Source organism: Kryptolebias marmoratus, linkage group LG19 (genome assembly GCF_001649575.2).
Source record: "Kryptolebias marmoratus isolate JLee-2015 linkage group LG19, ASM164957v2, whole genome shotgun sequence".
Classification (NCBI taxonomy): domain Eukaryota; kingdom Metazoa; phylum Chordata; class Actinopteri; order Cyprinodontiformes; family Rivulidae; genus Kryptolebias; species Kryptolebias marmoratus.
The window spans coordinates 11902558-12046650 of NC_051448.1; the positions used below are offsets into that span (position 1 = coordinate 11902558).

Here is a 144093-nt window from a genome sequence, read left to right on the forward strand (position 1 = left end):
CCACCTAGTGGAGGGCGCGGGAAGCGCGTGAGAAATGCGCGGGAAGTGAGCCAGAGCGTAGAGGGCGGTCGCCAGGGTTCCCGCGGTCGCAATAGGCCGAAGCGGCGCTGAGCTGCGAGGGCCGTCCAACGCTGCTTGCAGCTTTAATTGTTTTTGTTTTTGATTTTGCTTATTTTTTCACAAGGGACTTACTTCTGTTGATTCATTCAAATGAACCAATACTTGTTTGTTTGTTTTTTATCATAGTCATATAGTAATGAACCGTCATGTTTAGCCTGCTAACAGAGGCCTGTAGTGTCTGAGATGTGGCTTTTGTGGGTTTTCTTGCAATTTACCTTCAGTCTGATCTCAGGTTGAAGGTTTTCACAGTTTCATTTTTAGTGGGGCTTTAGCTGTTCAAGATGTTTTTCAGCCGTATAAAGTCTTTCTCTCTGTAGAGTGATGAATGAACCCCACATTATTTTATAGTTTTATAGCTCCTATAATTTTCTTTGACTAACAAGCAGCATAAATTACTTCCTAAGATTGTTGCTGATGTCATTTTTTAAATCATCAAATTAAAAATCTAGCAGTTCTTTAAGGACTGCATTTTGTGCACCACCTTTCATGACAGAGTATTATACTAAGATCATCTAATGTTGAGAAATGATGGAGTTATAACCATTTTGGTCGAATCTTGAATCTCTCAGCTTCTACTGTATCAAATTTTAGCTTAATTCCTTTGGAAATAGTGATGGTATACATAGTTTTGTTGCATAGGGCTTTCTGATTTTTGGTATATTAAATAAATAAACAGTATAGCTGGTTGACTGAGAATCTATACCCGTGTTTTTAATTCTTGTCTTGAGGCATAAACCTTAAGAGAAAAATAAGCTTATTTGTTTTTTTGTAACTATTTCTGTAATTTGCTTTAAATTAAAAAAAAAAAAAAAGGTTCCCGGAAGTAGACGAGCAGCAAACATTTAACAAGTATTTACAGAATTGTTTTACTGACAGCTGGTGTTCCTTAGTTTGGACACCAGGGGGCGCCAACACTCATGCTTTCATGCGCAACTCACCAACAATCCATTTCTTTTTCTTGAGTTCTCCCTCTCATTCCACTAAAATACTTTTGCTCTAGTCTCACACCTAAAGAGGAATTAATGAGTATTTGTCTTTTAGGGTTTTTTCGTTGTGTGATGCAGAGGACAGCATCCAGATGTAAGTGCAGTTGCTAAGTCAGCCACATTTGCAAATTGTAAGCCGGTGCATGGTCAGTCTATCAACCTGAAACGATGTTGTGGGTTTTCACATTTTGTAACACAGCTAACCAGGTCTTTCCCTTTCTCAACCTCTGCCCTGAGTAGGTATTCACCCATCTTTTTCAGAAAGTGACACAATAAACAGCATGTTTGCGAGTTACTCGTCAGTACTTATGACCCTTTAATCTGCGCTTATCGCTGCCATCTTCCTGTGGAATGGTATTAGGAATTAAGTCTTTGCAAGGAAGATATCATTCATGGTTAACTCTATAACCTGTAAGTGCAGGGATGAATAAATCTTACCGAGCTGGAAGTGTTTGTTTCCTGTGGGGGAGCTTTATACAACACACAACGTGGGGATATTACTCTCTGGATATTACTCTTCATAGGTTTTTGTTTGGACCACCTGTGCTGTAGTTCTCCGATGGAACAACCTCACTTCACTGCACACACACACACACACACACACACACACACACACACACACACACACACACACACACACACAGAGAGGCTGCAGGTGCATGGTGAGTGTTATTGAGTGTGTCCTGGCTACTAACTGCTGTTTCTCTTTACACTCCTTTCTTCTAGTTTTCCATCAGCCCTTGTTTTCTTCCCAGGGCTTGGCGGATGCTTGTGCGCAGCTCTGTTGGGGTCCCCAGACATTGCATCCTGCCTGCAGAAGGGTCATAAGTGGCCCCACAGGATGACCTGAACAACAGTGGGAAAGAAAAGAAGCGTGGGTCACCGGTGGTAATGCAGTTCAGACCAAAAGCGTACACGCTGCCAACCGCTACCTTTCAGTTCCCATTATTACTGTGGCTGTGCTCTCCTGTATGTGTGCCCACGTGGACGTTTTATGTGTTGTACATGTGCGCTACTGCGCTGCCAAAGTGTGTAAAAGTAAATATTTCAAGGAGGATGGGCAGTAAGTGAGTTCATTTCAAAGGTTATCAAACTTTTGATTCATAAACACTCGCATTCACACACACACACGCACGCACACATAAACACTTTCCTTAATTTTGATTGGGCCCCGGTCATCACAAGAGGCCCCTTTTTGACTTCCCGTCTGTGTGGGAACCATTTCTGCCCTCTGTCACACATGAAGTGGAAGAAGGTCTCGTTTTTTTTCTATTTGCCATAAAAAGACAAAGTGATTCTCAATGACCAAGAAACAATTGACCCCATCCCCTCAAACCTGAGCTACAGCTGTCCCTAGAGACAGAATATATACATCTAGGACAAACTATTTTCCTGTCGGCAGAAGTGTTGCAACTGTTTAGTAATATGTAGATATATATGTAATATAATCTGAAGAATTCTGATTTGGATTTCTTCACTCATTTGTCTTTTTTTCACTGTGTTTACAGTAAATGGATTCAACATGATAATATAAAACTACCAGAACCACATTTATCCCCAGTTAAAGAGAACCTGTCACACGCAGCTGGAGACACATACTGTTGGGCTGGAAGCGAGTCTTTGCAGCTGCTCCAGAGGCAAATTGCTCTGAGGTAAACATGGCCGGAGGGGGAAAGCCCCTTATTATTGTGCTCCGGATGAAGTTCCTCACTCTTCCAGTGTTTACTGTGGAAATTAGCGCCAGCGGCCGGCAAGCAGGTGCTTCCTCAGAAACTCCTTGCTTTTCCGCAAGATTTGAAGATTAAATTAATCTCAGCAAGCTAAACATTCAGCATTTCTATTTTTTTGTAAGATTTTGACAGAATCAAATCATTTATGCATAAAATGATGACATTCCGTTTGGAAATCTACAGCTTATCACATTTCCTCCTCTGTTAAAAAAAAGTTGCACTACGCTTGTAGCTGACAGATTTTTGGCTCTGTGGTTTTATGTTAACACTGAGAGCCTAATGTTCAAACCAGCCAACACAATTATAGCTTTCATCATTTTATTTTTAACTACATCTTTCTTACTAGTTTAATTTGCAAAGTCCTTAAGAAAGAACAATGAATTGTTTCCTCCTCTCTTCAGATACGTGTCGGGCAGGTCACCTAAGTAAGTCATTCTTGTCCTTTTGCCCTGAAACAGATGGGACTCCAGGACCTTTACGACCCTGAACACACCGAAGCAGAAAGTTGGACAATAATGGTTTGGATTTGGCCACTAGGGGTCAGAATGCAAAAGCTGAACTAAAGATTTTGCATGTTTGGCTTGTAAAGTTGTTTTAGCCAACTTTAAATTATTTTCTGTTATTTTAGGAATATTTTGTCTACTTTTATTACCCATTTATTAATTTACCTATAAGTAATGACTTAAAATCGTGTGTTTTTAAAGCAAAATAAAAGTGCATTAATTGATCTCTTCTCCTAGCTTTACCCCCCCCTACCCAGCAATAAACAAAAAACATTTTATTCTAAATCCCCTTTGTTGTCTTTTAGATTTATTGTTTCAACATGTGCTACAGGCCCCACTGGTGATTTCCAAGCTCCTTCTAGTAATACTGTGAGCAGTTTATCTGCAACTTTACTGTTTCAGATAAACTCTTAAATGGGTCGTTTATGGTAACATAAATTTTTTCACATCTGTAACTGGCTTTTAGTTGCTCGTCTTCATGTTCCTGCTGCTTGTGGGAAGAGATTTAATTGGGACAAAATGTTTTTATTTGTCTTTTACATCAGTCATGGCAGTAGAACTAAGAGAGCTACATATCTTGTTGGTAGTAGGGATGTAAAAAGAATCATACTTGCTCGTATTTTCACAGCTGGTGGCAAGCAGTAAGAGTAGCAAGTGGTGCCTGCCTTTGAGTCAGCAACAATATTTTTCAGCTAAGGATTGGTTCATTTGGTCATTTTTTTTTAAATGTGTCTGTAATTGTTACATTTTTATAGCTTAACAGCATGATTCTCAAGACAGGAATGGGCTGCAGAAGCCATTCACTGATGATCGTTGTGGTTTATTCAAAGGCAAATGGACTTCTATTTAATTTCTGAAGACATTTTGATTCCCATCCAAGGAGCTTTCTCAATTCAAACTGAAAAGTGCAGAACTGCAAATTTTTTTGTAAGCTCAATTTACATGTAAATCTCTCTTCCTCCCCCCTGAGGAAGGCTACATGGTCTACATGTGAGGTGCTTTATTCTGCATGCATGAGGGTATAAATTAAAATGAAACCTGTCTGAGGATCCAAAGCTCCATTATATGTACTGGACAATGAAAACCTGAGACCTCCTCCTCTGTTTAATGTTGGTCTTTCAAGTAATTCCCAAAAATATTGGTAAAATAGCAAACAAACGCCCTCAAATCCGCTACTCTTGAGATGAATTAGTCCAATAAGGAGCAGATTGTTGCATGCAGGCAGCCCACGCAGCAGAGAGAGATGCTGGGTTTTACTTGTGTTAACCAGTCAGTTACTGTGACACCAATTATCTATGTCACATGACCACAGGAGACAGTGAAGGGAACTCTGAGAAGGGCATATACATCAACTCTGTCTGGTAGTTCACCGTAGGAAGACAAAGAAAGAATTCTCCCTGGATAAGCTGACGTCCTCCGAGTCGCCACACTCCACCTTCCTTAAGATGTCTAATAATAACGTTTGGGATACGTCTTCAAACAATGCACATTTTTCCAGAATTCTTCACAGACTTGGTTTTATATTTCTAATTTTATATTTCCTATTCCAAGACTTAACTGGGATACATCTCTGTTGATATGAACGGAGCCCTTAATCCCCAATGTGTGACTTCAGATCTCAGACATCCTAAATTTTATTAGAACAAAAGAATAAATGGCAAAAATGACTTTAAGGTATGTTTTATTTTCAGACACAATATTTGCAAGACATTCAGTAAAAGCATTAAACATTGGATTACAGAGAATAGTGTCTTTTCTTTCTGAAAAACACGACTGAACAGCCTAAAATACAGAACAAAAAGGTTTATATTACATTTAATCAAGCATGGATCTGTAGTACTTTTGAAATATGTTTGCTATAATGTGGTTCTTTGATGGGTATAATGAATATTTTCTAGATTACCCAAAGAAAAAATAACTAGAAAAATAAAATACTTTTATAATATTTTCATAGAACTTAAAGTTTGGATTTAATAAAATATGGTCAGACTCATTTCTAAAACAAACATAAACAAGCAGCAACAATGGTGTAAATGTACTGCAGATATTTGAAGATAAACTACAGCATGTGTACTTGTATGCCACATGTCAGTTGTTATTATAACAGTCATTGCATCAGTTCTACATAAATAGGTCATGATTTGTATAATTTTCTGTTTATGGCTCAGAATTACAAATGGTTCCATTCATTAAGTAGCCTTTCAGACTAAAACTGTCATGAAAATTGTTCAGATCCTCTACATAGAATATATACATTCAAGTATTTCAGATGTTTTTGTCATACAAGTATATGAGCAGCTGTGCAGACGTACCATTTAAGCATGACAAATTATGGAACAAAGTGCATTTATTACCTATGGTTCTTGTTTATATGAAACTAACAATCAGTATTCACTGAAAATCAAGCGTAGTATACATATATTTTATCAGTCCATGGACTCTCTTCATTTTGAAGTTCTTAAAAGGAAAAGTACCGTAATCGATTCAGAATAATCCAAATAACTTGCAGAATTTCTGTCAAAAACTTGCATTCAACTTATTGCCCTTTTTTTAGTCGTATGTCTCAATCTTTATAAATCCACTCCCTTCTTTGTCAGATTTAGAGTCAACTATTTTTCAAACTCTTTGACTCAAGGCTTATAACTTCTTCTTGGCTGTTTATTTCCGTCTCAGAATCTTCCACGTCGGCATAAGCACCGTCCTCTGATTCATCTCTCGGTTTTTTCAAAGTGTCGAGTGGCATTAACATGGTCGCTTTAGCTGCTTTGTTGAATGCATCTGAAATGTCTGCTTTGTTGATAACAAACAGCTGCCGTCCATCGTCAGTTTCTTCCTCTTCAGGCTGATCTGAGTCTTCCTCTGCTTCATCTCCTCCATCGGCTGACGCCCCCTGGTTTCCACTCCAGTCTTCATTGAGTGCCTCTGTTTCCTCGTCCTCTTTTTCAGACTCTTCCGCATTTTCCTTCGCATTTTCAGACTCAAATTCCCTCACATCATCCACATTTTGATCTGCTCTGGGTTGCTGTCCCTTCTCTTGTGCAGTTTCATCTTCTGCTTTATCTGTAGAGTCTTCCCTTCTGGCTTTCACTTCAGCGCCATCTCCTTTAAATCCATCCTCTGGCCCGGATTCTTCTTCATCATCACTTTTTGTCATTTGATTGCCTTCTTTTTCTGGTTCTTTTGACTCTTCTGTTTCATGATCTTCAGTCTCATTCTCTCTTGTATCACATTTTGATTCAGATTCTTCTCTGGGTGTTTCACCCTCTACTGATCCCCCATCGTTAGAAGTGCCACTTTCTTCACTTTTTTCTTCTTGAAAGTCTTCTGCGTTGTTCTCAGATGATTCTTTCTCATCAAGCTCTTCGGTCACTACGACACGTTCTGCTTCACTTAGCATTTCATTTTCCTCTGTAGCTTCTTGTGCAGTCTCATTTTCAGGCTGGACTTCTGAATCCTCTTCTCCTGAGTCATCGTCATTTTGAACTGATGATGCATCCTCCTGTCCTGTGCTTTCGCATGTGTCTGGTTTTGGATTGTTTTCAGATTTATCCTCATCCGTTTCTGAGTTATCACTTTCCTCATCTGATTCATTTTCACTCTCGACCTTGGAGCTTTCTTCTCTTGACGATTCAGGATCACTCTCTGTATTGTCACAGACATCTTGTTTTTCTTCATCTGTTGTTTCTTTCTGATCATTTACATTTGATTCATCATAAACTTTTCTAATTTGCTCCTTCTTTCCTGTAGATGAACTTTCATCATTCGGGAAGGCATTCAAGCCTTCTCCAGAATCCTTGTCTTTGCTAGAAATAGCTTCACCTTCAGTGGTCCCATCTTCCTCTTCGACCTCAGTGGTTTCAACACTGGAGCCTTCTTTCATCTCACTTGTAACCTCTATGTCTTCTGCAGTCTCATCTTCTGCGTCAGGGGCCTCATGAGTTATGTCTTTACCAGATTCACATTCAGTTGTCCCTGCATCAGTCCCATCCTCTTCGTTGTCATTTTCACTTATATCAGCAAGATCAGGTTTTTTTGCTATCATGGGTCTCTCTTCAAAGTTAACCAGTTCTTCTTCTGCAGCCTGCTTATCTTCAGTGTCTTTTTCAGCTTGCTCAAGAGACAGTTCACTATTGCTATCTTCTGCGCTTTCATCCTCATTTGTAGTGGCATTTTTATCGTCTGCAGAATCATCTTCACTGACAGCACTGGTTTCTTCATCGACTGTGGCTGCATCTGCAGCCTCTTCTTTCTCTGTCTCATCTGAAGTTTCATCTTCAGTAGTTTCATCCTTTGATTTGCCTTCCTGTGAGACAGCAGCTACATTATCTACACCCTCATCATCACTGGTTGTTGCTTCTTCGCTTGATTCTTCTGATGATTCTTCAGCCACGTCTGAATCAATGTTTTCAGTGTCAGGAACCTTCTCTACACTTGTGACTGCTCCTTCTAACTCTGCCACATCTGTCTCAGGTTCTGCTACAGAGGTTTCTGGTGCGTCACTCTCATCTTCACCTGTAGGTGCTTCTGAAGAACATTTGAGAACTTCTGCAGCACAAGTTTTACTGGCAACATTAGTCTCCCCTCCTTCATCAAAGTTTGCAACTTCTACAGTTTCCTCATCATCGGACTCGTGAACCGTGCTGGATGCCACAGACGTTTCATCTCTGGCAGTTTCATTCTTTGACTCATCTCCTGAGACAGCAGTCCCATTCTCTACGTCGTTTTCTTTGGTTGTTGCCATTTCATCTGGTTTTTCTGATGAGTCATCAGCAGTGTCAGAGTCATCATTTTCATCTGAGGACTCATCTCCACTGGTAGGAGGAGTTGCATCTTCCTCACTGACTACACTTTCTTCTGCAGCCTTTCCTTTTTCAGATGCGAGTGCCCTCTTGGTTGCCATAAAGCTTCCTTTGGCATTTCTTTCCTCTGCTGTGGTGATTTCAGTTTGGTCTTTACTTGTCAGTGCAGTCTTTTCCACAACAAACTCGTCTTCAGCTAAGTCTTCGGCTAAGTCACTCGAGATGTCATCATCAGTATTTGCTTCTTCATTCTCTTCTTGATTGGATTTGCATTGAGTTGTTGCCATATCAACCTCTGCTACATCATCTTCATCTTCAACTGTAGTACCTTCAGCTTCCTCTGATTCATCTTCATTTGAGACTGGAGTTTGTCTGTCTGCAGCAATGTCTGCTTTGCTTTCCGCTTCTTTTACCATTTCATTAATAATAGCTGTGTCATTTTTTTCAGAACACATCGCTGACTGTGTCATCTCTTTCCTCCAACGAGCTATCAGCAATGTTGGCAGCAGTCTCTTCTTTACTGTCAACCAGTTCTTTGTTTTCTCAATGTCAGCTTCCTGTTTGGTTAAGAAAGACTCTTCTCTTGAATTGTGCATTGCTTCTACTTTTGACTCGTTTTTGCATGGGTCCTCGACACTCTTTAACTCATCAGTCTCATCATGATTTACTTTGTTTACATGGTTTGGCAATTCCTTGCACGACGTTTTCCCAGTTTTATCTATTTCGCCTATTTTTACATTCTCCTTCTTGTCAGATTTGTGTTCAACTGGTGCAATAACTGTGGTTTTTTCTTCATTTTCATCCTCAGACTCTTTTTCTGACATATCTTCAAATTGATTTGCCATTTCTTGATCTACTTTGGATCCAATTTTAAATTCTCCACCTGGTCTGACTGCATCACATGGTTCTTCTTCTAAAGCTGCCTCATCATCTGATGTCCTTTCTCCAGTTGTGGTTATGGATGCACTTTCACTTTCTGTCCTTTCATCCTCTGTTTTGCTTGTTTCCTCATAGCTGACAACAGGAAAGACTTCTGCTGTCTGCTCAGTAGGTGCCTGCTCATCTTGCTGTGTCACATCTTGACATTGTGCATGGGCAGAAGCACCTGTTTTCATCAGCAGGACTGTTTGTAAGTTACTTTTCATGACAACAGGTGCTGTACTCCTAACTATTGCTGCAAGAGGTAGACTTGAAGTCATGTCTTTCCTTATGCATGTTTCACATGGACAGCATTCATCACTGTTTTCATTGCGCTGGTCACTGTAAGATGTCTCTGTTGCAGAATCATCACTTTTTTCTGTTTGTGAATCCATTGATTGTTGGTGCCTGATCTTCCGCCTCTGTCCTCGCTCCTCTGATTTTATTGCTGAAACTCGGGACATTGCTTCTTTGGGAGGTCTCGGTAAGCCCGCTTGGCTTTGAATTCTCCTCACCTCTCTGTCAATGCTTGTTTGGATCCTTTTCTGAACCTCGGTTTTAAGTTCATTTATCATCAGATCAAGTTGATCGCTATCTTCCAAGTTCCATCGAACTTTGAACTCTTGCATTGCATTGATATAATGAGTCATGAACTGTTTTTCAATTTTAGTTAGTAAGGTTAATGCCCAAACTGGATTAAGATCTTGAGACTGCATTTTGGCTAGTTGTGCTTTTTGGCTGAGGATGGGACTTTCAGATTTGGTGTCTTCTTGACTTTCTGTTTCAGCTTCTTCTGGAAGTTTTTGACCATTACTGCTGGAATCTCCTGAAGTTTTGTTTGAGGATGATGGTGTTTCAGGTGGTTCTCTCGGACTATCATTGCTTCTAATGGTTTCATTGGTTCCTGGATCTTCGTCCTCTTGTTTTACTTCTTCTCTCTCCAATTGCCATTGAGCCTTTGTTTCCTCTTGTGCTTTTAAACCATTCAAATCACTACTGTTTTTTACTCCATCACTACTCTTCCCAGAATCTGTGGAGCCACTGTTGACATCCACACCAGAGGACGATGTGTGATTGTACTCCTCATCAACAGAGTGGTGTTCCTTTGTGTTCTGCACATGTTCATTTCTTTGAGGATCAGAAAGCCAAAGAGACTGAAGAATTCTCATAAGCTCTTGGTATCTTTTATCCTTTTCATTTGCACTTTTAGGGTTGTGGTCTATTAACTGCAGCTTCACAAGACAATCCAAAAGGCCTTTAGCTGAGGTACTTAGCTTACGTCCATAGACTGGGGAGATTTCTGGTAAACTGTTGCATCTGTCAAGCTTAGGATTTAAAAGTACTTTCATAACTTGTATGGAGGAGTTGATTATTTTTGAGCCATCTTCTTTCTGAGTGCTGGAATTACCTTCATGTGCTGCTTCTGTACTTGCTTGGCACTCATTACTTTGGACAACATTCACCACATTTTCTTCATCTTTTACTTTTGAATTTTCAGCTTCAGACTCCATAGTCTTATCACTATCCCCTGCTCTATTGCCTTCTTCTGCTTCGGCATGACTTTTTAGTTCATCACAGTCTTCATTAAATTCCTCTAAGTTATATATGTCTCCTTCTTCTGGTAGTCTTTTCAGCCATTCATTTACCACCTCTGTAGGGGATGAATTGGGCAGGGTGGATGTGACCAGCTCGAAGTCATCAGTATCTTTGATGACACCATCATCATTGTCTTCAGCTTCCATATGATCATTTGCTATCCTCTTTAACACATTAGACTGTTCAGGAGTGAAAGTCTCACAAATCTCTTTAATAATGTCTGAACTGGACAGAGTTTGCGATATGTCACTTTCACTTGACTCTGCGTGACAAATAACTTGCTGTTTAGTAGCTTTTGTTTGCTGTGCACTTTGGGAAGCTGTGGACTTTTCAACAGTAATTTCCGCACTTGTTTCTTCAGTGCCCTGTCCTATTGACTTGTTTGTCTTACAACTTTCATTATCAGTTGCATCTTCTTTGTCTTTCTTATGCAAACTGGGTGCACTTTCGTCACTCACAGCTTGCCTTGCACCTTTGGATGAAATGTTGGCTGTGGATATATCAGTCCTTATGGATTTTTTAGATTTAACAGACAGGTGTGAGCGCACACTTAAAGAACTTTGTGACTTTTCATCACTTTTCTTTCCCTGAATCCCAGATGTCTTTGACTTCTTTGAACGTACTGAAGCCTTGGATTTGGTTGATGGGGCCGTAGGTGACCTGTCTTCACTCTCCTCTACTGTCACAGAAGGTAAATCAGATCTGCTAAATGCATCAGATAGATTTGATCTTGCTGACACAGGACTAACTATTCTTTCCTCCGTATAAGTAGTACGTTCTTCAACTGTAACATCAGATACATTTGATTTTTCTGATTTGGCTGAAATATTTGATTTTACTGACATGACACTTGGTGTTCTTTCAGATTTCTCTTCAGTATATCCATCACAAGAATGGCTTGATAATTCTTCAGTTTTTAATTCATGAGCTTTTGATTTTTTTGACTTTGTTGATTTAGTTGACTTGGCACATTGTGCATCGGGCTCTTTGTTTTTGATCATCTCACTAGGGGTGCATCTAGTTGTGTTTGACTCTATGGTGCTTGCAGAAGCATTTGACCTAACTGACAAGACACTTTGAGTCCTCTGTGCTTGATCTTCTTGTTTGACAGTCTGTTCAGAAGCTTCAGAATTTTCTGATCTTTCAGAACAACCTGAGGCTTTTGATTTTGTTGACATCGATGTCACATTGGTCTTTGCTGACTTTGCAGACACTGGGCTCAGTGTTCTTATCTTGGTGTCTTCTTCTGTGTTTTCATTGCTGATATTGGCACCTAGTTCAGGAGAAACCTCCAAAGCTTTAGGTGTTTTTGATTTTCCTGTGCCATCTGAATGCCTTGATTTTGATGATTTGTCAGCTGAAGCCTGAGAAGCATTTGCAGATTTTCGTGTAGAGTGAGACTTGGAGGATCTTTCGGACGCATAAGACAAACTCGTTTTGGCTGATGTGCAGCTTGCAGCTCTGTCTTCTGCTGTTTCTTCACTGCAGTCCTCTTTGGGACTTTCAGAGCTTTGAGCAGCTGCAGCATTAGGGCATTTGGAGTGCTTTGATCTAGCTGAAATGTTTGACTTGATTGTCTCAGTGCTCTCAGGTCTTTCTTCGCGATCAAATTCTAAAACACTTTTTTCTGTTGTAGCAGCTGAAACTTTGGACCTATTAGATTTTGTAGAAATTCTTGATTTTACAGACACAACACTCTCTGATCGGTCCTGGGTGCCTCTGTCATCATGTCCTCCCTCTGGAGTGTTATTACCAGAAAGAACTTCAGTTGAAGCATTTGACATTGGTCTGGTGATGTCCTCTTCATCTACAACATTGATTGAACATTTTGACCTATTTGATCTTAAAGAAATATCTGTCTTGGCTGAATGTATTGACATTGAGCTCATTGATCGTTGGCTTTCAGTGTCTTCCTCTTCTTCTTCTTCTTCTTGAGGTTTGTCTTCATTAACCTTTTCATCACTGGGCTCACAAGGAACACCTGAAGTCTTTGATTTCTGGGATAATGTAGAAACAGCTGATCTTGCTGATCTAGTAGACATATTGCTTGGACTTCTGTCTTCATGTCCCTCATCACCAGAGATGTCCACCTTTTCTTTTACCTTAGTAGATGTTGTAGAATAAGTAGTCTTTGTTGTTTTGGCTGATAGCGCACTGTAGGTTCTTTCTTGATCGTCGTCCTTGTCAGGTATTTGGGATGTTGTTCCAGACTCAACTGAAACATCTGTTTTGACTGATCTTGCTGAAGCTTGTGACTTTGCTGATTTAGCTGATTTAGCACTCTGTGGTCGGTCTGCAGACTTTGATGATCTCTCAGAAACATGGGTCTGGACTGATTTGGCTGACATGCTGCTAGGTGTTCTGTTCTCACTTTGCTCTGTGTTATTTCTGTCATCAGTAATCTCAGAGCTGTCTTTAGCGGGGCTTTGCAACCTGTCTGATTGGGGTGACGTTAAACTTATTTCCTTGTCTTTTTTCTCCCCTTCAACAATTCTCACATCAGTTCTGTCAAAACTGTCCTCCATTGGAACTTCGGAAGTTTGTGATCTTTCAGATGCTGTAGAAACATTCGACTTAGGTGATGTCTCTGATTCAGCTGACAGACTGCTTGGAGGTCTCTCTTTGTGATTCTCGTCGTTCAGTCCTGCTGACTGAGTAGATTTCACAGAAATCACGGAGGTAATAGATTTCACTGACACAACACTGTGTGCCCTCTCTTCATCCTCACTGTCTACCTCATCAGGAGGAGCTGAAGGTTTTCCAGACTGAACATCAGAAACATTTGTTTTCACTGAAATTCCTGAAGTGTTTGACTTGGTTGACTTTATTGAGACAACACTTGATGTTCCCTCTGCAGACATTACAGAAATTTCTGAGACACTTGATTGAGCTGACTTGGTTGACATGCTGCTTGATACTCTTTCTGTTTTTGTCTTTTGGTCACATTCTTCATTGGGAATGCCTTCTGAAACTTTTTTTCTTTTAGACACCGTAGAAGCATTTGACACAGTTGATTTTTCTGATCTGGCTGACAAATTACTTGGAGCTCGCTCTACATTGTCTTTTTTTGCTGGATCATCCAGTTTTTTTGATTTTGCAGATTTAACCGAATTTGTCGACTCAACAGTTTTGGCTGAGAGGGCACTCTGTGCTCTTTCGTATGTTTCCTCTGCATTGTTTCCTTGAACCGGACTTTTGCCTGAACAAACTTCAGAAATCAATGATATACCTGATTTTTCTGTAGCACACGACTTTGCTGATTTAGTTGATAAAGCACTTTGCGTTCTCTCTGCAGACTTTATGGACTTTATGTTTTCTGAAACAGATGACTGGTCTGACTTTGTTGACATGCTGCTTGGAGGTCTTTCTTCATGTTGTTCATCATTTTCTTCATCAGTAGCCTTTGAGTCTTCGTCTAGTGGAACATCAGTTTCCCAATTTGATTTATTTGTCCTTATTGAAATATTTGAATCAACTGATTGGGGTGACATTGGTCTTGCATTATTCTCACCACTCTCTCCTTCAATAGTTCTTTCCTCAGAGTTGTTGATTTCATCCTTCAAACAAACTGCAACAACCTTCGATCTCTTAGATGTTCGTGAAACATTTGACTTTGTTGATTTTTCTGATCTGGCAGACATATTACTCTGACTTCTTTCTCTCTGTTCTTTGTGATTAGATCTGTTTTCATCTGCTGGATCATCACATTTTTTTGATTTGGTAGATTTTATAGAAGTAGTAGACTGTACAGTTTTGGCTGACAACCCACTCTCAGCTCTCACTTGAGTTTTATCTGCACCATCTCCTTCGTCGGGTATTTCAGCACCTGTGGGAGTCTGAACATCAGCATTTGATTTGACAGATTGCACTGAAGCACTTGAATTCACAGATGTAACTGATGAAGCACTCTGTGGTCTGTCTGCAGAAACCTGTGACTGGACTGTTCTGGCAGAAATGCTGCTTGTTGATCTTTCCTCGGCTTGCTCTGTGTCATTCTTTTTATCGAGTGTCTTTGAGTCTTTTTTGTGTTGAACATCAGTGGAGCATTTTGACCTGGTAGATCTTGCAGAATTAGTGGATTCAATAGTTTTGGCTGACATTGCACTCTGAGCTCTCTCTTGAGTTTCTTCGTATTTTTGTTCATCAGGATTCACACTCAAACAAAGTTTTGAAGTATTTGATTTGGTAGATCTAGTGGATTTACATGATTTTGCTGATTTAGCAGACAGAGCACTTGATGTTCTCTCTGGATGTGATTCAACTGGTGAGCTGCTTGTTGCTCTGCTTTCAGCTGTCACGTCCTCATTTTCTCCACAAAGGATCTCAGTGTCTTCAGCAGCTACATTAAAAGCAGACAAGTTTGATCTGTTTGATCTCAGTGAGATATCGGAGTTATCTGACTGTACAGACACTGAGCTCACTGATCTCCTCCCAGTCTCTCCTTCAGTAACAGTTTCGTCTGATTCATCATTATAGACTTCAGTGGGAACACATTCCACACATGCTGCAGAAGTATTTGACTTGGAGGATTTAGCAGATGCTGTTGACATATTGCTCTGGGCTCTTTTTCTCTTCTGTTTAGTGAGATCTGCAGCTGAACCATCACTTGGCTTTGATGGACTGGATTTTGCTGAAGTGTTTGAAAATGTTGATTTGGCTGATTTCACTGACATTACGCTAGGTCCCCTCTCCTTGTCGTTTGCGTCTTCTCCATCTGATTTGTCACCACATTTCGACTGACTTGATCTTACTGAACTGTTTGACTTTACAGATTTAACTGACATGCAGTTTGATCTCCCAGTAGTTTCCTGCTGATCATCTTCTTCATCACATATAACAGAAGTGTCTGTTGTTTCTTCAACCCCATCAGTGTAACTTACATCTTTTTCTTCCCCTTGTCCTTCATTATTTCCATCCTCAGTATTATCACCACTTCCATTACTAAGAACCTCTGTTGTTTTAGATTTGCTGGATTTTGAAGACATATTTGACTTGACAGACCTGACTGATTTGACTGAGTGTGTACTTTGTGGTCTCTGTTCACTCTCTCCTTCATTATTTACATTATCTGAGATGCCAGGGCTTTCTGTAACTGTAACCTCAGAAAGTCTTGACTTTCTAGAGCCATTACGTTTCTCTGATTTTGCGCTTTGTGCTCTCAGTTTAGCTTCACACTCATTTTCTTCAGCTGAGTGCTGACTGCTTTCCTCTTCAGATGCCTCATATGCTATGTGTTTTAATTCAGCAGACACGTTTGAAAAAGCAGACATCACGCTTGGCGTCCTCTGCTCTAAATCCTCCTCAGCTTGTTTTTCACCTGCAGCGCATGATCTTCTTGATGCTTTTGATTTGACAGAGGCCTTGGATTTTGCTGACACAGCACTCAGTGCTCTTTCCGTTTCTACATCCTCCTCTGACTTACGCTGTTCAGATGCCGCACTGGACTTCACTGACTTCACAGACATGCTGCTAGATGGTCTCTGTTGTGTTTCTTTATCATTGCCTGTTTGTATTTGTTCAAATGCATCATCTAAAACATCAGAAATGCATTTTGTTGAGGCATTTGAATGAACTGACATGGCACTTTTGGATCCCCTCGTCTCTTCTTTGCTCTCAGATTTGACAGACATGGCACTGGATTGATCTCTTTTTATTTCACCTTCTTCTTCAGCTTGGGTCTTGTTTTTCCCTTTTGATTCATCCTGAGGATCTGCAGACACGCCACAGTGACAGGCATGGGAGGGTTTTGAAGCTTTTGATTTTTTTGAGCGTCCTGAAGGATTTGATGTTTTATCTGTGGAGCTTGTAGGTGGATGTGGAGTAGGTGACCCTATATTCAACATTTTAGCTCCAGTGGTCTTTTTTGTTTCAGGTTTGCTGTTCTGAGAAGATGTCCTTGAAGCCGTATCCTTACCATCATCATTTGGATTTTCCTCATCTAATATTTGAGAACAAACAGACTGTTCTTCTTCTGATTCTTGAGCGGTTTTGACATATAGCTCCTTATCTGTGCAATCATTCAAACCAGCAGTTTCACTGTTGTCTAGTTTGGACTTTGGAGAGCAAGTCTCACTCTGGACAGTGCAAAACTCCACTGTCTCAGCTGCTTCAGCGCTCTGCGTTACACAAGTTTGTCTCTCCACCACTTCCTGTGTGAGTTCTTCACTTGATCTAGACACAGTCTGCCTTTCAACAACGGTTTTTCTAGAAACCACTGTGACTGAGGATGCACTTGAGCTTGAAGTTAGAATGCAGCGGCGTGCAGCATGTGTCCTTGGTGTATTTTTACAGTTGTCGTGATCCTGGCAGTGACTGCAGCAGTGAGCACAATGATGCTCCTCTGTGTGTCCTTGATAGCGCTGAGTGAAACAAGCTTCATCAGCAGAAATGTTCTCAGATTCTGAACAGCTTACATCACAAACTTGTGCAAAACAGGGATTATTGTGTCCTTGGATGGGCTCACAGGTCCCGCCTGTGGTCTTTCTTACTTTTGTAGACCACTGCAGTGTTTGGTCATTTTGTAGTCTGAAGCGCACTTTCATCTCCATGGTCAAACTACCATCTTTATTAACACGAACCAGTTTCTCGATGTCATCTTCTCGCACACTGTCGCCAGTGGGTGGGCCAAAACCAACAACATCTGGAGAGTCTGTTCCATCTGGTCCGGACTTCTCAGATGCCTCTGACCGTTTGGTGGCTTGGCTATCAGATTCCAGGTTTGGAGGGACGACGCTCGTCATCGTCGAGACTCCTTGGTTGATAATCCAGCCATAAAAAAGAGACAAATATGAAAAAAATAAATGGTTATCATTTGGAACTATCATAATTGTACAGTATAGTCAGTCATTGTAGACACTTCAAAACAACATATAAACACACAGAATACATTTTTTTTATCAGTGACTTAAAATCTTTTAAAAAGCTTTCCTAATTTTGGAGGTGAGACTATGGCTTTTGGTGTCATAACTTTTCAAATATTAAATCAAAAAACAGTGTCAGGCAAAATAAACTTTTTCCCCTACTTTCATTTCCATCTGTGTGTCCGGTGGCGCGTGACTTCGCACTCAGCTTTGGGAGCTTGTCGTTAAATGTTCTCTGAAAGTTCTCCATGACTGAAGGGTGAGTGGGTTCCCGCCCAACACAGATGAGAACACCTGGGCACTGCAGAAGACTCTGAACACTGTCAATCTGTAAGAAGGAGAAAGTTGTCATTAATCTGTAAATTCACTAATTCAGTTTTAGCTTATACTCACACGACATTCTTCAAATAAGAAACCATTTGTTGCCAACAAAGTATCTAATGTGAAGGACAAGGAGATGAAGTATAAAAAGTAATTTGTGAGTCCAGCTTTGTTGCTCTGATTTATCATATTTCATTGACATTTTATTCAGAGACAATTAGTTATAACCTAATGGTAATAATTGTTCTCCCTTTATCTCTACTATTTACAAAATTGGAACTTTCTCACATATAATGGGGTTACAAAAAATCTACTTGCACTTGCTTTTATTAACTATTTTGTATCAGTAATCCCCTTAATTTTTTCTGCATCTGCAAGAACAATATGGGCTCATAAATCAGTGACTGTTCACTTATGAATAAATACATACTATCATTGTTGTAGAATATGATTTAAAGTAACACTTTTCTACTTGTTGACTTTATTTCCTACGTTGCTTTTTAATATTGATTACTGCTGCCTTTTTTTTCATTGACAACTAATTTTGTGAAAACAGGCAGACTAAAAAATTGCGTGTTTTCTTTTACTCTGCTTATGTATAGTCAGTTTTGATGACAGTGCAGTTTTACATTTTAAATCCAGTGTCGGAAACGGTAGATGAATGGCTTCATCTGGGGTCACACAAAGCCCAGATGAAGATAATTAATTGCCACAGTGGAAGACACATTTCTGAAACACCTCTGGTATCAGAGCAGGGGAGTTTTAACATTGACCTGTTTCTCTTCCCTCAAAAATAGCTCTGATTTGACCAAGATTAATGGCTTTTCTGAGAGAAATCCACAGTCTGAGTGTGTGTGTGTGTGTGAAGGAATATCCCTATTTCATTCTCTCATACACACTCTAAAAATATTTACCCCAGTTGGATCATCAGAAGCTACTTAGTGCAAACTAAATGGGAATATTTTCTGAATGCACTTCTTCTATAAGTGACAATTGTACTTATTGTTACAGCTGACACCTCATCTGTCCTTATGCATCTTGTTTAACAGTGTTATATTCAGTGGATATTTAGAAGGAGAATATTTGTTTTTTAACAAATAGTTTAACAACAAAAGAAAAAGCTGAACATAATTAATGTCATCCTTATATTATTTGTGTTTTAAATTCAGTTTGGCTTTCTAACTGTCACCAGAGGCCTCTTTTTAACTCTAGTCTTCTACCTTGTGTATGAAAACCCCCAATGAGTGACAACACTTTTAAACTAAACCTTTTAGCGCTTTTTCAAAGCCAGTTCTTTTCAGTTCATAGAAGTACAAATCTAAAGTAAAGTTTGGACATGTGAAGTTCAGTCGGCTCACCTTGCGGCCATCCTGAGTGTACAGTTTCCTGATGTGGTAATGCATGAGCTCAGAAACTTCCTCTAAAAAAAGAGCGAAGCTGTGCAAACTCCTGCGGCGCAGTACGATGGTTTTCCTACACGAAGGGTCGCTGTTTTTCACCAGCATGACCCTCTTGTGAAATCTTTGATGATGAAGGTGGCATTCATTGAATGAACGCGTCTCTTCGGGTCTGCTCAGCTCCCTGAGAGCATACTGGTGAGGATGGTGGTGATATGATGGGTGACAGAAAGGCAACAAGTTGGTCTCTGCGGCCTCCATGGCCTGGGTGTGTTGATACTCGGAGCACAGACAGCATCTCTCCAACAGGTCATGATGGGCCACCACGCCATGGTGGGGGATCCTGGGTAAGTGGGTGGCATGATGCTGGTGGGAGTCTTCTCCTCCTACAGTACTAAAGCACTGGAACTTGTGTTTGTAGCAGGACATTGTGGCCAGTTGTGGTGATTTAAGATGTCAGGTGAGCAGGAAGAGGGTGATGGGTCAGCTGGGATAAACGGTGACAGAAGGTTGTCATGTTGTCACAGAAAGGTTGAGCATAACTTCACGACTCCTGTTCATCCAGCACTATAAGAGATACATGTAAATGAGTAAAAATTCTCCTATTGTAAAACAATTTCAATAATTTATAATTACAATTAAACAATTAAAAGTGTTTGTGTATGGATGTAAACAAAAGAAAAAGAAAAATTAAGGCATTAAAAAGGGTGTTTGTTTTTTTGCATAAATTTTATTTTTGTTTAAGCTCTTCTACATGAGTAAACATGATTCTTCTCCTATCCTCTAAAGTCATCATTAGTACCAAAATAACCTCTGAGATGCGGCTTTAAGGCTTGTCTGTGAATGAGAATCCTCCCAAAGAGATAATTTTAGGTCTGTTGTTGTAATCAGGATGATACTCTTACATATGTAATGGCTCTCTTACTTTAGGAAGTGAAAAGTAGCTGGTTTCAGGCTTTTATTTTTAATTGCATTTAGCTCCGAGGTGATTATATTTAGCTCCATTTAGTTTCAGGACAGTTCAAGATTTGTAAACCTCACATCCTGGATGACAGGAAATCCTCACAGACATAACCCTAAATATAGTTCAGGTTGGGGTTTTTTAAAGTGAGGTTCTGCAGGAAGGTATGAGCAATTAATATCTTACCTGTTGTAGATAAATATGAGCATTAGTTTGAAAAATTTTGAATGATTCTGACCGTACTGATGACCTAACGGCAAGTCCAAACAGAGCCAAGACCAACATGAATTGTTGCCATCTTAAAAAAAAACTCTTAGAAACTGATTAGTCTGCAAAACTAACAATAGTTTACACATTTATAAAAGAGCATTTGCTTGAACCACAATGAATTGTTTTGTGAGTGCAGACTTTGGAGTTGTTCAATTTTCTGTGCGGTCAGAACTAAAGTCTGTTCCTTTAAAACCCTATCTACAACAGGTATGATATTATTTGTTCATACCCTTTCTGCAGAACCCCACTTCAAAAGATCTGAACTATTCATTTAAGGACAGAGACTTTTTAAAGATTAGGCCAAAAACTTTTTTTTTAAAATTAGATTTCAATGTGGATTTATTTCTTGGTAATTTCTGGTATGACTGAAGCAACACAGACAAATATATATATATATATATATATATATATATATATATATATATATATATATATATATATATATATATATATATATATATATATATATATATATATATATATATATATATATATATATATACTACTAATCTACTCCAAGTTTAGCACATGTTGAAGTCACCTGGAGTTACACTGATCTGGGACATTTTGAAGTGGTATACATAGTACACGGTTGTTATTTACAGCTTGTATTGACTGGTGTGGAGATCAAACAGTAAATGAAGGCAGGGATGATGGGGATATTGCCACAAATAAATCCTCCAAGTGCCTTTAAGTAACAAGCTTAAGTCTACACATGCAGTAAAAGTGGACATTACCTCGGCGATTGTCTCCGCCCCTGACGAAAATACATTGTTTGCCCATTTTCCCTGCAAAAACAAATGTAAGGATTACTTACAAATAGCCTAAATGTCTACAATAAGCACAATGCACTCCTACTGTGACAAATCATGGAGGTAAAGACAATTCATTCTGATGGGATGGGATACAAGCCCACTATGAAATGACGAGCAGGAAATTCTGAAAATTAGGCCAGGCTTGATTGGCGTTCCTAAAGAACAGCTTTTGGCTGTCATCTTCCATATTAGCAATGCCTTATGATGGTAAAACAGCCAAGCGCTCCTTGTAGCTAAAACGTATTGGCAGATAAAGGAAATTCATATCTGCAAATGTTCTTACATGTCATTTTCAGCCTCTGAGTTGCAGCTATGCCCATTTACGGCCAACAAATGTGTTGAATTGTCTTAAATACAACAAGAGCAAATCAGCTTTTATGGTCAGATTTAGGATTATAAAAGTAAATACATTAATTCTTGTGGGAGTCTTGAATACTTTTTGTTATATATGTTTCAGCGCTGTCATCTCTACCCACAGCAGTAAGTTGGCTTAATAATACCAACGATGTTTACTGAATGCTGACTTTATCCTAACAACTAAAGCCTGAAATGTGATGAAAACAAAATTATAACTTTTAACGGTTAATAGTAAGGACAACAGAAAACAGAATATAATATTAGAGATGCATTTTGAAGGATGAAGACTTTAAAATTCCAAGTGTGTAAGCATGAACTGGGTGGTTTGTTCAGATAATAAAAATCAGTGAATAATACAATCCTGTTTCGCTAACTGTCTGGTCAAGTTTGTGCAAACAGTATTTTTTTAATGGCAGAGACCATTATTTATGATATTAGGAGCTGCTAAACAAATTAAGTGCATGTTTCTTCTCACTGAATTACAAATGCAAATTCTTTATTCAGCACAACTAAGAAAAAAAACACAAGTCTTTGGGTCTCTTGAATACTGCAATATATCCCTGAGGTATTGTATTGAACAAATTATCTATAAAATAAAGTTCTAACAAGCAAAAATAAAACCTGCATCTTGCACACAAAATGACACTAATTTCCAAGAATGCAGCAATTGAGCCAAAACACACAGCGTAAATACATAAATTAAGAAGTATACTCACAATATCCATAATGTGGAAAACAATCACATGAGGAAAACAAAAATAAAACATTTAGTTCCAAAGATGTAAAGACATGTAAGTTCCTAAAGAAACAGCAGAATTGTTGTTTCTTTAAAAGGGAAAGAAACAGTTTTAAAGCAGCTCAAAGGGAACCCCGTCCAAAAGCGTCCCTGCAGAAGCAGGCCTGCTTGCTAATCATCTGTGTGGGGCGCTAATGATAGACTGAAAAGCCCCACTAATCACTCTGAGACTGAACTGAAATCTGCTGAGGCTTTGGACACATGACTTGGACCTTACCATTGCATAAAGGCAGTTCAGGCGAAGGCTCAGGAGCACCTTATGACTAAGCATAATTAATCAGTTGCTTTAATTTTATCTCCTCAGCTGTCATTATTTTCTGCTGTGACTTGTCTCTGCTGTCTACTCTGTTTGTGTTACAGCTGGTCGAGGCATTACAACATATTCAACAAATTCATTACTAACCATATTTACCTACCTGTTTTTTTCAAGAAGCAGTTTTGTTGGCTAAAAAGCTGGTGTCTTTGTGGTTCTGGTTCTGAGTTAGGAACTGGCTCAGAACAATCACTTGTTCGATCCAAACCAGTCTCACAAAGCATAAAGGAAAGAAAAACAACAGACTGTGCATTTCTTGATTCTAGACTAGACTGTTGCAAATCCATCATTTTAGGATGTCTAAATAATGCTATTAAAACTCCTGAGCTGATCCAAATTGCTGCAACAAGAGTTCTGACAGTATCTGAGAGATTATACAATATTTCTCTCATCTTCTGGATTTACAGTTTGTTTTTTTCCCCCTAGAGCCAACTCTTATTTTCACTTGCAACAATTCATTTGGAATAATTTGGTTGCTTATTTTCATAAAAGTTTAAGATTTCGATTCTCACCCCTTTGGATTTGGGGTGTCCAAGCTCAGTCTTATCTTTAGGACTTCCTTTCACCTTTTTTATGCCAACAAATCACTTAATGTGAAGGCGTAGTTCTGGTTCTTGAAGTCCCTAAAAGTAAGGGAAGCCTGTTCTGTGAACCAAAAGGCTTTTCCTTCACTGCTTTGTGTATTTTTAGCTCTCTGGCTCATAACCTGCATGCTTCTGATATGCTGTTAATGGCTGGCCAACTTCTATTGTGTTTTATGCTTATGCTTTTTCAAAATGAGTCTTTGGGCTTTTTCTCTATGATATCGTAGCCTCTGGTCTTCCCTGTAAAGTGTTCTCACATTACTGTTGTTGCTTATAAACACAAAACAAAACGGTGTGCTGGGCTGGACCGTAAACCTTTCCTGTCCAAGTGTTACGAGGAGGTCTGACGAAGCTTTGCAAGGACAAAGGAACTGCTGCAGAGCCTGTGGAGGGGGTTACCCTTATCCTTATCAGAGGCTCACAGAGAGCATGCCGACCCCTCCCTATGATGTCGGGAGTAACAAGAAATGATTCGTCACATGAGCACAGACTCCCACGAAGCCTACACACACTGAGTGGGCTGAGGCTTTCCTGCACCATCTGTCTTCTTTTCTAAGCAGCTTGATGGGTCATGGTGGAGTGGCGTTGACTCTAGGTGCGCCGACCTGACTTAATCCTGAGTCATGGTGGTAGACTAGGAGAGAGACCCCCACAGCTGAGTCATCAAGGTTAGGTTAGCGTGAGTCAGAAGAACTGCTGGACATCTGTTTGTGGAGCTTACCTGCTCTCACTCCTTGGGGTCAGATGAAAGAGATATTGATGAGTGTCTGTCAACTCTTAATGCAATAATCATTAAAACATGCAATCAAGGCAGGAAATAAGTGTAAATGAAACAAATGCTAAATAAATGCAAGATTTCAAATAGAAAATAATTCATCCATATAAGGAGTTTCATTGTTTCATGATTAGGCTAGTTTAAAAAGAAAAGGCTGCCAGCCTGTCAGAGCTTAAAATATGCCAAATTAATTTATTAGCTTACATCAATTTAATCATGTCTGAGAATTCATTTCAGTGAGTTGGCAGTTTTCTGGCTTCCACCGTGTCTTGTGTGTTTGGATCACACTCACAGCGGGACGCTACAAAGCTTATCATACTTTAAGCGCTCACGTGGGAAGTGATACTCGGGCTTAGCGCTCCCTCCTCCTGGTCACAGTTAAACTATCAGGGTTCATTAGCGAGCTGCCTGCTGTGTGGCAGGACTCCTGCTAACCAGTTCTGACAATGCACGCTTATAAAGACGATGCTAATAAATAGCTAATTAAAGGGTTTAATTTGAAGAGTGAAAAGGTGCAGTTTGAATGAAAGATATGGTGATTGCTTTCAAGTAAAATGTGAGCAAAAAGGCTAATTTTGTTATACTCCTAAGTTACATTTGAATGCTACACTTTTTTCCAAAAAAATTAATTTCTATGAACAAGTTTTTAATTCTAATGTATTTTCCCGAAACTACCATGGATTTTAATTTTATAAAATGGTCTTAAAACATGTCTAGTCTTTCTAGACTGCTGACTATCTTTTCAACAGGTGAACACGATAACCCCCCCAGGTTAGAGTACATATCTGTGCACTAACCCTCCAGACTCTCTTTATTCATGAACAACTAACAAACAAACAACTCGGACCTTTGTTTGTGACTGGAGGTCTACAACTCTAAAAACACATTAAAACTGCACAGGTTGTGCTTTAAAATGATGTTGTATTACTTATATAGTACAGTGCTTCTATTTTACCTTTTCTGAATGTAAAGTAAAATGTTTTAAATAACCGCAAGACAATTTTAGGTCTTTGAAGGGGCTTATTGAGTGCAATAACCTCCACTAAGCCCATGGGAGTGTGTCCAGACAGTCTTTAGCTCTCACCTTTTAACCTTTACCTGACAAACTGCAGTTAAAGCCTATTTGTAGACTTTCTAATTTACTTTAAAGCCTTAAATAGATTTGGGTGTATTCAACTATTTACTTTGATTTCCTCGATGCATTTTCTATTACATAAAATGGTTTGTCTATTTAAAGGTTTCTACTGCTGAGTAACTTTGTCCATCTGTGTTGAACAAAAATAAGACTATCATTTACAACTACTTCAGAAACCTGCAAAATAAACTAAATGATCTGTACTTTTATTTTTTATTTCCACAATGTGTCACAATTACATGCTGTTTACAGTTACTGTGTGTCATTTCTAAATTTATATGCTGATTATAATAAAAACTCATATAAGCCTAAAATCTACTTCTTTAACTAAACAGAACCCATAAAACCCATATCGTATGTTTTCGCGCGTGTACACATACTTATAAAAAATCAACTAGCAACATGTTTGATAAGAGGAAGATAAAAAAATCGCCACAAAATATGACTGTCAGAAGTGGGATTCGAACCCACGCCTCCAGGGGAGACTGCGACCTGAACGCAGCGCCTTAGACCGCTCGGCCATCCTGACAACTGTGTAAAAGCCTGCGACATTTAAGTATTTTAGAGATACATTCATGTATATCTGGTTTTCTTTTATGCTAATGTGCAACAATTGTGTTTCGTAATTATTTCTTTAGCAAAACTGATTGACTAACTTGTGCTAATCCAGATACGGAAGCTCGCGTAAAAAAACAGTATTACGGGAAAAAACTGACAACTCTGAAACAAGCCTAAGTAACGGAATTTTCCTCTCCCAATTTACCGAACAGATAAACAAATACGCCTGATGTTTTGTGTTAAAATGTGATTTAAAAGTAACTTAGAGCCGCGGCACATTGTGCTAACATGTCCACTAGCTGCAGTTCCTCTCATGTCCGCTAGGTGGTGCTGTTTTGAAACCCACATTTACAACAGATTACAATATTTTTTATCTTATTTTACGCAAAACAAAGTTGACAGTTTTTAAGTATATTTGGGCTACTCTTGTTAGGTCGCTGACCTTATGGACTTATGTCTGTGAATGGAACTATTCAGAATTAAAAGTAAATATATTTTAATCTGTAAACACAATATAATTACATTTGCCATGGCGGCCATTTGATACTATACAAAATGAGAAGACATTAAAAAGGTTCTTGTAACATAATATTTGACTTATAGTTGGTATGTTTCTATTTTTCTGTCTTCTGCCATTTTTATTTTACTTTTCACTAGCATAACAACTGCATTAATATGATTTGGACTGCCCATAGCTAAATCTGTTAAAGTAAGCCGTTTTATGAGGAAATACATGTCCGTGGTTCCCAAAACATTAAATAAAAGTCACAGAAACTCGTGACCCTGACTATCACTAGTTAAAAGTTACATACTTTGCTAAAAAGCTATTTAACCAAAATCCTCATCAAACATTTCCACTTTTTTATTTATTTTTTTTACGACTACTGCTTTTATGTCTTGGTAACAGTTAAGGCTAATTGTCTTATTGGTCATCATTTTTAGAGTTTAACTGATTTCTCTATCTTCTTGGAGTTCCAAGACCCATTGCATTATGTTATAGAATTTGTATGTTTTCTTAGATTTGATCTCATGATCATGAATTTAGAATTTGCTTTTCAATCTTTTGAATAATTAACTTTTTTAAGGAGCCGATCATTTCCCTTCTGAGTAGGTTAGTTTTAAATTGATTTATGTTTTCTCTTTGAAAATGCAAATAAGATGTTTTGCAGAAACAAAACTGACCAAACCGCGAAATAAAATACAAAAGTTGTGATTCTGGAAAACATGTTGTTATTTTGCCTGTAGGTGCTGTGAGAAGTGTCAAAATGTCCAATAGCATGATTATATATTATCATACTGAACTATACTATTGTGGGATGGTTTATTTTGCCAACCTGATTGTGGATTGCAGGCTTTGAATGTCACCTTAGGGGTCATTCTGCATACGTGACTGTTTCTGCTTGACTTGCTTATCTGAGCTTTCAGCTATCACTGCTCTTTAAGTAGTCTACCATCTGCAATAAACACAGCCCTGTGTAGCTCATATCCTGTTTTGAACCTGTCAACATGGTGCTTTAGTTTGAAGTGTCTGAACCCTTGGGAAAACCATGTGAGTCATTTCCATGCATCTCGTTTTTGATGTGGAGTCTTTAAGGAAACGGGGGGCCGAGCATCCAGCAGGAAGGGATTCCTCCGAGCTGTGACACCCACAACATCCCAACTATTAAACCCATAACGTAAGATTGGAGGAATGGGAGGGAGCATGGAAGCCATGCCAGGGTAAGCTGATGCCAAGGTCAGCGAGGAGCAATTTTACCAAGAACCTCTGAGTGTAAACAGCTCACATCAAGGTACAGGAAATACCGTGTGTCATAGCTGACGTACTTCTATCTCTGATTAGCTTGCAGTAAGTGAAGTTATTTGTTCCTTTTAAAGTCATCTTACACAACTTTATTTTAGGCTACGTGGAAGGTAGTTTTAAATAGTCTTTCCAGACCAGCTTTTTATTTCATGAATATTCAGGCTGCAAAACACAATTATTGGATTTCTTTGCCACCCATAATCTCAATATATCATATATCTTTTGGACTAATTGGTAAGACACAGTAAAGAGTACAATTTATTGTATCAATATTCTGCACAACCAGCACACAGATATACTATACCATACCACTTTTATTTCTAAAGCACTTAAAAACAACATAACAGCTGACCAAAGTGCTGTACAAAACAATGTAAAAGAGAAAAGAAAGAAAACAACAACAAAAAAGGAGCTGCAGAAAATTATTTAAATAGTACAAGTTAATAAGGGAAAGATTAAGACACAGATGATAACTCACTCTATTAAAAGCCAAGGTTAAAAAAAAGTGTGTTTTTAAACGAGTTTTAAAAACAGTCAGAAATGGAGCCTGCCTGACTTGCAGCAGCAACTCATTCCATGCTTTAGGAGCCAGAACTGCAGAGGCTCCATCTCCTCTGGATTTATAAAATGTCTTTAGGACTGTCACAAACATCTGGTCAGCCGATCTAGGAGCACGTGGTGGCATGTAGGGGTGAAGCAGCTCAGACAAATAAAAAGACAGTGTGTTTGGTCTGCATTATTGTTGAGATACATATAAATTTAGAATAAGTGGAGGTGAAATAAAACAAAGCAGAAGCTTTTATTTTGCTTTTGCTTTATATCAGCTTAGAGAAAAACACCTTGCATTTACTTCACTGCATCAATCAGACAGGTTAAGAAGATGATTAAATCACTCGTTTATCTTTCTACATGCTAAACATACAAATAAAAGTCGTGTAAAATTCGATGTCTTGGTATAAATTTGACTACCATGCAAGTACAGATAAGATTATCATTGTGTCCATCAATTTATTTAAGCACCTGACAGAAATTATTTGGTATTGTGAATAATGAATAAGGTGCATATGATGGCATTTCTGCAAAAGAAATCATAAATTTGTGGAAAAACTGTCAAAACATCAGGCAGAAATAAAAAATAATGGCTACAAATCTATAATAAACTGGTCAAAAATCATCTAAATTTATCAAAATGCAGCTGTAAAATCCTGTAATAACGAAAGAGTCATAATAATATATTAGTACAATGGGATAAAAATCAAATTAAATTATTTTTACATGTATTACTTTGAATAAACCTTCCTGATTGCTTTGACATATTAAGGGCAAATTTCAAAGCAGAACCTATAATAACACGTTTAGCATTTCATTGTAGTGTACTTTCACTTAAGAAAACACTCTTTATCACTCCTTCTTGTGAAAAAGTTAGTCAGCCCTGCTAAGTAATGCCTTCAAGACACATCAGCAACATCATCTGTGCACAGAATAACTGCGCCCAGAGTTCATCTGTGACTGTGCTAATTTTATTGCATGAATTATATTTTGCTGAAGCATCAGAAGCTTAATGGTCCTCAGCGTGTCTCGTGAGCTGTCATCAGGCAGTCTGGCGGTTTGCTTTGTCTGTCCTCCACAGTAGTTGTTAAAAGGGCCTCACACCGCCAAACTTATAACATCACTCATCTAAATCATTACGCCGTCTGCTTTTCAGGATGCACGCTGAGTAAACTCTGTTAGTGCGGGACAACGAGGCCAGAGCCATCGTGGCTGTATAGGATAAAATGGAAAAGATGGGGAGCGATTTAAGATCAAAAACATGGCCGTTTTAAAAATAGCTCTTGCCAAATTTCTTTAATGTTTGGACAAGGAACTATATTGTTGTCTGTGACTGAGTGTCTAAATAATAAAAGCATCTCAAGAAATACAAAGTAAGGAATATGTCCTGATATCCTTTACAGAGTTAGATTTAAATATTCTATTCTCAGTTAAAGATATTTGTCATAAAGTAAAAGCATAATATCTGTAAAAGTTAATGAATTTTTGCTATTTTTGTGATGGCTAAGGTCTCTTAACTGTGGCATCCATTTTGAACTGGACTGACTCCGAAAGTTATCCAGTTTTAGATGTTCATCCAATGATTATTTCTTAGAGTTTCTTCAAACTCAACCAGTGGTTCATGAGATATTTTGCTAACAGTACAGAACAATGAACACGCAGACGTGGGCAAATACATAAAAAGCTCCGCCTTTGCTTGTGGCGGCGGGCGATAACCAGCCTCAGAATGCCTCTTCCAGTTCTTCCCACACTGTGAGATCCCACGCGGAACACATAAGGATGTTCTATCTCTTAAATGGAACAACCACATTGCAATTAGGAAGCACAATAGGAACATCCTCTTCTACATTGAGGTGAAGAGTTACACCTCCCAGGGGAGAATCTGCATCTGTCAAAAACAAGCCGGATAGCGCTGCAGTATGCATACAGCCCATGGACCAGTGCAATTTCCGAGGTTACAGAGACACCGATGCAGGCCAGGGTGTGAAAATAGGGCATGTTCTGCAGTTTTGCATCGCTCCTTTAAAATAAAAGACTTGTTATATCACAGGTTGTCACAACTCTGGACATTCTTAGAAACATTTTAATACGGAATTTGAAAGCTCTCATTAAAATGTGGAGTTTGCTGATATTCTTCAAAAAGAAAAGCACATTTCTCAATCCTTTTTTTTTTTTTTTTGCACATTCTGCCGTGTTGAGCCAAAGCTTCACTGCCTGTGTGCTGATTTGGTAATCAGGCTGCACTTTTGAGTAAAATGGAAATTTAGCCTTCTCCTTCTCCGGGTTGGCAGCCATGCGCTGGCCTCCCTCTGGGCCTGTATCTGCTTAGAACAGGTGCCCGATCCCGCTCAGCTGCAGCATTCACAGCGCAGGTACGGGTGGGAGGCCCTTGGCTGCTCGTCCGGTCCCCCAAGTTTTCCAGGGGTCCCCATCTGCGTCCCTGCACATCCACTGCCACATGGCACTCGTCCCTCGACGAGTCTGGTCCATTCTTCGTCCGGCGACGTACACGCCTGCCTGCCACCCCACACTCTGCCTGTTTTGGAGCCACAATGAGATGAAGAATAGCTGCACCCATAATCCCTTGCTGTGAAATGTTTGTGTGTGTGTTTTCCCTCTTCTCTTCCTTTGGGTAGATTTAGGTCCAAGTACAAATTGTAAACAGGTTATTATGCTGCTGTAACACACTCCAACTGGAAATACACTCCAACAGCATTTACTGTTCACAGATGTAAATGAGTGCTTTAATTGATGTAAAGTTTCCTGCATTTAGTGTGATTGGACACATCAAATTATCTTGTTGCAGTTATTCTTTCAAATGCACATTGAAGTTTGAACAAAATTTTTTTTCTTTATTCTAAAATCTTCAATACTATGACTCACAAACTAACAAACACTCAAAAAAAAACAACTTGTTGAAAAAGAATTTAAAAATTGTGAAAAAGAGGCCCCATAATTTATGGTTTTCTTTTTATAAATTAGATTAATATATCTTGATTGCCTCAACATAATCCTTTAATATCATTTTCTTTATTATTACTGCTGAGTCTGATTCATTTTATTTGAGTAGATCAAACTAATTTTCCATGAAAATTATTTTTTTAGTATGTATTCCTACAGATTTGTGTAAATTAGTTCAAACAATACAGTTAAGTTGGGAACCAATGACAGTAAAGACGTCAAGTCAGTCTTAAAAGATCATGGTGACCAAACACTTCTGCTAAAACAGAATTGATTATGAGAGAAATCATGAAAATTGTGAATTTTTTAAAAATTTACATTCAGCAAGTTACTTTTTTGTGTGTGAGATTTACATGACACCAACAAAAATATACTTATCAATGTATTAATAATGCAAACATATTTATATTAACTCAATTGAGCATGCACTCCTAACCCCATTGTATTTATGTTATGGAAAAGCATTTTAATTTAAGGTAACCAACAATCTTTTTTTAGTGTATTATATAACTCAAACACACCAAAGCGTATCATGCACTGTATTTTCAAAGGGCATTATGGTCTCCATCACTGATATATGCCTTGGTCACGTAGTTCAAATCAGCCACTTCCTCTTGACCTGAAAGAAATACATTAAAAACGTCATAAACTTCAAATCATCTGCTTCTAAAAGTGATGTGGCTGGACGCTCCCTCCTTCTCAACACAATAGATTCTGGATCAAGCAGACAGTTAGCCTCCTGTGTTCCTCCTGAGAACCTGATCAGTGATCAGAATGTGCCTCAGTCCCATCAAACGGATAATCCTTTACACAGCTGTGATGGCTCTGGGTCCTGTCCACACACACACACACACAAGAGCCTTACACTGTTACCCTAACCATTGCGTTAGACCAGCAGTCTTGTTTGTTTGCCCAGGGAAGTGACATGACGGCAGGGGAGGAAATAGGAAACATAACAGACTACCTGACAGACTCATTCCACGGCTTGACCTGAGCCTGGAACGGAGCCAGGCAGCAATCAGAGAGAAATAACAAGAGGAGCCTCTTTTGTTTGTTCAGCCTATATCCTTATAATCACAAATATTGTAAATCTTGAGATCTGCAAGTGTGTGAAAAATTCAATTTGTCAAATTAATACTATTGTGAGCTTCATTGTTATGGGAAAACTGGGGCTGCATGGAGATGATTCACAATCACAGCAGTGTGTTTAACGTGTTAAATTTCTGCAGTTCACAGGAGTGTCACGCCGCTGCTTCTTGTCACATTATTCTCTCTCCTTTGGTTCTTGATGATATATTGCCACTGAACCAGCAGCAGTGGCTGTCTCTAGTTTTCAGTTTGACTAAAGGTTAAGATGGTAATGAGTCGACTTCTGGGAAGGAAAAAATTAAGGCTGACAAGTTGAGTGTTTTGCCCTCACTTCCCGAAACTCGGTGTTCTCAAGATCCACAAACACCAGCAAAACATTCACATACAGCCATGCAGGGCATTTTGTTTCCTCTTTTCTCCCCTTTTATTTATCTGTAGCTTAACGTTGGTTTAATGGTTTATTCACTACTCATTAGAGGTATTGAAGAGTATCTTCAATAAATGGGCTGAACCCAGATTTTGATGTTTTTGCTATATTGTAATGCAGCTCCACATCTGTGTGAATGAAAATGAGACATTTTACTGAATGACAAAAATTCAAGATGCTGTATAGATGTAGATGAATGTATTGATAATAAATATATATATATATATATATATATATATATATATATATATATATATATATATATATATATACTTGTTAAAGTAAAAACAGTAAGGTACACTGATTTATTAATGAAAACTGAATTTATTATCTACCTGGATGCACCTCATTGGTGATCTACTTTCATAAATGACACTTAATTTTAATAAGAATATTTGCCATGCTAGACACAATTAAAGATTAAAAAAACAACTATTCATTCTTTATAAAGCTCTTTGTTAAATTAGTGACATTTTCTGGCAACTTTAATCTAGTTTTTATTCTGTAAAACAAACAAAAACACTATTAAAAATGGATATATTGATATTTCTTTAATATGCTAAAGTACAGTTTTCATTTTTACATATTTTTATTACATAGGTGCAGTTTTGTGTGGTTAGACTTTCTTTTTCATACAATAAAATATTTTAACAAGCACCAATTGAGCATACCAATAAGCATAAAATTATGTAATGTGTTCCTTTAAAGCATTAGGAAATTATTTGAAATGACTTTCCCTCAACTAAAAAGCTTTTTTGATGCTTTTGTTTATTCTTAATTTCAAAATCCTTCCTGTTTCTTTAGGGACTTTTTTCAAACCCAATTCAATGAAATATAATTATATGAACAATTTATTGTGAAGAATCTTGGCTCCTGCTGTATGATGATGCTTTGTTGATGCCTGAGACTTTGTCCTTCTCTGTGGCACGGCGTCCTACCCTGAGGTGCTGGGTGTGATTCTTGAGATATACAGGTAGATTTCACCAGGGGAGTCTGCAGGGAAATGATCTAACCTCAAAGAAATGAGACCACTGACCAGCTGCAAATACTGCTAACATGATGAATGTTGTCATTCTTCTCAGTTTAATCATATCCACGGCAAGGTGTCAAAAGCACACAATCAAAGGGGAATATGGATACCAAGAGAGGGCATATTATGTATTTGCAACCAGTATGTTTGTGCTGAAGATACAAGAGGCCAGGTTGACGAAGCCACTCCTGTAAAATGGTGGAAGACAAGTCGGTAAGATGGTAATCAGCCCGGCAGTGCTTCCTCCCGCCTTCTGAACAGCGGGTTCCCTTCCCTCAACTCTGGCTCTTTTAATGCAAGGGCCCAGCCAGGCCCAAACATCCTGACGGAGAGAGGCTTTTTCCCTTATCAGTCAGGAAACACTGCTCCTGCGCCACATCCTCTTTACAAGAAGCACGACTCAACCATTCCCAAAAAAATGCAGGAAGACCAACCAGACTCCAGGATTTGTCAAAAGCCCCCTGAATTCCTTTTTATAAAAAAAAAAAAAAAAAAAATCAAAATTAAAAAAGGGACAAATTCGGAAGAACAGAGAGGGTGAGGAGTGGAGGAGTGCAAAGTAAAGAAGAGGAAGAACAAGGAGGGTGTAAAACAGTCAACAAGGCCTTGGAATTTATATTTTTTTATTTTATTTTTTGCACAGATTACAAAAAGGTCTGCATCAGCAAGATATACCATGGGGTGAGGAGGTGGGTGTGGAAGGAGCCGGGGGGAAGGGGTGACTTTGAATGGCAACCAGAACAAGACTCCAGAAAAACAAAGAACGGTTGCAATGGAGGAGGGGGAGGAGGAGGAGGGGGGGTGCGATGAACGCGCCCGTTTTACACTAATCCTCCGAACCGAAATGAAATGAAAGAAAAAGAAAGGAGACAAAAGTAGAAACATGATGCAAGGAGGGAAAAAGCAAGCAGGGCCAAACATCTCAGCAGAACCCAGAATCGAAGGTGTGGCACTTCATTCAAAGATGGTTGGATCTCTTAAATAAGTTAAATTAATAAAGTTGCACATCCACCCCCAAAGTATGTGTATAGAAGTTGTGAAAATATAAGAGAACTATGCTTTTTTTTAATATTTCTTTTTATTATTTTAGGCATTTATGTATTGTAATCAAGTGCGTCTCAATGGCTTTTAAATGTTTCATTTATGAACTTGAAATGACAAATCTTCATTCTGTTGTCACCAGAATGGCAATAATACAATTAAAAAAATGGACCTATTTATTAATTATTGTTTTTGTAAGCCTAAATCAGCATACAGTTATAGCTACTGTTATTATTTTTTTATTGTAGAGGTTGGTTATATATTAGGAATTACTTGAAGAAGTATAAACGCCTTTCTTTCTTCATTATACACCACTCAGTTTAATTGCATAAGAAAATCCAACTAAAACCTTGTTCAATAACAACTACTGAGGTAAGACTCCCAAACTGGTGAGAGCAAAAAAACGTATAATTACAAACATTCAAACGGAAAGCATCAATAATAGCATTACAATTTATGCAAAACATCAAGGGACTTAAATTAGCTTCTAAAGAGCATCTGTACATGCCTCACTAGCAACACTAGCTGGTGGCATTTACAATGGATGAGCTAGCCTTTTACTTTTGTTTTCATGACAACTGGAGGTGGCATATTAGAGTGTTTTGTCTCTGCTTCCCTGAGGTGTCCATCTCCTCCATCATCGTGTTCCTCAAATCGTTCCTTTCTTGTCTCCAGACAATCATATTGCTCAGTGATCAGTTCGTGATTGGGTGAAACAGCTCGCGGACGCTAGTGAGAGTTCAGAAAACCTGGCCCTAAGCAAGTTGAATTGAAGCCAACGACACTTCTGCCTTGATTTTGGAAGATGTTTTCCTTCTCATCCAAGGAGCTCCTCAGTTGGATTGGCTTCTCTTCAGATGAGAATCGAAACACCTTCGAAAAGCAAAAACGAGGCCCAGTGGCCCTCTTTTCAACATCTACACCAGCATCTTGTCCTTGTCAGCACCCAACTGCAGTAACATTTCTAATATTTGACCCCATTTCTAAATCTGTTTAGTGTCTCTCATCAATCAAACTGTGACACGCGTCTTGCTTACGAGATGCTATAGTTGTTGTAGTAGGCAGCTGTTGCGTCCGCGAGCACAGAGATGAGGCTGGTTTCTGTGGTGCTGCTGGGACACGCGGCGGCAGAAGTGGTGGCGGTTGATGCCACCTGGATGTGTCCCGTTACAGTCATGCTGCCACCCTGTTCGAGGTGGAACCCGCTCCCTGTGGAGTTCAGGTACTGGTCAAACTCATTGCGGTCCACCTCGCCCAGAAGCTCAGCCTGGCTCAGGTGGTCCAGTGTCTCCAGGTGCCCCTGAGTCTCTGGCGGAGGGGACAGTTGGCCCAGGTGGCCATGGTGGAGACCGTGGTGAATCTGTGGGAACGAAGAGGAACCGTAGTAAGACAGGGGAGGGCCAGGGATTAGTCCGCCACCGCCGGTTTGGGGCATGTGGGCGATGTGACCTAAGTGTGTGCCCCCGCAGTGGATTTGGTTCTGAGTGTAGTCAGTGTGGTAAGGCGGTGGACTGCCCATGTGCGTCTGACTCTGGTGGTGCTCGTCTGGACACGAGGCCGTGGAAGAGCAGGAGACGGAAGAGCTACCAGACGTGGAGTAGTAGGTGGGGGGGATGTGCTCATGGTCCATGGCATCTAAGGGGGACATCTCAGGAGGCGTGGGCAGGCCGTAAGGGTAGGTGTCAAAATTGCTACTGGAGCCAGCCGGGTCTCTGAAGGTTCTCACGCTGGGCAGAGTGGGGCTGGAGCCGGAAAACCCGCCGCCGACTCCTTTAGAGCCGCCTTCGTCTTTGTCATGGGGGTGAGTCAGGGCTCGCTCGGGCAGGGCACCGTGGTCCGGGGCCAGCCCACTCAGGAGGAAGCCAGGGTCCACTCTCTTACAGATGCGTTTCAGCTGCTTCTTCCGGCGAGGACGATACTTATAGTTAGGATAGTCCTGCATGTGCTGCACCCGGAGCCGCTCGGCCTCCTCCACGTACGGCCTCTTCTGGGGGGGAGTCAGGGCCTTCCATGACTTCCCTGCAGGCACAAAAATCAGAACTTTAACTGCACTCCTAATAAAAGTTAAATAGAAGCAAAGATTTGAATTCATTCTTGAACTTTTTCTCTTTTTTATACATTGTTTTAAAACAATAATAAAAAAAACCTGAATATTTTTTGTGACCTTTAAGTGAATACCAACTCTTCTACGTGCCAATATATCTTATGATGAATTCATATAAATTCACAGACATATTGACAGAATAACAATAACTAAGAGTTATTAACACTTTGAAACAGTTCATTTCAAAATTACAAAAGTATATAATTTTTAGACATTCTAAAACTTTTATTTTTCAACAACCAAGAAAGAAATTCTGTACCAATATTCTGCAACTTTGATGTAATTTTACTTTAATTTAAGAAATCTGAGCTTTTATTTTTTTTAAAGTGATTGCTGTGATTTTTTTTTAAAGATGAGCACAAATGACATGAAATAAAGGAAGTTTTATATGTTTAAGCTGTTGCTGTTTTGGATGCCGACTTGAGACAGATTTGGAGTTTACTGCGCATTGTTCGAAATAGGCTATATCCTAAAAAAAAAAAAAAAACTTTGCATTTTATATGTGTGTTTTTTAAAAAAATGTCTGGTTCGGTGGCATAATTTTTCATCAACTTGTATCAAGTCGAAATGGATTTTTTTAGGGCCACTTTTACTTCTGTGAAGACGTGATTTTGTCTTCCGTCTTCTTATTGTTTAATATTTATTTTTTATAAAGTGCCAAGAAAACATTTTTGTTGTCTTTTAATTCATTCATTAAGGTTTTCTCTGCTCCTCTCCGCTTCACTAAAAAAAACAAAAAACTTTTGAGGCCTCAATTAGTAAAACAAAAGAACACGTTCTTGAGAAAGTAGCCTAATAATAATAATAATAATAATAATAATAATAATAATAATAATAATAATAATAATAATAATAATAACTTTCAGAAACTTTTGGTCCTTACCCAACATCTTGCTGAGTTCTGCGTTGTGCAGGTCCGGGTTCTGGACCGCCAGCCGTTTGCGCTCGTCCTTGGCCCAGACCATGAACGCGTTCATGGGCCGTCGGATCCGCGGCTCCGGCGCCTTGTCCACGGGAGTCCTGTGCGGGCCGTGTCCGTCGGGCACGTCCCCGTCTCCCGGAGGACACTCGAAGGACTCGGGCCACGACGAGTACGCGCTGATGAGAGCAGCCATCCCCGGCGCGCTCCCTCCTNATAACTTTCAGAAACTTTTGGTCCTTACCCAACATCTTGCTGAGTTCTGCGTTGTGCAGGTCCGGGTTCTGGACCGCCAGCCGTTTGCGCTCGTCCCCAAACTTAAGAAGCGCGTCTGAGAGTCTCTCCTGGACAAGTTGCGCTCTTTCTCTTTCTCTCTCTTTCTCTCTGAAAATCTTGGACTAAAATGATGAGAAACTAAAACACACGGACTTGGCTTTAAAAATAAATGGGGAAAGAAAGAAATCCAGCGGTGCTTTGCTGTCTGAGTACAGCTGGATGTCAGCACAGATTTTTTTTTTTTTTTTTTTTGGAGAAGCCACAGATGCGCGCACATGCAGCGGCTCCTCCTCGCGCGTTATGATTGTGTCTTTCCTGCTGGATGGGGGGGGAGCGCTTTATATCTGAGGAGCAGGTTCTAGGAGACACCCTGGAGGACTCTGGACTCCTCCTTGATTGCAAGTTAAACCCCGTGAAAAGCGAAGGAGAGAGAGAGAGAGAGCGAGAAAGTGCAACATTTCAACACAAGCAAGTCCTTAAACTGGCCTCACAATAAAAACAACACTTTCCTCTGACTCTGTTCTGCTTTTTAGGACAACCTCATTACATGGTTTTAGGTTGCTGTAAAAATATAAATGACTTAAACACACACACACACACACACATGGGAGTGTTTGTTTTCGAGAAGGAAATCATTTTTTAGCATTTGATTGGGTTTTTTTTTTTTACACTGGTGACATATTTTGCAACTTCAGGGTTGTGTTTTTCTTATGGGAAAACAAGGAAATCATTGCAAACTCAACAAACCTGTTCAGCAGTTTGTACAACACCCAGAAAACGCCACTGGTTAAGTGACATTTTGACTGTTCATTGAACTTCAAGTGCCAGTTTGCGTGCCAAGAGAAAGAACTTGTCTTTTTTTTTTCCCAACTAAAATTTGCAGATTTTTCAGTTCCGTGTCCCACCTTTCAGCTGCATTCGAAGCAAAGGGGTTAAAACATGTTCATTCGGTATCAGTTTGGGCAGAGATTCGTTTCTGGAGCTTCTGTCGGGACCGAAGAAGGTAAAAACCACTGAACACACCCCACACCCACACCCAGAGACTGCAGACTAATCAGTTTCCTTCTGTGGCCAAAAGCGGGTGCATATCAAATCCAGGAGTTCCTGTTGACAGGATCCTCTCTGGTTGCAGTCATGGAGCTCACACACACCCCACACACACCCACACACTGCTCGAACACAGCCGATCACAGGTCAGGCTGGAACTCTTCATTAATATCTTTGTGGAGGACACAAATCTGACAACTAATAAAAGGAATGTTAAGTGTCAGTTTGAATGGAGCTTAATCCACATCTTGTAATGGGTTGTCCCTCTGTCAGCATGAATCCTCAACCACCCCCCCCTTCCACCTCCCAAACAGGAACAGGATATGGCACCTGAAGCCACAGATTGTGCATGGTGCAGGCACATCAGTGATATATAGGACTGAACTTCCTCACGCTGTCCTGCCGTGAGCCACAGCGATGTGGTGAACAGGGAAAGTCAGAAACAGAAAGCCGAGCCAGAGAGGAGAAGTGATGGAAAGATCAGCGACGGTGATGCGAGAGACCAAACTTTCACATCCTGAAATGTGGAAATGGAAAAGCTCAGAGCGCGTAGGGTGGCAAAAAAAGGGGTTATTTTTTGTTTTAGTTGTAAGAAATAATTTGTGGGGTTAGTGTGTAAAGGGTAAAATAAAGCACATTTTCAACAACTTCCAGAACCGGAAACAAGGAATACTGAGTGGACAGGGTGGCACTGAGGGAGAGGGTGCTGTTTTTGTCCAGAAAATGTTTCTGCTAAGAGTGATGTCATCAAGGAAACTACAAGTGGACTTTATCCAAACATATACAAACCCATGTTGGAAGACTTAAAGAAATAACAAGAATCAGTATCAGTTTTGCTATTTTTAGCCTTTCACTACTTTTAGCTATTGTTTTGCTGATTTAAGGTTTCGGCTGGTGGTCCTCGTTTAGCTTTAACAACCTTAATTTCAGCTTCTTTTGCAAATGTTGACTGTCATTCAGCACTCGGCCTTTATACAGGCTTTCTGCAGGAAATGCAATTTGTGTTTAAAACATGCAGCCATTTTTAAATAAGTCGTCCAGTTAAACAAGCAAAAAGCAGCTTAAACAACTTAATTCTTAGCAGCTTCAATTAACCAAAGTTTATTTCTGTTTTTCCCTTCAGAAACCAACATGGTTCCTCAGCAGTGATTAGATTAAAATCACTCTTTCACCTGCTTCATTTATCATCTATAAACAGATATGAATTGTGAGTTCCTTATCAGATTAATGAGAAATGCTTCTTTTAGTTTCAAACACAGCATAATTCCCTTTTTTTAAAGTAACAGCTGAAATCCTAGCTTGAACAAGCAGCTGTTAACGGGTTAAGGTCATTTAAGGTTTAGAATTTAGTCTTCTAATATGCCTCCATGAGAAAATAAGAACAAGAATAACTGGACTTACCTTGCAAGAGGGGGAAATGAGACGATCTGGGTGTTTCAAGCTTTATTTGAGGCTGTAATACCTGCAAGTGCCTTTTGTTCTTTTAGAATTATAACTGCTTTAAAACTGCAGAGAAATCACCATCCCAAAAAAAGAAACAATGAAAAAAGCTCTCAGCTATTTCACCACCCTAACTCTTAGGCTGCCTAAGGAATGTAAAGTATTTTGTTAATTTTAATAGGAGCAGACAAATGTCATTAAATACCACAAAACGTGTGGTATTAATGTAGGTTTTATGGTAGACTGTGATTAACGTCTTGTTCACTCAAAACTGGTTTGGAACACTTTAAAGAGATCAAGAGATAAGTTTCAGCCAAGAAAAAGAAACATCTTTGTCTTGAGTTGCCTCACGTGACGTATGCCATGAATAATTATGTTCCAACGCCAGACGGTTGAGGCAGATGGCTGCTCGTTCTGCTCGTCCCGAATCTGGTTCTGCTGGTGGTTTCTTGTTAGAAGGGAGTCGATCCCTTCCGCCGTCTCCATCGTGCAGCTCAGGATGGGCGATTGTGACAAAGCGAAAATTCCATACCATGTCAATTTTACTTATAAAGCACTTTAAATACCCACAGGAACAAAGTGCTATACACAATCATAAGATACAAAACAAACAATGTAGTAACAACAAAATAAAATAAAACAGTAAGACAAAGTTAACATCTCAGATTGTGTCCAAAGAGATGGGTCTTAAGAAGGGATTTAAAATCAGAAAGTGAAGATGTCTGATGCCCAAGGGAAGGTTGTGAACAGAAAAAAGAACGGTCCCCTCTGAGCTTACGCTTCATCTTTGGCACCCTCAGTCACAACTGGTCAGCTGACCTGAGGGAACGGGAAGGTGTGTGGGGATGTAGCAACTCGGAAAAGTAGAGCAGGGCAAGGCCTTTAAGAGCGTTAAAAGCAACACAATCTGCTGACTTCCTTGGATAACTTTAACTAATTAGCATGTCATAACTTACTCAGCGTGAATGTGTTGTTTTAGGATTGTAATGAATTGACTGTAATTGTATTTGAGTCCAGATGTGCTTTAGAGCCATGATTTAAACATGTGCCCCCCTTTGTATAGTCCTTAAAGATGACTTGTGAATTAAATCTCAGAGTATGAAAAAACGTTTTAGAGCGAAGAGGCTGCCGCTGAGCATCTCTGAAACCCAGCACATACCTGGTTCACTGAGCTGTATCCTGTACTGCTACCAGACATAATTATGGTACTTACCTGGTAAGTACCATACTTACTACTACCAGGCACATACTTGGCGGGTTGTCTGTAAGTACAGGGTGACAAGTCACTTCACAATACAGCCTGATTCAGGCAGATATCCTGTGCCGATCTTTATTACAAGCAGAATCACAACAATCTAATGAGAAACCGTGAGCGAGGGATCAGAAGGCCTTTAAAAGCTGAGGGACAGGAACAGGTACTAGTTTGTTTTTAGTTGGTGACTAAATTCAGTTACAGGAATTGCTTTTCCAAAAGGTAAACAAATATTTATCTTGACGGTTTATACATTGTAAAGTAAAACAAGTTGTTACAACTACTCTGTGTGGGAGTTCAATGCATCAGCTATTTGTTTACTCATTCAGAAAAACAAACAAACTTCCTCGGTCAGATGAGGTGATTAACTGTATAGCAGTTTGTAAAAATGTCGTCACTGCAGCAACTTTATAAAAGGGACATCAATAATAGTTGATGAGCTCATTTTGCATCATTTGATGAACTACTTCCTCAGGCAATTTATAGAAAGAGCAAAATAGAATTCACCTGTTTGTTGTGGAGTACTCACATGGCCTGAATTAACCTGGAAACATTAAGTTTTTATCTCTGATTGGACAAATGGTGCTAATAACGACATGCGTTTTAACGAGCTGATTATGCAATACAGAGAGCAGAAGGAGGCGGTCGTGCTTGTACAGGTGGATGCTTCAAAGATTAGTCAAACCTTTCTTTCCACCACACTGTCTGGGATCATTTCAAAACATTGAAACTCAAAATAGCAAAAGAAAAAAAAAAAAAAAAAAAAAAAAAAAAGGTGTGCTGCGATGTTTTCATGTGCAAGACTGGACACCTGCAGTCGGTCTTTTCCCGCTTTGAGTCACGGCACAGAGGTGTTGAACAAGACGGGCCTGTTGGAGGGTTTGTGAAACAGAAGATGCAGAGACTGCTTGAGTCACTTCTCGTGGTGGAAAATGGTGACGGTCATGAATGCCGTCTGTAACTGATGCAGCGGAACAACTTGCATCAGGTTCCCACTACGAGAAGGAATTACTTTTCCTTCTCAGCAAAGTCAAAACTGTTCCTTAAATTAGTCAAAGTTTCACTCCAAAACAAAACAAAAGCAGTCAAACTGGCATGACTACAGATTTATTTAAAAAAAGTAAGCCAGGAATATCAGTTTTCCCATTTTGAAAACACAAGTGTCAAGATTTAGCTCATATTAAGATTTACAGCATTAAACTGAATCCGTCACATGGCATTAGACCACCTTTTATTTTCTAAAACTGATTAAAAAATGACATTAAATTAAGCAATTTGGACTGAAATTTTGTTTAAATAGTAATCCATGCACAAATAAAGTGGTAACATACAAAATGACGATATTTGAAAATTACATTTTCCCCTGTATTGTTCAGCAGCAGGAAACTGGACCTTATTTTAATTCATCGAAACCAGATATTTTAAAATGCAGCATGGGTTCAATTCATTTTCAATGTTATGAAAAATGAGTTAAACAGAATGCTATGTCAGTTTGTTAATCTGTCTTTTGATTACAACCTAAAGTTGGGAAGGCAGTCGTCTATAAGGAGATTAAATATGGGCTTCATTTCAATTTAGCCTTTTCTATGAACAGCTTTAAGGTTTAATCTTTAAGTTCACGTTCAAGACATCTGAATTGCTCTAAGAAGTGTTTAAAAAAGTGAGACAAATTAATCCTAACCCTGAGCTTCACACTACTTTCGATGTTCCTTCTTTCTTTTCTTCTTTTTAGATTTTTTGACTACCGGCTCCTCGTTCCATTCTTCTCCTACGTCGTCCTCTTTGTGGTTCTCAGCCTGCATGAGCTCACACTCGACTGTTTCATCCTGTGCGGGACCGTGTCCATTTAAAAGCTCTCCATCTTTAGGACGCTTTTTAAGTTTTTTCTTCTTAGAGGAACGCAGTTCTTGACAGTTCTCCTCCGGAACATTTGTGGAGCTACAGTCATGTTCTGTAATTTTTCTCTTCTTTTTCTTCCTCGAGCTCTCCTTCTCCTGGCTTTTGTCATCTACCACTTCTACCACTTCCACAAGCTTTTTGTCCTTCTTCTTTTTCTTTTTGGGCTCTTCTGCATCATCGTTGCTGACGTCGACCGGACTGAGTTCTTCAGCTGGACCGCCCGTCTCTGTGACCTCCGCCGCTGAAGGTGCTGTGCTTTGGGCTCCACGGGCCTTCTTCAGCTGAGCCATTCGCTGCGCAAAATACTCCTGCATGCTCAGAGAACTGGTCACGGTCTTGCTGACGAACTCCGTGTCCGGCTCGGGAGGAGGAGTCCTGCTCTCCTCCGACTCGTCTGAAGAATTATTTTTGCTGCTCTCCTAAACCAGAAAGACACAACGCAGAGTTTAGACTTCACAATGCATTTGGAGGATCTGCACAAAGACGGCTCACAACTGTAAACCGAGGAGCTTAAATGGTTGTCAATCACCCAAAGATTACCCCAACAGTCTTTATTGCAGAAAAAGCCTAAAATAGTGTGTTGGTATAACAATAGGTGTCTTAAAGGAAGCACTGTCAACAGAACTGTCACGTTTCTGACAATTATCATCCATTTCTTACAACGCTGTAGTTTTATACATCAGACAGGTTTATTTGCAGAGTCAGCTCCAAACTGTCATCCTTTTGTAATGGTTCTTCACTATTAAAGTAAGCTGTGGTTGAATCTTGATTTTCATGCACAAAACAAAACAAAATCCGGCATTTCTGTCAGAATCCTTCCATGCTTCCACTGACAGAAACTAAAATAAAAGTCTGTGACTTTCTTGTGAAGCCCATTTCTTCTCTTGCAGAGTAAACGGTTCAGTGGAGAGGTGTGTGAACGGAGTGGGGATTTAGTTAGATGGGGCAAAACACATATTTTTTCTTATAATTAGGTCAAGTCATTCTGTGTTTGTCTGTGTCTCTTTCCTGTCTGCTCAAGCCCCAGCCTGGACGGTTTGTCTCATTTGTCTCTGTGTGTCCCTGCGAAGGACAGGTGACCTGTACAGGGCGTACCCCACCTTAGTGCCTAATGACTGCTGGAGAAAGGCACCATCTCCCCGTGACCCCGAAGGAACAAGTGGGTAAAGAATATGTGCAAGATAAAAAGTGCAACATCAATTTCAAACTGACTCATAATAGATGTTGCTCTTAAACAAAAATAAATAAATAAAAATCAGTAGGATGTATCTACATTAATAGTAAAGGCTTTAAAGTAGAGCAGAAAATGGTCTGCTATGGTCTTTGGTTTTAAAATCCAGGACAAAATAAAGTGATCATAAAACCGTCGCTCCAACCTTTAGGCTACACATTAAACCAGGCCAACTTTACAACTGTTAGGAACAACAGGGTCCAGATTTTACCTCCACAGCATGTACAATTTGTCACCTCGCCCCTGTGACCCATTTGTCTTCATTTTCCTAATGGCCTACTCAATGCATAATGATTTGTCCAGAAGAATACAGAAGCTCCTCTGGAGAATCACACTAAACAATGCTGCCGCTCCGTGAATTATCTCAGACGGTAAAGTGGATGGAATTTTTCAAACACTACAGATTAGAGATAAATTGAAAACACTGAGCCTTGTGGGGTTGTCTCATTGTTCGGCCTTTAAGCTTTTACATTCAGATTACACGACTTTCAGCCTTGACGTTGATTCAGATGGACAAGCTGATGGTTGTGTTGAGCAAAAAGAAAAATCATGTCAAGAAATAAGCTTTGTGGAAGGCTTCTGCAGAGCTACAGTACTGTTAACATGGTTACTTATCCATTTTAAAAACACATTTCAGGATTTGTCAACTAAAAGTTTTCAAAAGCAAAGCTACAAGTAAGAATATTGATCTTTAGAACCTTTATAGAGAACAAAGTGGTGAAAAATCCACAATTCAAGGGTTTTTACAAAGTATGTCAAACCTTCCCACATTAAGACTCAATTTTCAAACTCCTTTTAATGTCCAAATACAAGCATTTAATGTAAACATTTGATTGTTTTAAACTGTAATGACTAACACGTTTAAGATATGCTAAATGTGTATCCGTCTGCCAGTTATTTGTTAAAAGATTGTATCTCTTTGGCTTGTAGTCAGTCTAGATTTAATATCATCCTGATAAGGAAAATCTATTTGTAAAATGTGTTATACCCAAATTTTCATGTTGAATGTTTATTTGTTCTTGTTTATTTAGGATATCCATGTAATTAACAATAATAATCTGAATTGTAAAGCTTTCTGTATCATTGAGCTTTACTCCTCCACCTTCATGCTCCGATTCACCCTCTCACTCAGTGGTTGGCCCATATTTCTTCAAAAAGGCATTTAGTAAGTTATATATATATATAAAAATTTAAAATCACCTAGAGTGGGCAATTCTTTAGAAATTAAACTTTTTATTTCTAGCAAACAGAAGAAAAACAAACCTAGGAGATATTAAACAATTTTTTTACTTTGTTAATACTTTTTAAAACTGCATAGAAACATAATTGTTAAGAGGCTAGAATTTATCAACAAAATAAAGAGAGAGTTCCTACTCTAACATGAAAGAATAATAACACATAAGTTGTTTGACTCTGTATTTTTGTGTTTTCATGGTGTAAAGCACTTTGAATCGCCTTGTTGCTGAAAAGTGCTATATAAATAAATTACAATCAAGCTTTAATAACATCTCACAAAATGAAATGCCCATCTCTCACAATTTTTTCGAAACTGCATAGTGTGTGCTGGACTTTATATGGAAGTGAAATGCACGATTGAGGCTAAACAAAGTTTTCCACCACCCAACACAACCAGGCTAGACAACCAGAACTTCTAATAAGAGGAATACAAGACCCTTCAGGTGAGGTGCCATTAAACAAAACTTTCCAGCTTCCCACTAAAAATCTATACTCCCTGTTACTGCACAATGGCATCCTCTCTGCTTGGGAGAGTGAAGATGAGGCTTAGAGCTGACAGCGCCAAACAACATGTAACTGGGATTTGGGAAGCTGGCTGGGGGCCACTTTAGAACTGCCTGTGAAATTACTCTCAGGAGAGGGAGAGGCTGAATGAGCAAGGGAAGAAAGAGGGGAGAGTGACTGAGAGAAACATCGTCTTCATCATCAGGGAAAGGTGGCTTGAGCGCAGTATGGTGCTGCTCCTCACTGCCTGGGGATTCCATTAGACTCTGATCCGACAGCAGAGGAAATGCTGTGCTGTGCACAGGCTGGACGACAACACATACAGAACCAGTCAGCATTACTGGCAGCCCTGGAGAGCATCCTTGGTGTGAAATATAGAAGGCAACATGCTAATAAAAAAACTGAACCGTAATGTTTAAAGATGTTTCTCTGTTTCCAGTTGTCTCTAACCCTGTTTGCTTTATTTATTTGCCATGTAATAAAGTCTTACATGCAAACATTATAGAACTCCCTATATTAGTGATGTCCAATCCTGGTCCTGGAGAACCCCTATCCTCGTTGTTTTAGGTGTTTCCCTGCTTTCAATGAGTGATAAACAGGCTTCTGCAGAAGTTGAAGACCTGCTGAAGAGCAGAGAAACATCTAAAACATGGAGTAGTGGCCCTCGAGGGCCAGGATTGGACATCACTGCCCTGCACGAACTTCACATTACGATAAAACCCAATGTAGAGGAAAAACAATTACTGGAAAATAGAATCATAGATCAGTAACAAGCCCATTGATTTAAATATATTTTACTTACATTCATGTTTTTTAATCAATATAGTTATGTAAATGTATTTTTTTAACATGTATGCTTTTAAGTATTTCTAATGAAACATCTTCTGGGTCTAAATAATTTAAACTGTTTAGTGCATCAAACAGGCCTGCTAGGTGTTTTTACTACATGGTTGAAAAGTTCAAAACTAAAATTACCCTTTTAGTCCTTCAACTATAACAATTTGTAATGATATCTGATGTTCTAATGCATTTAGATCATTTTCAAAGATACAAGTCTGAACTGCTGCAGTCATATTAATGGACAGATATGAACAGTAGCAGTAGGTTAATAGGACATATGATCAGCTAATCAGAGGAAACTGATATATTTAATACTTTTTTATATAATCTGAGCCAAAACACTTACGTAAAACTAGTTGAAAGCATTTGAACATCTGTAATTTGTTTATACCATCTTTCCAATTGTTCTCATTCATCGCCAGTTTAAGCCTTCTTTAAAAAACAAGCTGAATGAACACTTCAATATAATATTACTTTATTGCACTATTACACTTGAAAGTTTTGGAGTGCTTTAACTTTGGCTTACACCTTGGAAGGGATTTCACAAATTGGCTAAATTAGTTTACATAATTGCAGAAATTAAAGAAGAATGGCAAAAAAATAGGCAATGTTGAGGAGTGGAAGGTTGGAAAACACACCTATATCAAGCTGTGTCTACCCCCTTCTCCTCCCATGCCTCCTTCTCTCCTCCCAGACGCAAAACCCCAGGAAAAGGATGCGCTCAATGCACTGTGTGCAGCTCTGAGATAAGGCTCCTTCAGCAGAGGAGCAGTCTGGCTAGCTATCGGGCCCTTCCTGATCCACTCACTCCCCTGGCGGGGAATAGGGTTGGGCAGGGAACACAGGGAGGGGTCCCAAAGAAAAGGAGAGGGTGGAAAGACATTCAACAGGCCGCCTCCTTCAAGACACTCCAGTTCAATCTTTCCCTACTAATGTAGCCAATAGAAAGCCAATGGCAAAACATGCGCCAAGGTGCCAAGACAGAGGCCAACATATTCAGGGGGAAAAGTCGATGAAGCCAGAAGAAATGATGGAAAAAGTTCTCTGGAGTGCATGCTGAACTTTTCTCTCCAAAAAACCCTGCAGAAACACTACGAGTTCTAGAACATCGTCAAGTTTGTTTATACTGATGAGCTGATGGTGTTGCTCGGAACACAAGTCCACTTTATACCTACATATTTCTAAAAGAAGCCTAAAAATCCAGAACCAATGCTTCTAGGCATTTTTTGTTTTGTTGCATTTGATCCAAATCTGAAGCCATTTTGCTAATAAATCAGTCACTTTTGATCTATAACTCAAAAAAACTAAATTTTATATAGCTTTATATAAAACATTCTAAAAACTCAGGTAAAATTAAGGATAGACATTATGATTAATGACAGGGTAGCTGATTATACTTTTACAGTAATACTTAACTGATGACTTGGATGCAAAGTTGCCAAGTTTACTTGTATCGGAGCTTTTGAAAATTAAAATAGGTATATAATATAGTTTTACATAAGTAGGAATTGTTGCAAAGGTTCATCTTGCTAATTAGAATTTGACGGCACAGCAAATACCCATTTATTTTCTTAAAAATTGCCTCTTTGCAGTACTAGCCCCCTTTTTTTCAATAATTGCTCAACAATATTGGTTGGGTCTGTAATTGCATGAGTGTGCCCTCATTGTCCTGCCAGAATAATAAATTTGGTGATACTCGGGGTCTATGGATCAGGGCCTGATTAGCCAGCTGTCTCTCCCTGATGAGCGCACAAGTCCGGCAGCCCATCCTTCATCAGCATGATGTGGGTGGACAGAAAAACAGGTGGATGCCTTATTCCTTGGCAAATATGTAAAGGCCGCAGGAGACTATCAAGACGCTTTTAAATGTCCCAAAAGCAAGTCCAAGGTTCATTTTCCTTTTCTGGGTAAATAAAAAATGATAAAAACACCCAAAGGCCAATAAATGCGACAAAATAAGAAGCTTCCACAAAGCAATGCTTTTACTAAAATCGCACCCTGTGTGTAGTTAAAACAAAAAAGGGGGTTGAAAAATTGGATTTTGTCCCCAGAGCAAAAACGTTCATGATAAGTAACAAATAAGGACAACAGTATGCATGTGTTATGACTGGCCTGTGTTTGTTCTTCATTGTAAAGACTTGAAAACAATCCCAACACATAAAAATTGGGGTCCCACACCCCAACCCCAGGGAGGGAAAATGCTTTGATTTATTAGATTAAAGAGTCAGTAATTAAATGGTTGTAACTGTAAACAGCTGAGAAGGCTTGAAATCTTTGGGCGGTTAGCTCTACAAGGCAGTAATTATCCAGCTCCTATGTATTGTAGCCGAGGCCTGTAACTATGAGACAGACACCCTATTCTTTTTTTCTTTTTTCTTCTTTTTGTCCTGCGCTAATCTGTAAGTGTCAGGAAGCTGGCAGCAAGCTGGCAGGGAGCAGTCCACAGAACTGCCAGGGAGGTAAATGGCAAATGTGTGGTTTCTGTGTTTACAGGGGAGGTAGCGGTGGTGTGGGGTGGGTTGTTTTTGGCGGGTCTCAATATTTTCAGCAGCAAAAGTAAAAGGGTCTGTCAACAAACACGCTCAAGACAGAGAAAGCCTTTGCTCGAGGCAATTAGATGCTATCTGACAATGGTCTACAATGAGCGCAGCGCCCTGCATGAGCGCACCGGCTGATTCAAACGGCAGCAGCCGTGCTGCGCTGGTGCACGTTTACACCAGCATGCCCTTTCAACAGATCAGAGCTGCAAGCTGATGGATAACATGGCCAAAAAAGAAAATCTTTGCTCAGTTGTTGTATTTCTATTCATAGTGATAATTATAGGAAACAGAAGACTCAAACTCACCACACAAAAAGATACAATGAAGCTGCATGATATAAACTCGTAGACTTCAATTACTAGCTAGTTAAAATGCTTTCTAAAAAGGCAATATTTCTATTCTACCACATGTAGAAAAATAGTAGGTTAAATTTAAGAACATAAATGTTAAAGTGAAAAAAATCTGATGATGGAAAATGAAGACATTTAAACTAGTTATCAAGTTTCTTGAACAGCTTCTTGGTTATTTTGGCACAAATAAAAACTGACTTATTGTTTGTATGCCTCAAACTTATTTTACCTGTGGTTGATTGCAAACAATTTTTTTGTTTTAAAATGACATTTTGGTTCTGTGTTGTCAGCAAAAGTTTCCTTGCGCCGCTCCGCCCATCATTTCCCAGGCGCCATGGTGACACATCTGCCAAATGTTCAAGCTCCTAACTCATGTCGCCCCTGCTCTATATTCCATAACGTGGTGGTATCGGGGGAGCCCCTGCAGACGCACAATCCTTCATGTGGACGATGCGTGGGCAGAAAACCCTTGCAACAGGTGCCACCCGATGAGGCCTGATCCTCCGTTCTTTGTGCCTGAACAGGAGTGGGAGTGAGAGAGGCCGCAGGGGTCGCGCTGACCCGAGATCAGGGCGCGCCATACCCACTGTCTGGCTGGAGGTTCAGACTTCAACACGAGGCTTGTACCAAATTATACTGAACCATTTTTCTTCTCTGACACTTCAAGGGAGTAAAGAACTAATGAATGGATCAATGCTGGAACAACTTTAATGTTTGTAGTGGTCACAAAAGACAATTATTCAACAAAAAATGTTACATTTTGTTGATATGAAAGTCATTATCTGTGCGTGCTTGTAAAAAAGGTCAAAACTGTAAAGTAAAAGTTGAGATCATCGATGGAACTAAGTTGAACTCAAATTAGTCATTGAGGAGAAAAAAGAAAAATCAATTTAAAAATGTGAAAATTACACATATTCTTATTAAACTTATTTTATTTTACATTATACTGCCAAGTGTTCAAAATCATCATCTGAAAAGACCATTTAAATTTAAAGGAAAATGCAAAAACAAAACCACATTTTATTTCGCAATGACCTTCTCTCTTCCCAATAAGAAAAAAAGGGGAATGTAGGTGGAAAAATAAAACTACTGCTTGTTTCCACCTTTCAACTGGGCTGGCGGCTTTAAAAAATGACTAACTTTTGTTGATGTATGAATCGGCGGGGAGTCTATTTATCAGCAGGCCCTCTGCGGTCGCCCGCTTGGGTCCCTCAAGCCACAAGCCGCATCGCTCCCCTTTGACTGATTAATTAGCCAATCAGAGGACATTTTTCACTTGGCGGCAGAATGGTTTATTTCAGCTAATGCCGGGCTTTCGAGCCGAGGCCCGTTGGAGCCTCGTCGGCTCTTTCGGCCTGCCTGAGTGGCTGGGCAGCGGGGCAAGGGAGATAAATCAAGCTGGGCTGGCCCTCCATGTGGCTCCCCTAACTAAACCCCCTGAGGAGGGCATGGAGAGCAGGGGTGGTGGAGAAAGGGGGAGGAGAGAGAGGCAGGACGGCCAGGGGCGCTGCTCGCCCGCCGATAAGCACAGGGAGCGCAGGGCTGCCAAAGTCCCTTCATTTACGAGTGGCCGCGGTGTTTTGATATCTTGGCGGCGAGAGTCTGTCGTTTGTCATGCGGTGAGTAATTGTGTTGAGGGGTGCAAGAGAAGGCAGGAGATGGAGGAGGCTTGCAAGCGAGGGATAGATGATGGATAACAGAGGACCATGTAGACAGACAGGTGTTACACCAAAGCTTCACTGTTTCAGTAGTGTAAATTATGGCTTTAAGCATACATTTTTAGGTGTCTACACAACAAGAAAAAAAGTAGAAAATGGAGCTTTAGGTGAAATTGTTGTCATCAATTTAACTTCTTAAAATCAATGCTCTTTATATAGCCAAATGCCCTGGACCAGAAAAATAGTGGTTTGCCAAAAGCAAAAGCGTATGATAAAATCGCTTAAAATATCAGGCTTTATTGTTTAATTTAGTGTAGTTTTATTATGCTAATACATGTCTTTCATCTAATTAAGCAAAATGAGTCTTTGTTGCTAAAAAGATTATTCATTTTTGATCCAATGACCTAAATCTAAAAACTTTTTCAAGTTTCTGGCATTTTTTTCTTTTAATCTTTGGACTGTTGCATCAAGCATCTTCACTTACACCCGTTTCCTTCATTGCTAAAAAAGTCTCAACTTAGGAAAAAAACATTTTATAAAATACAGATGAAAACAGAACAAAAAAAAAGTTTGCATCTTAACTAGAAAGAGTGTGTAACCTCAAGAACGGAAATGTTATGTTTAAACAGTTTATAGATAATAAATTAGGTGACAAATGTTAGAGCCTCAGTGTGAAAACACAATTAACAGATTCTTCTCATATGTTCTCACGCTATTTTAACACATCTAGTGCTGCCTTTGATGAACAGAAGGCTGTGGGACAGTTGTCTGTTTCATGGAGCGTTGTGAGCAGCGATAAGGGCCGAGCAGGAAAGACATCACTGTGGAGGAAGGAAAACACCCGCAGAGGGGGACTGGTGGAAGGGATGCTGGAGAGACAGCAGTGGGTGGTGGATGAAGAGCTGGAAGATTCATGAGGGGGGAAGAAGGGAAGGTCTAAAGAAGTCCATGCAGATTTGTTTGGGCCTCTGGGCCTTACCTTGTCAGGATGCAGATAAGTGGTAATGTGATCAAACACACCACAATCCCAAAGCTCTAAACATGTATGAATACAACTCTTTAGGGAACTGTGATAATTCCATGTGTATTTACAGTAAAACATTTTTTTTTTATTGTATCACTGACAAATGACTATAAGCAAAGATCATCAAAGGATGAAGGTCACCAACAGAGCCACAAACACTCACTGGAGATCAGGCAAAATGCCTTGAGCTTGATTGGTCAATCACCCTTTTTACCTCCTACCAGCAGCCTCAAACGCTGCTGAGCTTCAATACAAGGCCTCATGGGAGACCATTGTAATGTTTGTCAGCGTTTTCAATATGGTCAATGGTGCCCCTTCTGGCTGAAAAATAACAACCCATAACCAACCGATTAAGGAGAAAATGATGGTGTGCATTGCCTGTATTTCCAATGTTATTTAGCTAGGGAGGATCTGCCATTGTGATGATGTGGCTCAGCCCCTGCATGGGAATAGAGAGGGCTTTTTTTGTACAATTTATGGATTTTTAAGATGCCAATTTCTTCGAAGACAAATGTTCGAGAAACAGGAGAGAGAGAAAAAAAACAAACAAAAAGAGAGGCTTTTGTTTGCACCGGTGTCCAAAAGTTAGTGTTGTCTTTATCCTACTGGCTTTCTGATTTGTGTCAATTAAGCTGTGACTAACAATCTATTTAAAGACACAAAAATGTATTAATTAATCATATGACACAAAGAACTGTGTGTGCTTGTTTCACCTTCAAACTGTGTAAATCCACTTTGTGTTCATCAGCAAGACCGATAAAGCAAAAACAAACAATAAAAAGAACAATGATGGGCTAAATGTGACTCTGAATTAGTCTTTCATTCAACTAAATAAGACAGATAATGTGACTATTTCAGCAGCTGTAAATTTCTCAGATGCAGTGGAACAACATTATTAAACTGGTAGTTGACTTTATCTTTAATTTCTATAAATATTAACTCATGAAATACCAACCACAAGTAGGTTAATTTCACAAAGTTTTGTTTTCAAGGTTAGCAAAAGGCCCTTTCCAGGCATAAAATGCAACTTGGAATTGCTTTAGCCTGTGATTTCTTTTAAAAGCATAAAACCTATCATGTCATCAAGTGGCAAAGTGACATCTGAAGTCGCCAAGAACTGATGCCAAGAGCAAAATAAACTTTTATGCAAGCGTCATCACCTAGGATTTCTGAAAACCTCACAATTTCGACTTTCCTTTAATAATTCCTTCTGGCAGATTTAACCCACTGATGTGACGCTCCAAGTCAGAAGCAGAAAAAAGGAGGGGAAGTGTGAAGGAGAGGAGGAAGTGGTAAGAGTGAAAATCCCTTAACTGGATTTAAGTGTTCTTGCCACCATCAGTGGCCTTTTGGCACTGTTAAAGCTGTACACGGCAACATGGATAATCTACAGCCAGAGGCTGCTTGGGAACCGGGCCCTGCACTTGCAGAGGGATCGCATAATACCAGAGAGTCTGTTAAGGCCATCAGTACCGACGGTCACTAGCAATTACAGAGACAAATAAGCTCAAGCCACCTGGCCAGTGGAATATCAACTCCTCTGTTGAGTCCCGACTATGACTAGGTCAAGAAAGATCAGAAGTCAGCCTGTTCAGTTAAGATAACAAGAAAATAATTGGTTTATATACATATGGTTCATAAAATAAAGGTAAACATCTTACCTGCTCCTGGTCGTTGGCAGATTTGGCCCTCTTCCCAAAGATACAGTTGAGGTCTGTTTCACTACGGGAGGATAAGTCCTTTCCTGAAAGCAAAAAATGTTAAGAACAAGAAAATAAAAACCATGTGAAACTCGGTTTTGGGTTCAATTATTTTGCTTCATTAAACCAAAGATCATCACAAAATTAGCAATGAACAAGCTTTTTAGGGTTTTCAGATTTACTAAACAGGTAGCAATTAATTCAAAAGGGAATGTGTACAACTCTGTGTGTGTGTGTTTTTGTGAAATATGGTCGCTGAGTAAAGAAAGCAACGGGCTGCATGGTGTACTTTATGCTCGAAGGATAAAACAGCTAAGAAAAATAAACTGACAAGGTTCGCCGTGCCTCCAGAGTCCCATTTTTAAGTCGAGCCTCAAAGACTCCTGAAGCACGCAGTGGTCCGTCTCGGGCCTGGGTCCTGTTCATACAGCTGCATCCTCTTCCTTCAGCGGGACTCTGATAACATTTGGTTATTTATTGCTTTTAAGCCTCTATCTCCCCTGCTCTTGACTTTGAAAGTCACTGTGGATGCAGGTTTAAGAGCTAGCACCAAGAAAGTATGCTGAAAACTAAAATAAATGAGGAGGGGGAGCCCTGTGGTGTTTGTCATCTACTGAACTTAGGTCAAACGTGAAATTATGCCTGATCTGACATTTCTAATGTTTAGAGAAGGAAGTACCAATCCAGGTTTTTCTCCTGTAAGGTGAAAGTGCAAATAACAAAAGTTCTGATAAAAAGAAGCTTAAACCTAGTTTTCTCACAGGCTCTTAAAAGATGGATGAATGCCATTAAGGAGCACGAAACATGTTAGCGTTAGATAGAAGTATGCATGACTGTTGCGGTTCAAAAGGGCAGAAATTATGACAACAAATAACGAGTCAAACCAGACTTACGAGGTTTTCTCACTAACTGAAAAAAGCACAATTAAAATTTAATTACAGAGAATGTCTCGTAGTAATGCCAAAAAACGTGGAAGCTGTAGGTGCCAGGAGAGACAAAGCTTTTCAGCTTGTTAATATGGTGTTGTTTAGATGATTAGTTAAGTTCTGTCCAAACCTGCCAGTCAGATAAAAAGAAACGTACAAATAAGCCCAAAGCTACAATAAAGCCACCACACAGAGCAGCGGGTGGAGATCTGTAGTTAAATTCTGCATCAACCACCCTGGCTGGCCCGACAGGTGATAGATGGAGGCGGCAATTAAAACTGGGTTACTGGTTTATGCTGTGGAACCTGAACCTCGGCAGTGGAGATTTCTGTGCCTTTCCCCACAAACAAAGGCCATCAATCCTCAGCGCTGACAAAAAGGGAGCCAGCATAAACGGGATATCAATAAAAAAGCAGGACACTAAGGAGAAGGCCGGTGCGAGAGGGAGCGGTGCACATTTGAAAGGCTCTCTAATGCTACATTGGCCACAGCAGTTTATTCTAATATAAACTTGAAGCAAAATAAATGTAGGTTTTTATTCAACAACAGATTCGGGACCGACCTTTCTTTCTTTCTCACAGTCGCCGGGAGAACTATACGAGAGTATTACCTGACCTTTCCAGCCTCTCATATAACAAGCTTAACAGCAGTAAATCTATTACCAAGCCTTTACTTGGCAACAACCTCACAGAAAAGGGAGTCAGCATCAGAAAAGGCAGTGAAAGCATGCAAAGAGGCGTGGCAGATTATACGTTGCCACGTAACTCTGTGGTGTCCCGTTGCAATTTATGATCACAAACAGAACACAGTGTGGCACCGAGTCTCAATGGGAGGACACAATTACAAACAAAAATTAAATGGTACAGAACACCCTGTAGTTGTCGCTTTAAGACAACCACAAATATTTTCACCATGTCAAAATGTTTTTTACGCTCAAAGCACACTTAAAGAGGAGAATTATAAAACCACTTAAGTCATCTTGAGAGGTTTACTTTTATAGTTCAAATTTAAATGACAAGTTATTCGAACAAAAACAAAAGTTTGGGCGTTGCTTTTGTTGCTTGGCAATTTCTCCAGTTTCTGAATAAGAGCAGGTGGAAGTAGCCTTTTTGACAAAAAAGCTAAATTGACATGACTATAGCCAGATGTGTTGAAGTGGTTTAAAAATCAACCACCTAATCTGTTTCCATTTTTAGTTTTTTTTACTGTCAAAAATAAAGTATTTCCAAGAGTTATGGGTTAAGTTTCCAAGGGTTAAGGTTAGGTTTTTAAAAAATTTTATTAAATTAGAAAGTGGGTTTGATTTTCATCTGATGAAGATAATTTTAATAGCTAGTAAGAAAGCTATTAAGAGGAAATGGGGAATGGAGGACCCCCTCTAGTCATGAACAATGGATTGAGATAATAGAAGAAATCTAAATCATGGGAAAATTGACATATCGACTGAGACTACATCAAGGACAGATGGAGGAAAAGTGGACAAAATGGACAATATTCAGAACAAAAGACAGTGACAAAAATAAAGAAAGAACTTGGCAAACTGGATGGGAAAAGTCCAACAGAGGAATAACTCCCTAGCAAAAGTTTGTTTTCTTTTATGTTATGTAATGTTGAATGTGTACTGTTCGTGTACACTATATATGTCAACTAAGTTGAAAAATGACAATAAAAAGTAAATGATAAAAAAAGTGGGTTTGATTTTTAAATTAGGGGTTGAAGAACATTGGTCAGTTTCCTTGTTTATGTCAGAAAATCTGTTTGAACTGTTTCAGTACATGCTTAAAAATCAGTGGTACAAGCTTGTACAGTCTATCATAATGGCAGGAATTGGAAAGCTTAAGTGTTTTTGGAGGTGGTATTCGCTATAAAGCTTAAGATCACGTGGATCATACTGATCTTGAGGAGGTCCTGCCTGCAGAATGAAACACAGATTAAATAAAAGGTCAACTGACGGAGCTACTTCTTTCTCGATAGTTGGTGTTTCACTACAATCTTTAGTTTGCTGTGCTTTCTACATAAAACAAGCACAGTCGATACAACTTTTCTGAAAAGTCGTTATTAAAGGCCTTTAGCTTCGAGGCATTGAAGCCACCCTGATGAAGTTAACTGCAATGACAGACACTAGACAGCAGGAATGAAGAGACAAAAGTCTACTCAAATCAAAATAGCAAAGAAAAGAACACAAAAGTTCAGTTAAGGACATGCCATCTGATCTGCCATAAACAGTTCTGCTTTTGTCATGGCTCAGGTATGTATTTTGCTCAAAACCGTAGAGACTGGTATTTAATAATGTGTTGAAGCCAAATGCAACTTTATCGCAAATAATGTGAGTGCTGAGATTCAGATGAAAGTCACTAAAACCCAACGAGAAGTTTAATCGTTCAGAAGATTGACAGTTTTAACGAAAGACGGAGAAAGTCAAATAACGCAATCTCAGTCTGTCAGTTCTGTTGTACATAAGAACTACGTCTCTCATGTAGAGATTTTAGTACTGATATAAACTTGCCCCACATCAATTATAGACTTTGCACTACCAAAAATTATGTATGAACTTACTAATACTGAAGAAAAAAATTAAATAAAAACAAACTCAAGACTGACACAGATGGACATGAAGCAATGATGCTTCTGAGTGAGTCACAAAATTTTAACTTGTCCAAAATTTGACCAGTAAAAATAGTTGTATGCCATCTTAAATGTATTGTATGTAACATATAGTAGGTCCGGAATATAAATCTGGAATAAAGCAAGCAAAAAAATAAATAAATAAAACTTTATCAAAACCTCTGTGTTCTTCCTTCAACTCTTACATGTTTTTAAAATAGATATATCAGGAATATAGACTTTCTGGCTCCTTCCAAATTAGAACAACAAAAACAATTTTAAGAGGGTCTGGAGGAGAAACTGAAGCCCTGCCTTATCTGACAGGATCATCTAATAGGTCAGAGGAGTTGCCGTTTGCGGTAAATGGAGATACCAGATGCCCTAAACAGGAAACAGGAAGTTGCTATTGAATGACGTAAAATACTAAAGGTTCTTCCAGGTGAGGCAAAAGTGGAGGTATTTGTTTTGTCAAGTGTGTTGAGCAGATGAGGTAGATTTGAACTCATCGACCCACAAATACAGAAATGGTAAACTACTAAAACATGCATTCACACGTTCAACATAAAGCAAAACTTTTAATGAATGTCAGTCTTATTAAGGAACCACTTAATCATGAAACTATGCTGCAAGTATCACAGCTCAGCAATATAATATGGTAGGTTTTTTTTTTTTTTAAGTTTAGCCTCCAGTGGTCCTGAACACCAAATTCCTCCTTGAGCGTATCAGTGCACTGGCCTTGACCAGCAAATCTTAACTTCCTGACGTGTAAAGGGTAATGAAAAAGAGTGGGGAGAGTTATAAATAATGTCAACTAAGCACTCGCCGGGTCAACTGACCCAGCACAGAAAGGCAGAACTCTGATCAGCGTCTGTGGTGTGAGACGAGAGCATGGGTCTCAATAGGAGATTAAGATCTCTGCCTGCACGAGTCCACGCTGTAGGTGAGCAGAAATCTCTAAGGTCAAACACACCACATCAAGTAGTTTAGAGAAAACAAATGCTCATTCCTATTTACATCCAATTCGTTTGCACGGTACTTCAAATGTAGTTTTACAGGTTATAAGAGAGAACTAATCAGAGTACCAAAAAAAGTAGTATATTTAGGTTAATTTTAAAATCAACTACAGCTACAAAAAAAAGTGAACCCACCTTTGGTAAATTTCATGTAATGGACCCTCTTTTTGGAGGTTTTAGATTTCTCCTCCAAGCTGAAACCTTTCTTCTCATCTGATGGAGCGTCTACAGTTTTGAAAAAAAAAAAGTGCACAAGTAACTAAAGATTTGTTCTTTTGGACAACATAACTGAAACAAAGTCTATATATCAGTGTTTTATCAGGAATTTTACTTTGCTTTGATGTCTGACATGGTGATAGTGATGTTTAACATGTTCTATCATACACTATTTGGCCTTTACTTTACAAAATGTTGAACTGAAGCGCCCTCTGCTGTCCAACAGGACAACCAACAGACATGAACTACATCTTTAAGAATCATGTGAGAACAACACAACATGAACAGAAAATGTATTTCAAAATACAAAAATAAGAATTAAAAATCTGTGCCACATGCCATGTTGTCTTTTGACGCATGTAGAGAGTCAAATTAAATCAGACTGTGGTTTAAGGTCTGACACATGCTTTGAGTACATACCACTGTTTTGAGCATGATGGTTGTTCAGTTGAGCAAGAAGCTCATTGAATTCATCTTGATGAGCAATCCAGTTATCCTGAAAAAGAAAAAAAATAAATCACAGATCTCATCAAATTAAAACTAGGAAAAGTAATAAACACTCTGACAACTGTTTTTCTATTTTGCGTGATTTCACGTAAGTATGGATATGGATGCAAAAGAAAAGTTTTAGAATCAGCAAAACTACCAAATAGGTTAGTTCAGAGGACATGGGAAAGGCTAATTTTGATTCAGAAGTAAACTGCACTCACCTCATGACTGGCATTGGCCCCAAGCCCATAGTTATTGTTTTTAACTTTTACTTTGATGTGGTCCGTTGAGCCTTGCTCACTCCTTCCGAGTCCCTGAAGGTACAATAAAAAGGATCTGACATGTGTTTCCAAATCTTTTATTAGAGCAGTAAGTTATAATCCTTTTGTCTCTGTATGCTGATTCAGAGTTTAAAAAAAACAGTTGAACGGACATTCAAATACCAACTTTGTTTAACCTCTTAAATTAAAACTAAAAAACAAAACATTTCAGGTTTCCACTTTTCCATTTTCATTGACTCAAATTTTATTTACTGTACACACTACTGATGTGCCAGCGATCGCAAGTAGCAAATAGGCGTAGCAATCATAGCATTTTGCAATGACTGGTATTGAAGTACCTGGACATACTCTGTATCTGAGCTCTGTTGTTGACCTGTCTACAGTTTTATGTTAGCCATGCTGTACTACAGCCATAATAAGACAGCAATTGGGATGTACCGTGCTAACACGTCTTGGACACGAAAGTATTGTAAAATACAAAATGAGAGCACTTCAGTAGCTATATTTTGCTTGCAATTCGGGTATTTCTTGTGGCAGTAGCAAAAGAGCTATATTCAATAGCACCAAGTCAATGAGACATTTAAAATTCAAACAGTGTTCTGAGCAAACTGAGTTCTAAAGTGTGCCAAGCAACATACTAAAGAAAAAACAAGAGAATAGACAAGATTCCACGGGACAGTGATAAGACAAAAGGTTACAGATTCAGGTGACCGATTTCATTGCTCTAAAAAACCCACACTGATAAATCTCACTCACTTTGCCCTTGGACCAGCCCATTCGCTCCAGCATTTTCTGGCCAAATTTGGAGTCATCATTGCTCCAAGCACTGTTCCTGGGGTCAACAGACCACTTCTGTTTCCTGCGGGCTGTATACAGAGCAACAACAGCTTTATTGCATAACAGTCTGTCTACATGATGTTACACAATAGAGAGGAACAATCAGCTACATCCACGATGCATATTAACATGTATTCATAGGAGCTAGTGTTAACATATAGAGGGATGATTCACGGAGAAAAGAGAAATATCACAGTTCAAAGTGTTAATACCATATAGTACTTAATTTGACATAATATCAGTGTATGAGTGTATCTCAACGCATGCCACCCGATGGTAAATTATAAACATATGAAACAAAGCTCCAGTTTATATGATGAAAGATACACGAAGAAGCAACTCATCTGCGTGACAACACAGTCTGGAGGTGGACTGACAACGAGAGACAGAATAGAAATCTGAACGAAGCATTTAAAACACCCGACTGATGACAAGTTACTGTAGTTTTGATGAGAGTACGACAGCAAACACGTGTTAAACTATTGAACCGCATAAGCTAATGCTAACTACTTTGCCACTTTAAAAAGTAAACTTGCTAAACCCAGAATACTTTCGGTGTAAAAAAAACACACTGGATGTATTATTCTTTTTTGGCAAAATTAGACTACATAAAAAGTTAATGAAACCATTGACAGAAAACAAAATATTTATCAAATTTGTAAGAAAATCTACATACGCTCAGCTAGCATGGACATCCTGGGGTCCTTTCCGGCAGGTTGCCGCAAGTCCAGGAGAACTCCTGGATAATGCCTGAGCACAAAACTGTTTTTTATGTAGGCGGTTTTAATTTTCTAAACGATATTAATATATGCCGACGATATGGATAATAAATGTACATATATCCTTAAAAAAGAAAAAAAAAATGTGTTTTTGCAACCTTTCATATTTTCAAAAAAATATTTTGATATTTTTAATAAGTTCGTATCACAACCCCTTTTATTTCCTCCAACAGTGGGCGCCCTAGCTTAACATACCAGCCTAAACCTGTGCTACCCATGGAAGCCTAATGAATACTGTGGTATTTACAGTACATAAGCGTAAATGGATATACTCGCTGAAGCGCACTGCTGCAGCAACCCATTTAAGAAGAAACATTTGAATGTCTGGCAATGGTCTTGTCATTATATTAGTTTACTAAATGCTAAACCTAATAGTAACTTATCACTTCAACAAGGATACTTACTTAAATAGTTATATTTTTAGGCATAAGAATTTACACTGGATGAATAATTTGCATCATGCATCTGCAATCAGTGTTGTTTGTCATTTTTGTTTTGCTGGAATACAACATTTTACTGTTTGGGGATCACTTTGGTCGGTGCAATAAAAATAGCTGAGGTTTGTTGCATTGTTTTATTTTGAGACAGACTGCTATTATCAAAGTGACTAATGATACCATTTACAACTGAGGTTTTTTATGTTGTCTATTATTTTCATGGACTCACTTCTGTCAGCCTGCCCCTGGGTAGCTGTGGCTGCAATGTAGCTTACCGCCATCAGTGTGTGAATGTGTGGATGAATGGGTGAATGATTGTAGTGTAAAGCGCTTTGGGGTCCTTGGACTATATAAAAGCAAACCATTTACCATTTACCATTATTAGATCATCTCATTGAACTAAATGCCGTTTTATTCTTCTCTTAGTTGCCAGGATGAGTTAAGTGGCTTAACAAACAGCAAACATGTTTCCAAAGATGTTTCTTTGTCCAAAGTAAACAGCTGGATTGAATATCAGAGTCACTCTTATGTAACTTGGAGACACGTAGCCTATAGTAAGGGTGTGGCTGGGTTGTTGCTTAGATCTCACTGACAGCTGCTGTTTGCATTTTAGTTATTCTAATAATGTGTATTGTTATAATTTGTAACTGTGATTTAACATGAAATGTTTTTTGAATCTGGCATTCTTTCCAAAAGCTCACTTTGGAGTTTGAGTTTACGAGTGGTGTCAGAGACTTTGTGCAAGTTTTCTGTCTTAAAGTTATTTATTGGCTGTGACATGTTTCTTTGAATTGAACAGTCTTTTCACAAGAAAAATCTTTGGTTTCAACGTGAGACAAGTGCTGACAGTTTCTCCTGCACCAAAGGAATGAAGCAGGTTACTTCTTTATGCCAAGTGTTTTCATAACTGTTGTAGGTGAGTTCTTTGAAATCATGTTCGGCAAAAAGAAACCGGCTGGTTTGGATCACTCCTTAGGTGAGTTGCCTGAGGAAAAAAAACAAAACAAAAAGAGTTTAATTTTTTTAATGTAAATTTTTACATTAAATGACTTACGAAAGAAACATTTACGTACTGCAGATACTGTGGTTGTTTCTGTATGGCAGTGGCAAATGTTTTGATCAAAGAAATGCAAAGACTGAAAAGATTCATGTCTTTCAGTGTAACTGAATCAAATTTTTGTGTAACAGATTTTCTTCACTCGTGCGTTTGTGTCTGTTGTGGCTTCGTCCGTGTAAACGTTGTGCAACGAGTGTATGACATTTAGATCTGCTTTCCATGTTCAGTTCAGTCACTTGTTTTGTTCATTTTAAGTTTGTGGTTTGAAGTGCAACACATTAATCTGATTTTTATTTTCTCAGATGATGGAAACTTCGAAGTCCTTCATTCCCAACAACATACACTGAATATATAACTAAGTTAACTCAATAAACAATATACGTCTAGTATAAAGATGAAATGTCCATCATAGCACACTCTTTCAAGCTTGTATGCTACATAGAGATGTTTTCTTGGAGTCACTTTTTTGTGTTGTTTTATTTTAGTCCCACACTGAATCTGTTTTAATATTTTCCTTCATTGGGAATGCCAACATTAAGGCAGGAACCTATCCCCCAAAATTATAAAAATGTGCAGCCACGTCTTAGGTTGACAGCAGAATCTGACCTGTTTGTTAGGGAAGCCCATTCCATCCTGTCTGACTGCACTCAGCCTCTACTTTATTCCCACAGCTAGATATTTTATTAATGCAGGCAGGGGAGGAAATAACTGGTTGGTTGTGTTTTATTTTTATTATCATCTGCCACTGAAGTTAAAAGGTAGTTTGTCTTTGTGTGTTCTTTAGTGTGCAGCGTTAGCAAAATATCCCATGAACCAGTGGTCGGATTTTAATGAAACACTCAGAAAATAAATGGATCACAACAACAATCGATTAACTTTTGAAGTCAGCCCCATTCAAGATGGCTGCTACAGCTAAGCACCCTCGTCAAACAAAAAAAATGGTTATAATTCAGCCAGTTTTACAGACATTATTTTAGAATTTGGCATGCCAGTAGCTGAAAGTCAACCCCAATACATTTCCTGAGCAAAAGCTGATTGTGCAAGATCTGCTTTTGAAATTTGCCATGAACTATTACAGTCACCGCTGCCTGTCTGTTAAAATATCTCACGAATCACGGAATAGATTTTAATGAAACATTCAGGAAATATTCATCGTATATACATCTACATTTGAGTCACCCCAATTCAGAATGGCCCCCACAACTAATCGACATTAGCTAACACAAAAGAAAGGCTCTAACTCAGTCAGTTTCACAGATATTGAGACAAAACTTGGCGTCGTAGTATCTGAGAACCATTCCCAACGCACACTTCATGTGCTGCTCGTTGTGTGACATCTTCGCCTAAATCTTTGCCATTAACGAATGGCATCAGCTTCTGTCTGTTTGCAAAATACCTCAAGAACCACTGAACCGATTCTAATGAGACTCTTTGAAAGTAGTGAATGGATGCACATCTACAACCAATAAACTTGTGGAGCCCCCTAATTCCAGTTGGCCACGACAGCTAATCGACATTAACAAATACTTCAACTCAGTTGATAGATATTGAGCTAAAACATGGTGTGTTGTTTTACTATTTATCATATTTAGTTCTAAATGACTTGTATATTAAGATTTGATCACTGTCACTGGTGCTGATGTGTGAATTGTTGCTGTCTGTTTCTTCTTCTTATATATTTCCAACGTTTTAAATAAAGTCTCAATGACTAAAACACATATCTGATGTCTTCTTCAAGGGGAGCGGACAAAAAAAACAACAACTGTCTGGTGTGTTCAGATAACAACACTAACTGACGCAGGTCCCTGTCCAGGCCTCCGTTACACAATCTTGCTCTAAAACCCAGGAGGCGGTAACTTTAGGCGCAGTTTTGGGGTTACATTGGAGCTTCACATAAACTGGCTTTGACCTGACCTGAAAAGGGTATTTATTTCACAGCAAGTAAATAAGAGGAATACAAACAAATACTGAATGCTTATGTGTGCAAAGGCTCACAGTGTATCAGCCATATGTGCTCAAAAATGTTTGGTAAAATTGTTAAGCTTAGTATTTTTTAACAACAAAAAATTTTTTCCCAAGTACTTTATTCACGTCAAGATGAATTTATCTAAAAAAACAAAAACAAAACGCAAAAATCTTTAACATTTAAAAAAAAATCTCTGTATGAAATTAGGCAATAATGGCTCTGATCTGGAAAAAAGAAGTGCCACAGTGTGTTTACTGTATGACTCAGCAGCCTCGAAGCCTGTAACTGTAAGACAGTTTTACTTCCCAGTAAAGCCTCTGGAGTTTCGGTCTTTTAGGTAAATGGAGGGTCATGGATACCTGTGGTTGGAGACTGGTGCCATTCCTATAGCAACAAGACCCCATGTGGAATAACAGCAGTGGCACAAAGCGTGCGTGTATGTGTGTGTGCTATGTCGTCTCGTCCTTCACTTGTGTCCAAGTCAAACATAATCGGCTGCGCGCTGTGGGAATCTTATTAAACAATGACAGACAAAAACACTTGAGCCCAGGCAACAGAGGAGGTGCTGTGATCGGCATGTGGGAGGCTCGACCTCAAGCATGTGCACATTCCCCTTAGAGACGTGTTACATAAACGGCTGGGTTTCACTTACAGCAACTTCAAGTTAAAAGGGAAAGACTCGTTGGACGTCCTTCCTCGACTGTGCCTCCCTTCTCAGAAAGATTTGAATGCAAGGCAAACAAGTTAAGTCACGTGTACACGCAGGCAAAAAATATAAAATCTTTGCGGTGTGATTGCTTTGCATTTGACCACACAGACTGCAACCAATAGGAGAAGTGTGTGTGTGTGTGTGTGTGTGTGTGCAGTACCTGCTCACACCCCTTGTGCATAAGTCTTGCTGTAAGCTCTGAATTCATATCCTTGTGATATTTCAGGCATGCACAGACACCACAGCAGGCTGCAATCTCATTTAGAGTTACATGTCATTGAAAGGACATTATTTTACTGACATTTAACTGGAAAAATATATTTAAAACCTATCAAATTTAGTACAAATTCACATTTACTTTTGCAGTTCTACACTCCTGCTAAGCTCCTTAAAGCAAATGATCTTGCAGTCACATAGTCATTTCAACAATTTTAACAAAACATAATGAATTACTATCAAAATTCAGTGGATTAGTTTTATTTTTTTGTAGATTTTTTAGGCTTTTATTAACATCAAAGATTTGTTTCTCTTTCAGTTTTAATAATGTGCATTTCGACAAAGTGCCCATGAGAGTTTATGTGGAGCTGTTTTTTGCAGTTTTGCAACAAACAAAACAATAACAAGGTCATCTGGAATTGCTGCTATCACTGACACAGATAAATTCAAAAAAAGGCCATCAAGCATCTAGTCAAGGACATTGCTGTGCGCAGGGGTTGTTATTTCACTGTGTAATGTTTTAGCTGTGAATGATACTGCAGCAGGATACTGATACCAACAGATTTCACAAAATAAGTTGTTGGGTTTCCAATGCATGCACTCCATTCCCTAATGGCCAAAAGGAGCAGGAACTAAGGGTGTTTAATTTCTCAGGTTTTTTTTTCTTTAAATCAAAGTTGCTTTATTTCAGTTTTCACCTGGCTACATAATTCCAGACTCATGGAGGACGGTGCTCGGATTAACTCTGCCAACAGAAGAATGTCAATGTTCACATGTAAACTCTATAAATAATAGTTACAATAAGGTGCAAAGATCAAGAAAGATCAGACTAGAGCCAAATATGGCAGCTGTGGCTTAGACAATATTTATTGTTGACAAACCTGTGTCCTTGGGAGATGAAGTGTTATCTGTTCATACAGTAAAAGCTTTCCTCCACTGGGAGTCTAAAAGAACCCTGACATTCTTTGTTAATGTAAAACAGCCTTGATTCTGTGAGATTATTAAGAAACTGTTAAAAAACAAATATGATATAAAAGAGGAACATTCCAGCTATTCAAGAACCCTTAACCCAGGTCATATGTCTGAGAGATATTTTACGGGTCGGACCAAACATCACAGGTCGTCATATGCAGACAATGCTCTCATTTACAGGAATATTTGTTTTGTTTTCATCTTTTTCCTTGCAAAATATGAAATCTGAAATAACTAAAGAAACAGACAAGTATACGGGAAAAAAAACAACTTTATTGCTCGTTTTGTGATTGAAAAACTTCTTTTACAGAAATCACCAAATGCAGAGAAGTGTCGACGTCGTGTATGCAGTCCCATTTTTCCTTTTGTGTCAAAATAGTATGAAAGCAGGTGAAAAATATTAAATAACAGAAGTAAACAAAAAAACACTTTGAGACAAGAGCGTTAAATGCTTTTGGGGCGAACTAAGCTTCTTTACATTTAACAGGGACAGAATAAATATTCAACAGAGAAACAGTTCAAAAGGAGTTTTTTTAACTGCACTGCATCAGACGAGTCAATCCTGCAGATGTTTGGGCTCATTTGCTCTTTTATTTCAGCAAAGAGTATGAAAAAGATGCACCTCTTTCTTGATTCTAGCCCTTAGAGGTTTAAGCCTTAATTCCTTAGATTTTGACAATCCTTAAAAAAATCTAGCCCTTACGCATTTGGAAAATGTACAAACAAAATTCCCCCTTTCTGTTTAGTTGATAAGCAAAAAGTTACATCGTGAAATTTTGTGCATTTCCCTTTAACACACGAGTTATCCTCTTAATTATCCTGAGAAGTTTGCATGAAGGCCAAGCTGATAACCCTGATACTGGCAACACCCGTCCGCTGAGAGACTGCTCTTAATGCAGAGGTCCAAGCAGAAAAAGGGAAAAGCGAGCAAAGTGGGTGTAAATACAAAAGATCAAGGAGGATCGACTAGCCCGCACCGGCCTTTACATTCTGGACACGGGGTGGCCGCGTCCCAGGCAAGCAGGGCCTCTGAGAATCGAGAGAAGAGAACTACTATGTACAGGCAAGGTTTCTCTATTCTCTTTGGTCAATTTTTACATTATGTACACAGAACATAATCTAAATATTGCGGCATCTCAGTTAGCGCCGGCCATGCGCGCTTCCACGCCAAAGTAGTTAAGCATCGTCTGGACCAGCTCCGGGAGATCATAATCGTGTTTCCAGGCCCAGTCCTTTCGTGCGTTGGAGTCGTCGAAGTTCATCGGCCAGCTGTCGGCTAAAATGATAAAGAAGAACACAGATTTTATTAAAGATTCGGTTTGGGTTTTACAGCACGCAACAAGAATGAAAGGCCAGAAAGTCTCAAATCGAACAGGGGGAAGCTCACCAATCGCCTGTCGAACAGGGTCGACGTCGTATGTGACCTCCAGCTCTGGCATCTGCTTCTGGAGCTCCTGGGCCAGCTCCTCGGGGGTAAAACTCATGGCGTTGATGTTGTACGTCCTCATGCTCAGCGTGTCAGCCGGCGCCTCCATCACCTCCAACGTGGCACGCAGACAGTCGTCGATGTACATCATGGGCAGCCGCGTGTCGGGTCTCAGGTTGCACTCGAACTTTCCCGTCTTAATTGCATCGTGAAAAATCTGGACAGCATAGTCTGGTCGGAGACAGAAACATCACCGTTACACCGCGCCCTGACATTAACCCTTAAAACAAACGTTTTAAAATATAAGTGAAATGTTTTATCGTACTTTCATTATTTTTATAAACTGCAAACAAAGTTTGAGTGTTGCAGAGGTTTATGAAGAGGTTCATGTATAGAAAGACAGGCCGAAAAATGTCAATTTCAGTATGATGTACTGGAAAAAAAATGCAAGAAGTAATGACGGCTCTGCAATACGCCAGTTGGATTACAAACCTGCAACGTGATCAGAAACATACAGGAATAGACATCCAATAAAAGTGAGACCCATCAGAGCAGCTGACGTCATGATTTGTCTCACATTTTATTACCTGGCAACATTTTATTAATGACATATTGCCCAAAGTACCTTTCCAAATGTCACATTAAAAACCTTTACTTAACGTTATTTACTGTACTTATCCCTTTTAAATTATTGTTGATTTAGATTTGTCCTTCTGCACTGAAAATCAAAACTGAACAGCGACTAGAAGTGAGGTGAAAATTGATTCCATTTTTTTTCATAATTAAACAGAATTATAAATTTCACAATCTGAGCTTTTCAGAATAGTGTGAACATGAGAATCAATCATTCAATGTGACATTATGGCTAATTTTTGTAATGTGACTATTAAGTTAGATGCTTTTTAAGGTTGACCCCAATAATTACAGTAGGCAGTGAGGGGAAGTAATTCAGCACGTCTTCAGTTTGAAGTTTTAATTTCATCAGTTTATTTTTTGCTTTAAATATTATAGTCAGTTTTGTCGGACTTAAAAGGCAGTTTAAGGCCTTAAGTCACATGCGCTGCTTTCCATTTATCTAATGGGAACTCAGCATATTGATATCCTGCCTGAATCACCGATCTAGTAACATCTCGCTTTCAACACGGCACAAGCCTGATCTACTGCAGTCATTTTAATAAAGCAATCAGCAATGTGGGGTCCAGTATGTTGCCCATCTTGTGATCATTTGCTGGTTTGGTCACCTTCTCATTAAAACACAACAAACTTCTGTTCTAACACCCAATAAGTACTCACTGAAATCTTCAGCAGCACTTGGTAGTTTATTATAGAATTCGTTATTTCAATGTTTCATTATGTAAATCAATTTATTCATGTAGTTTTTATTTTTCTTAAATTTCACCAGCTGTCCATTTTCAAAGATTTGTATTGTAAGTAATGTAAAGCGTCAGAAGAATTAATGTAAAAAAAGATCATTTAGGAACCTCTCCTAACATCCATCTTACCACAGCTGGAGTGGACTTGTATTGTATATAAGTATTTTGTTGCACTACAAATGTTAATACTGAAAACAAACTAAGAATGTCTTCTGAATCATTTTTAGCCTCATTTCTTACCTGTTGTGCCACCTCCTGGCATGGAATCAGCAGAGATGATTCCTGGGTAGCGAAGACAACGAAAGTCCAGCCCATAACGGTGGTGGTAATACTAGATAGGTAGAAATAAATCCATTAAATAAGATTATAGGTATCAGTTACACTAGTTAGAAACATTTCAGCCATTTATTATTGTTTCAATTAATTTGACAAGAGCTTAAAGGTGAATGTTGATTCTGAGCTCTCACCTCTCCCATCAGCTCGGCGTGAACTTTGGAAACCCCGTAGATGGTGCGAGGTCTCTGCACGCACAAGTCTGGCGTGGGGTTCCGGGGCGACGAGGGACCAAAGGCACCGATGGTGCTGGGAACAAAGAGCCGCAGGCCGTGCTCTGCAGCAATGTCCAGGATGTTGTGAAGCCCTGGAAAACAGTGCAAATAATCACTTAGTTAATGCACTACAACAACAAAAAATTTTTATTTTTTTAGAACATTATTTTTGCCTCGCATTCACATCCTCATTCTGGAATACTTTGGGAACATCTGCCAAATATTTTCCTCTCCTAATGTATGCATAATGGTATTTATTCAGTTGGTATTCATGTGGTTTAATGAGTTATCTCACCAGTGATGTTAACAGAGCGCGCCAAGGCCACGTTAGCCTCCCCAACAGCACTGAGAAGGGCGCTGTAGTGAACCAGCCACGTGATGCGGTTGTTCACCACAATTTCCCTCAGGTTCTTGTAATCCAGGATGTCTGAGTAGATGAAGGGGCCTAAAAGTGACAAAGAACAATGAGTAACAAACATTCACAGCGACTGCCATGGATTCTGTTGCATTACTGTGACTTCTCCCATGGTGTTTGCTTTATTTGAGTTTAGTTGCAATTATCAAACTTCTAATTGGATTTTCATTGCCTCTCATGTTTTCCAGATGCAGCCAAATGTTACATTTATCAACAGGAACTGTCAAGGTAATGCCACATATTGAGAATAAAAGAAGATTTCTGCCAAATAAAGTCCGCTTAAATGATTTGGTTATCCTAGACTAATGCAAAAGATTGTTGCAGCACATTAAACTTCCCTGTTGTGAAATAGTAAACTTTTCAAACGTATTAGTCACTGTTAAGTCAACAAGAGGAAGTTTTCTGTGTAACCATTTAATGATGAACTGCTTGAGTTTACTCACCGCTGTGGAAAACATTGCTAGGTGGTTTTCTGATGTCAGACAGAATGACATTGTTCTTGCCAAACCTCTTCCTGTAAGGCAGTCAGGGTTACACAAGTTAACAGGCATCATCAGCTACCGGACCATGGCGATATAACTGGTGTGACAACTAACTAACTAAACCAGTTGGAGTTTAAGATGCATGTTTTTCCTGTTTGGAAGATTTCTCACCTCAGCAGTTTGGCCAGGCCAACTCCAAGTTGCCCCAGGCCACCTAAAAAAAAAACAAAAAAAAAAACACGACAAGGTGAATGAGATGGAGCTAATAACTTTAAGGGTCAGTTTCTGTGGAGACTGAAGTAACTAAGGTATTTAAGAAAATGGCCACAGCACTTGACATCTACTCTTTGTGTTCACCTGGAAGCCCTTGCAGCTTTCACTGCCAAAAGTCTTACAAATCCTGCTGTGTTTGAAGTTCCCCCCAGAGCACATTTTGTACAAGCTCACAATTTATCTTTACAATCCCTATCTTAGCTACCAAGCAATAAAAGAACACCCTTTTCAAAAAGAAAAAAAAAAAAAAAGGATTGTGATCCATTATGGCTGAGAGCTGCAGAACCAGGTGTTGCCTACCTGTGATGAGCACCTTGGGGTGGTCCGTTTCTGAGAAGGACACCGAGTGGAAGCTTGCATCAGAAGTGACCTGCCGAGGCGAGAAGCTGATGTTCCGCACAGCCACGGTCAGGGGCTGGCAGCCACACCCCGGGGTGCTGAGCATAGCCTGCTTGGCCACCTTGCTGAGGGTTCTGATGATAGGCATGCTGGTACCTGCAGGGGGGAGGAAAAATAAATGTTAAATTCAAGTGACATAATGCAACTTCAAACACCTCAGACAATTTGGACTTGCTTATTGTGCACATATTTTATACATTGGAAGCCAATTAGAAATCTGAAGTTTGGGGCTTATCATAGTAAATCAAGAGCCAAGAAACCCGCAGCATGACACTTAATGAGAATTTTATTTGGGAAATCTTGCAAATGCATCTTCAAATAAGGTCACTTTTAAAAAATACCCAACAGTGGAGGCGGCTCAAGCAGAGCGCAAATCTCCTCCAAATGACAGACGCACTGACTGAGCGCAAAACCTTTTAGTCTATGAAACCTTAAACTACACTCGAATGCAACACCAACTGAATAAAATCACAAACGTCTTTCCAAGCGAATCCCAGTCACACAAGAAAACCATCTCAGTGCGTTTCGGTTTACAAACTTAGGTCTCTCCAAGACTGAATCGGCTCGAGTTTTGCGCAAACTATCCCCGCCATTCCAAAAGTAAGCTTACCTGGAGATGGATTGCTGAGGGCTTCCAAAAGAAATAAAATAAGTAACTTGAGCGTATTTATACAGCCCTGCCTTCACGCGGAGCCAATCAGAAGGAGAGGGCGTGCGGCGGCGAGCAGCAGCAACGGAAACCGGTGCCAAGCGCAGGTCAACGACCTCGGTAACCGGATTTGGGAATATTCTTGGAACGCATTAGAAATGACCTAAAGCGCGCTCATTTATTAATTTTTTTCCTTTGGTTATTTTGGCATGAAGTCACGAAATTAGTTATGTTTAAAATGAAAATGCATCAACAACTATTTGTTTCCCTTTTTGTTTTGTTTTTTGTGCGTCGGTGTTGCCTTCAGTGCGCCGTTTTGCGCAGGTCTTTGTTGTGTCCACATCGTTTTACGCAGACATCAGGTGAGCCGGTTGCGCAACACGGGGTCAGAGCCGCTTCCGTCTGTGCGTCACGGTGCTATTTTATAAAGACTCGGAGCCACATATGCGCGAGTTCCCCGATGAGGGAGGCGTGGGTTTAGAAAAAGAAAAAAAAAAAAAAACGTTTTTTTTCCTCCTTTTTGGAGAAACGTGGCGAGAAATTACAGGAAGCGAAGAAAATTCTGAATGCAAACTGTTTAATCAGATCATACGTGTTTAACTAAATAAAAGACAGTCAGGCATTAAAGGCAAGAAGGAAAGCAGACCACAAAAGCCGGGTAAAACTGGGCATGTGGCCAATATTGAGCCGGCACAGCAAATTTAAAGCGTTTAAAGCGACTCTTATCATAGAAAAAAAAGAAAAATTTTACTCGAGAACCGAAGCACGTTGGGACATATTTGCACGTTTAGTTAAAATAAATAAATAAAATAATCAACTTGAAACTGTTTCAAAACGAGCACATGTATTATAGCAGGAATGGATGACTCACCAGTTGAAACGAGAAGCCGAATTAAATAGAGAGGAAGAAAACGATCTGGTCTGACTTGATTTAGAAAGAAGAAGAAGAAGAAGAAGAAGAGAGAGAGATGCTGCTTCCTGTAGGCGCTCTGACGTGATGCCTCAGTGTTATCTCCGTTCAGTGTTGCATCAGCTGCCTCCTCTATATATCATCCGGGGGGAGGAGGAGGAGAGAGGTGGGGGAGGAAGCCGGCTTTGTCTCGGATTGGTGGAGCCTCGGAGGTGCGGTCCTCCCTCACAGACCACTCCCCCCCCACTACACACACACACACACGCGCGCACGCGCACCCACGTCACCAGCCCGAGTTCCCTCAACAGGGAAGCCAAAGGCTATAAGGGGTTATTGTGTGTGAACCTTCACGACAGAGCTGACACCATGAGGGAAGCTTCATCTCGGTTTCTGAATACATCACTTTCAAAACATGGGCACTGTAATGGAAACAATTTAATTTTGTTCTTTTTAATAGTAAAATGTATAACAATAATCATGATTCTTGCCTGCACAAGTGAAGACCTAATGAAGTTCTTCTTCTTCTAACTGCTATGTTTCTGCATCAAGGTTTGAAATGCTTTTGTTCTCTGTTCTATGTGGGAACTGAGGAAGACTCTGGTCCTCCCTTACTCCCTTCTGCACCCTTGGCTGATTTATTCTCAGTGCCTCCTCACCCCCTGTTATTATCAGATCTTCTTCGTGAGAAACGAAGCTGCTCGGTAACTATGTAAAAGTGTGGCTGAAAATGGTGGAATGAAGCCTCCCTGTAAAAGTGGATGTTGCTTTTTCTTTCGGGGGCTCTTCTCCTGACTGAGTTCAGTGAGTGGGGGTTTCTGAACGCTCTTTTTGCCTTTGGAATCAAATTCTTTTTCAAAGACAAAGATCGATCTTTCGCTTGATTCTCTGAAACAGACATCTCACTGCTTGCTGATTATTTTTTGCACAAATGCATGTAGACAAATAAGTGATAGATACAGATGATGATAGAACAATTTCATATAGTAAAAAAGGCAAACTGGTTGGAAAAAAAACCCAACCCCGGTTAACCTCTAACCCCCAGCATTCTATGTTGTGTGAAATGTAAATAAACACAGAATGCAATGATTTGCAAATTTCATAAACATATTCTATGCACAGAAAAAAAAATTGTGAACGCATCAAACTTTAAATTGAGAAACTGTGCCATTCTTAGGGGGAAAAAGTAGGTAATTTAGATTTTTATGGCAGTGACACGTCTCAGAAAAGATGGACTGAGGCAACAAAAGGCTGTAAAGGTACAAATAAACAGGCTGGAGGAGCATTTTGTAACTAATTTGGTTAACTGGCAACAGGTCAGTAAGAGGACTGGGTATAAAAAGAGTGTTTCTGAGAGGCTGAATCAGAAGTAAACATGGGCAGAGGATCACCAGCCTGCAAAAAAAACTGTCTAAAAATAGTGGAACAATTTCAGAATAAAACTCCTCAACAGAAAATTTTGGAAATCTTTGAATATCCCTTCATCTACAGTTTATGTCATCAAAGATTTAATTAATCTGGAGACATATCTGAGCTTAAAGCAGAAGGCTAAAAGTTAATATTGGACACCTGTGATCTTCGGGCCCTCAGGGGACGCTGCATTAAAAACAGCTCTGATTCTGTTCTGGACATCCCTGCATGGACTCGGGAAGACTTCCACAGATCACTAATGCAGGTTAAAGCTCTATCAGACAAAGAAGAAGCCAGATGTGAACACAGTCCATCAACGCAGCTGTCTTCTCTGGACTGAGGCTAATCAAAATTTATAATTCATTTTAGAAACCACGGACGCCACGTCCTGGATCACATGGGACTACATCAGGTAACCCGCAGAACCCAAATTCAAAACATCTGAACCATTTAAGAAGAACGAACAAACGTTTTTTTTTTTGTTTTTTTAATCAATCTCAGAAGCTGCAACTGTTGAAAATTTACTTTGTAATACCTTATTGTTGTCTGATATCTGCAATGAGCTAATTGGATTTCGCCCCATTTGATTGTGTGTCGACAAAAAAAAAAAAAAGCTCGCTCATGAACCTTACCAGGAAAAAAAAAGTTATTTTGTTAAGAAATAAGTCATAAAGTCAGTTTGCACTAGAAAAATGAGAAGATATAAAAAAAATGAATAAGAAACTTTATAAAATCAGTTTGAACTAAGAAGATTGTAAGTCAGCTCCTTTTCTTATTTACGGTTTTATATATTTTACATTCATCTTTGAAACCTGCACTGAAAAAAATATATAGTAGTGATATAAATATAACAGTTATATATAAATATTATCATATATAAATCAGTTTAATATTTCAATGTGCAATCATGTACCTGAGACCTTCCTCAGATGCTTTTATAAAACATTTCAACGACCGTTCTGTAAGAGCAAGATAGCCTTTAAAAAAGCTATTTCCTCTAAATGAAAACCTTTCATCCTTGGATGAGGTTTAATAACCTTCAAACAACACTCCTCATTACTCAGAAGAATGACTGAGAGATGAGTCCCGATAACGATGAGTCCTCTCTGAAACTGACACAAAACGTGCTAAAAAGATTCTTCTGATTATTAAGATTATTCTGCCAAGTTATACGTCTTCGGTGCAACTTGGACGTGGAGAGGAGAGCGCAGGCGGCGCGGCGGGACTGTAAACAGTGCGGCTGCCATTACATGCCTCCACAGAGCAGCTGATCTCTTGCTATTTATTCTTTAGGCGCCTCGTGAGATGATTGCTTCGTCACAGCGTCGCTCATCTCCGTGGTGGGGGTTCCTGGGGTGCTGTTTACTAACTGCCGAACAAGCCTGCGAGCGGGACGGGAAGGGGAGAGAGGAAAACTACATGCCATCTGCAACCAGTTTAAAGGAGAAATCTGCACAAACAATCAAAAAATGTTAAAATGAGAACAAAACACGAGCTGCAGCCTGCTTTGCTCAGAGTCCTGCAGAGACTTGCAGCCCTGAAGCCACGAGGGGAAAAATGTCACTGATGCAGAAATGAGGGAAATTTGAGACAGTGGAAATTTGAAGCCGCAGACTAAAGAGGCTGCTTTACAAAGTCTGGCCATTTATAAGCAATGCAAGGATTCCAGCCTCTCCTGAGGCTTTAACAGAGCGCTGTGAAGCCCTTTTTCCTTCTGCCTCCCCTTTGCAAACGTGCAGCACAGCACGTTGCATGTGCAAAAACCTCTTCAAGTTGTAACATTTGCTGTGCTTTCTTTAAAGACAAACCTGATGCTTTGTTTTCCACTTTTCTAAAGCTGTTCCTACACAGAGCCACTATGACAGATGTATCTTTTTCATATAAAATGATCATTTAAAGTTAAAAGCTCTTCCTTTGATGCATTTTATCAGTTCAATGCAAGTAAAATGTTGTGAAAGTCAGACATGGTGCCGATAAAAAAAGACAAATAAATAAATAACATAATCCATCTTTTCAACTAGAAGCACTTGGGACTGATGACATCATCATCATGTGACGTCATCACTATACGTTGAGAGCGCAAACCTCCGCCGAGGCCATGTCGTCGTTAAAAAATTGTAGGAGCCAGATCGTGATCCCAATCACAATCACCACCAACATTTATTCTTCAACGTTTCCTGAAAATTTCATCAACATCTGTTCTTTGAGTAATCTTGTACACAGACAAACAAACAAACACTACCAAAAACATGTTCCTCCTTGGCGGAGGCCAATCACGACTTTTAATAGTTCAGAACTTTAAAAACATTGAATTCTTTTGAACAGTGATATAGTTTGACAAGCGTCAGTGACAAAAGTGCACAGGTTTGTGATGATTTACAGTAAGGCATTGCACAGAGTCCATAAGCACAAAAAACGATTATATATATATATATACAGCGTGATGCTTTTAGAGTTCTGGTCTTGTTTTATTTCCACAAAGCAAAAAGCACTGAGACACATAAATGCAAGCAGAATCCCTTTTCTTTTTTTTTTTTTTTTTTGCTTTACAGAATCCAGCAGTGATTATTTGGTTGAACGTATTTCATCATGAAACTGTATTTTTGGTCAAAACACAACAATAAAAAAAAAAAGATCAAACCTTGAACGCACATGTAAACATTTTTCAACTTTTAACTGTAGTTTAGTGTAAATACAACTTCGCTCTCAATTGGCTCTCGGGTAAATTTAGCATTTTGATATGACATTTAAACAAGCATATAGAATTCATTAAACACTCATATATAATGCATTTTGTTCCTGACACAAAAAAAACCTGAACAAAGATGAACCCATAAAGGCTACAGACAAATGCAATAAGCAGAATGCTGAGTAAAGCTTTCTGAAGTGTATTATAATAGCCAGCACAGAAAAAAATCATTTTAAATTATCCATGGAAAGAGAACAATGATGCTGTATTGAATGGCCACATATCAGCCATAACATTATGAACAGTAGCAGGTATAGATATGCTGCTCACTTTGTTAAAAATGGTTAATGTTCTGATGAAAACACTTATATTTTAGCATTTGAACGGATGTTACATTGACCCATGAAGCATCTCCTCAACCGGACAAAACAACAAAACAGTTTAAGATATTCACCCGACCTCCAAACTCCGCAGATGTTAATTAGTGACAAAAGCAAACAGGAGACCCACCGGACATTAGGCAGGTGGTCACAATGTTATGGCTGATTGGTGCATTTAGCTGCTCCAAAAGTCTTTTGAAACCCTAACAGTGTTTGTCTGCAAGCCTTTGCTGACCATTGACTTGTTACAGTTTGATGCAAAAGTCTTCAGCCAGCCCTTGTTCCTTCAGCGAAGAAGTGAGAACTATGAAAGATCCTTTGATCAAGACCGTTTATTGAAAAGATTTCCCAAAAAGAGTCAAACAAGCAGCGGCTCGTGACTTTTGCATAGTGCTGTAGCTCGACGTTGCCAAACCCTGGCTGCAAAGATGTGACACCGATAAATGTTTCCATGACTGGCTGTGTCACCAGTGTTTGTTTTAAAACTTGGCATGTTTACTTTAATATGCTCCAATATGGCAACAGCTGGTAGAAAACAAAAATAATTAAAAAAAAATCAATATGAAGAGTATGTTGCTGAGATTGATTATGACTTCATTCACGCTGTGCATACAAAAGAAAACGAAAACACAAATGAGTGTCTCAAACAGTGCATTAGCACTTAATGTTAAACAACGTACCGTGTTCACAAAGCACTTGAATCCCTATATTTCCCTGTAATTTCACAGACAAAAATAAAAATTGGTCAAAAGGCAAAACTTTTCATTTGTAAGACAAACCTCCAAGTGAGCCAACTCTGTCAAGTGTTACAGATAAGAGGCTTTTTGTGCCATCGCCATGACAACAAGACCCTCAGTGGCGTCAGTACACTTTTCCTGCTGCCCACTCTCCAGCATATTTTAAGGGGTTTTAGGCATAATGAGGTTGGAATTTTAAAAGCACCACTTTTATTTGTGTAATTAATTTGTGTAATTTCCGGTCGTGGCACTAAATCGAGTAAATTAACAAGATTCACAACAATTTAGGTCAGAGATAGATTATGCAAAACTTCCTTGTTGTACGATGCCAAAGGTGTCGCTCCAACCTACACATCTCAACATGCCGAAGAGCCACGTGACGTCTTATAGCACCCCATGTGTTGCCATGGTTACCCCGCAGCTCATCAGTGCAGTATACGTTTAGGAGAATGTAAACCCTGCGTTATTACCATACAAACTCTTTTTTTTTAATTTTTTTTTTTATTAAGTGCAAATATCTCATTCCAGTCCAAGAAAATGAAGGCAAATATGTCGTTTTCCGGAAACAAATGGACTTGTTAAAAGTCACAGGTGGGTTTTTAAGGTTTAATGAGACTTAAGTTAAGTAATCAGTCAAAGAGTGATTCAAGGAAATTCACTTTTTTTCCCTCAACGTGCAGTTCTGCATACACACTGACTTTAAACTATTAAATTAAACATTTTTTTTTCATTCATGTGCAGTTTGTGGTGAGACATGATGGAAAATGTGCGCTGTAAGAGTGCTGAGGTCTTTAAGCCATGCTCACTGTGTAATTAAACATAAATTTAAAAGTCAGAGTTTGATTATGTTTTGAAATGCATGAGAACAATTTAAGGCTCTACCAAAGCTTAAATACACAATGAATCTGATCGTTTGGTAAGCATGTTTGTCATTTTCTTCTTCTTTTTTTTTTTTAACCCTTTTGTTACCTTTCGATAGGAGTCTTCCTTTCTGTCTACGGTGTACGTAACAGAGGGTCTTCAGTTTCCAGCTGGGCCAACTGTCTGCGCAGGCTGTTCACTTTGGTCTGAAGCTCCTTGTTGTATTCGATAATGTGCACCATTTCATCATAAGCCTCGTCCAAACACTTGGAGGAGCGGTTCCAGCGAAGGAACACTCCTGTAACAGAACCGGAGGAGAGCAAGTGTTGCATTAAAAGAACGAAATCGCAGAAAGTACGACAATATAGTTCCACAAACAATGCGTTCAATGCATGAACTTGGCACAAAATGTAAGGAAATGTGTGTTTGGTTGATTATTTCTTTGTTGTTGAGTCCACTTTTAAGGAGAGATGCAAGCAAATAAAGGCATCAGTATTGTAAGAGATTCCAATGACTCCAACCCACTTCCTGTTTAACGTTCTGCCATCGAGAATACAACACGGTTCTATCAAATGAGGAACAATCCAAATGAGCAACAGCTTCATTCCTCAGGTAAAAAAGAGCCGCAACACTCTTAAAAGGACAAGACAAGTACAGATATGTTTTAACATAGATTTAAATATAAATATAATTACTTTATCTTCATCTCTAAAATGAGTAAGCAGGAGAGTTTTTTTTGTTGTTGTTTTTTATTGGACTCATTTGCTTTATTTTTCCACAAAGGAAGTGTTGAAAAAACCCTGGATGAGTGCAGATTGTTTGAACTGATTACAAAATGCTGAAATGCAGCTACTGGACATCGCTGAAAACGTGAAGGACCAGGACCACAGAAATTTGCCGTATGACTGGACCGTATGCTGCTGAGACGACTCGCGATGGGAGCCATTTCTTATCTGGACATGGCAGTAAAAAACATTTGTAGAAAAGAGATTGTAAGGGTCATTATAAGACAAATTTATGTTTATATTATCTACAATAATCCCTCCGTAACTTACCTTAATTAACTAGTTAGTACTGCATATTTTGTTTTTAAAGTAACCAGTAAATGTTGCAGCAGTTTTGCCAGGATTAGGGCAACATTTGTGTGAAATTCTAAGGTTTAACGCTTGCCATCAACCCCTGTTAGTATCCACATCAGCAGCGTGGGGGTGGAGGGGGGTTGGCTTTTCATGGGCTGCTTTGGGTTCTTTTTTTTTCAGGGAAAAGTGCTGTGTAGCAGGATGTCACGTGCTCCATTGAGTTCTCAGATGTCTGGTTACTCTTCATTTAGAAAGAGGGTGTGACCCTAAAGCTTCTGGCAGTAAAAGAGCCCTTTCAAACGGAATGCCCAAACCCTATAACCTCTGTGAAAATTCCCCTCCCCCCTACTCTTCTTTATGAACAGGCCAGTCCGGATCCCCCCAGGACGCTTTTAGACGAAACTCTCAACCCGTGAAAATGAATGCAAATAACATGAAACTGCAATCTGTTTATGGTTAAAGAAACAACAAAAAAAATCAACCTAATGTTTGAGATTCACTTCTATGAGCATTCAAAACCATGATTTTACTCATGTTTGATTACTTATGTGCATTGCTTTCAATGAAGCCCATACTGAATATTAACTTCAGTGGTGCCATTATGATTAGGATCATTATTATTATTAGGATGGCTGTTTTATTTATTTATGATACCATAATACGATGTAACTTTTGTTGCTATGAAAAATGGCCACGATTGCAACGAAATAAAATAAATTTAAAAAGCTGTGGGTATGATGAACCCACACAGATTTCTTTGAAACAATACAGTGTCTTACATGTTTACAATCAGAAATAAAATTTGACACAACGACTTTTGAACTGTTCTAAATCGTGGACATAAGCTTTTAAAGAGCTGTGACTCCGAGCTCTGGAAGTTTCTGGATTTGTTTTCAACACTCTTGTCTGAAGGTTTAAGCTTTTTTAATGCTATACGATGCCTTAGAAATGCATTTAAACTTATTTACAGACAGAATCTTATCTGAAAGTTTTACTTGAAGACTTATTTAACATTACTTATGATAACTGTATTTATAACCTAAAAATACAATGACTGCTTTTAGTCTAACATGACTATAAATCCTGTAAACAAAACTTTATTATAGTGAAATATAGAAAACAGTTTGAGATATGATATAAACACCTGAAGATAAAGAAGCCCCATCCTTTCAAACAAGTCATAACTGAGCTTTGAATTTTGTGATTTCTCAGACTGTATAAGCAAACATTTCATCTTGTTTGTTTCAACCATATTCTGACACTTAATGTTTCCCTGCCCCGACAAACATAGAAGAATCCCACATTAAAATACTCGACCATTTAAATCTCAGCATCTATGATGTTTCAGAATCAGCTATGAAAGTAAGTCTGTGACTGAAACCGCGAGACTTAAATTAGCCTGCATGTGATTTATGACCGCTAACTGAAAACTGGTAGTAAAAATGTTCTCCGTTAGCAAGCATCAGCAGGCTCGGGTGTCAGTGACGATTTACACTCGGCACAGACCATAATAATAGGAGCAGGCAGGATGAACACATCGCTGATGCGAGCTGCGGAGAAATCAAAGCGAAGCTGGAGCTGCTAGTGAAAAGTTGAAGGGAAGGTTATCATAACTTCTAGGATAATATTTTCTTTTTTATTAGACATGATTGCACACGGCATGTGGTAGTTAAAAATAATTTTTATTCGTATTCATTCAAAGTGGAGCAGCAACTACTACGAGTTCCATTAGAGATTACTTATCAAAATAAAACCTTATCTTCACAGACGTGTGCTTAAAGTACAACATAACAAATTAGGACGGAAATAACTGGAATAGCAAAAAAATAATTAGGACATGCAGAAATGTTTTACTGTGTACCTCAGGTAATTTACAATGAATGTGATGCAGCACAATATGTAGCTTTGTACAGCAGGAGCAAATTAAATTTAGATCAAATATATAAACGTCTACAAAAGTGCTGATTATTGCTCACTGGGTGACTCAGTTTAGCAAAGCTACATGTGATAAAATTATCAGCGCCCTCTTCTGGTGCGATTTATAAATCTCTGCTCCCCCAAAATGTAATCCCATCATGGTTACTCAGTCCTTTTTTGGCTGAGTTACAGCTGATTTGAATGTTATTTTATTTTTTATTTAACCCTTGAACTTACTCAGACTTGTCAAGGTTTCAGGTTTAGTCTAAGAATAAACGAAACATGTGAGTCAGAACCACACCGGTATGAGGGCTAACGTGTCAAGAATGCTGTCAGTAATGTTGATCCTTCCCAGGTACTGATTAAACTATGTATGTGTGGGCGTTTAATGGAATGAAGTTTCAAATGTTTTATTTACACGCTTCAAAAAAAAAAGGGTGAATCTACTGCTGAGGAGGTGCAACCTGGAAATGGAAAGTTGTTAAAACAAACCAGTCTTTGTGTGACAGTGAGTTTTTTTTTTCTTCTTCTCCACATTACTTTTTCTATAATCTCAGCCTTCTTAAAATGTAAGTTACTGTGTGTTGTTGGTTTGTCGCTCACCTTCCCACAGCAGCAGACTCTGAGGAGCCACAGAGGGCCAGATCACAAGACTGTTGGCCTCATAAAGCGGGTTGGTCAGACGCTCCAGCTCCTGTGGCCGATTCACCCACGACCAAAGAGACACAGTCTTCTCACGCAGACACAGCCTGGTTCTGTAAAAAGGCAGAAGGAGACTGTGTGCTTAGAAGGTGGAAGAAAATGTGTGAAAAGTGTAAATAAATACGGACAATAAAAGACATCAATTAAGGTTAAGGCTCAATATTTAGATTTTTCCTTCAATAAAAATTTTAGAAGAAAGCTGAGGCTGGGGAATCGAAAGCATACATGCATGGCCGGTTTAGGCTAACAGCCCAGCGTAAGTTTATTTGAACTCACTTCTCGGCTGCACTGTTGCCCAGGAAAGTACCGAACTGGGAGGCGTAAGTGTGTTCGAAGAGCAGCACCAAGAAGGCCTCGTTGAATTCAAAGGAGCAGGGAAACTGGCGAAGGATCTGCCAAACGCAGTCCAAAAAGAGCAGGAAGACCGGAGCTTCCTGTCGAGGCTTGCTGTTGGAGTAGGCAGACTGGGCGCAGCGCTGCTGGAACGGGTGACCTGCCTGGGAAGGTTAAAGAAGTGAGAGGAGAAATATTAAAGCTGCACCCAAAACAAAACCAGCATCCTCATTTGATGTTTCTGGATCTTAATATGTCATAAACACTCATTTTAGTTTAGCAAAATCAGATGTTCTGTATTGTGCTTTTCTTCTCAGCAATAAACGTTTACAAAAGAACATAATCGGTGATGCATTAAAGTTCAGGGAAGCTCACCTGGAGCCACTCCCGCTCCACCAGGCCCTGGAAGCCTTTGATGGTCCTGCAGGTTGGATCAAGAATGATCTGAGCCAAAGAGGTCACCTGCAGGGTGGAGTCAGTCCCTTCTGTGCCGTGAACGAGCACAGAAGCCCCCTCCCTGAGACAAAACACATATACGATCACAGTGTGTCAACAAGTCTCCTACTTTACAAAGTACCAGTTCGCAGTCAGGGAATGTGACAAGGGTCCAGAACCTGTCGATGCACTGGGCAGCCAGGCAAGCAGTGGTGAGGATCTCCTTGACATGGGTTTGCCAGTTGGAAGCCTCTAACTTGCTTAACCAGCGGTCCATGCTGTGCGACTGATCATTACAGGCCTCCACCAGCTTAATCAGACTTTCCTGGAGGACATTATACCTGAAAACAACAAATATTTTACAGAAGTAAATGAAAATCTGACTTACTGATATGATCTGACAAATAATATGCTAAAAATTAAAAACAAGACAAGAAACTTATCGTCTAAATCTAGCTCTACAATGTAAGAACATGTTTTGTTATTATGAATCTCATAGTAAGCACTCACCTTTCAATGCCTTTGTGGATTCTCCTCCACTGGGGATAATTACCCTCAGACTCAATCCCCCCTCCTCGAGCTTTGGCCTGCTGGGCAACATTGATGGTGCGCGTATCGATTATGTATCCCCGTTTCCCCGGCCTCAGAGTGGCATTGATCAACTTCTCGTCTTCCTTGCAGCGCCGCCCGTTCGTGCCTGTCAGTGGCTGGCCTGCTCGCATCATCACCTGAAAGGGAAAGTCATTTCAGGACAATGTCATGATGATACCGTCTGCCTCTACGAGGCTCAAAACCACAAACAAAGAAGTGCAAAAGAGATGTCTGCGCACTCACCATGCCATTCTTCTTGTGGTAATAACTAAGGACTGGAAAACGTCCGCCGTGACGGAAGGTGGCTACCTTTTTCAGGACGTCATCATCAATGTGTTTGGGCACTGCCACTAGAGGGGGGTATGTAGGACACAAGCTGAAGTCCTTGTTGACTTCACTCAGTCTCCACTCGTCTGTCTGAAAGAGGATATTCATGTGAAGTTAAGAGAGGGTATAAACAGCACAGGTTGAGTAATCATGTTTTGACAAGCGTTAGGACTAACTGTGACAACTCATAACCATACCATGGACTCCAAATCTTTAAAGGTGTCCTGAGGAAGAAATAAATTCCAGCCATCTTCTATGACTTCAAACATGGGCCGGTAGAAGAAAGGGTACATCAGGGAAACAGAATCAAGCGTGGACAGAGCCTTGGAAGGAATAAAAATAAATACACAATATTTCAGCAAGCATTGTAAGGCAAATGCTATACAAAAAAAACACACCAAAAAAAAAAACCCTTTGTGAATGCTTTCTGTTGGGAATAATATTAATTTGGAGTTTTACCTCAACGGAACTGGCAATGTTGAGACATTCCTCCATACCAGGGATGTCAAGCTGGATCACCCTTAGGTCTTTGCATTTGACTATGATGCTTCCCAAAGATCCCACAAATCTAAAACACAAGATCCGGATTGATTAAACAAGGGGAAGTCGCTATAGAGAAAACATATTTCAAAGGAATGAAAAAAACAAATGTAGCAAATATACACTGTAAGAAAGTGATTCAACTGAAATATCTTGTCAAAACTGGTTTAATTCTTATAATCAGTTTATCTACGAGCAGGACATGGTTTAAGTCTGTACTTGTCCTGGATAATCTCATGTAGCAGTGGACCACAATAAATGAAATGGACCTTGATGATGACTTCCACAAAGCAAAGCAAGGAACCATCTGCCTGATCATCTAATGTCTAGCTTTCAAAAATCATTCAATTATTTTTTCTGTAATGTTGATATACACGAGTGTAAATGAGGGGAAACGTGAGCAACCAGTCTCAGTGTGGCAACCAATTCATTTCACAGTTTTGAAGATATATTCTAATTTTTGTTTTCTATCACGCTGATTATTCGATCCATTAAATATGATGGACAACATGATAAAAACAGACTAGGACAATTTGTTAAGACCCTTTCTCTGTAGTGCATCTTTGTAACACTGTAGTTTCATCACAGCAAACTAGATCAACAACACTTATGATGTAAAGTCTAATAAAAGATCAGTTGGATTCTCTTTGCAGCGCACTTATGTTGTCTTGAGGTTATAAAAAAACAGCTTGGGGAACTAGAGTGAGTGCTACAATAATCAGGTTGATAAATCAATTGCCTGGCTCTTCTGATACAAGTATCAAAAGGTTATTTCAACTCTCACCTCTTCTCTATGGAGTCTATGTTTGAATGAAGGAGCCACAGCTCCTCTGTGTTGTCCTGTCTGGAGGAGAGAATCAGGTGATGACCAGTCAAACACAGAGTTCCCTCCACGGTGGGCATAAAGGGTCGATGCAGGACGACCCCGTCCACCCTGGGTGTTTTTATCAGCTCTGCGAACTCCATGATGATCTTAAACAGACAAAAAAAGTGAGCACAGCCCAGACTGATGAAGGCAGAAATGAGGAGTCTAAATGATTAATATGAACAACATCATTATGTTACTGAGTCTTGGCAGTGCTGTGGTTTAAAAAAGATATACCGTGCTGGTCGATGTCACGTCAACAGAAAAACAAAATGAAGCAACAATGTGTCAGCACGATTCAGGAAATCAAGCGGCTAAGGTTAGCTAAGCTAGCTTTGTAACAAAAACAGAATATTTACCGTAAGAAATACCTTCCGTTTTTTTCCAAATCACCTCATACATCCAACATTACCTGTAGTATAAATATACAGCATAATGCTGAACATTTCCTAATCCTGTTAAAGACATTAATCCCAACCTTACCTGATATTTTTTTATTTGGCGATTGACCGAGACTGGTACGTTCGCAAAAACAGACCGTGTGGAAACAAAGTGCATATGAGAAGTTCAGTTCTGGGTTGTTTGCGAAGAAAATATCGCATTTGTTCACGACGTTGACTCTGTGCTAAATTTTAATAAATGTTGTGTTAAATATATATAAAAAATTAACATTAAACTTATACACACTAAGTAAGTGAACAAAAAACAAATCCCAAAATTACATGCATATTGCTGCCCTTTAGGCTATTCTTAAAATATTAATTAGTATCTGGTTAAATATAATATAATATAATATAATATAATATAATATAATATAATATAATATAATATAATATAATATAATATAATATAATATAAAATTTATTTATTTATTTATTGTCAATCTTATATTTTAGAAATGTTTTGATTCTATAAACCACTAACGTGTGGGGTTTTTTAATGTTGTAAAATCTGCCTGTAAATGTAAATACAGGACAGTTTTATTCTCATAACGCTCCTCGTGTTGCATATGTTGTATGAAAAGTGAAGAGCTGTAGAAATAAAATTTAGCTGGTTGACTGAACCACAACACAAACATTTATTTTTTTTTATTTATCTTTTTTTTTTTACTCCATTCACTGAGTCTTTACAAAACCTGGTAAAACAGTCCTTTGATGGTCACTTCACAACTTGAAAATTAGTATTTTGCTTTATTTTTCATCTCCTGTGTAATAAAAATCATGTTACAGAGGTTCAAAAGCTCACAATCTGCAAGAAAAAATTCCAAGATTTTGCCTGTAGTGGCTCAACTATAATGCATCTATGTGGCAAAACAATGTAATATATGTAAGTCTACATGGTCTTTAGTGCCTTAATTCTTGACATTTAAAATCTTCACAGTAAAAACAAAAATAATACTTTATTAGTAGGGTTTGTCATAACATTGGACTCATTTAAGGAACCAATAATCTGCTTTAATAAAAAGCAGGAGGTGGAAAAATCACACACATAATAAAAACCTCTGAGAACATAATGAAATCCATTTTGATGCTCTGCTTTTATAAGCAGCACTGCTTCTTTCTAAACTTTATTCACACAACCAGCATTCAATACAACATTAAATCAAGTCAAGAAATGACACTAGGTGGTGACATTGGAACATTTTAGGGCTCTTGAACTGAATTCACTCAGAATTTTCTTTTAATTAATTTAAAATACATTTAGGATGCTCTCCTTTTTTGCTTTTCTCTCTTCACTGCACTGCTGCTCTTTTGTTGTTTCTTCCACAAGAAAGTCCTCATTTGGACATGTGCCACACACTAGGTATTTATTAATTTATTTATTTACTTTTGAGCGTTAGGACACTTTGGAAACCTTTGAATTAAACCCCTAATCTTTTAATTGAAGGGATGACCCATCAACCACTGAGCCATGCTTGAGCCAACAAACATTGATGTTTAACAAAAGATTATACAGTCTGACACAAGACAGAAAGCAGCCTCTCATTATGTTGTGAATAATGTTTGTCACTAATGGACTCCAGATTGGTTGAAAATGTATTTGATTAGCGACACCAGGCAGCTACTCTTCCTCCAAATTTCTGTAAAAGCAGTATGAGGACTCACTGATTTTTTCACAAGTTGCTTCTGCATTTTTAATAAACAAATATTGATGCTGCATAATATTTCATAAACTGTTTGTTATTCGAAGGTGTACTTACCACATTCAGGGCATTTTTATTTTGGCCTGAGAAACCATCAGAAGTAGAAAGGAAGCAGTTTTATATGCTGAATAGCACACATATAGACACACAAAAAGATGGCCTTGGAAACAAACAAAGACACATGCGAGTAAGAGCAAAACTGTCACAGACACTTGCTGCTCATTCATGGCTGCTTGTATCAAAGTCCAGAACCTAAAGTAGCCTCAACCACAATGCCTCATTGATTTGCTCCACATGAACATGAACATGAACATGTGCTCAGAATTCACATTAGAGCTGAAGCTACCATGCTTTGTTCGCCTTGTATCCACAGGTGGGAATCATACACACTTTACCCCGAAAGCAGCCTTCAAGATGCTCTCTTCCTAGAAAGTCCTTCTAATGTCATCCTGAATTCTGCTTTAATATTCAATTGTTCTCTGTGTTTCGTCACTGCTGCATCACTGCCAGAACATCGGACCTGAGTATGCATGAAGTGTGTAGCTTCAAAGGCCATGTGAAGGCTGAGCAGACTCTCAAAAAAGAGAGAAAAGAAAGCAACTCAAACACAATATCAGAGAATTCAGCTTTTTTTCTGCAGATAATGAGGGTTTATTGCATGCCTTTGAATCCATGTAACTTTTTTCTATTATTTGACTTGAAGGATCCGATTTGATCCTAATATTTTTGTTGGATCCATTTGCTGCAAATGCTTCTTAACTGTTAACTTGTGAAGTGGGGATCATTGGATGAGAGGTTATGAACAAATAATATCTTACATGTTGTTGATAGATCTTTGAACAACCTCACTTTGGAGGGAAAAAACATTAAAAGGATACCATAAAAAGCTTTAAAACAAAAGAAAAGTAAATCTGACCCTAATTAATCTGAAAATAAAGGATACTGAAATTCTTAAGTAGGACACACCAGTTCCAATCTAAAAAAGAAAAGAAAAGTACTGCCAATTTTTGGTAATTTTTTGGAAAAATTAACCAGCCTAATGCAAACTAACTTGTTTGAGCCCAGAGGTCAAAAACACTTCACTGAAAAAACACAACCAAGGACTGGATTGAATGTAAGGATTAGATTGTTTTAAGAAAGACATAGATGCTGATTAAATGAATGAAGATCATGTGTCTCACCAGATAACGCCACCGTAGAGGTGATAAAAACACAGACTTGTGCACAAAAAGTCATTTTAGGTGTGAGCTCATGTTTCCACCCTCTGGGGTTCCTGGCACATCTTACACCTGCTCAGCTCAGGTGAACTAACACCTGCTGAAATGTGTGTGAAAATGCACAAAATGTTTCAGCAGAAGTTGCACTTCACTCTGGATAAATTAGTCATCTGGGTGAACAGCGTTGCAGTAGTTAGGTACACTGAAATGATGAAAGGTTAGATATTTGTGGCTGACAGTGTGTTTTATTTTGTTTAAGAAGCCCCACATGGCAGCACACAGGACACACACACACGATCAAGCCCATGAAGGAATTTCAGCTGAAGTGTCTCTTACAGTAAATGCATTTCTCAAACGGACACAAACAACTTAGAAAAGTTATGGCTTGGATAGTACGCTTGAATGAGATCCTGCTTAGCTTAAGAATTAAAAGAATTAAAAATACTCCTGCAGAAAATGTTCTAATCCATCCATTTCCTGGTACCTATCTCCAACCATCACTGCGTGAGAGGTGGGGGGCACTCTGGACAGGTTGCAAGTGCATCACAGGGACACATAGAGACAAACAAGACAAACAACCTGCTCATATACAAGCTGAGCTAAAGTAATGGAGTTAATTTGACTCTGTCAAAAGCAAATATGAAAAGCAGAAATAAAAGCCCCACAAGATATAAATGGTAATGGAAAGAAAGAGTGCTGGCGTTCTTAAGTTAAGTCAGCTAAGCAGCCATCTCGCACAAATATGATTGGATTTTCAAGCCAGTTCTTGGTCATTTTTCTGGGGCAAAAAATGGACACTGAGGTGAAAGCTATATTTTCTTGGAAGATTTCCTAAGATTTAGGAAACCAAAAGCCTGCTCAGCAATTCAAAGTCTCATCTGTAACTTGGAACTCATGCAGAAGTTTGATTTTTCTGGACAAGCTGCGGTTCACTGCAATATGGGATGCTTTTGGTCCATTTAACATCATACTCAAGGCAAAAATACATGTTGGAGCAGAACACCCAGTGTTAGCATGTACCCTTGATATAAGCTCAAGTCTAAATGCTATTCACCACTTTCAGAGCAGAAGGGGACAATTAGTTATTTGTTCTGACAATGGCACCAATTTTAGTGAGATTGAGAGCATTGCAAATCCTGGACCAGCATTAAATCCCAGATGGGATGCTGAAAAGAGAATAGACACCTGCATTGTCTCACTGTGAAGGTAAAATAAGAGCCATCAAAAGGTTGTAACTTCTCCATTGAAACAACAAGTACTGGAGGAAGAAGGACTGCAAATGTTTTTGTGTGAGGTGGAACGTATAATCAATGATAGACCTGTAATAAAACTCTTGGATGATCCCAGTCACCTGAAGGCCTTGATGCTGAACCACCTGCTATTGATGAAGACAAAACCAAACATCCCACCAAGCACCCATTCACATGGCAAGTGGCTGAAAGTTCAATAAATGGCTGATTTATTTCGATCCAGATGAACTCAAGAGCACTATTTTCTTGGAAGAATAAGAGGAGTGAAGCATCACAAAGAGAAAATTTACACAATGAACAACATTACCTTTATTCTACTCCCTCCATCTTCTTATCTGATTTTCTATTTATGGAAATCACAGATCACAGGAAAAGTCTTTAAATGAATGCTAGGCTCTGAGGGGGAGCAGTTTGTATTATTTGTTCTTGAACAAAAACATACACATTTGGTCAGAGCTACTCTCCCAAAATATGTCTTCTGTAAATGGCAACAGCTCCCAAACACGACTACAAATAAATAAATTCTAAATATCTCTAAGTTGCTCAGCTTGTTTAACAGGAACATGTGAAACAAAAGACAACCTTGGCTCTAAATGCAATATTTTTATATTTGGTAAATGGTATGATTGAATATACTGAGATTGCTCTTACTAAGGATTTGAATCACATACAGCTCCACTGCGTGAACGCTGCATTGGATAAATACTGATAGCTGAAAGTTCAGTTTAAAAAATAAAGAGTTTAGGAGAAGCCTTTTTTTAAATGAGTATTCTCAGTGAGACAGGGAGAGCTGTCAGGGTTCAGCACTGGACAGCTCCCATCAAATCAGCCCGAGCAGAGGCGAGCAGCAGCAGGGCTGAGGCGGGAAGGAACCAATCAGTCTGCTGGATGTGACCCTGCGTGGCAGCTCAGTGGGCTCAGTCTAATCACAGACGTGGAGCTTGTGGTCAACTCACAAGGGACACAGTTCTCAGCAAATGTTTGAATGAAACTCAGCAGAAGAAAATCCCCATAAAAGAAAGAGAGAGAGAAAAAAAATGTACATGCGTCTGAGTATATTTTTGTCAGCTCCTGCATTATGAAGTGTAAAAAAACTGCATATGACCAGGTTTGTTGCTATTTTGTCATTTATGTTGTTGTTGTTACATTAAGTCCAACAGATAACACATAATTAGTGGTTATTTCTATCATAGATGATACACATGTACAAAAAATAAAATAAAAAAAGAATGAAAAATCACATATTGTGACAACTATTGTGGCTTTAAACATAGAGATGTTGTTACGTTCTCATAAAATAAAACAACTTTACAAAAATGTGATTCAGATGGATCTGAATCGTGTTAATGTTAAGTAAACAGATATCAGCAGACCTGTTGATGTCCTGTCAGTTGCCCACTGTCAGCCCTCTGTGGGGACATGTGTGCATCTGCATACAGAGCTGGAAACTACAGACCGTAAAAATGATTAAGAGTTTGCATTTGACTTCCAGGTGTGAATGCTTTCAATCAGAGCTGACCACTTGTTCGTACTAGGTATAAACAGTGCCTCATACCCCCCCCCCCAAAAAAAAATAAATAAATAAATAAATAAATAAATAAAAACCAAAACATTTGTCCACTTTTCTCATATTTTTAAGCACACATGCTGATGTGTGCTTAAAAATATGAGAAAAGTGGTACAGGAAATTGACAAAAAAATGAGTAAAACGAATCCAAAGTCCAGAGTAAAAAGTCAGAAAAGCTTGTAGAACTATTGATGAAGACAATTTTAAAAGGGTACAAGAAAGCGTGACTCCTTGAAAGGAAAATGTAAATAAATTAGAGGTGAATAAAAACTCCATGAAGGTTAGGTTTTAGTGACTAAACATATCTTTTCTTCAGTGTTTGAGAGCCACAAAGGAGACACTAGATGGCAACCAAACATGGGTGGTATATAGAGATGGAGCGTGTGAGAGTGTGAGGAAAGGAGGGGGAGAGGTAGAGTGAAAGGGGGGGATAAATTACGTCGGCGTGGGACAGCGGAGGGACTGACGGTCTGTTCATGGCAGTCAGCTCGCAGCTGGAGTAGAGCAGCAGAGAGGGGGATCCAGCGGAACAGCGAGGACTGGGATACAAAGGTGGAAAAATAAGAGTTGGATCACAGCTGGATGCATGACTTACACGTGAAATAGTTTGATTGTACAGATTTTTGCTGTGAGCAGCTGGGATCAGATCCGCAGTGGAGTAGTGGGGAGAGGAGAGGAGGAGGAAGAGGAGGGGGGGGGGACAGGAAAGATGCGCTGCGTCTGCGGTGACGCCGCTGCGCCGTTTGGGGACAGAGTCGGCTCCGCGCTGACACCCCGCTTCTGAGAGATAGATGGCTCCAACATTTGGGGTGCAAAACAGGTGTCAGGGAAGTGTCGTCACGAGCCCCGGAAGCCGGAGGAGGTGGGAACACCAGAGAGGGAAAGATGGCAGCGAAATCCGATGGTCGCGGGGTCGTCACCGGTTTCGCCCAGCTGCACAACCTGGACGAGGTGGTGGGGACCGGGGAGGAGGACGCGCGGGACGGCAGCTCCTTCCACATCTGCCACTGCTGCAACACCTCGTCGTGCTACTGGGGCTGCCGGAGCGCGTGCCTGCACTACCTCCGGAGGAAGGGGAAGGGGAAGGGGAGAGACGCGGGGCGAGCGCCGCCGCCGCCGCCGCAAGAGGAGCGCCTCTGGCTGGACTGCCTGTGGATCGTCCTGGCGCTGCTGGTCTTCTTCTGGGACGTGGGCACCGACTTGTGGCTGGCCGCCGACTACTACCGCCAGCGGAACTTCCTGTGGTCGGGCCTGACCCTGTTCTTCGTGCTGGTGCCCTCGGTCCTGGTGCAGATCCTGAGCTTCAGGTGGTTCGTGCAGGATTACACGGGGGGCGGACTGGGCTCCGTGGAGGGGCTGAGCAGCGGCCGCAGGGCCACGGCCACTTTGCAGAGGGACAGGTGCTGCCGCCTGTCCGTCTGGCTCTGGCAGATCGTCATACACGTCTTTCAGATGGGACAAGTGTGGAGGTGAGAAACTTTCAGCTCCGACCTCCTCTTCACCCGATTTCACCCGATTCTCGTCTGCGCTCCTCAGCGTTGTCTGCGTTTCCTTTCTGTAGCCAGATGCGTCCACATCTGGACGGCGCCGATGTGGTTGTTTTCAGCGCAGCGAGTGCGCCATTGCGCTTGAGTGTGGGGAGGGAATATTTGTCCAAAGAGGGGGGGTAGCAGCCGAAAGCTTCTGTGTGTTATGTATGGAGGTGTAGGTGTGTGTGTGTGTGTGTGTGTGTGTGCGTTGAGTCGCCTCGTTTCACCCTCCTCACTCTCTCCCGCAGCAAACCAAGGAGGCCAGACGAGCATCTGTTTTCACGGCTCGCAAAACTACATCTTTTATTCCCCCCCATCCTCTCCCCCCACCTTACCACCACCACCACACACACAGAGACATGATGTCATCGATTCCTCTGCGACGGCTATTTTTATTTATTTATTTATCCACTGCTGCCTATTTATATATAGCCTATATATGAATAAATATTCCAAACAAACACATAGGTTGGGCTCGAGCTGCACGAGTCTGCGCGTAAATCTGTAGTAAAATGTGAGCGTCTGTGGCGCACGGAGATCATCTCCCTCTGATCAGAGGAGCCAGTTGTGTGTTTTTTCTTTTTTTGGTGCAGCCAGACGCAGTGGCTGGCATTTAATGAAAAAAAAAGTAACGCATGAAGGCTGTCCCGAAGGGGCTGCCAGCATGGAGGGGGTGAAAAAAAAAAAGCTGCAGCTGAATGTGAGAACCAGCGGAAAGGGTCAGATAATTTCATCCTGTCTCTTTTTTTTGTGTCCACATTAAAAGGATGGTGTGCAGCAGATAAGAGAGATTGATCACTGATTCGTTGCAGCAGCAGCAGTCATGTGCACCTCTTCAGACAAATGGCTTTCATATAATGCTTGTGTGTGTTTTTTCTGTCTGATGCATGAGAACATTTGTGCCACAGGGGCTGAAATGATTCACACGCTGAGTCCAGGAGTAAAACTCAAACTCACTGACCTTTTGGATGGTGGGGGGAAAAATGCCACAGGCAGTAATTTTCTATTTTCTCTTTAGCTCACTACTTTCCCCCCTCTACAGTTTTGTGTGTTTTGTGTGTGTGTGTGTGTGTTTTAAATACCTCATTTTAACGTGCTTAAAAAAAAGCCTTTCCTCTCCTGCATTGGAGATAAATTTAGAGCCTGTTGGTGCAGGAGGAGATGGGTTTTCCCGGACGGAGAGAGTCCTCTGAGCATTTCTCATCTGCTTGATTCTCCAAGTCCTGCTATATTGATCAGCTGCAGCTGTATTTCCTCAAGTTTATTTACTCCAGTGTGGTTCGATTGCTCTTTAAGCTCATATTTGCAGTGGGGAGAACACAAAGGAGAGAGGACTGTTAACTGGCGCCCCAGTTAAAAACACAGCTTCTGCTGGTGGTTGTAATGGCTGACACGTAAAGTCAGAGGTTATAGATGTTATCAGGCTGAGTTCTGTTGCACAAGGATGCACCAGTGCAAGGGGACATTTGTAGTTGTGTCACCTTGGTCATGTCACATAGCCTGACTGTGTGGTTTAGTATAATTTATGATCCCATTTTTAACCAAGTTTTGGAAAAAATGGACAGAAATTCACTTGAAGAGATAGTTTTGCTCTTTTGATTTGGGGCTCTCCAGAAAACGTAATAAATAATGAATATCTTACTTGTTATAAATGGTTCTTTAAATGACCTCACTAGAAACAGAGTTTATTCTGACTAAACTAAGATAATGGTTAAAACAAGCATGCCCAAGACCAAAATCTTTATAGCAATTCATTTAAAAAAAAGCTAAAACAAAAGATGTAAAGAACAGCTAGTGACCTCATATTATTTCAGCTAGTTCTGCTGAAATAATATGAGGTTCCTGCAGGAAGTGTCTCAGGATGCACCGGAATTGCTACAGCTAGCTGCTGCTGCAAACATCACTTTAGTCTTAGCTCCACTCAGACAGTTGTTAGCTTGTCAATCCGATCAGACTTTAACTGTATTTTTCCAAACTGAGGTTCATTAGTGAGCTATCTACAGTGGTTCGGCAGTGATTTTTGAATATCTGAAGTGTAATTATGCAAATTTGAAGAAATAATGCGACTGTCACAACCATCTTTTCTCTTTTAACACACTAAGTTATTTCTTAACGATGCTTTTTTTTACATGACTCCTAAGAAAAAGAAGAAAATCAACTCAAAGCATTCTCAGTGTTGTGTTTGTCATTGTAGTATATTTTGAAAGGGCTATAAAGGGGAAATAAGCTTTACAGCTTTACTATCAGAATGCATGCATCCCCCTACACTTTGATCCGTTAGACCAGTGAAAACGAGGGAATATGAAAATCCCCGGCTAGCAGGATGAGCAGCAGCACAAGTCTCTGTACCTGAAGCCTTTTCATTTCACCAGAAACCCTCATCTCAACCATGTGGACATGGTTGATTTTAAGCAAAAACAAGAAATAAGAGATGGCCCTAAATCATAAAGCAGCATCTAAGAGTAGTGCTCGTTTGCTTTCTTTGTTTTTAAACAGTTTATTACAGTTCATTCAAATGCTATTCTACAAACTTTTACATGACTGTCATTTTTACATTATTATTATTATTGTTATTATTATTATTATTATTATTATTCCTCATAAATGGTAATAATCCTGCAAGAAGAGCATCAAATTGCACTAGAAGTGCTGCTACTATTTATGTTTGCAGATAAACAAAGAGCTCTATGTAATTAACTGTGTAATGTGAAACTGACAGCAGTGTAAAAGCTTCTAAAACAGCATTTGCATGAACCACACTCAAATCTGGGAGATTAGTTTTCAGACAGCAGCAATCCACTTTGGTTTTGGCTGTGCTTGGATTAACCGTTAGCTTGTCAGTTTGGTCAGAATTAAACTCCATTTGTCCAAACTGAGGTCATATCTACAACATGTAAGAAATTAATTCTTCATGAACTTTCTACAGAACCCCTGCTTTGGAAAAAACTGAACTATCACTTTAAATTCTGTATTTATTTTTCAATAGATTTTTACCTGACAAGACATTTCTTCCTTCCCTGTGATGCCAGAATGCATTCAGACATAAAGGCACATTGTAAAAGATTTATTTTCCATCATTTTGTATTTTTTATATCAAGCATATCCTAAAGGTTTACATTTGAAATGCTTCATGTTTTTGTTTAAAAGGGGAATTTGTAGGTTATTTAAGCTTTCGTCTATATTTCAGTTCATGTGATTCAGGTAAAACCATATTTTTAAATAGGTACACAAGTATAGGACCAGCAAGTATGTTTGTTTGTTTGTTTGTTTATTCCAAAGAAAGATAATTAGCAGCAGGAAGCAACAAAACATCTTTGGTGCTTGAACTGATCTACTTGTTTGGACAACGAATTGATGGACAGGAAACACCCACGATGCATCTGCGGTTTGTTTTTTCCTTAACTGTGTGAATTTTACAAACAAAAAAAAAATGGTACAACAAATGTGATGGGGGGTAGGGGGCTGGGGTAATTGCAGTTTAAGAATAAAAGAACATTTTATTATTTTACAGCAACAGCAGAAAATAAACTGAAGTACCTTTTTTGGGATGTGAGGCTTCCATTTGCAGCTTTTTTGGCACAACAGCTGAAACAAAAAAACAAAAAATCCTAGATAATCTATTTAGAAACTTCAATACAACTGGTTACCTGTTCCCAGACACACACAAGTCAGATAGCAAAGTTTGTACTTCTAACAACTTTTAAATAATTTCAGCTTCATACAAACAGGACATAAAGTTAGTCTAAAGTGCAATGTGAGAAGCACGTTGATTTTATTTTTGGTGCCAAATTTTCAGACAAAGATCTCATTCAATCTGTTAGCATTCTGAGTATGTGTTGGGGATGAATGTCAGCTACTAACACACCAAATTCTATCTCAATATCTGTAAAACTGGCAGAATTACAGCCATATTTGAGTTTTCTAAGGTTGGTCAGCCGTGGCAGCCATCTTGACTGGGATTGACTGCAGAAGTTAGTCAGTTAAAGATGCACATCCAATGATAACTTTTTGGGTTTCATTAGAACCCGACCATTGGTTTGTGAGATATTTTGCTAACAGAAAGACACAGGCAGTTACATTGTTGCCCGCATTTCATGATCATAAAAGAAGACGCTTGAGCGACGAACACAAAGCCAGCGTGTTTGTGTAGCTGTTGTGACAGCACAGAGCCGGCAGCTGGGATTCTTGTCAGATCACTTCCTCTCGTCGGACATGATCTGCCTCTCCGCTGGTGTGGAGCTGAGGGTCAAAAGCTGCTCTTGTCAGTTTAACTGCAGTTCACGACCTGCAAGAGCCACAGGGATAACCGACCGTTAATATGGAGATTATTAGGTACTGACAGGCCATCCTGACAATATTTTATAATAATCAGAATGCTGTTTTTTATTATTATTTTTAGTTGTTTGTTTAGATTTAATTAGAAGTTTCTAAACCATGTATTTGCTCATGTTATGAGGAGTAAAAGTTAAAAAATCTTAGAGCTTCAGTTTGTGATTCTTTTTTGCCTTCATTAATAGACAAAACAAGCTGAAGTGCTGACAGGAGTCAAAAACGCTTCCTCATCATGTCTCATTAGTCATTCCTATTTTTTTAAAGTCTACATTCAATTAGCTACTTTTCTCCTCATCTGTGCACCTGAGGACCAAGCTGATGGCAGAAACGCTGTGCTTGTGTTGCAATTATCTCCTTAATTGTTGACAGAATCCCATCTGTAATCCCACTATGTCACCGGTTACCGCGGCTCTTTTTTGTCCCCACCTCTCTCTGTGAGTCAGCCGACTCTGCTGATGGTGTTCGAGATTCTGCTCAGGCGCACGGTGGATCAGACGTACACAGAGGTCTCCTGGTGCTACGATGGACAGTTTAATCAGTGTAAGCCCAAATTAGCTCCTCACTGAGAGAGAACTGCATCCATCTCCTCCCCACATGCTCCCCCCTCTGCAGAAATCCATGTGGGAAGATTTGGAATCTCTGTGTTATAAGGAATTCCCAACAGGACTGATCTGATCTGTCCAGCCCTGGAAATTTAAAGGCCAGAATGACTCCTGATGGTTATATGGTCAAACTACCTTTAAACATTTTAAAACGCCAATATTAAATGATTAGGGTCCTATTAAAGTTGGTGCATTTAAAAACCTATAGTTGAAGTTATTGACAATGATCAGTGATGTACCTGATTTTTCCCAGTTTTTGTAAAGGTTTTAGTTACAACTTATGTTTGAAAGGTGATCTGATAGACAGTAGATGCTTGTTGAGATATTTAAAAGATTTGTGAGTTGTTTCTGTTAAAATGACCAAATAGGAACTAAAATGGGAGCTGTCCAGTGCTGAAAAAATTGATACGTTTTAGTACATTTTCTCACTGTCTTCAATTATCATGATTAGATTACAATCATAACTAAGTGATTCAGCATTCACAATATTGTTTTCCTGCTGTTTTTTATTTTCATACATTTTTTTGCAGTCTAACTACTTCTGCATACTTTGTACTATATTAGCCATCCATATATCGAAATGTTTAACTCATTCAGGAGAAGGGAGCTTTTGGGTTTTGTAACTAACAGACAAATGAGCACATGCACAGACACAGGCAATTACATTATCACTTGCATTTCATGGCAGTGGGCAATAATGATGGTATAATGGTGTAGCTGCATGGACATTGTGTTGTTTGGTAAAAGGCTAAAAGACTCAATTCTTGACTGTGTATCAGCTCATCAGGGTTGTGTTACTGAAGTGAGTGTGTTTGATTTGATTTACTGTGTTCATCAGATTTAATTGAGGCGGTTGGTTGGTTTCATTTTGGCTCATGGAGAATGGTGTCTGTCCTTTTCAGTATGTTTGATTGTGTCCCTGAGAACCAGACTGTGGCTTTTATTAAGTACAAAAACACAAAATGTTTCTGTCAAAACTACACTGTTATTATTTTTAAAGACATATGAATTTATATTTCTTACCAGACTAGTACACACTGAAGTAGTCATAACTTATAGATGCGAAATGTGCATGTTGGCTTTTCAGGAATTCAACAAAAACCAGAGAAGACGGGAATTCCTGTGTTTCAGTACAAAACATTTAAATGTCACAAGTCTGGTTGGTCGGATTACGCTTTAATCCAGCATAAGAACAGGCTCTCTGCCGAGCAACATGAGGAAAAAAAAAAGTTGCCTCATGGTTGACATCTGCCTCTGTTTTCTTGCCTGGTAAATATTATTACAGACTGTGAAGGAGTTAACGAAAGCCTCTCTTGGCTGGCTGGGCAGCTTGTGTTTGCCAAAAAAGCAATTTTTTTTTTTCTTCTTTGACGCAGTAAAGCAAGGCATTGAGACGATACAATGCAAGCAGCTGCCGTGTTAAGGGAGGGTAGGAAAAAAAAAACATTACAGCTGTGGGGGTGAAAGAAGGAAAAGATGAGGCTTGTATGAAACAGTGACAATCAGCATAATTGTGCTTAAAATGAGGAAACTTCTTGTTCTCAGTGGAGCTGCTGAAGTATTTATGGAAGGCAGAAAATGATTGATAGATGCCTCGATCTTCCTGCGCTGCCTTTTCTCATGGATGACAGAATATGCAAATTAGGGATGATTCTTAATAAAAACATCTTTTATGAAAAAAACTTGTTTGCCAACATTGTTTTGTGTAATAAGAATCATAGCAGATAACTCTTTCATCCCTAGGGGGCAAAAAAGATGAAAAGAGCACGTTGGCTCAGATGGAAAACACTTATTTTTTATTAAGTGACACATCCAACCCTGGTGAGTCTTATTTACAGACTCCAGTGTTTCTCTGGTGCGTACCAGTGCATCTCTGCTCGTTTTCTCATTAGTGAAGATAACAGGGAACCAACCTTTAAAGCTAGCTCTCCATGAAAACCCCCAATTATGTGACGGAGGCGCACATCAAAATGCAAGAGAAGACGGCTTTCTTGGGAACGTTTCATTGCTGGGGGTAAAGCGACAGAAAGCTATAAATGGCAGATAAATATGGGCTTCTGTAATTCAAGAAGCAGAGAGAGGGAGAGAGATGGGGATCTGGGGCGGGGGGGATTCAATTACTGTTTTGGTTTTTGTGTCACCAGGGTTCAGGCTGGCTTATTGAATTTTACAGAAAAGGTTTGGTTTGCTATGAATCCAGATGTTCCACATGAATGATGAGGGGCGCATCATAAAAGTCAACATGTTTGTGTTTCAGTAACACATCTACATAGAAGTCTATTCCTAAATAAATGAGCAGCTGACAGGTTTTGCTCATTTCATCCAATTTCTGCAGGCGGGAACACCTTTCTGTTACTGCAGGGAGCTCTTGAACTCAATGAATGGGCATAAAAAGCCTGTGATGATGATGATGATTTTTCTGCCTCAAGCCTGCCTCCTGAGCAAAACAACTTTTTGTTATGAAAACCTGAGGGTCCTGATATGTCATGTTCACTTCTGCCTCTCCTCCCTGATCAGCAGAGCCTGCAAAGACACTTGTAGGCGTATCAACCACATGGCATGGGAGGAAAGGTTTCAAATCTGAGTCACATATATGTATGTTGAGCGTGTGAACATACCCAAACTAGACCTCAGGGGAGCAGGTAGGAGATTAGCTCTTTATATATTATATTAATCTGTATAAGCAGTTTCATATTGCTCCATCTCTAGAAATAGACACCTTGTCAAAATTACACCTTAACATATCCTGTTTATTTGTTACATAAACAACAAAAACAGGATATACAATTTTGCACTAATTTCGGAGAGACTTGGGAATGAACTCTGTAATTGCTCTAATGGCAGTGGTCTTCAATAAAAATTCAGTGATGCAAAGGTCCAGAATACATATACAGTATATACTAGAATAGCTGCAAATGTATTTTTAAAATGAATCAATAATAAATCAATTGATGGAAAATTAAAGGCTGAACATCTTTTGAAGGAATCCGGTTTTCCCTTTCTTTGATCCGGTCCAAGATCCTGTGATGCATAATGTTTTCCTGAAGTTGTAAGCTAGACTAGACGATTCCAGAATCAGAGTATTTCTTCAGTTTACTTTTGTGTATGTACACATATTTGCGCTCCACTCTACAGCTGTAGCTTGCACACTGGTGGAAACTGGCTCACGATGATGTAGGATTCATTGACTTTGAAGGTTTTCGCTTGTTTAACGTGCCTTCTTCTGTTTGCCGGTTCTAGCAGCTGCATTAGTTCAACCTTCAATCCTAGCAACCATCTGTTATTTCTATCCTGGTTTAAAAACACAGACTTAAATATCAGTTTTTTTCTACAATCTTGCAAGATGTGTACATAACCCTGCTGCATATAATTATTGTTACTATTACCTGGGCTAAGAGGGTACTCGTTATGAGTTAAAATATAAACATTCTAGAGCTATTTTTCAGCTGGAGTTTCCCTCAGCCTATTTGTCATAGTTTGGTGTTTTCAGTTTGTTGTTTTGATTATTGTCTTGTTTCGGTTTGAGTTCTTGTTTCAGTTTAGTTTTTCCTGTTCATGTTTGTTGTCATCATCCACCTGTCCTCTGCTCAGTAGTTTTCTGGTTTCCTGTCACACCCATTCTCCAGCTGTCTTCACTTCTGATCACACACCTGTTCCCACTTCTCCTCATCACCCTCTGCTTTTAAACTTGGTCTTCCTCTCCACCTCCCTGCCGATTCATTGTTTGCTCGTGTTAATTTTAGTCTGGTCTCTGGTTTCTCTGTTTTTGCTTTGCCTTGTCCCGCCTCTGTTAACCTCCTGGATTTTTGTTTTAGTTAGTTTTGCTGCCACGTCAGCTTTTTGTTTGCAGTTTGTTATTTAAAAATAAATCTTTTTGTTCTTCTATAATGAGTCTGTGAATTGGGTTCGCCACGCTCTCACCACACCGTGACACTATTATTCCATTTCTGTTTTATATTTAAGCCTCTCTTCTTTCTTAAAAAAGGTAAGCCTTACATTCCCAGATGTACTATTTGAGATGATCGTCTCTGTACTCTCTCTATCCATTAGTGCTCCTCATAAGCTCAAGTCACTGCATCACCATCTGTCTTCCCCTGCAAAGTTAGCATATGTTTTTATTTTTATCCTCCCACCCCAATCGCTTACACCTATTAATGTTCTTAGACTGCTCATGAAGCCTGTTATCCTCCTCCATCCGTCTTAGATGCAGACACCACGCTGTGTGTTCCTCTGTCCTGCCTTATCCTCTCCTTATTGGCTGTAGTTAGAAAGATGGAGCTCTCTATACCGTCTGCTTGAAACTGTGTCCCTTACCGCTAGTTAAAGTCATCATGCCTGCTCCCTCCTCTCCATCTTTTTCTTTATTTCTGCAGGTCTCTCCTTGTGCTGTTTTCACAGAAAGCTGCACTTGACCTCCATTTTTGTCAAGGAAACTGGAGCATCTGGCTCCTGCCCCATCACAACCTCCTTCCTCCCTCCCCTGTCTCCTTCATCCCGCCATATCACATGTCTTTTTACTCCCCAAAGAGCCCATTTTCAGATGGCTCACATTCCGTTCTCATTTCCGCTCCCTAACGCTCTGACAAGACGTCTCGTTTCGTCAGGAAACCGTTACACTTCAGTTCACGAGTCGACCTGTGGATTCACGGCTCTGCTCTCACGCTAAATGCCATTCCTTTAGACTCGCAGCTACTCTTTTATGCCCCTGTTGAAAAGAGTGCACACAATAGAGCAAATCAATATGAGCGATGAGAACTTTAACTGTAAAATCTGAAGAGTTTTAAAAATGCAGCAAAAAATGATATTATTGCAGATTCCAACTGGAAATCAACACACGAAGCGTTCAAAGACCAAGAAAGCTAATATGCAAGGTGAAAAAATATGCCTGCTTGCTTGTGACAGGTGAAAAAAAAGTATAGAATGAATGACAGGAAAACAAGACTGGTGCCAAAATTCATATCTTCCTAACAAAATAGAACCTTCTGTACTTGTTTAGAATGACAACCCCAATGCCAGGAAAGTTAGGCTGTTGTGTAAAATGTAAATAAAAACAGAATGCAACGATTTGCAAATCTCATGAGCTTGTATTTTATTCACAACAGAACCCAGTAAACATATCAAGTTAAAAAGCTGTACCATTTTTAGGGGGAAAAAATGGTTGTTGTGGACACCTGGACATGTTTTCTGTCAGAGGAGAGCTCCCATGCAGGTATCAAAATTTAGCTGAGACGGGTCAGAAACGCCCCCAGCAAAATTCAGATGGCTTGAGGTGGGTTGAGACATCTGCGACTTCTCTGTGACCATTTTGAGAAGAAGTCTGTTACACAAATTCTATCTATCATATTCCAAACTCAAGCGACAGGACTGTGCACTTCGGCAACTCACACGAGAAAACTGGGAGCGACCTTGAACTTCGCAACAACTTGTTTTTCACTGAGAGTTTTTTTTTTATATATACAGACACTTCTTTGCCTCTTTGAAGGTTTATTCTGAGAAGGTGTTCTGAAATCTGCATCAGCAGTGTTCAGTTAAGACCATCGTTGTTTGAGTCTAATCATGGCCGACGCTCCGGGCGTCAGTTTGATAAACAGACAATCTCTGCTCATAAATAATGGAACGGACTATTTAGTCCTCTTACTCTCACAGCGTCACATTTGTGGTGCTTTTCTGCCATCCCTTTTCATTCTTGGGTTTGCATGGCGATGCAATGCAAGCATCAATGAGCTGCTAAATTCACTGAGAAACTGACAATATGCAGATGTGCCAAATACAAAGTCAAAAGAAAATCCAAGCATTTGTGCGGAACAAGCTTATTGTCTCATTTCTTTAAGTGCGTGATGTCCCGTCTTATTTGTCTCTGTGTTGGTATGCTAAACTAAACTCATTTTCACCTCATTCGTGTATGATGAAAAAAACAACACCTTAAAGGTGGTATTTATCTTCTCCTCCAACTCCAAATAGCTTCATTAGCAAAATGTCAAACTGCTCTTTGAAAGACATCTCTAAACATTTTCATTGTGGCCATAAACCAGCACATATCCCGGTGCAATAAATTTGTTTTATGTGACATCTCCTGTAAGAACATTCTGATCTGCCCCACATAATGTCAGGTTCAGATATAGAACAGCCCGTATTCAGGCCTCCTGCTCAGGAGTCCATCGCCGTCCTTCCCGTGTCCTTCTTCTTCTCCATGTGATAGTGGCCGGATGGCTTCTTTCCTATGGCTGTGGGGCGAGTAGAAGGAGTCACATTTGGTTGATGGAGGCGATCTGAGAAGACCACGAAAGGGAAATGATCAGCTCAGGTGATCTGTTAAATCAGGTGATCAGTTAAAAGGCGAACAGCACTTCTGCTTCAATCCTGAGTAGAATCACTAAAATAGCTTCGATACGTTGAAACTCTGAACTTTTTTCTTTGCTTTTGTCTTTGTTTTTTTGAAACACCCGGCCACAACATCTATTTACTCTCCTACTGAACATATATTTTACTAGCAGCTTGTTGAAAGAGCTCATGAATGTCATCTTCTATCATTACGCCTACATGTACAGTATATCATCTATCTATCTATCTATCTATCTATCTATCTATCTATCTATCTATCTATCTATCTATCTATCTATCTATCTATCTATCTATCTATCTATATACATATATAAATCCACCTGCCAATTACTCACGTCATACATCTATAAATGTCAAAATGAATATGCAAATTGCATGCAAAGGAGGCATGAATGTTCCTTTGCCATATGTTATGATGAATAGTGAAAAGCACCCGACCCATTTAATACTGTGTTGAGTAAAACATCTGAGAATGGGCTGTGGAGGTTTGCTCTCTGCAGATAAACAAGATTTAGGATTGTTATTTCGATAATTACAACTTTAGATGCTTCTTAAAGATATTCGTTAAGACAATTTGTTCTGCACGTTCCAACAATGTGTTGTTGCATCTTTTGCTTTTAGGCTATTTGTTTTTGAACACTTTAAAGATGGATATTTTATCCTTCATCTGTATCATAGAAAAAGCAACAAGAATGCAGTTACCTGCATCCTCCCTGCCTAAACAGGGAAATGAACTCATAAGGCTCCCTTCATGCTGGATGGCGACCTCACTACAGGGTCCACAATCTACACAACCTATTAGAACGAGGCTGGTTCACGGCAAATTTGGAAAGCCGTGAAGGCAATTATGCTGCTGCTACACTCTTAATGCTCATTAGCTAGGTTTATTTTTGCTTTTTTTGTGTCCTTGACACACTCCTTCTCGACAATAAAGTCATACCACTGAATATGGGTCATATGTCATGGCTTCGCTGCCACTGTTCCACTTTCTAACCAGGATCCTTGTAGGCTGCCACTATGACACTAAACTATGACAACATTGCTACAAAAGTTAGGTGCATACTCAAAACCCTCGTTAATTTACAATATCACTCTCTGTCCTGCATAACATGGACCCCACTGCATTCTTATTCTGCACCTGAAAAACCATCCAGGTTCTGGATGATTTTTTAGATCGTAGCGGGGTTGTGATCCAGTGTGAAAGGGGGCTTTAACTGATTGTCATAAGCACATCACAGCCCATCTATAATTGATATTTTTTTTGTCAGATCTTTTTCCTTGACTAAATGATGAACAGTTATGCAGTTAAGTAATCATGACCGGGTGGGACAAGGATGCAGAACAACCAAGAGCAGTCCAAACAAAACACAAACGCCACAAACAAAACCTGTAAACCATGGCAATGTGAGGAGCTGTATAATTCTAATGTCACTTTACAAGTGTGACTGTAAATAAGATGTAAATTCACCAAAAAATAAAAACATTTTTTCAGCGCACCTTTTATTTACTTGATATGTTCATGCTGAAACGTCCTTGAACTTTGGTTGGATCCTAATATAATGTACTTCTTTTTCCGTTTGTATATTTAAAAGCAACAACTGAAAAGAACAGGTAAAATGAAGGCAGGTTGTGGAGGAAACATTGTTCCGCTTCCTCTGCTGTAGTTTAGGGATGAAATAGCGTCAGTGAAATATTTTCAGCCACCGTGTCTGAGTGGATTAGTCCGGTCTTCCTTTAAGTGCTGCTGTGCTACTGTGAATCCCTGGCCTCCATATGGATTACAGATCTGAAAGAAACAACAAAAAGTACTTTTTTCTATGTCATGTACTTTTCTTTTATATATATATATATATTTTTATTTATTTTATTTTTTCTAACTGTTGTGCAATACCACATGTCTGATTTACTGCCTGTTTAATTCTGCTGAACAGGACAATAATCCCAATTATTTTGGTTGTTACTGTTCACTGAATAATGTTAATTGATAAATACAAACTATTATAGCGTTATTTTACATTTTATTCCACCCCTACCATTTTAGGCACTTATATCCTGTTTTATTATTTCACATTTGCCATTGGTGTCTATTCACATCTTCAGTTTGATGAACTAACTAATGTCTGTGCTGGACTGTGATCTGTGGCTGTGGCAGGTCCGTTATTGATCTTTCTCTCACTTAGCTTTGGTGTGCTTTTTATTTACCTGCCCACTTACACCAATGGACTCTCATGCAGTCAACTTTTAACCCAGGTTTTGTATTCATTTCAGAGTCTGGTGCTCAACCCAGTTGCAACTGAAGCTAAGTGAGAGCGCATCATCTTACTGTAGCTGTATATTTAGAAATTTCACAAGATTGATCAGCCATATGGCTAATTTACACATTTTTAACCTAACTGCACAGTGTGAGGCATCATGCATGTTTCTCAGCCCTTTCTGTTGTTATTTTCACCCTGAAAACCAACAACAGCCCTTCTGTTGGTGTGTCTTCCCTCACTTTTTTTTTTTTTTTTTTTTTTTATTAACTGGATTTGCGCTCTGTGGAGGTTTTAAATAGAACGCACGGAGATTAAAGGGATGTTTAATCATGGAGCCTTTTCAAATAAGCTTAACATTNATCTATCTATCTATCTATCTATCTATCTATCTATCTATCTATCTATCTATCTATCTATCTATCTATCTATCTATCTATCTATCTATATACATATATAAATCCACCTGCCAATTACTCACGTCATACATCTATAAATGTCAAAATGAATATGCAAATTGCATGCAAAGGAGGCATGAATGTTCCTTTGCCATATGTTATGATGAATAGTGAAAAGCACCCGACCCATTTAATACTGTGTTGAGTAAAACATCTGAGAATGGGCTGTGGAGGTTTGCTCTCTGCAGATAAACAAGATTTAGGATTGTTATTTCGATAATTACAACTTTAGATGCTTCTTAAAGATATTCGTTAAGACAATTTGTTCTGCACGTTCCAACAATGTGTTGTTGCATCTTTTGCTTTTAGGCTATTTGTTTTTGAACACTTTAAAGATGGATATTTTATCCTTCATCTGTATCATAGAAAAAGCAACAAGAATGCAGTTACCTGCATCCTCCCTGCCTAAACAGGGAAATGAACTCATAAGGCTCCCTTCATGCTGGATGGCGACCTCACTACAGGGTCCACAATCTACACAACCTATTAGAACGAGGCTGGTTCACGGCAAATTTGGAAAGCCGTGAAGGCAATTATGCTGCTGCTACACTCTTAATGCTCATTAGCTAGGTTTATTTTTGCTTTTTTTGTGTCCTTGACACACTCCTTCTCGACAATAAAGTCATACCACTGAATATGGGTCATATGTCATGGCTTCGCTGCCACTGTTCCACTTTCTAACCAGGATCCTTGTAGGCTGCCACTATGACACTAAACTATGACAACATTGCTACAAAAGTTAGGTGCATACTCAAAACCCTCGTTAATTTACAATATCACTCTCTGTCCTGCATAACATGGACCCCACTGCATTCTTATTCTGCACCTGAAAAACCATCCAGGTTCTGGATGATTTTTTAGATCGTAGCGGGGTTGTGATCCAGTGTGAAAGGGGGCTTTAACTGATTGTCATAAGCACATCACAGCCCATCTATAATTGATATTTTTTTTGTCAGATCTTTTTCCTTGACTAAATGATGAACAGTTATGCAGTTAAGTAATCATGACCGGGTGGGACAAGGATGCAGAACAACCAAGAGCAGTCCAAACAAAACACAAACGCCACAAACAAAACCTGTAAACCATGGCAATGTGAGGAGCTGTATAATTCTAATGTCACTTTACAAGTGTGACTGTAAATAAGATGTAAATTCACCAAAAAATAAAAACATTTTTTCAGCGCACCTTTTATTTACTTGATATGTTCATGCTGAAACGTCCTTGAACTTTGGTTGGATCCTAATATAATGTACTTCTTTTTCCGTTTGTATATTTAAAAGCAACAACTGAAAAGAACAGGTAAAATGAAGGCAGGTTGTGGAGGAAACATTGTTCCGCTTCCTCTGCTGTAGTTTAGGGATGAAATAGCGTCAGTGAAATATTTTCAGCCACCGTGTCTGAGTGGATTAGTCCGGTCTTCCTTTAAGTGCTGCTGTGCTACTGTGAATCCCTGGCCTCCATATGGATTACAGATCTGAAAGAAACAACAAAAAGTACTTTTTTCTATGTCATGTACTTTTCTTTTATATATATATATATATTTTTATTTATTTTATTTTTTCTAACTGTTGTGCAATACCACATGTCTGATTTACTGCCTGTTTAATTCTGCTGAACAGGACAATAATCCCAATTATTTTGGTTGTTACTGTTCACTGAATAATGTTAATTGATAAATACAAACTATTATAGCGTTATTTTACATTTTATTCCACCCCTACCATTTTAGGCACTTATATCCTGTTTTATTATTTCACATTTGCCATTGGTGTCTATTCACATCTTCAGTTTGATGAACTAACTAATGTCTGTGCTGGACTGTGATCTGTGGCTGTGGCAGGTCCGTTATTGATCTTTCTCTCACTTAGCTTTGGTGTGCTTTTTATTTACCTGCCCACTTACACCAATGGACTCTCATGCAGTCAACTTTTAACCCAGGTTTTGTATTCATTTCAGAGTCTGGTGCTCAACCCAGTTGCAACTGAAGCTAAGTGAGAGCGCATCATCTTACTGTAGCTGTATATTTAGAAATTTCACAAGATTGATCAGCCATATGGCTAATTTACACATTTTTAACCTAACTGCACAGTGTGAGGCATCATGCATGTTTCTCAGCCCTTTCTGTTGTTATTTTCACCCTGAAAACCAACAACAGCCCTTCTGTTGGTGTCCCTTCCCTCATTTTTTTTTTTTTTTTGCATTAACTGGATTTGCGCTCTGTGGAGGTTTTAAATAGAACGCACGGAGATTAAAGGGATGTTTAATCATGGAGCCTTTTCAAATAAGCTTAACATTATTTTGAATGCGAGGCAAGGAAAAAGAATAGCCCGTACTTGTCTGAACCGCAAGCTTCCCAAGAATAAGAGAAAGTTTTATGTCTTTGACAAAAAAAATCGTCAAGTTGCTGGAACAAAACATATTGGTGTTAAAAAAAAGAGTAAATCCTTTAATTTGTTAGTTCCATGAATAAGGAGGACAGGACAGGACCTGTCAGAGTTTCGACGATGGTGGTGGATGAGCAGAGTTAGCAGGTTGCTGAGATTTCAGATCAACCTCTTTAAGAAACACAAAGAGCAGGAGACGTGGGACTGTCAGGAGGGAAAATGGTATAATGCTAATAAGATTAAAGACCAAGGATAAGAATAATTATCTCAAAAAAAAAGAGCAGGGATGAAAATATCTGAGTTTCCTGAAAAGAAAAAAGTTGAAGTTCAGGTGGCTTTAAAAACTACTACAAACCAATTGCATGTTTTAAATTAAATGATTATCAAGCATCTGATTGGTGCCAATATGAAAATTAACTTATTTTCTTTAGTATTTTCCCTTCTGGGAATAATAAAATGCCTTTCAGTTTCTGTAGCTACATGTAAAATAAACAATATATAATACAGCCTGGTACTTACCTGGTATGTACCAGTAAGTATGAGGTGAGTACAGTACCAGGCTGTATTATGTATCGCTGCCAAATAAACTGCAGGTTCATTGTGTGACGTACAAAGATGAGGTCACGTCATCTGCAGGGTCCTTCCACTGTCAACAGTGGGAGGCTTTTGTCAGTGAAAGCTGCACAGTAAGTAGTTTAGCAGCCATGAGGCCAATTTCCTGCCTGGAAAAAAAGGATGCAGTCATGAACGACAACAATATTCTTGTTCCTATAAAAGTACAAACTAAGAAGCATATTTAGACCAAATCTCATTTCTACCCGTAACCTGAAGTCTCAAGGTGGAGCGCTTAAGTAATCCTATACGAAATGGGACACCCCTTCAAGGAGCCATTAGGACATCATTTATCTCCTTTATGTATACAGATGCTACATCAGTACGTCCATATATGCTGTGTAATTAGTTGTCAACATTCAACAAACTTCAGCAAACATTTACCTTTTTAATGCATGTTGAGGAAGACTGACAATGATACGAACAGTGTAATAAATCAGAATTCAACAAACTAGAGATTTAAACGTTTGTTGTCATTATAATTTATCAAATTTGTTCCTTGTGTTTCTTGTTTGACTCAATCTGCTTTGTTTTGATCATGCAAGCCAATTTTGCCCCTTCCTGTTTTATTTTGAAGAGTCAATTTGCTCTTCTTCCCTGCCACCTGGTCTTGGTTACTAATCAGCACACCTGTTCTTCATTATGTGATTACATCCCCCTGGATCTATGTCTCTTGGTTTCATCTTCCCATTGTCACCTCCTCCATCCATTTCAATTTGTTCTTGTCATGTTCACACTTTTGTTTTAAATACCATTTGGAGCTATTAAAATTTATTTGAATTCCTGCCTGACGGCTTTTGGGTCTGTTCACACAAATTTTACGTGTGGCAATACAATATTTTTAACAGATAAAGTACTTAAATTGTAAGGTTTTTTTTGAAGCAAGTTTGAAATGTACCTCTAGGAAATCTGCACTTGAAGAGCCAGTGAGTTCTACCACTTTGCTCCCCTTTACATCACAAAAGGACCCAGGATACCTCAGTGTTCAGCGTTCGTTTAATTGTAAGTGCTGAAAAGTCAAAGAAGCAAACGCAGAGAAGGAACATAATATAGGATCGTGCTTTCCAAAAAGGAAGCTGAGCAGGTCACCAGATTATGTGTCAGTATCAGCAAAATGTTCATTTTTGAAGCATTTTTTTAAAATGACTAGATGTTTTTAATGCATGTTAAAAATTCACTCAATCAGTGTAAAATGTTAAGCTATAGCTATCATGTGATGATAATTTAGCTTTTTTAAAGTGTGTTTGGATTAAAAACAAGGACTTAAACGTCTGAGCCCAAACATTCATTATTAGAATATATTGGCCAATACCTCCAGAAGTGTACTCTTTAGATTGGAGCTGTTGGATTCTCAGATTGATGTGCCAAGGTCTGAGTAAATGTTTGTATAGCCAACACAAGTCTTTTGAGCAGGGACACTTTATTTATTTTATTTTTTTTCCATTTTGCACTTATTGACTGCAGCACAGTTGCTTCTTCTTGTAGTATTGATACACCGAGCCAAATGGTATTAACACTGCAGTCATTTTTACACCTCAGGTGACTCTGTGCGTGTGTGTGTGTGTTTGTACATGCTGACTTGTGTGATTGTTTCCCGCCTGGACTCGGGCTGTTGATGTTGATATGATGTGTCAGGTTTCATTTACACCTGTCCGTGCCAGAGACACTGTGAAATTAATTGAGCTAAAACATTCATTTGCTTTAGGAGTCTCCAAACGTCAAAGCAGTCATTAACATGCCGTACATCAAAGCTTGAGGAAATGCCATATGTGTGACTGAAGAGGGGGAAAAAGCAGACAGGATGAAGCGACGACGGGGGAGAAAAAAACGCTGCACTGGAAGTTCAGTGGGAGGTTTTAAAAATGCTGTTTGCTGTTTTTTTAGGTTGACTTTTTAAATTTTTTTCTTTTTTTGTTTTTTATTTGTTGTTGTTGAATAGTTCATCTGACAGATAGCATCAGGATGCAATTAAGTATTCACCGTTGGTCTCGCTGTATGTTTTTTAATTGTGCTTTTCATGGCATCTGTCAGTCAGACTCCCGGCACAGAAAGGTAACACTTCATTTTCCAGCTGTTAGATCTGCATGAGAAGTCGTCAGCGAAGTGTTAGAAGATGTTTAGTTGTCGCAAATGTTCACTAACTCCCAATTAAGGCCTTTAAATAGCGACAAATTGCTTTACTAATGCAACTATTCTGCTTTTTTTTATGCAGTGCTCCCATCTTCTTTGTTCACCCTGTTTTAAAGATATGGATAAAGGGCAACTCATAGTTTCCAAAGAGGAATGCTCTTTTTGTTTTAACTACAAACGCGCCCTGTGGTCAGAGAGCTGAAAACTGAAAACTGTTAATTAGCCGATGCCCCGCTGCAAACTGTGACCCAGTTTTACAGCAGAGCACTGACCAGTCAGACCATTGCTGCTGCTGCTGCACAGTGGCAGCACCTTTCTTTTGTTTGAAACAGCTCCAGCCATGCGAAGGAAAATGAAGAGCAAAGTGCACGGTCTCCCTCTCTCCTCCTCAGACATAACGATGCAAATAAGACGGTTTTCAGATGATTCTGCATTAATATCCCAATGATTGTTGGGAGTTACTGGGTTGTTTTAGATAAGAAAAAAATAAAACTTTGATAAAGCTTTTGAAAATAGTATCACAAAAAGATGTTTTCAGTGGGATTTTTATTGTTACCAGCAGCCTGCCACAAAGAAAACAATTTATCACATTATTGGACTGAATTTATAAAAATGACCAAACAAAACACAGTTGGACAAACATAAAATAGTTTTTAGGCTCCAAAAGAGCTGAAGGACAATGCGCCTGCCAGGTCCTGTCTGTGTGTGTGTTTTATATAGACAGGAATTTCACATTCTATAGATCTGATGTAGATCCTTTTTTCAGGCTTCTTTTTTTTTGTCCTCCGCTTTCCTTTTTCTTAAGCACAATATGCTATCATTGTCATCGAGTGTAAAAGCAGCTAAAGTCCCCCCCCCCCAAAAAAAAAAAATCTGAAAGACCATCAGAAAGCTTGAAGTATTATTGGTCAAGATCACTTTAAAAGATTACATGAAAGTTTGTCTCGTGGAACTAAAATCTATAGAAAGTAGCGGAGGTTTAAAGTTTTCGCTTTAGACCATATAGCATGACTTAGAGCAGTAGATGTCCAGAATTCATATTTATCCCACTACTTATAGGTTCTGTTTTTAGCAGGAGGAGCAGTTTGAACTTATGTACCATGTGTACCAGCTAATGTCTCAAACTTTAAACATTACAGTCGAGTAAAATCTTCAAGGACAACATCAATGTTTCCAAGACAGCTCATCTCTTTTCCTGCAGTTCCTCTAGAGATGAGTAATTTAATCATTAGCTAAAGCCTCTGTTACCAAAGTATCTCCTGAACCACCGGACGGATCTTGATGAGACTTCCAGAAAGTAATCTTTGGATGTACATCTACAACTGATTAGCTTTTGAAGTCAACCTGATTCAAGATGGCCACTACAGCTAAATAACCTTAGAAAGCGAAGCAAACTAATTTGTATAACTCAGTAAATGTTACAGATCTTACGCTAAAATTTGGTGTGGTAGTAGCTATGAGTATCACAACACATAATAGATTGCGTGCCACCTCACAATGTTGTTGCACATGATGTTATTTTAAAGGTTTGACCAAAATGGCTATGATATTTCTTAACACAAGTCGACTAAAAGTATCTTGTTGCTATAAGGTGTTGGTTCATAGCTTTGATGTGAAATGAATATAAAATCCAACACGTAAATACATGTGTATAACTTTTGCCACTGTGGCTGAGGAGGTCATGTACAGCAGGTTGTGTCCACCGAGGTGGAAACCAGAGTCTGCTCAGCCGTCCACCTGTCTGACCTGCTGACCATGGCGCTACAGCGTGCAGCTCTGTCACAGGGCGACCTCGATGACTTAGCGTAGCCGGAGCAGTCTGCCACTCCTCCCTCCCCCCCAGACTCACCCTCTGACATAAGTTCTGTCTCGCTGTGCTTGTCTGCCATCCGTCTGTTTGCTCTCCACTCTCCCGTTTGTACCACTTTCTCTGCTACACGGCCTCTTCACCATGTCGCTGTCGCATCTCGCAGCTCTGCTCCCACACTCTTCTCCGTCTCTCTCTGTGTGTTGTTCCTCTGCTGCCTTTTTTATTTTTTCTATTTTTTCCCCCCCTCACAAACCTACCCTGGTGGGCTTTGGCGGGCAGCAGGCAATGACAGCTGTATTAGCAGTCGATTTCGAGGTCACTTTCACTCAGCGCCACTGAGACTTCACTGGTTCTGTCTGAGCAGCAAAAACAAAGAGAGAGGGAGACAGAGGAGCAGTGACTGGAAGTTATTGAAAAACAACAGGAATACTATAAGTAGATAAAATGAATATGTTATAAAGACAAAAAGGCAAAATAATAATAATTGAAGGATGATCTGAAGTAATGCATAACCGACTGGTTTTAATGCCAGAATTCTAAACGAAGATCATCTTATTTTTAAAAAATGACAAAGTTGTAGCTTTTATATCAAACCTTGAAATCACCATTATTGCGAGATCTTGTGCGATCTGTTAGCACTCAGAGAATGTGTTTGGGGTGACTCTCAGCTACGACCACACCTAATTTTACCTCAGTATGTGTAAGATTGACAGAGTTACAATCTTCTTTGTGTTGGCTAATGTCAGTCAGCTGTGACAACCACCCTGAACTGGATTAAATGATTAACTCCAGAAGTTAATCAGTTGTAGATGTACAGCCAATGATTGCTTTCTGAGAGTTTCGTTAAAATATGTTCTTTTATTCACAAGTTATTTTGCTAATCGGCAGACACATGCAAAACATTATTGACCACCTTTTGCCCTTCGGCAACGGGCTATAAAAATAATTTAGAGGTATTCGTGAAATTAAAGCTAAAAATATCTCATGCAAAATGAGATGAATACATAATCTTCAAAATTAACATTTAATGTTCCTCTTGCATAGATGAAAGCTTGAAAGCGGCCACACATTTGTTTGTCACGTACTTTCAACTTATCAACAAAAAGGCAACAGTGAGACATAATCCCCACACATGTGGGTGTGAAATCCAGCAGAGACAGCTCCGCCATGTCTTGATTGACATTTAGTCACCATGGCAACCAGTGGACATCGAACAACTGCTCCTCCAAGAGCTTCCAGTTGGCATTTTGCAGGAAGTATAGGGGTCGGAGAACTTTCCCGCCAAAAGTCGACTCCTTTGTCTACTCTCAAAATTGACTAAACCCACTTGTGTGCAGATGTTTACACCCCCCCTCCACCTGAACCCCAGCAGCTGTTGACCCACTACGCAGACGTAACAGCGAGTCGTGATTAGGTGTTACACGACAATCAGCAGACGCTTGTTGGATTCTGGTGCCCCCATTTTGTCGAGTGCCTAGCGTCGCCGCTAATTGTTTCCTCTCTCAGCGGGGCTTCAGTTTCCAGCGGCTTTGTGTTGATTACCAGGTTTTGTGTTGGATTTCACGTACAGAGCAGCGGCAGAGTGACGGCGACGCTCTCTGGCTTCCAGATGGTGTTTGCGTCAACGCCGTGGTCCGCCTCTGTGTTGCGTTGACTCATCCAGCTGTCTGCTGGCGCTCGTACCTGTACCTCTTGTCGTCGGTTTTTCCTGAAGGTGTGGATTTATTTAGAACAGTCGAGCAAACAGCTGCATGAGCGATCGCTCTGACATTTGTGCAGATGGCGAGAGACGGGCCATCCCTAGCAATGTGACGTGTAATGCGGCGTTTGTTTTCCCTCTTTACAGAGCATTTCTCTTAAAAACACACAGTCCAAGACAACTCCTATTGAGTCTCAAGGTACAGTCGCATACAAAGATTTTAAAAATTCACATTAGAACTGCTTACATAGCATCCCTTGTAAGTCCAAAGACCCCTGCTGGCGTCCAAGTGTGGGTGTGTTTCAAGCCCTCTGCAGATGGTGTCATTCCAGCCCAGCAGGGCTCCATTCAAGTGCCTGAAGAGCCAGAGTGGGCAGATACTTGATTTAGTGTTTTGCGCAAGATGCTTCATCTTAATCTACTTATTCAGTAGGTAGAAAAGAAACCAAAACTTCACACAGAGCTGCTCTGTGGGATAGTTCAGATATTTTGAAGTAAGATTCTGTAGAAAGGTTCTGAAGCATTAATATCTTACCAGTTGGGATGGAAGGGTATTTTGGTCAACATTTAGTTAAAATGGGCGAATTTGAAAAAAATAACACGACTGTCATGGCTGCGTCTCTCTCCTCTCTTTTTTTAAACTACTAGTGAAACATCAAGTTGTTTTCTAAAATTGCTCTTCCAGTCGGGGTGCTTTTTTTTCATAGATCACCTACCACCAGCCCTCCACCCAAGAACAACAACAACAACAAAACAAATTTGAAGAGAGTTTTTCCTGACTATCCCTAATTTGTTGATTGTAGCTCTTTGAACGGCCTCAGTTTGGTGAGTGTATTCTAACCAAACTGACAAGATAATGACTGACAAGCGGGTCTGAGTCGAGAATAGAGAGGACTGCTGCCATCTTAAAACAAGTCCAATCTCGAAAAATATCACATAAACACTATTTTATAAACCCTCAGATTGCAGTAAGTTTTAAATGACCAGATTATTCCAGCAGAAATGTTTGATTCAGTTCAGTTAATTTTCTCCTCAAGGCACTGTACACAAACAAACTTCCACATACAGTACATTATAAAATACCAATTAGTAAAAGTTATCTATCTAGTGTAAATATTATAAAAGTCTTGCTGGAAATGCCCTAATCTACAGCTAGCTGCTGCTGCTGCTGCTATGTGTGCTTTCAAATGACATAAAACTTTTTTGTAAAGGTTTATAAAACACTTTTTTATGTATAATTTATGATTTTTTTATTTAAACTGAAGTTGTTTTAAAATAGCAGCAACCTACTTTGGTCTCATCAGTCTAGTTTTGTTCAAAGATCTAATTACAACAGGTAAGATACTAAATTATCCTTAACCTTTACTCAGAAAATATCTTTTTAAGACTCCATATCTTCTATAGAACATGACCTAAAGTAGCTTTAATGATCTTTAACTTGTTTTGTTATACCAAATACAAGATGCAAGACAAATTTGGACTTATGCTTTGAGCACTGTTGAATTCAAAATTTAAAAACTCTCAAAGACCCAAAGTGCAAACTGGGTATGCTTTTTTTCCCCCTGCTTTTTGCCTTGCATAAGGAGTCCTCTGCAGGACTCCTAATGATGATGTACTCTGTGAATACCTTTTGAACACACATCTATGTTTTTGGCTTCAGCTGTCAGGTGTCGTTCTGCTTCCAGGCTGCTCCTTTGAGAATCAGGTGAAAGAGCCGAGCGTACAAAGCCCGAGGCTGTGCTGACACTGTGCCGTCTCTCTCTCTCTCTGCTTCTCCCCTGGAAGTTCACATTTCTCCCACAGTCACTCAGTCATGCTCAGCTCAGCGGAGTCAGAAGAGGTTGATCGGGGGACTCGTGATCTCAGATCAAGAGGACTTTAAAACTCAAGCTCTGGAACAAGTGTGCACACGAACAGTAACGCAGCTAAGGATCGTTGGGAAATTCCATCACTCTTTCCCCAGCATTATCTAGAAGCAGAATTGTGTAAACTTAGTTACCTCATAGTGGTTCTGAAGATAACACTTCAAAATAATATTTTTATCACCCACCGCTGAAAGGCGAAAGCAGCCAATGCAGTTTTTGCCTGTGTGTGTGTGTGTCTGTCTGTCTGTCACTAAAATATCTCATGAACTGAGAGCTGATTAATTGATGGAGTCAGTCGAGTTCAAGATGGCTGTCACAGTTAATCAACCTTAGCAAACACAAAAGTGCCTATAACTCGTTAATCTTTGTAGATTTTGAGTTGAAAATTTAATTTGGTTGTACCTGAGAGTTATTCACAACACATTCTTTGATGTGTGAGATCTTGGGATATCGTGCATAATGTTGACTTCAAGGTTTGACCAGAACAACTTGAACTCTGTCATTTCTCAACACAAGATGATCTTAGTTTAAAACTGTGGCATGACAGGCGGCGAGCGATACGCATTCCTTCAATTCCTTTCATTTCTAGAAATGTTGCAAAAGAAAAGAAACAGGAAGGATCAGCTTCTTGGCTAAACCACACTTGGACTGAGCAGTCTCCAAAATCATTAGCTGCCGACACATTATCATCGAATGAGACTGCCAAAAGTAAGGAGGGAGAAAAAGCCAATTTATCCTATTGTGGTTAAAGAAAAAAAAAAGCAGAAAAGCTTTAAATGTGTTCTATTGTTGCTCTAATAAATATTAATTTACCACAGACAGGATCTGAGCAGATTCTCCAGTCTGAAGTGCTAATTAATAGCTGTTGGAGTCTGATTGTTCATTTAATCTGAAAAGAGAGGCATATTTTTCACTATTTCACTACAACAATGACAGTTTCATATGGATTTCTGCAGGGTACAAAAGATGTCCAGTATTTTAACATTCTGAAAAATAAGAACACAAATCCTAGTAAATTGAAATGTACATGTACACGTGTGATTAAGCTTATATCTTTGGTCCACAAATATTAACATTTTTGTGCTTTGCAATCGCTGACCCTCATGAAGCGTGTTGTTAGTGTTTATTCCTGCGTATTGTAACGCGATTCATTTTGCCGTGACATCATTTATCCAGCATTAAGAAAACATTAAGGGAAGGACTGGCGACAAAGAACTCTAATGGCATTTTTATCAGTGTCTCTTATTGAGCCTTCACAGGCGGTGTAAAATAAAAATTAAAAAAAAAGGCTTCAAGAGAGGAAAAATGAAGCATGTGGAAAGAAAAGCAGGAGCACACAAGGTGAAAATAATAAGGGGAAATGTGGAGGGTGGCTGGAGAGAAAACAACTTATTATAGTTAAATAAGAGTGCAAATGTGCTCGGAGTGGGTCAGAGCCGTAGGAGGCATGAAAGAGACTTTCTGAAGCCTCTGTGCACTGAGCCTGCAGGTTCTGATCTTCGTCTCCATGCAGACTTCATGAATATCCACTGATCTTGCTGGTTGTTTTTACCTTTAAATCTCTTTCACATCAGCTCACAGTCAGCATCTAAAATGACACGGCTTGACCCCATTAAGGCGATTCTACGCCTTTTCTGGGCTCGGAATTTCACATGTAAGATGTGAATTGTACACAAGCATTTCATTTTGTTTAGGATTAGATTAGAACTAGTTTGTTTTCTTGAACTTGTTTTCTACAATCTTGTTTTGTGCAGTAATCATAAAGCCACAAGCAGCAGATGGTTAGCTCAAAATTACTGTAAATATGTTATATTCTGGGGGAGTGACAGCACACAGAAATCACGGTTCAGTATGTTTTGGAACAGTTACATTAAAGTAAACAAACAAATGTATATAGCAGATACATATATGTAGATACATAAAGCATATAATTGATACATATTGATCAAACAGAAAGTTTGATAGATTTAGGAAGTATTTTTGTCTCTTTTTTTAAACAATCTTTTAAGTATGTTTAAGGGTTTCTACGTTTTTACTCTTTTATTGTATTTCATTTAAGTCAGTGTGAAGCACTTTGTGATTTTTATCAGTGACAGGTGCTATTTGAAAGACCTATACTTACTAAAATAGGCATTTTTTTTTTTACCAAACGTGCTATTTTTCTACAAACTAGTTATCATCAGGGGGAAAAACAGAACTTTGGATGAGTCTATCAACATACGTAGGAGCCTGAAAGAATATAAAATTGAATTTAATGTGCAGCCTTTTGATTGATTTACCTCAATCAATGGAAACAAAACCTTGCCTTGGGGTGTCACACGTTGTTTTGCAGTGAACCACCACCGTACTGAGGAACATAGTTTCTTATTAAACAGCAGGAGCTTCAAGCAGAGTTCAGCAACTGTAGTCTGAGCTCATTATTGTAGAAATTTGTTGAGACCGGACATGGAAGAGCGAGACAGTTGTTCGTCGTGTCTTTCAAGAAACTGCGTGGGCAGGGTGGGGGTTTGACCGGTGGTTTCTGCTCTGACTCTGGGTCAGTGCATAGCCTCACAAAGGGGAGCGGACGCCATTGAACCCAGCACTAATGACTTATTGACTGGGCGCCACTGAGCATGCTCTGTTCGGGGATCAGGATGCTTCAAAGGTAAAGCAGGTGGGGCATGCTGGTAGCTGGGACCAGACTGTTTGAAGCCTGTCCCTGCACTCTGACACCGACAGAAACTGTGTCGAATGAGGAAAAGCCGAGGAAGCGGAAGCCGCTGACATTTCAGAGCTGAATTTTTCTGTCGTATTTTTGAACCGCGTGTATATTTTGCCTTGACTGTATCTTTTGCGTTTTGCACAGGCAGGACTTTTTTTTTCCCCCTTTCCTCCCTGTTTACTAGATACAGCTCAGTTCCACTGACATCAGTGCACGCGTGTGTTTGTGTTCCTGCACGTATGTGGCATTCCAGTTTGCTTTAGGAATGCGGCTTGAATACATTGAGCCCTTCTGAAGAGATTTCTCACGCTGCCTTTGATGAAAGTGTGTCACCGACCTGAGAGATGCAGCCTTTTGATCTGCTCCGATGTGAATTGAGTAGGTGACTTGGGTGCAAACAGACACAAGGATGCACATATACATGAGCTAATTACCCACTCCCAGATGTTATATTTTTAGACTGAGGAGCGACCCTGACGCAGAGGGAATACATATAAAGGGGCCCCAAGGACAAAGGTTGGACGATTTTGCTTATTTCTCAAAATAGAGGGAGAAGAACACGAGGCTCTGAGGAGGTTGCTGTAGGAAATAATCACAACATAACAGCCACCTGCATTAACATGATGACTGGGGAAAAGGACTCCATGTAAATTACTCTGTCTATCTTGACTGATACTCTGGATATAGAGTGTATTTCATCACTATTCAGATGTTATGACAACTCAATCGGGAATAGTGAGATATGATTTTTTTGGAACAGTATTGTATGACGTAGAAGAAATTTACAAAAGTCTGCGAAAAATTTCCCCATAGACAACGATGTGGTTTTGGCAAGACTAAGAAAAACGCAGCCTTCCTAGGAGCTCTACAGCTCAGGGCTGCTTCAAAGCAAAAAACATTTAATGTTTAAACAGTCCAGTAAAGTTGGAGTTTACATGGCTTTAAAGGTTTTTATGCAATCACAGATCAGGTTTTATGATTTTTTGAGTTTTTTAGTTTTACCACCATATGTTCAACTTAGAATTTGAGCTGTCTAGACTTTCCAAAGATTTTTGCAGACTCTTCTTACTTTCACAAACCTTACACTTTAAAAAAAAAAAAAAAACATCAAAGTCAAACTCAGGCATTTTTGTCTTCTTTCACCCCGGGTGTCGCTCACTGCTATAAGACTTGCAGTTTTCTCTCAAATCTCCCTCAGAATGCAGAGCGTGCACATCGTAACTCTCATAGACTCCAATTATTACTGAGCTTTAAGTTTCTTCCTGAATTATGGAATCGAATTGTCTTTTTAGGTTATCATACTGTATCTCCTATATAACATGTCCCTTGCAGTTCAGGATTTTTTTTTTCAATGCAACTTCATCGTTTTATCACTGTGACCGTTTGTTTGAGACTCTGCTTTTTTCTGCCTTTTGTATATTGTGAGTGCTGTTAGGGAGTGAGAGACACAGGTGTGTGGTTACCATGGTGACCTTATTGAGCCTTTGGCAGAAACTTAAATATTTGATCTTGGTTCTCTTTATGCTTATTAGACACCAAGACGCAGGAGTTTTGTCAGCTTAAAGTTGGTCCATATGGGTAGTGTTTTTGTAAATTACGCAAAACTTTTTTTTTTTAACATTTCAGTCAAAACAAAAGGTTTTAGGCGTTTTTTTTATATACCAGGTTCCACAGTCAAAACATATTGAAACACCACCCTTGCATTTTTGTGTCGACAGCAACCTTTTGAAAACGACAATTCCACAGCCCCACTTTAAATCTAAAGAGGCTCCTCTTCTTCTTGTTGCGCTTGCATGTTGCACCAAGTGTGCAAGCTTTATGCACCAGCTTTATGCCTTTTTTTCCTTCCATTTTTGGTAGATTTTTGTGGCAGCGTTACAGCGCCACATACAGTTTTGGGTTATTTTTGTTGTTTTCATGTGAACGAAAAAATTTCTAGAAACTGTTCCGTGTTTAGGGGGATATTTTAAATTTCATCAAATAAAAAGAATGTTTTTGTACGAACAAGGCTTTAGATGATTACAAAAGTACTAAATTACTTTATAGAAGAGAGCTGGTGTGTGCTGGAGGCTGAGGCAGCTTTGGTACTCTTCAAAATTTCATCAAAAGTGTCCTAGCTCCTTTCTGGTATGAAACAAATCTTTCAGTAAATCCAAATATATTGGCATCAATTATTTTTGGCTCCATGAAAACACATACCAACACACTATTTTCTGTTTGGCTTCCGACTTCAGACCTGAAGCAACATCCACTTCTGAGAGAAAAGCGCCTCGGTGAAGGAGACAGAGACTTCAAGGTGTCCTCTCTCCGCTTCTCCGTCTCCTCCGCCACGTGTCTCTCTCGCCGTCTTGTTCGAGTTTCATTCGAGCTGTTATTGACAGCTTGTTTCCACCCCCCACCCCCCCTACAAAGTGCTGAGTTTTCCAGAGACTGTCGCTTTCTATTTGTCGTTTAATATTTCAGTGTGAGGGCTTTCTGGGTGTTGATGCTGCCGGGTCCGCCGCAAGACTGGCGCTTCGGTGACTTGATTGAAAAATGGGTGATGTATGGAGGCTTATGTGAAAAATGTTTGAATTTTAGAAAAAGTATTTTTGATGGTAGCTGCAGCACCATGTCATGTTACAAATACAGAGGTTGGTACTGAAGCTGCTGGGTGACACGTGCAGCAATTGTGAGTTTACCTGAGAATCTGACCATGAACGGGCCTTACACACTTCCTGTCCTCACATTAAACATGATGCAGCCTGGAATTAAAGTGGAGACAGACTTTCTTTGCTAAATTAAAAGCACACTCAAAGGAATTCACCTATTGACAAGAATCAGTCTATTTTTAGCTTGACCAATGGGTGGCCAAACCTAAACCCAAAGATTAAAATTTTTTTGAACCAATTCCTAAACACACAATTCCAAAGTGGCTAATTTGTGCTAGTAATGGCAATTCATGCGTAGAAGATTTAACTAAGTGAAGGAGAATTAAAATAAGCAACTTATAAATTAAGCCTAGGCGTAAATTCAGACTGGAAGACCTGCTTCAGCCTCACTTGCATCTAATCGCTGCGTCGAGCACCTCCACTCCAGCCTATCAGCATCAGACCGCGCCTCCATCTCAGCCCATCAGCATCAGACCGCGCCTCCATCTCAGCCCATCAGCATCCGACCGCGCCTCCAGTGTATCCAATCAGCGAGCAAGCCTTCGTTTAAAAGGACTTCCATCATGGCCCCATCCATTNAGTTTCCCAGCTCCCTCAAGCTTCCTTCCCCTCTTCAACCTCCACCACCAGTGTCCGGCCTCTAATGCTCAACCTGAGCTTCTCCTCGAAGTGCATTGCTATCGTCGACACTCACGTCTTCCGCCGAGGTCCGAGCGCCAAATATCTTATGTCATTCATGTCAAATAAAACCATTTAATTGCAGCTTCTCTTTGTCGTGAGTCTCTCCAGGTTGAATAACTATAAAATGTTTTAAAATGAAGTAAAGTGAAATATGAGAGGTGTGAGAAAAAATGGACTTAATTTAGGATGAAAATGAACGTTTAGTAGACATCCAAATTGCAGCTAATCACTAATGAGATGACAATTTGACTTATCCATTTAAACATATGAATGTCTAATTGACATCTATTAAACTGGGCTACATTTGGCTTAAAAGTGGCTTAAAAATTCCAACTTGATGTTGATAAGCTGTGTTTTAGACATATCCTTTTAAACAAATAGACGTCTTAAGACATTGGGAAAAAAATCTAGTTAAAATTTAGATGTCTACTAAACTTTTACTTTTAGACCAAATATGAATCAACTTTAGCCTAACTGCCTTTAGGAAGTCTTTCCAACCAATAATAATAATAAAAAAACATATTTGTTCTGTTAATTATAGCGGTTAGAGATATCAGAATCCTTCAAACTCAGGATCGGCAGATCAAAGCTGCACTAAAAAAATCTAAATCCAAACCAGACCAGAAAATTTTAATTAGTGTCTCTTTTCTTACTTTATTCTATCTTCTTATATTTGTGAATGGTGACCTAGGCTGGTGTTTAGCAATGTGGCTTTGTATCATTTTAGCTGTGGTTGCTGCAGTGTAGACTGCATCCATCCATCCATCCATTTATCATTTATCCGTGCTCGGGTCGCCGAGGCAACAGGTCCAGGAGGGAAACCCAGACGTCCCTCTCCCCAGCGACACTCTCCAGCTCCTCCTGCGGGATCCCAAGGTGTTCCCGGGCCAGACAGGATAAATAGTCCCTCCAAGAAGAAAACACGTCGAAACAATGTTTTGAAGTGAAATCAAATCAGAGAGGAGACCCCGGGGCAGACCCAGAAAAAAAAAAAAGAAATCTGACAGTTTTAAAATGTGTCTCCACCAACATTTTGTTAATATTGCTATCTTAAAATGATTCCACTGTAGGTGTAATGCTGCAGGAGCCCGCTGGAACCACACATTGACACATTTTAGTTCCAAATGAGGTAAAAGAATAATTCGCACACACTCAAGTGTTTGTCACGCTCCAGAGCCATTTAGAACAAATGGTTGTAGTTGCCAAACTGATATTACCATTTTTTTTTTTTTTTTTTGCAAGAGAGTGTTGCTTTTATTCCACACTTATTTGATTTGACTTTTTTTCCTTCCCTGTAGCTGTTAATTGGCACACATTACATGCAACAGCAAAAAAATAGCTTTTTTTTTTTTTTTTAAATGTCTGACGAGTTCAAAGGTTTTGACTAGGTAAATCATCAAATAAATTAAAGTAATTCTAAATATGATCCTTTAACATTATTATTACCTCAACTTTTTTTGGGCTCTAAATTACAAAATAGGAGTAAAAAATAATTCAGGCCTGAAATAAATACTTGATTCATTTTCTTCCAGGATATATGTGTATATTTAAATACACACCCACTCACATAGAATACACGTATATAAACAAAATCTAGCTATCCTTGAAGGATTCAAATTGCCAGCAGAGGTTTTAAAAAATGCATGCCAAAATTTTAAATAAAAATAAAAATCTCAGAGCTCAGAAGACGTGTTGGGGATGATTCCCAGCTGCGAGCACACCAAGTTTTACCTGACTGACTGAGTTATTGCAATGTTAATGTGTGTTAAAGTTGATCTGCTGCGGAAGCCATCTTGAATCAGGTTGCCTCCAAAAAAAGAACTGTTTCAATGAAATCCATGAGATATTTTGCTAACAGTTAATGCCCCAAAATACTGTTTGAAAGCTATTTCTTTAAATCATTTTGCTTGGACATGTCTGTGTCTCCGCTCTGAGAATGTGAGAAGGTTTTACTCCACACACAAAAACACAAAAGGTTTTCAACTTTGTTCGATTGTTTCTACTTTCCTTTTTAAGCTACCTTGGATTGTTTTCACCTGTTTTGCGTCGCTCTTAGAACTGTTCAAGCATCTCTGGGTTTTCACAGGCTAAAAACATCAATTGTCGAGACTCAAGGTCAAATTAGGAGGGAATCTACTGATTTGCCAAATTGTCTCTGAGAAAAATACTTGAGAATCTGTTTTTCTCTAACAGATTTGACTTCTTTTTTGCAAATAGTGTATATGACTCAATTTTAACCTTGATTTAGTCAGTTACTAATTAGCCTATTTCTGCCAATAAAATTACACAATGAAGCATGAATGAATATAACAGTAGACACTTGTCACATTTTTTTCTCAGCTTTTAATTTCCCTTGTATGAAATCATGGTCCTTTTTTTGCAGTTGTTACACTTTGATTATGACTCAGTGAGCATTGGCAATAAAACTCTTCAGATTTAATTTGTTTTCAACAAGTTTGTTTAACCAGATTTCGCTGTGATGTCTCGTAAGGTAACCTAATTTATCTAAACAAGTTGTCCAATCTGATTAAGAGGGATACCACTTTAGGTTACTGAATGTTTGGGAAATAAATCCTATTTAGCCTTTCCCCCAATAATGATCATCCCTGCACACAGGTATTTACAGCACTGTGCTAGATGCTGACTCAATGCTGACTCAGTCTAAGATGTTAGAAAGACATGTAAAAATGTAAAAATTTGTTGTAGATTTCTGTTCCTGTTGTAAGATATAGTGAGTGGTTAGTTATCAGTGGAAGGGGGGGGGGCTCTACGTTGTGGTTTACCATCCCTCTGGGAAATAACTTTCACTTCAAGTTGGTCTCAAAGACTGGCAGATTTGAGAAATTTAATGACATTGCTACAATGTCTGGTAACTGCTTAGTAATGTTGGATGCTGCCAGCAAACTACAGGAAAGCTCCATTTTTCAGGATGTGAATAAACAGAATTTAATGCAGTTTTGTAGGACTAAACATTAAACTTGGAACGAATAAAATTCTGGGTAACACAACAGCAACATGTGCACTGACAGCTTTGGGATTTTTGGGAAAAACTACAGATATTGAAATTATAGTCCTTGGAGGTTTGCGTAGCACCACCGTGTACGCCAGTTTTAAACAAAGTTCTCGTGTGATCTCTTAGCGCTGAAAGTATGTGTTGAGGATGACTCTCGGCTTTTGCCACACAGACTTTTAGCTCAGTATCTGTAGACTCGACTGAGTCAGCCGTTTATGGGGTTTGCTTGACTAGATTAGCGGGGCAGCCGTCTTGAATCGGGATAAATCACAAAGTTAATGCTAAATCTTTAAACAAAGACATCAGATGACCAGTTAGCACTCGGAGTATGTATTGGGGATGGCTCTCAGATACTACCACACCAAATTTTAGTTCAGTATCTTGTCTGAAAAAATGAATGGGTTGTAGCCATATTTGTGTTTTCTAAGATCAATGATATGTGGCTGCCATCTTGAATTGTTTACTCTAAAAGGTAATTAGTTGCACATGTACATTCAGTGATTACATAATGAAAAAAAATTAAATCCATCCAGTGGTTCATGAGATATTTTGCTAACACACACACACACATGTTGACCTGGCAGTAAAGGACCTGTGAGGAGTTAGCTAACTGACACGTCTTTGCTTTCTGGCAAAGCCCAAATAAGTGAAGCTCAAACACGGCTTACAGCTCCTCCTGGATCATTTTTACCTTCACATCAATAACACTAAATAATTTAAAGCTATCATGATGTTGATGTACCAAGACAGGAGAAAATCCTGTTTCAGCTTCTGATTTAGGCTGTGTGCTGCTTCTAACTGTTTGATTTAGGCTTTCTCCCTTGATGTTGCAGCACGAGAATGGTTTCGCCTTCCCTCTCTGAGCGAGCGCTGGAGTAATAACAGCTGCTCAGACCTGATTAGAGCCATCGTCCTTCCAGAGCCAAGCCCACACATCTCTGTCCTACTTTCTCTTCCTCCTCCTTGTGTCCCCCCTCCTCCTCCTCCTCAGCTCCCCACCACCTTCTCGAATCATGCTTTACCCAATCATTAAGGATGAAAATCAGAATCCATAACGTCTTTCTCCTAAATTATGTCCCTCTGCATTATTAACTCCTTATTAACATTAGAAAATCTTTCCATTTTTGAGCTTGTAAATGAAAGAAATCCACTTACATGTTTATGTATCTTGACAGATCAGTCTTCTTGCATTTTTTAGACTTCAACACACTGGGAGGAATCTACTGTTGTTGCTTCACTGAACATATTCTTCTCCTTAATGAACAGTTCAGATCTTTTGAAGTTGGGTTCCGTGTAAATATTATGAACAATAAATATCTTACCTGCTCTAGATAGCTCTTTGAACAACCTCTGTTTGTAGAAAGAGAGTTCATATTTGACCAGGTTAACGAGCTAACGGCTACTCCGGGACCAAAGTGGATTGTTACCACCCTAAAACAACTCCAGTCTCAGAAATTTTACAACAGTTAATGCAAATCCAATATTTTAAATCTTTACAGGGCCCGAAGTTTCTCATTATATGGTTTTCTACACAGAAATATTATTATTATATTACAGAAATTGTCGTTCTCTGGGATTGTGAGCAGTTTAATTTTTCTTTAAGTTTTCCTCTTTTCATACATTGTAACTGACCTCCTTGTCAATACTTCACTGCATGTTTTGTCATTTTTATCTCTAACAAATACTTTTGAACCCTATACATTCTGAAGATAACATGTTAAAAAGGCTATATCTTAAGAACATATATTTTAATAATGAGAATGTAACCCGGGTTAAATTAAAGTAAAAGCTAGGGCTTTTAAACATTTATTTACCAAAAACTTGTAGTGTATGCAGAATATTCATACAGACACAAAGTTCTGATTTAAGTTTTTTTTTTAAATATATTTTTTTCTCAAAACTATACATTTTTTACTGGTACACAAACACAAGAAAGTCATAAGAATTCTGTAACCTGTTCAGATATTTCATGGAAAGATATTTGAAATCCAATTTTAAAAAGTCCAAACTCAGAACTGGAGACTCCCCAGTTTTATTAAACCAATTTAAAACTTCATCTCTGTGCTGCAAAGTGCCTTCGCCTACATTATGTGAGAAGTATATGATTCATGAACAACTCTGTAGACCTGTATGTTATTACGATGTGAGGAATATGTCTGCTACATTCTCGACTTGAAATCGTTATTAACTTTATTCACGACTAAACTGTAATCCGCCCGATGCATCAGTTTGGAAAAAGTAGGAAAGGGTCTTGTGGTTTGTGGTGGAGTTGTGTATGAACGTGAGAGGAATGACCAGTGATCTTCGTGAAAAGACCCTGGGGCAGCAGAAACAGTGTCTGACGAGCTGTAAGGATCACACAGTGATTGTGGAACAAGAGATGAAAGCGTGACTTTACGGGTATCAGACAGGTGCCTGTTTGACTTTAGGTGGGATCAAAAATGACCAGTTCCTGATGTAACGTTCTGATCTGACAAGTGCAGACCCGACCAGGCACCACAGAAGGGGTTTGCTCCTGACAGCAGTGACAAGGATTATAGGTTTTCAATCAGGAGAGAAACACTACTCTGATCAGACAGAGCTGATGGTAATTTTCATGTTTCTTTGATGGTTTGGTGATGTGGAGGTTGGTGAGGACCCAAGGGTGCAGCCATCAGGTAGCAGGTATGAGTCAAAGGTTTTAACATCAGAATAAAAAACAAAAGCAGGCAGGTGGTAGAAAAACCAAAGGCACAAGGCAGACATAAAAAAAGGCTATAACAAGATAAAAACAAAGACATGTAAGACAGACCAGGGAGCTTACCCACACCAGGTGGCATGATTGGTGAGTGAGAAGAGGTGGGGTAATGAGCAGATGAACAACAGGTGTGTGTGTGGCAGTTTATACTGGGTAACAAGCCCCAAATAAACTGGTAGCAGAAAAAACACTGAGATGTAAAGTACTAAAGGAATCCAAGAAGACAAAATTGCAATACAGAATACAACAATACAACACAAAAACCCCACAACCGTGACAGTTTCCGAATAATGACGTTTTTATGCTGAGGCCAGGAATGCTTTAATGTTTGAGCCTTATTAGAAAACAGGATGGGGACAGTTTCTCATCATTGTTTTTGTTTGGTTGTTTAATTTGTTGTTGGTCATGATGTAGGAAAGTCACAGTCCACTCGCTGTACTTCAATATTGATCTTATTTAGAAAAATTAAAACAGCAGATGGTATATGAGTCATTTCTTATCTCAAACTGAATGCGATTGACACCAACACTTGTTACATGTTGTTGTATGGTTAAATTTAAAGCCAAGAATGAACATGTTTAAACCCTTTAAATCCAAGATGGTCGCAAACAATTATAACAATTGTCAGTTGGATTCAGGAGCTCAGATTTCTTGGCCACTGAACCATTTTGTTGGGTTTGGACTCTTTTTGGACTTGGCGTTTGGAAGTAATTTATCTGTGGTTTCTGATCCCATTTTACTGGCTCATATTTTTTTTGTCTGTGTGTGTTGGCTATCTTTTTTCCAAATTGATGACCACACAAACTGATGCAGCTCCTCTGGCTCAAATTACTCGAGGGTTGTTGTTAGTTGAGAAGCCTTTAGATAGACAGGCTTGTTTTTTTGATAAATAAAATAAAGCCACATATTTCCATTTTGAGCAGTCCACAGTGAAGCATGCAGTGTTAGCACACAGAGGTGTGGTTTGATTCAGTTTGGATTGAGTGGCTAATAGGGGTTCACAGTTCGAAATGTACAGGGTTAGGTCATGATTTGGTTCGGGTTTGGTACAACTAAATAAACAAATGCCTCCCACTTTATACACACACACACACACACACACACACACATATATATATATATATATATATATATATATATATATATATATATATATATATATATATATATAAGAAGCAAAGATAGTGGAGAGGCTATAAAGTAGTATAAAGTAGGTAGGATATGTACAGCAAGACAGAGCTTTTGTCTACTGGAAACTTAACTTAATAAATAGATGAAAGGCATATACTGTCTTATTCATCTAATTTATTAGAAAGTTATGTCTTTTGGGGGTTTGGAAAAATACTACAAAAATATATAAAAAACAAAAACCAAAGAGTGTTTGCCCCAGTCATTTTGACCTAGGCTTGATGCAAAATAAAAACTAAGTCAGATTTGAATGTCTTCCCCTATTGTTTAAATGCAAAATAACTAAAATGTTAAACACTTGGTCCTAGCCTCCCAGCTAGTTGAGTGATAGTGTGGAAAAATGATGCTTGATTCCAGTGATACCAAATAAATTCACAAATGGTCTGCCATAGGCATTTCAAATTGAATGTCTTTCCATTGCTTCCATGAATCATGACCAGGAATCTTCCACACAGCTGATTGGAAACAAACAGGCAGGTATTTAAGCGTCCATCATCAGTGAAGTCCAATCCTGGTCCTAGTTGGGCCACTATCTTGTATGGTTTGGGTGTTTTTTTCTGCTTAGACACACCTAATTTGAATGAATGAGTGATTAAAAGGCTTCTGCAGGGCTTAAAGACCTGCTGAAGGAAACGTCTTAAACGTGCAGGATTGTGGCCCTCAAGGAACAGAATTGGACACCACTGGAATACATGTACCTTTACAACCCTAGTGACTAATGGTCACATTTTGGTACATTTACCTTATTGGAATAATTTAAATGAAAGATCCCAAAAGACTCTGCATAATGAGATAATGTAGGGTTTAACACAAAATGAAAGACACTGAAAGTTCCTGACAAAACAACAAAGGAGGAAATAGGATAAAAGCAGGGTAGGAGGCGTGAAAGTTTCCTTTTCTCTATCCCCCAGGCTGTGGGAGTAGATATTTAGCCTAAGGCTGGGTATGCTTCAGGGTTTTATGAATGAAATGTACTCTTTGGCATGGTGCCCATACATTACACAGCAGTGTTTTCTCCTGTCTTCCTTCCCGTTCTTCCTCTGCTGCCCTTTCTCCTTCCTATTCATCAGGAGACTTCCCAGACTACAACATGTTGGACTCTAGTTACCATCACTTAGCATCTCCCAAGAGTCATTACCTCTTTCCCAGGCTTTCTCAGTCTCAAACCCACTTCTTTTTTTATTTCTTTGAGTTATCATTTCAGTTATTGTTAGGTAAAGTGTTGCTTTTAATCTTACTGTAAAAGTTTATATATTTCTGTAAGCGCAACCAGAAATGTCTTTATGTGTGTGTGTCAGAGAGAGATCTTCATGTTTCTTGACAGTGACTCATCCAATCTTTTTCAAACTGGGCCGGTGTACTGTCTGGTACAAGAAGAAGTGCACTGCTTTGCTCTGCCTAGTTTGACATGGTTAGGCTCTCGTGTTTTTAGCCAAAGGTTGTTTGCTGTCACATTTTTTCAACTGCTGATTGTCTCTATGTGAAGCATTTAGGGCTGTTTGAGTAAATTTCCTTTGTATGACTTTGACATGTAGGAAAACACTGCAGAGAACTGTGCGTAGGTACAACAAGAGCTTGTTTCACTGCATATCACTTGAAACTAATATAAAGCAAGTTTCAAGTTTTCATGTGACGTTGTTTCACAGCTGTTTTGTAAATATCTATTTCTTAGGTGAAGCCTCATCTATGCTACTACAATAGTTTTATCAAACAATTTTTTTTTTTCTCATTTCTTATTAGCCATTAGTTTTCCGAAAACTTCCGTATCTCCTGTCTAGTCTGACCCACCACCAGTTTTTAACCCTCTCATGCTCAAATTAAGTTTTAGTAACAGGAAAAATCAGATATTTGGGGAAATTATCATCTGAGTAAAATAAGGCTCATAAAATATGAATGTGGAGTAATTAGGTATATGCAATTCGCTGTTGCAAATCTGCAACATCTGCCTTGAGAGGGTTAAAAATCTCCACATTGGAAAGTGTTGATTTTTTTTATCTGTTTTCCTAATCAAAATCTTAGGTCCTGTTTACACATGAACAACCACCGCGAAACCTTAGAGATGTTCCTATGCTGAGCGAGGAAAAGTTACATGTTGACTCGGTAACGCTGTGCCTGCTGAATCGGCTGTAGTTTGCATGCCAGGTCACTTGCCGGCACTGTGATTTTTGTATTTCAACAGTACACGTATGCACGCAGACAGAGACAGCTGAGGTTGTCCTGCGTCGGTGGAGGAGGACAGCCGGCATCATCGTTCCTGGTGCTTGTTCTCATTCCAGTCAACCCCGTTCACATTTTGTTTTATATGCACCAAACACACACACACAAATATCGGGCTCTCGGGTTACCAGTATTCGGTGTTGTTGACAGAAGTCAGAGTGATCCCAGTTTGGAGAATCTGGGAGAAATTTTCATTGCGGAGCCCAGATAACAGCTAATTAGACTAGGACCTATTACACAGCCATCTAAAGCAGCTCAGACCTGAAGCGTTTAATGGCGGTTTAAGTAAACTTTTGCTTCACTTTTACATCAGACGCTTATTTACATAAATGTCTAAGATCATTTACACCGAAGACAGCCATGTTGGAACACAGTCTGCTGCAACACGCTCTGTGTGAAAACAGGTTGCGAGGCCGTCTGTGTTAAGCAGTTTGAGTCACTATCAGATCCAAAAGTAAGACAATGTAGAAATCCATAACATAGCATTTGACTAAACAACTATTTATATATTTTAGATGGTTTCATTTTGGTGTAGCAGAGTTCTAGTACATACTGTACCTAGCATATGTATTATGGGAGTGAGTCAAAACAACCGTCACAGAACACATAATCATCTTGATGGTGGGCAACTGTTATATATATTTTTTTCTCTCAGCGTTCAAATTTTGTATCTGCCAAACATCCTGGTTTTGTTACATCACTCTGTCATATCACGTTAGTCAACCTGTCGCACATGTCACGTTATATCTGCTTTTTTTTTTTTTTTTTAACGTGCCTTTTGACACTTTGCAGCCCTGAGGCGCAGACAAGCTACAGCTGCCTTGCATGTCGTTCCTACTGAGAGGTAGAAACGTTGTTGTCTGTGCAAAAAGCCAATCAGCTCCTCCACTCAGTGAGACAACCGTGAGGGGGAGGGAGGAGACCCACGGTGTGAGGGAGGCTCTGCTCCGTCAGCATCCAGCCTTCCCTGCATAGATTCATGAAAGCAAGGAAGGGTTCAGGATACCTTTATTGATCTGAGCCCATCCCCCCATCTCTTCTTCCTCCCTCCTTCCATCTAACCATCCCCCCACTCAGAAACAAAAAACAGCACCCAAATGCTTCTACTACGTGCCATACCTGCTTCTCTATGTGTATTTTTGTATTTGTGTTAATTTTAGGAGCTAAAAAAAAGCTGACAGCGTGTTTCTTGGCTACTGCCTAAGAGGATTTATACGTTACATTGATTTAGTCAGTGTTTGAAGGACACAGTTTATGACGGTGAAAGTGCTGAAATAGACAAGAGATGTATTTTTTTTACACCCAAGGCTTGTGTGAGTTTCTCTGTTATGATGACATTTATTTTTTTTCTTTCATAATCTGTAACTTTACTTCTTCCAGACTGCACACCTACTGAAACGCCATCTGCCTGTGTCTCTGCACTGGAATAACTATTGGAATGCAACTAAGAAAGTTGGTATAATAAATGGCATTCGGGTTTTTTTATTGTTTGTTTTGCTTTTTTTATGGGGGTGGGGAAAAAAATTTAAACTTAGTCTACCAAAATTGAACATACGTAGTTAGAAACTCTTAAAAAATTGGGTGTTTGTCCAATATTTCTAATATTTCAACAGTAACACATATTACAGCCCAGTAGGTACTGGGTACAGAACTCGTACTTACACGTGGTACTTAAATGGTATCGTGTATGTACCTGGTAACAAGTCACTTCATAATATGCTTGGGCCCCGTAGATACCAAGTATGTACTCAGTAAGTATCGAGTGCGTAGCTGGTATGGTTTATTTATTATCATAATAATTTATATAATAATTTATTTATTATCTTTCTTTTTCAATTTCTTGTAAAACCACAATTAACATTTGCTTTTTCCCTGCAAAGGGCAGCGTATTTGGAGCACAATGGCGACGCTTTTAGGAATGTAATAAATTGCTCTTGGGGCAGCACAGTGGAGCAGTGGTTCAAAGAAGGTCAAGGGTTCAAAACTCAGCCGCGGTCTTTCTGTGTGGCGTTTGCATGTTCTTGTTATGCATGCCTGGGTTTTCTCCAGGTGCTCTGGTTTCCCTCCGCAGACCAAAAACATGCATGTTTGGGTAATTGGTGACTCTTAATTTGTCCCTCGGTGTGAGAGAGAGTCTCATTGTCTCATTTTGTCTCTTTTGTGGTCCTGTGATGGACAGTGTACCCCACCTCTCGCACAGCGAGTGCTGGAGATAGGCAACAGTGACCCTGCACAGAAAATTGAGTATAAAAAATATTGATGGATGGATGGAATAATTGTTCAACTAATAAATTACGTTGGACATTGTAGTATTTTTGAGAATTCCTTTTCCCTCATCATGCCTCAGTTTTTAGGCACAAGGGAGCTTCGCTGAAACAACACAACAAACCAACCGGTGTGATCAGTTGTAAATGTTTTAGCTGGCATCAGTAAAAATGGCTACATCAAACTTAACCCCAGCATCTCAGCGTCTCGGGCTGAGCTGTCCTCGTGCCCTCACACCGTTCTGTCAGCTTCACCGCCTGCCTCTCTCCTCCGCTGCTCCTGCCCGGCTGATATTTTTGATCTGTCACAACAAGTTTTTCTCAGCGGGCCTGTTTAGCAGTTGGGGGATTCACACATATGCTTTGTGTCACTGGATCCCCTCAGGTTAGCATGCAGCTCGGGGCTTTCACGTAACAACACCGCGTGATGGTGTGAACTGATCTAAGTAGGGGAGGGGGCCTCCGTTGCTCGAAAGCAACAGAGGAGCCACGCAAGTGTTTTTTCACGGTGCTTTTATGTGCAAGTTGTAGTGATGGCACACTTTGTATTAAAGCCTGGTTTACATGTGTGCTATTAGGTGTGTCTGAGTGAGACAGAGTGCACGTTGACAGTGTTTTTGTAAGGGAGAAGATGTAATAATCTTGTTGAAATTAGTCCTGCAGTTTCTCCGTGGAGTGTTTGTGTGAAACCCTCAGCGAGGTGACAGAGCTGTCACATGTGATGGATGAGGTGACATGCCTCACGTCAGTAATGAGCTCGCTATCCTCTCCTGCGCTCACACCTCTCTCTCTCTCATACAAAAAGGATTCCTATGTTTCAAATTAGCATGCTGTGTGACTAATGTTACCCTTCAGCCAGTGCCCCGTGTGAAAATAGGGCAGACTGTCGTGTGTGAGGGGGAGCCTTTTTTTTTTTTTTTGCTTTCTCCCAGGGGTCCGCTCCCCAAAAAGCGGCATTTACATGTTGTTGGATGTCTTGATCATAGCTAAACATACACATTTGGCGGTGTGTGCGTGCGTGTGTGTGTGAGACAGTGCGTGGGTTGTGAGTGAGAGCACACTTCTGAGGAGCCGCCTCCTTTATTTGCATGTCTGGAGCGAACATCTATCACCATCATCAAGACGCTGCAAAACACCGAGGCAGCTCTCGGGAGGGAGACTGAACACATTTTTTAAAAAACCCTTAGCTGCGGTGACATAAAACGCTTCCTAAATGCTTGCACCTAAGGGTGTTGGTGGGGGGCACACACACATGCACACTCATGCACAGATGTGTTGGGGTTTTTTTTTTCAGATCGGTTGTAGTATTTTCCCATCATTCACTGTGTTGTCGCACACAACCCCCATCACACATCTGCTTTGGAACACCACAGAAACCTTGTTCAGCAATAAATAATAACCCCCACCCCCCACCCTCCACCCCCCCAGTACTCCTTCATCCACAGCATATGCCTTTATATTTTTTGTGCTGATGGTCAGAGTGGGTCAATCCATGCTTTGGGAGCTGGAGGGGGAGGCAGAGGGGGGGAGGTGTATTTCTGAGACGTGCTAAACAGCAGAGCGAGGGTGGGGGGTGGAAAGCGTGTGGAAATGGTACGGCCTGATAGATAGCGGAGGGAGAGACAGCATGTGTGAGCAGAATAGTAAAAAGAGCCTCCAAGATGAAGCGTGGGGGCGGAGGGGGTGTTGCATGAGGGAGGAGAACGGTGGGGTGGGGTGGAGGCACAGAGCCAGAAAATTGCATTGCGTGGTGGTTGATTAGTTTACCTCCTGGGTCTCATTCTGTCTCACTGTTCTCTCGCTGGCCAGGTTCTTCTTCTCTACCTCCTGTGGATGTTTTTTTTTTTCTTCTTTCTTTCCTTTGGTCTCCCTCCCTGTGTCTTTGTCTCGCCACTTTTGCTGCCTCCTTCCTCTGTCACTACATCACTCTGTCACTTCTCTCTATATTCTCTCCTCCTCTTGGCAAACTCTCTTCCACTTTCTCGGCAGTTATCTACGCCGCCTCTCCTCTCTATCTCTGTCTCAGTCTCCCCCCCGCCCCCCTCCCTCGCCTGCACCCACAGCTTTTTTTTTTTTTTTTCCTCCCTCCTTGTGTGCTGACTTGGCTCTCACCTTCGTTCTTGTGTTATCATCAGGGCTTGAAAAATGCAAAATGCCCACCTCAGCTGCAACCAGCATCAAAAACCCAGACAAATTAAAGGCCTGGCATTCCTTGAAGGAATACATATCGCCCACCGCCAGTTTTAAACTAAAATGAAATGATGTAAAGAAAGAGTTTGCGAGATCATTAGGCATGACTCTCAGCTACTACCACACCAAGTTTTAGCTCATCATCTGTAAAACTGACTGAGTCATAGATATTTTTATGTTGGCTAATGTCAGTTAGCTGGGGTAGCCATTTTGAATGGCCTTGACTTCAGAAGGCGTTCAGTTGTAGATCTACACCCAATGGTTACTTTCCAAGAGTTTCATTTACACTTGTTCAGTGATTCATCAGATATTTTGCTAACAGACAAACAGGGTTGATACGCACGAAGTCTCAGGCAAAAATATTATGCAATGTGTGGCGCTCTGAGTACGTATTGGGGATGATGGTCAGCTACTACCTCGCTAAAGTCTAGCTCGCTATCTTTAAACTTTGCAGAGCTACATTTGTAAGGTCACGTAGTTGTGGCGGCCATCTTGAATGGGATTGATGCCAAAAGTTAATCAGTTGTAGATGTACGCACAGTGATTACTGTCTGAGAGTTTCAATAAAATCCATCCACTGGTTCACGAGATGTTTCGCTAACTCTACAGAAAAACGGACAAAAAACAATATCTGCTTTGGCGGCGGGGGATAATAATCTGGAGCGGACGCTGTGGCAGTCATTGACTCCTGGACATCAAGGAGATTTACACAGAGAACTTTCAGCCCCTCAGTAGATAAGTCAGGGAAGCATTTTAACACCATAAGCCCGCCGTGCTAATTATAGTCTTAGGAGCAATAAACACGAGCCTCAAACATCACAACACAACTGCTGACTCTGAATGAAAGCTGGCCTCCGCATGCTTCTCTTTAGACGGCACTCTGAAAAGGAAGTGGGTCAAAGCCTTTTCTTCCTAATCCGTACATAATCTCAGCCTTCCTCTGGTGGAGGAGCAGTCTCAGAACGGTGCAGGGAGACACGAAGAGAGAGAGAAAGAGACGATTTCACTTTAGGCTGCCAGGCAGTTTTCTCTCTCTGCTTTTTTTTTTAAAAAAGAGGTAGAGTAACAAATTGTTTTCACTGTAAGAGCCTCCAATTCTAATATTTCAACTCAAACTGTCAAATATTTCCCAGCAGAGGAGGGAGGCAGATGGCAGTCTGCTTATTTGTGCGTCTCGGGCAAATATTCCAAAAGGTGTGTTTTGGTGTTGGAAGCCGCAGATTCAGCTGGAATGTTTAGGATTTCAGGAATGTCACCTTTTAAACGACGAACAGTGAAGGAAAAGAGTCGTAACGACTCCCAAGACGAAACTGGGCGCGGTGGAAATGCTTTACCTATAAACCCCAAAATTTGCTTTGAGAAAGATAAACGAAAAACGCCTGAAGTCGTGTACAACCTCATCTACAAGGTTTGACCAAAACAGTTTTAACTCTGTTTCTTCTCAGCAAGAGCTGATCCCAGTTTAAAACGTTGGCCTGAAAGACGGCGGGCGATATGCATTCCTTCAAGGATCTCTTCAATTCAATGCCTTTAATTACAGTCAGTGATTTGCAGGCAGAGATTATTCTGAGCGCCTTTAATTAATTCAGAAAATGACCACTTTCATTCTTATATGTAAGCCATATTTGATTTTACTGGTCAGATGTGCATCGTGTTCGCTGCTGAATAAAGTCTGCCGTTTAATTAAGCCACCCTCTTCATTTGATCACCACTCTGCTATCTCTCAGTAGTGATTTCTCAGATAGTCCGTCTGCAGTCCTGTTGATAAGGTGACCACTAAGGGCAAGGGAAATATCTCCTCTTGTTTGGAGCTGATACCAGATCTGCAGATCCTAATCCATATCACACTTTAATGCTTTAATGGAGACTGACTCTTAACTCAGATCAGCACGAAGCCCTGGCTGTCATCAACCGGGAGACTTTTGGTCGCGTGACCCCCCCCCCACGAGCGCCTCTTCCTCGAAACCTCTTCTTCTGTGAAGGGCCTTCTTTGCATGTCAACGCTTGCATTGGGTCACGTGACGGCAGCTCGATGAGTTGGGGTACCTGAGGACTGTTGCTAATGGTGACAAATGACTGGTGTGCGGAGAGGGGGAAGAAAAAAAAAAGACAAAGTGTACAGCCGAGAGGAACGCTAATGTACACGAGAGGAGCCGGCGTTTGCTGCTTGAGCAAACAGAGAAAAGAGGAAAAAGAAAGCTCCTTTTCATGTGAAACAATACCGCTTTTCTTTAGTGTATCTGATTCTAGCAATTAGCATTTGCGTGCTTAGTTTTTGTTGAAGTCACAGGGAAAAAAAACTAAAAATCAACACTGGATTAGTCTTTTTTGGCCTAGCATGAACTGACACCACTAGTTGAATTGATTTTTATAGTGCAAAGCATTAGATGTTACCTAATCAAACGCTACAGCCACATAGATTTCATGTCTTGCTCAGCTGACACAGCTGTTTCTGCACACGTTTTAGAACACAAACAGCTCGACGTCTTCCATCATTACACATTAATGTGGGCTGTTGTTTGTCTGAGTCACGGTACTAAGGACAAAAGATGTGGTTTTTCGGAACAAACTGTGAAGATTCTTCAGACAAAATTAGATTTTCGAGGAAGGGACGTACTTATTAGAACAAATTTAATCACAGTGTTTATTCTTTTGTGTTCTTGCTCTGCGACTCATTAAAAGTATCAGTGCATATTTGAAAGAAGAAAAAAAAAGTCCCATCGCTAATAAGGCAGAAAGTGGTTGAACATAATTTTGTAGCCCTGAGAGTTGAGTACGAGTATGAAGGTTCAGAATGTGATACGTTTCAAAGTTAACATTTAGTATTAATTTCACCAGTTCAGTATCTAATCAAACAAGAAATTTTGTCAAAATAGTTCCTGTTATCAGTTGAGGAATAGACTTTGAAATTATTTGCAGCTGGATTACCTGGACTTGTGTTTGTAAAATGTCCTTTTTAGATTATTTTATAGTGATGCATGTTTTAATTGTGCCATTATTAACATATAAACCCTTGAGTTAGGGCCTAAAACCTCCTTTCTGAAGTGCCAAAATTTAAAGAAACTCCTTCAGGACAAGCTTATTGAATTCACCAGATTGGGACAGAGGAACAAAAAAACAGACGGTAGTCCAATCATTTCAACTAGCTACTCAAAGCAATAGTTCAGATCTTTTGACGTGAGGTTGTGTGTGTTATGAACAGTTAATATCTTACCTGTTGTAGATAGCTTTTTGAACCTCAGTTTGAGTGAAGAGATTTTAATTCTGACCAGACTGACAAGCTGAAAGCTTTATGGTGTAAAGGTTTGTTAAATAGTGTTTGCATAAACCTCTGTAAAATAATTGAAACTGGAGGTGTTTTAGGACAGCAGTGATCCACTTTGGTCTCGGCTCGGCTTGGACTAGCCATTAGCTCTTCAGTCTGCTCAGAATTAAACTTGATTTCTCCAAACTGAGACTGTTCAAAGAGCTATTTACAACAAGCAAGATGTTAAGTTTTTATTATCTTTCCACAAAATCCATTTTCAACAAATCTGTGCTGTCCCTTTAAGTTGTAACACATTTATTGCTTTGATGAGTGACACTCATCTATAAAACTAGGAATTTTTTTTCAAGTCATAGCTTTCCATGTGACTGAGTTCTAATGACACACAGCAGGCTGATTTTCAGGTTTTCTAAACTTTAGGTCTTGAAAACCGGCCTCGTGGTTTGACGTGATCTGTCTGGTTTTTCCGTTTCACCACTGAACCTCGCTGAATAAATACAATGTTTGGTAACTGGAGGTCGGCAAATCACCAAAAGTCGATCGCAAAGCCGAGGCAAAGCTGGCGGAAAGTCGCGTCTGCACAACCTGTTCTAAACGCCGAGATAATATTTAGTCGAGATGTCATGACGGGTTATCCATTACAAACTCAAAGAACTGACGAGGCGGAGCGGTGTTGACACAGAATCTTTCATCTCAGCCCGCCGCTCCCCATCGCTTTCAGCTTGCATCATGTCAGCCTGGTCTCTATTCAACATTCCAGCCACCCTCTGTGTAGCGATCGCCCAAAGGCGCTGGTCACAGATCGTTGTGTGTTTGTATGTGAATGTATCTGACTTGCCTGCAGGACTCGGGTTTTAAACTCAGCCAGCCTTTATTCCGCGGCTTTTCACCACCATATGAAGGATAAAGACATATCTAAAGTGAGATCAGCGGATTGCTGTTAAAGTTGAGGCCCACTGAGCCACACTGAGCCACAAACTGGTTCTGGAATGAAAACCACAGTATTCACATTTCTTTAAAACACCAATCATGTATTTTCATTTGTAATTTTTTTTACAGCTGAAGGTAAATATTTGTTATAAGAGCTCTCTTCAGCGCCCGTAATAGTTGGCAACTGATAAAACAAGTCTGGTATTACTTTTTCATCACTTTCACTTACTGGAAAGGGCAAAAGAAAGGAATAAAAAGGCCATATGTGATGCAGATTTGCGAAGTGTCTCGAAGCACGATGCTGAATTTCTGCCAGTTTTCTTTTGGTCACTGTGCCCACATAGCTGATCTCACTACGTCTGAGTGGAAAGATTATGTTACCCTTCAAAAATCATGTATCACTAGAAATGCCGTAATCAGCTATCTGTGCGCCCACTGCTACCATCTCGGTGGCTCGGAGGGAAGAATCTGAACCAGTCACGCTTTGATCAATAAGGCCCCAATCTGCTCCAGATGTTTTTAAAAACAGTTTTTCTGCATCGTTTGCACCCCCCCTACCCTGTCCGCACACAAATTAAGTTGTTTGCGAGATTTAAACTTGTTTGCTTATGACCACATGTTTTATTTTAAAAAAGAAAATATAAAAAGACATTTTGACCTTTTAAAGATTGTTGATGCCAGTTTGGTGGTGAAGTTCTGTTCACTTGGTCACTTACTTTCTAACTCATTAACCGTACTCTCAGCTGAAAGTGACTTAACCAAACATAGATATCATGTCTCACAAAATATATGATCCTGCAACAGTAAGCCAATAAAACTGCTGCTTTTCCTTTGTCAAATTGATCTGAACCACTCGAAAACCCTTGTCAGATGTGTGACAGAGAGCTTTATTTTATCTAGATGGAAATTATTTAATACAGTAATAGAAAACTTTACAGTGACATTTACAAAAAGGTAAAAAAACCAACAAAATAAGTATATTCATTGCATGTACATGTAGTGTTGTTTGATCAGATTTTTAATTTTGTAAATAAACGGTAAAAATAATAAAAAATAAAATAACCCAAATAATAACAGACAAGAAAAAATAAGAAATTGATTTTTATCTTCTTTGGTTTGAGGTGTTTTGATTATGTAATTGAATCATAAAAAAAAACAGAGTTTTTAGGGTCTTAAAAACAAATAATAAAAGAGAATAGTTTCTAAATCTGGGTTTGTGATGATTAATGATGCCATTTTAATTTACCGATCTCAGGAGGAGATGGTACCTGCTATTTGTGCTCTCTTCCACCCAAACACACCATCTGAAACTTCCCTTAAAGAGCAAAGTGATTACAAAATAATCTTTACACAATTGAATCTCAATAACATCAATATCATATATCTGTCGACAAAGTGAAATTTAACTCGGTGGATTTTATGAAAAAACGAATTTTGACCAAAAATTTTTAAGCGTCTGCTATGAACCGAAAGTTCCAATCGCGCGCTCGGTAACTCTTGGAAATCGTC

The 144093-nt window shown here is 39.4% G+C and overlaps 6 protein-coding genes, 1 long non-coding RNA gene and 1 other non-coding gene across 11 annotated transcripts in view; 1 reads left to right on the forward strand and 7 right to left on the reverse strand.

Moving 5' to 3' along the window:
* Positions 1–5003: 5003 nt before the first annotated feature.
* LOC108242481 lies at positions 5004–22538 on the reverse strand. The gene is made up of 5 exons (XM_017427334.3): positions 22350–22538; positions 21199–21249; positions 19192–19797; positions 17675–17840; positions 5004–17403 (listed from the first exon to the last, which is right to left on the reverse strand). The coding sequence occupies exons 3-5, from the start codon at positions 19657–19659 to the stop codon at positions 5945–5947; spliced, it is 12093 nt and encodes a 4030-aa protein (XP_017282823.1). The 5' UTR covers positions 19660–19797; positions 21199–21249; positions 22350–22538; the 3' UTR covers positions 5004–5944.
* Positions 22539–25682: 3144 nt separating this feature from the next.
* Positions 25683–25765, reverse strand: trnal-cag. The gene has a single exon. It is a non-coding gene; the product is annotated as a tRNA-Leu (tRNA).
* An 8497-nt stretch (positions 25766–34262) lies between these two features.
* Positions 34263–38304, reverse strand: sox7 (SRY-box transcription factor 7). The gene is made up of 3 exons (XM_025008325.2): positions 38026–38304; positions 37680–37930; positions 34263–36711 (listed from the first exon to the last, which is right to left on the reverse strand). Exons 2-3 carry the CDS (start codon positions 37909–37911, stop codon positions 35726–35728), a joined length of 1218 nt encoding a protein of 405 aa, XP_024864093.1. The 5' UTR covers positions 37912–37930; positions 38026–38304; the 3' UTR covers positions 34263–35725.
* Positions 38305–42815: 4511 nt separating this feature from the next.
* pinx1 (PIN2 (TERF1) interacting telomerase inhibitor 1) lies at positions 42816–61858 on the reverse strand. Its single transcript, XM_017427250.3, has 7 exons — positions 61755–61858; positions 60998–61107; positions 60182–60274; positions 59892–59967; positions 59391–59480; positions 54674–54756; positions 42816–44048 (listed from the first exon to the last, which is right to left on the reverse strand). The coding sequence occupies exons 1-7, from the start codon at positions 61771–61773 to the stop codon at positions 43425–43427; spliced, it is 1095 nt and encodes a 364-aa protein (XP_017282739.1). The 5' UTR covers positions 61774–61858; the 3' UTR covers positions 42816–43424.
* A 1181-nt stretch (positions 61859–63039) lies between these two features.
* Positions 63040–66143, reverse strand: LOC119618002. Its single transcript, XR_005234532.1, has 2 exons — positions 65970–66143; positions 63040–63279 (listed from the first exon to the last, which is right to left on the reverse strand). It is a non-coding gene; the product is annotated as an uncharacterized LOC119618002 (long non-coding RNA).
* Positions 66144–67467: 1324 nt separating this feature from the next.
* On the reverse strand, positions 67468–73805 carry tdh (L-threonine dehydrogenase). 2 transcript variants are annotated; one of them, XM_017427230.3, is made up of 9 exons: positions 73651–73805; positions 72032–72226; positions 71630–71672; positions 71420–71490; positions 70857–71006; positions 70481–70653; positions 70254–70344; positions 68602–68871; positions 67468–68490 (listed from the first exon to the last, which is right to left on the reverse strand). In XM_017427230.3, exons 2-9 carry the CDS (start codon positions 72216–72218, stop codon positions 68351–68353), a joined length of 1125 nt encoding a protein of 374 aa, XP_017282719.1. In that variant the 5' UTR covers positions 72219–72226; positions 73651–73805; the 3' UTR covers positions 67468–68350. The 2 variants fall into 2 exon arrangements, with proteins under 2 accessions (XP_017282719.1, XP_017282718.1); XM_017427229.2 differs by lacking the exon at positions 73651–73805 and adding an exon at positions 72741–72824.
* A 3541-nt stretch (positions 73806–77346) lies between these two features.
* mtmr9 (myotubularin related protein 9) lies at positions 77347–87105 on the reverse strand. 3 transcript variants are annotated; one of them, XM_017427235.3, is made up of 11 exons: positions 87036–87105; positions 86472–86659; positions 85607–85715; positions 85345–85470; positions 85064–85237; positions 84740–84957; positions 84409–84570; positions 84170–84311; positions 83738–83958; positions 83363–83514; positions 77347–80061 (listed from the first exon to the last, which is right to left on the reverse strand). In XM_017427235.3, exons 2-11 carry the CDS (start codon positions 86651–86653, stop codon positions 79898–79900), a joined length of 1650 nt encoding a protein of 549 aa, XP_017282724.1. In that variant the 5' UTR covers positions 86654–86659; positions 87036–87105; the 3' UTR covers positions 77347–79897. The 3 variants fall into 3 exon arrangements, with proteins under 3 accessions (XP_017282724.1, XP_024864137.1, XP_037837590.1); XM_025008369.2 differs by lacking the exon at positions 87036–87105 and adding an exon at positions 86912–86930; XM_037981662.1 differs by lacking the exon at positions 87036–87105 and adding an exon at positions 86790–86808.
* Positions 87106–93614: 6509 nt separating this feature from the next.
* The window catches only part of xkr6b (XK, Kell blood group complex subunit-related family, member 6b), a 60595-nt gene continuing 10116 nt past the window's right edge, over positions 93615–144093 (forward strand). Inside the window, exon 1 of the mRNA XM_017427353.3 lies at positions 93615–94198. Within this exon, the coding sequence (XP_017282842.1) occupies positions 93615–94198 (584 nt within the window). The remainder of the gene's footprint in view (positions 94199–144093) is intronic.

Bases quoted from the DNA above. Each gene is read 5' to 3' on its own strand.
- LOC108242481 (XM_017427334.3), bottom strand. From the start codon at position 19,659: ATGTCCTGCTACAAACACAAGTTCCAGTGCTTTAGTACTGTAGGAGGA. The intron at 17,841-19,191 runs GTGAGCCGACTG...TCCTTCTTACAG, and splicing joins ACACTCAGGATGGCCGCAAG to ATTGACAGTGTTCAGAGTCT. The intron at 17,404-17,674 runs GTAGGGGAAAAA...TTATCAACCAAG, and splicing joins ACACACAGATGGAAATGAAA to GAGTCTCGACGATGACGAGC.
- sox7 (XM_025008325.2), bottom strand. From the start codon at position 37,911: ATGGCTGCTCTCATCAGCGCGTACTCGTCGTGGCCCGAGTCCTTCGAG. The intron at 36,712-37,679 runs GTAAGGACCAAA...TTGTGCCTGCAG, and splicing joins AGAACTCAGCAAGATGTTGG to GGAAGTCATGGAAGGCCCTG.
- pinx1 (XM_017427250.3), bottom strand. The intron at 59,481-59,891 runs GTATGTACTCAA...TCAAAACTGTAG, and splicing joins CCATCATGCTCAAAACAGTG to ACGCTCCATCAGATGAGAAG. The intron at 54,757-59,390 runs GTGGGTTCACTT...TTTTGCTTTCAG, and splicing joins TTACATGAAATTTACCAAAG to GAAAGGACTTATCCTCCCGT.
- tdh (XM_017427230.3), bottom strand. From the start codon at position 72,218: ATGCCTATCATCAGAACCCTCAGCAAGGTGGCCAAGCAGGCTATGCTC. The intron at 70,654-70,856 runs GTGAGATAACTC...ACTGTTTTCCAG, and splicing joins GCGCTCTGTTAACATCACTG to GGCTTCACAACATCCTGGAC. The intron at 68,491-68,601 runs GTGAGCTTCCCC...TTATCATTTTAG, and splicing joins CCCTGTTCGACAGGCGATTG to CCGACAGCTGGCCGATGAAC.
- mtmr9 (XM_017427235.3), bottom strand. From the start codon at position 86,653: ATGGAGTTCGCAGAGCTGATAAAAACACCCAGGGTGGACGGGGTCGTC. The intron at 83,959-84,169 runs GTGAGCTTCCCT...TAACCTTCCCAG, and splicing joins TGGAGCGGGAGTGGCTCCAG to GCAGGTCACCCGTTCCAGCA. The intron at 83,515-83,737 runs GTGAGTTCAAAT...GCCTTTTTACAG, and splicing joins GGCAACAGTGCAGCCGAGAA to AACCAGGCTGTGTCTGCGTG.